Genomic DNA, 123777 nt, shown 5'->3' with positions numbered 1-123777 from the left:
TTTGGGGATGATTATGTTTTTGAATTAAATTTTAAATATTTAGTATTAAAACCACCCTACATAGTCAGCCCCTCAAACTATCAGAAATAGCTTTTAGAAAGATTGTTAACCGCTTGAGATCTTCATAGTAATTACATCAAAATGGAGGTGAAATTTAGAATAGTCAAATTTTGTCCGTTATACATTTAACCCTAAAATTTACACATTTCCAAAAGATAAAAAGAGAAAACCCATCTTACAATTTGTTATGCAATTTCTCCTGAGTACAGAGACACATGTCTCTGTACAGGCCAGGATCCCAGAATTTTAGTTTCCTCATTGGCCCATTTTGCAGGCTATAAAATTTTAGCTTTTTCGTTAGCGAGATTTATGTGACGGCATTTTTTTGTGGGACGAGATGATTTTTCCATTGTTACCATTTAGGGGTTGGTATCCCCTATTGTTGAAAATTTATGAACATTCTTTTGAGGTCAGGAGTAGAAAAGCATTAGTTCTGTACTGGATTTTTTACTTTGTTTTTTCGTGTTCAACGTAAAATCTAATAATCAAGCTATCTTTATTCTATGGGTCGATACGATTAAGGAGATACCAGACTTGAATATTTTTTTTTTTTATGTTTTACAAAATTTTCCAAATAAAACCCTAATGTGGGGAAAAATCTATCATTTTTGCATTGCCATCTTCCAAGTGGCATAACATTTTTACTTTTGCGGCTATGGAGCTGGTTGATGGCTTGTTTTTTTGCGGGACATGAGTACATGTGTTTTGGTGATCACTTTTTATTGCATTTTTTTTGTGGGATTAAATAGGAGAAATCTGAATTGTTGGCTGGTTTTGTAAAGTTTTTTTTTACGGCGTTCATCCTACTGGTTCAATAATTATTTAATTTTATTCTACAGGTTGTTACGGATGCGGTGATATTATATATGTGGGATTTGTGTTATAATTTAGACCTTTGTTTTTTTAGCTCTTTAGATGTTATGGGGCTTATGGACATTTTTATTGATTTATAAACTTATTTTTTATTCAATATATACACTCACCGGCCACTTTATTAGGTACACCATGCTAGTAACGGGTTGGACCCCCTTTTGCCTTCAGAACTGCCTCAATTCTTCATGGCATAGATTCAACAAGGTGCTGGAAGCATTCCTCAGAGATTTTGGTCCATATTGACATGATGGCATCACGCAGATTTGTCGGCTGCACATCCATGATGCGAATCTCCCGTTCCACCACATCCCAAAGATGCTCTATTGGATTGAGATCTGGTGACTGTGGACGCCATTTGAGTACAGTGAACTCATTGTCATGTTCAAGAAACCAGACTGAGATGATTCCAGCTTTATGACATGGCGCATTATCCTGCTGAAAGTAGCCATCAGATGTTGGGTACATTGTGGTCATAAAGGGATGGACATGGTCAGCAACAATACTCAGGTAGGCTGTGGTGTTGCAACGATGCTCAATTGGTACCAAGGGGCCCAAAGAGTGCCAAGAAAATATTCCCCACACCATGACACCACCACCACCAGCCTGAACCGTTGATACAAGGCAGGATGGATCCATGCTTTCATGTTGTTGACGCCAAATTCTGACCCTACCATCCGAATGTCGCATCAGAAATCGAGACTCATCAGACCAGGCAACGTTTTTCCAATCTTCTACTGTCCAATTTCGATGAGCTTGTGCAAATTGTAGCCTCAGTTTCCTGTTCTTAGCTGAAAGGAGTGGCACCCGGTGTGGTCTTCTGCTGCTGTAGCCCATCTGCCTCAAAGTTCGACGTACTGTGCGTTCAGAGATGCTCTTCTGCCTACCTTGGTTGTAACGGGTGGCGATTTGAGTCACTGTTGCCTTTCTATCAGCTCGAACCAGTCTGCCCATTCTCCTCTGACCTCTGGCATCGACAAGGCATTTCCGCCCACAGAACTGCCGCTCACTGGATGTTTTTTCTTTTTCGGACCATTCTCTGTAAACCCTAGAGATGGTTGTGCGTGAAAATCCCAGTAGATCAGCAGTTTCTGAAATACTCAGACCAGCCCTTCTGGCACCAACAACCATGCCACGTTCAAAGGCACTCAAATCACCTTTCTTCCCGCATGCGTTTAAAAACGCATTGGAATAGCTGGAGTGATTTGCCTAATTAAACACCTCTTAACACTTGTGTTTACAAAACGCATGTGTTAACCGCGATGTTAACGCATGCGTTAACAACCGCATGCTTTAACATCGATGTTAACGCATGCGATAACGGTTGCATTTTGTAAACACAGGTGTTAGCAGCTGTTTAATTAGGCAAATCACTCTCCAGCTATTGCAATGCGTTTTTAAACGCATGCGTTAAACGCGACTTGTGACCGCACCCTCAATCTGGACTCCTTTGTAGTCAAATGGATGACAAGAAGATAGCAGAAAAAAATCCACTTGGCTAAATGTATTTGTAGGGAGTATTAGCGTTAAAGCAGCTCCCACAGCCCAGGTAGCCCGGAACAGCACTAAGGGTACAGTATGCAAAACATAATAGGAAAGAAAAACAGGGCTATCGTGGGGCGCTAATCCGTACACTACCCAAAAATCAAGTACAATAATCTCAGCCAAAATGACAAACAGTTTTTAATAATAAGTGATATTAAGGGTTGATCACGCATGTGCAATGACAGATTGCCGTAGCGGACTGCCCGCGCATGCGCATTGACACACAGTCGCTCGCGGGTTCCCCGGCAAGTGAACCGGAAGCTGGCTCCCCGAAACACCACACGTGTAAGTTTTACACCGGCTGCCAATATACCTTTTATGTTTACCACTATTTAAGAATGAGTATGTGTATTATATTGCTATTGTCCTATGTTTGAGAAAGGGCGGTATGCCCGAAACGCGTCACGATTGGACAAAAAGTTTTTTAATTGATATTTGATTTTTATTTATTTGTAGTATATAGATCACTTAATATTAAAAACTGTTTGTCATTTTGGCTAAGATTATTATATTAGATTTTTGGGTAGTGTATGGATTAGCCCTGTTTTTCTTTCCTATTATGTACTACAGTAACCTGGCAACATACACTGGTGATCAGAATGTATGAACAATTAATCATTAGATTTTTTTCAGAATTAATGTAAACTCCATTGATACATATTTGAAGTATTTTTTGTGTAAGGGCTACACCATGTCACTAGAACAGTGTTTTACAAAACTACCAAAAAATATCAACATAAAACCTTTCTTTTGCAAAATATGTGATCATAATTAGAAAAGCAATAGCTAGCAAAGATTAGAAAGATTAGAATGACATTTTGGTCCACTCGTATTTCAGTCTCTAACACAATTCTGTGACTGTTGGGGGTTTCTAGGCCATAACATTGTCACCAAGAATTTTCCCAGAGGTTTTCTATTGGGTTTAGAACAGGACCATGTGATGACCATTTCATTGTTTTCTGTTTCAGGGAATGATTTCAACCCTTTTGCTGTGTGACAGTGGGGGCATAGTCCTGCATGAAAATTGTTGGGCGATTCAACACGAAGAACCCAAGGAAGGTACCATGTGTTCTTAAAGAAGGTTATGATACATACTTGCAGTTACTCTGCCATGTAGCTGTATGAGAGGACCAACTCCTGCTGCAAAAAACATTCCCACAAACCATGACACCACCTGATGTTTCCCATCAGATCCAAATTAACCTAATCACTGAAATGAACTGTGGACCACTTCTCTATCCACAAAACATGCTCATCAGCAAAGGTGAGTCTATTCTTTTGATTAGCCCTGTTTTTCTTTCCTATTATGTACTACAGTAACCTGGCAACATACACTGGTGATCAGAATGTATGAACAATTAATCATTAGATTTTTTTCAGAATTAATGTAAACTCCATTGATACATATTTGAAGTATTTTTTGTGTAAGGGCTACACCATGTCACTAGAACAGTGTTTTACAAATCTACCAAAAAATATCAACATAAAACCTTTCTTTTGCAAAATATGTGATCATAATTAGAAAAGCAATAGCTAGCAAAGATTAGAAAGATTAGAATGACATTTTGGTCCACTCGTATTTCAGTCTCTAACACAATTCTGTGACTGTTGGGGGTTTCTAGGCCATAACATTGTCACCAAGAATTTTCCCAGAGGTTTTCTATTGGGTTTAGAACAGGACCATGTAATGACCATTTCATTGTTTTCTGTTTCAGGGAATCATTTCAACCCTTTTGCTGTGTGACAGTGGGGGCACTGTCCTGCATGAAAATTGTTGGGCGATTCAACACGAAGAACCCAAGGAAGGTACCATGTGTTCTTAAAGAAGGTTATGATACATACTTGCAGTTACTCTGCCATGTAGCTGTATGAGAGGACCAACTCCTGCTGCAAAAAACATTCCCACAAACCATGACACCACCTGATGTTTCCCATCAGATCCAAATTAACCTAATCACTGAAATGAACTGTGGACCACTTCTCTATCCACAAAACATGCTCATCAGCAAAGGTGAGTCTATTCTTTTGATTCTTTCTGCTAATTAAATATTTGGTCACTCCAGTTTAGTCCAAATGCTCCTAAATGTTGAGACACTGTATTATGATACAGATTCTTACCCTCTTCAGTGCTGTAGTGCCGACTAATTCACAGTTCAGAGTTGATACAATTACCAATGGGGATTCTCAGAATTATCCTGTCTACTCTTGCATTTGTCTTTTGAGGACAACCAGCCTTCTTTGGGGACTTAAAGGAGTTTGAGATATTGTAAAGATGCAATATTCTAGAAATCAAAGACTTGGAACAACCAACTTTTCTTGCTATTGCTGACTGGTCACCCTTTTCACCTTCATTTAGACAACCTACTGCCAGAGCAGGTCAGTGCAAACTGGAAATGAAGCTGCCAGTTAGGGTGGTTTCACATCAGTGATTTTTCACTGAACCAATTTTGGCTTATGGACAAATACAGATTGGTTTTCCCTTCCTGGTTTTAGTGGTTTTTCACTAATGACTTTCTGAACCATCTATTTCTATGGGCTTTTTCACACTTCAGTTTTTTTTTCACTGATCAGTTACGAGCCTGTTCTTTTTGCGTTTACAGATAACTTATCAGTGAAAAAACCTGAAAAAACTGATAACTGAAAATCACCGTTAAATACATAAACCAACCCGCGATCGCTGGTGTTAACAGTAAGTGTTTGCTGCAATATGCAGCAAAGACTTACCAGCTATGGAGAGGGCTCAGCCTGTGAGCCCTCTCCATTCACCCACAGCTGACGCGTGAAATAGTAATAAGTCACATGTCGGTAAGGGGTTAAGGGTCTTCCATTTCGGAACACGGTCAAGTGGTGTATGTGACCTTCAATTGGGAAGTACTGTCTTTCTTTTGCCTTTTAATTTTTTATCTCCAGTGAAAGGAGAGTTGAGCATTGGTTTATGTATTTAACAATGTTTTTTTAGCATCTGTGAGAGAGCGTTCTCCTTTCGGTAAAAACCTCTCTCCAGGAAACAACCTTTTTTTAACATTAGTGAAAAATCAAGCGAACAAGAGAAAACCCCATTTGTATGTGTTTATAAGCCAGAATGTGTTCAGTGAAAAATTACTGATGTGAAAAAGAATGGCAATGAGAAATCACTCGTAACTTAATAACTTAAAACGTTCTATAATTTTGACCAGTGTTCACTAATTATCTCATTTACATTTTATGCTTCAGAATATTATATATTTTATGAAATAAGTTTAAAATACAGGTATTTTACTCATATTAGGATATATTCACATAGGACTACATAATGACCTTGACATTTAGGCAATTGAGTTTTGTTCTCCAGTGTTGATCCATTTGGAGTGCATATGTTGCTGACAAATCAACTATTATCATCATCTGAGTTCATAAATTTGTCTAATTTAAAATGTACAAAGTTCAAAAGACCTCATTATGTTTTGGTGTGCCACTTTGCGCTATTAAAAAACAAAGTACAAAAAAATTGAAGAAATAGACAACGGTTTTAAGATTTACCACTGGGGGTCACATGACTTCTGAAACAAAGCCACAACTGATGAAGAACCATAGACAGCAGCATATCTGGAATTGGTAGTAATTTTTTTCTTCTACCCCTTCCCCAGCCACAACTGGGTTTTCTAGTACTCCTGGAAGTAGTTATCTGTAGTATCAGATAATTGACTTTCAACAATCTCAACCGCAATGTTGTTACTCTTATATCCAATCGAATAGAACACATGAAAACAATGTTGTTTAATATTCCTCTCTGAGGTAGTATAACACACTACTACTTTCCATGTGTATTTTTGTATTGTATTTGTTACAGAGAGGCAGGAAGCTAATTTTCCGTTTATGGAACAAACTTTCCAATATGAACGATTCGTGGTCCACAGGTAAAGAAATGTAGATGAGTTTTTCTTTTTACACCATCCAAGTTTCCGACATTAATTGATTAAATCAAGGAAAAAATAAGAATCACAGACACTAATCAATCATCAAATGTATATTTTTTCTTATCCTGTTGTATCAAATAATGTTTTATAGAAACATGAGCTGTATTTTTTGATAAAAGTGGAGTATTGTTAAAAACAAGGCACATTTAATTTGTATGTTTCATATGGAGAATCCAAAAGATAGTCACAAAAATAGAACAGATTTGACATTTTGCTACAGATTTCCACAAAATAGCTTTACATTGCTGAGAGACAACTGCTTAGTGTATCTGTTAGAATCATGTATTAGTGATTTTTGTGAACATGATGAGAAGAGTGATCACATATACGTTACAGGCAAAAAAAAAAAAAAAAAAATAAAATAAAAGTTTAGTAAGATTTTGCGGTGACACCTTAATGGAAACAGGTCAGAAGATTCATGCTGCCAGAACCACAGGCTGCATAAAACATTGACAGGCACCCTTAAAGCAAAAAGTTGTTTAACAGTGAAAACTGCAGTTTGAAAATGCACCAGTATTGGGGAGAAGAGTCATCAGGGTATTTCATCCAGAAAGTCCCTGAAACGTCCCGTTTGAAATATCTCTTAAGAGCAGTTAGAGGAACATCTCTGGAGCAGAAGGTTGTGGCATATGTCACAGACACGGACAGGCTTCGGGTAAGATGGCAATGAAAGTTCATTACTTGAGCAGGTGTTGCAAAAGATATCCCCACAGTTTCGACAATGATGCTAAAAAAAAAAAAAAAAAAAGATTTTTTAAAGAGTTCACAATTCACAAGCAACCATTTAAAAGCTACCAAACATATTCCACTTTAAGAATGCATTTATAGGATTTTAAAAAGGACAGTGATATTCTTAACCGTTTATAAACGTTTATAAACGTTTATAAACGTCTTGACAGTGACAAACTTCAAACGGCTATATCTATTGAACCCTTGCACATAGAAACACAATTTTTAGGTCATTTTAGCACCCCCCCCCCCACCCTTAATAGGTGTATTAGGTGAATATCTCTGGTTCTCTTAAGCATCCATACACAATCCAAATATCAAAGAGAAGAATCTCCTATTTAATATGACAAGAGTTGTACTTCTATATGCAAGGGTGTAAGGGATATCTGTGTTTTCAGTGTGCCACCCTCCAGTCAGCTGAAGGCAGAATTTAGAAGCAGCTGCAGGAGACTTTCACTTTCTCTGCAAACTCTTGTTATATTAAATAGAAGATTAACACTGATTAACAGTGACGCAGCCTGAAAAGTGTCTAGTGACCGGGCATTTTTAGCGAATTTTCATAAGTGACAAACCCATCGCTGCTTAACCGGTTAAGGACCGGGCCCTTTTCCGTTTTTTCATTTCCATTTTTCACTCCCCACCTTCAAAAATCTATAACTTTTTTATTTTTACACGTAAAATGCGATGTGATGGCTTGTTTTTTGCGTAACAAATTGCACTTCATAGTGAGCGCATTGAATATTCCATGCCATGTACTGGGAAGCGGGAAAAAAATTCCAAATGCAGTGAAAATGGTGAAAAAACGCATTTGTGTCGTATTCTTGTGGGCTTGGATATTACGGCTTTCACTTCGTGCCACAAATGATGCATCTAATTTATTCTTTGGGTCAGTACGATTACAGGGATACCAAATTTGTATAGGTTTTATAATGTTTTCATACATTTACAAAAATTAAAACCTCATGTAAAATTTTTTTTTTATTTTGCCGTCTTCTTGTGCTTATAACTTTTTCATACTTCGTTGTATGGAGTTGAAGGTGGTGTCATCTTTTGCGACTTTTGATGATGTTTTCAATGATATTAATTTTAGGACTGTACGACCTTTTGATCACTTTTTATAGAATTTTTAATTTTTTTTTAAATGGCAAAAAAGTGCCAGTTTTGACTTTGTACGCAATTTTCCGTTACGGGGTTAAACGCAGTGAAAAACAGTTATTATATTTTGATAGATCAGGCATTTTCGGACGCGGCGATACCTAATGTGTTTATGATTTTTACTGTTTATTTATATTTATATCAGTTCTAGGGAAAGGGGGGTGATTTGAATTTTTAGGTTTTTTATTTTATTATAATTGTTTTTTTTTTTAACTTTTTTTTTTTTTTTACTATTTTTCAGACTCCCTAGGGTACTTTAACCCTAGGTTGTCTGATCGATCCTACCATATACTGCCATACTACAGTATGGCAGTATATGGGGATTTTACTCCTCATACATTACAATGTGCTGATAGCACATTGTAATGAATGGGTTAACCCGAAGTTGCTTCGGGTCTTCGTGAGACCCGAAGCTACCATGGCGACAGATCGCCGCTCCCCGATGACGTCATGGGGAGCGACGATCCTCAGAAAGATGGTGGCGCCCATGCGCCGCCATCTGTTTGAAGCCGCCGCCGGCGATCAGCAAGAAAACACCCGCAATCGGTGCCGGCACCGATCGCGGGTGTTACCGGTAAGCCTTTGCTGCAATATGCAGCAGAGACCTACCGTCTATGGAGAGGGCTCGGCCCCCGAGCCCTCTCCATGCATCGGAACGCGACCGCCGCCGTGAATACACGGCGGGCGGTCGCGAACCAGTTAATAGCTGATTGTTATCAGGTAAGAGCTACAGAATGGCCGGTATATCATAGCGCCGCACTTCTATCACCCTCTTTCCTGCACACAAAGCTCTCTCCTAATTATTACTATAATATTATCTCCCTCCAACTGAAGGTGCAGTTCTCATATCTTGTCCTCTGTTGCGTGTTCCAGCTAGGCTAACAGTGGTCTTGCGCATTTGTTTTCTCATTTTTCTGCCTGTATGATGTACATTTTTTAAACCCTTAAGGACGCAGCCAGTTTATAGCTTAAAGGGGTATTTTGGGAATATGAACGTCTGACACAAAAACCCATAATGATATAAATAAATGAATACAACAATACTCAATGTCATTAGTCACAAAACGGAGCTTAAATAGTGTGATTTTATGATTTACTAAATTTATGGCCTCTCTAAAGTAGATGTAGTTTCCAGTGGTAGCCATCTTGGCAAAAACTCCAAGTTCCATGATCCTTTAGTTCTTAGTAACTCCTTCTCCCTCTCATGCTCTGCTCCCAGTGATGATGTGACAGGTTTTCTTGCTCTGTTACCATAGTAATGATGTGTAACCACACAACACTGGCCATACTGGATGCACTTCAACCAACCGACTACAGCCAAACGTAGTGGTGATCACATGACTTGCCTAGGCAGGTGCAGGACATGTGATGTGGACATGTGACCAGTGGCCATCTTCTGTCCTGTATATGCTCTGCAACGGACCGCGTGGAGGAAATTGACGGACTGATTAAAGGGCCAGTAGCATTTTAATTCTTCATTACAGTCTATGTCACCAGCATTTTCTGCTAAGGGGTGCAAAATTTTAAATAACAACTAATTACACATTAGCTTATATTTTAAGTACGCATTTGTATATGAATTATGCTTATTCCTGGTATACCCCTTTAAGGCTCAGTCCCATTTTTTGTATTCTGACATGCGTCCCTTTATATGTTTATAACTTTTGAACAATGTTACTTATCAAAGTGATGAGATTTTATTTTCCTCACATGTTGTACTTCATTTTAATTGTAAATGTTGGCTGTTAAGTTTTGCGTTAATTTACAAAAAAAAAAAAAAAAAAAAAAAAAAAAAAAGGAAAAAAAAAATGTTGAATTTTGTGAAAAATTTCTAAATTCTCTACTTTTGAAGCAGAAAGTCATTGCACCCAAATTCCATAACTTACATTTCTGAAATGTCTGCTAAAGGTTGGCATGTTTTTTTTACATTCCACATATTTTACTAGAATCTTAGGAGGTTCAGTATTTGGGAGCCATTTTTCACATTTTTTTGGAAAATCTCCAAACCCCGTATTTGAGCAGGGACCTGCTCAACTTTCAGATGACTGTGAGAGGCCTAAAAAATAGCAAGACTCGTAAATCACCCAATTATGGAAGCTACGCACCTTAACACATGAAAAAAGGACTTTTAAGAAGTTTCTTAACCCTTAAGGTGTTTTAAGGGTTAAAACAAAAAGGCGGTGTGGTCCACTTGCCCGGCACCCGGCCAAGCATAGAATGGAAGAAGCGCCCTGAGCAGACTTGCATTGTCAAATTGTACAGGCTATCATTTTTTAATTTTTTTAATGTGTACATATAGGGGCTAATTTTTTTTGCCAAATGAGATGCAATTTTCTGGTACATAATTTTGGGGCATCTATAGACAATTGATAAGATTTTAATGACTCAGTTGGTGGAAAAATGAAATCATCAATTTTTGGTAAGATTTTTTTTTTTAGCCATTCATCATACCATTAAAAAAATGTATTCATTTTTATTCTATGGGTCGACACGATTGCGAAAAGATCCCAATCACGGTATATCGCTTTTATTTTTTCCCCAATTTTAATGAATAAAAACTAATTTGGAGAAAATGGTGTTACTTTTAGCATCATCATCTTTTCAAATGCATAACTTTTTTTTTCTTCGGCGGACAAATCTGGTTTAGGGCTTATCAGTATGGATTACCCAGATACCAAATATCTATATTTTTGCTTACGTTTTACAAATTTTGTACAATAAAAACTTATGCAGGTAAAAAGAAATTTGCATCACCATTTTCCAAGTAGCAGAATCTCCTTCTTAAAGGAAACCTACCATTTCAAATGGTAGGTTTAAGCTGTAAACACCGAGCACCAGCTCAGGGTGAGCTGGTGCCGGTGCTTAGTTTCGTTAGTGTTAAAACCGCGGTATCGCGGTTTTAACACTTTTTAAACTTTATAGCATAAACTGCTTCGGCGCTGCGTGCGCACGATCGTGCGCGCGCCTACATAGGAAATGCCGCAGGCGTTGCGCGCGCACGGTCGCGCGCAGCGCCGAAGCGGCTTCTGCTATAAAGTTTAAAAAGTGTTAAAACCGCGATACGGCGGTTTTAACACTAACGAAACTAAGCACCGGCACCAGCTCACCCTGAGCTGGTGCTCGGTGTTTACAGCTTAAACCTACCATTTGAAATGGTAGGTTTCCTTTAAGTTTTTGTACTTGATCCTCCAGATTGTATATCCTGGTCTCTGTTTGCTCAATCCTGCAAGTCTGCTTATTCATATCTGTCCTGATGAGGAGAATTTAAACTGTTCTATTTGATTTGATAGGTCCGCCACTTCACTATGACACTAAGTTATAATTTACTAAAACATTAAAATACACTGGAAAAAAATGCTTTACCTTTCGTCTAGAAATAGAGAATTCTTTTTTACATTGTTTGCAGCCAGTTGCTTCATCATCCTTTAGCCATGTATGGCCCTGTTGATAATAAAAAATAATAATTAATATAAGCCATCTGTATAATTGATCTTTGACGGGCAGAGTTTAATCCTTTTTCAAGTATTGTAATTTCATCTGTTGTTAATTTCATTGAGGATAGATTAGATATTTTTGTGGAACTTAGTGTTTGGTTTTCTTGATTTTTTTTTTTGCATTTTTCTTTTGCGTTTTTGTGGGTGATTGTCTTGATTTGCTTTTCTTAGTTTCCTGATACCTCCTCTACATCCTCTATTCTGTTTTTTCTTTTTTTGTTGGGGGTAGGGGTATGTAGAGGAATAAAAAATTTTATTATCTGGTTCTGTATTTTTTCTTTTTTTATCTGGTGTGCTGGAGTGTGAAAGCTGCTTGGGTTCATGTACCCTAGGGGTCCGAAATAACCGTGAACAAAAAAAAAAAAAAAAAGTCAAGTTTTACAAAAATATACACATTTTTAAAAATATAGAAAAAAATTAAAACTACCCCCAAATAGGCAAATAAAAAGGAAAAAATCAAACATGTTAGATTGCAAGTTTGGAGGCTCCAGAAAACCTGTCAAAATAGAAAACTCTGCAAACAATGTCACAGAGAAAAGTGTCCACGAAGAGATAGAGACATATGTCAATTTGTCTTGATAACTTGCCATCATTGTGGTTTGAAACAGCATTGCATCAACATTATGTAGATACAATGTTAACATACTGCTAATGCAAAGCAGTGAAGCACATCTCATATCCGCAGCTGTTCAACTGCGTTTTGTGTGAACGCACCATAATTCCAGAGTACATAAAAAACTAAAGAAAAAAAAATATCATTTATGTTACATATACACACACATAGTATTATATATTTACATACATACAAGCACAATAAGACAATTGCGCTTGAAAATCAAAAATATTGGTCAGCTTTGCTAACATTAAGTTTAAAAACATTAAATAAATATTTGTTTTTCCACAACTTCTATATGTGACTAACTTTCATGTGATGAACTGCATGAGGACTGCTGATAAATATAGGAATCATTGATTCCTCTGCCCAAATATCCACCCATTACATATTTTTATCTAGACCATAACCATTGAAATAACACCTATTTATAGAGGTGTCTTTCTCAGAGAGATAATGGGACAAAGTCTGAAAGTTCACTAAAAGTGCATTGTCCGAGTATATTGCTGGGTGCAACTGATTCACCAAGATTGTGATCCAGGAATCATGAATGTGCTGCACTAGGTTACATGAGCTCCAAAAACCTTTTTACATAGCTTAGCAAGTAATGAGATTAAAAGAAAAAAAAAATATATATATATACCTTAAGAGCCTTGTTGACTTCTTTGATGTCTTCCATTTTCAATTTTGATCTAAAAAGAAAAAAAAAATGAAAACCATCAAAACAGCTACAAATGTTGTATCCATCTGACTTGAAACAAAACAGTCCAAACGCATTTATTTATCATACATGTATAAATCAGCCTTTTTACATCAATTTTACCATCAGCTGTGCAGAGGTTAAGAAAACAGACGATAACAGAAACGCTTGAAATAATTAAAAGGAAATCTTCCATCAAAATCAAGTATGATAAACCAGAGATACTTACTCATAGATCCAGACACGGTGACTGTGGTAATCATATTTGTTATCCATGGCCTCTTTCCCCTTTCCATGGCCGCACCGTAGCATGATGGCCACACGTCGTCGCCGGGGAGAGGAGGATGGGGTGCGCGCCCTTCCATAGAGAAACATGGCACACAGGACATGTCCCATCTTTCCCCGGAAAACAGCACTATCTTTTCCCCGGCTACGGAGCGGTGCCACACGTGTGCGACAGCATACCGCTCCATACAGCGCCGTGCGCCCATTGCCGGCCTGTGCGGGACGTATATCCGGTGGCCGTATATATGTCCCCCAACGGCCATCTAACTGCAGCCTTAAGCAACAAAAAAATCTTGCTGAAAAGTGCCTGCATCTTATAGTCCGAAGTCAGGAGGATAAAGCTCTGCCAGACCCTCCTGACTGCTGTACTTAAGATTGAGGGTGCAGCCACACATTTTTCAGATGCAGTTTTTGAAGATAAGAGCAGGTGGGGCTCATAATGAGTGAGACCATTGTGGGAGATTTGGCCCAGTAGAAACCGTGGTAGCGGGGTGCTGTGATGCAGTTCACGACAGTGACACCAAAGTACAGTCCAAAACAGGTCTAGCCTGTGTTTATTTCAGCAGGAATAAAATAAAACAGCCTTCACATTCAGGCATCAAAAACAAAATAATATCCTACCCGTCAGGGTGCTAACTAAACAATGGTTCTCTGACTCACCACTACCAAAAACACTTTTGTTGCTCCAGGCACAGAGGTCAAGGCTGCGTGCTCTCCAGCCTCCTTCCAGAGAGACAACACTCTCAGCTCCTCTGAGCAGCTTTATGCAGGCTGATTGGGCTGTTCCCACCACCTGTGTCCAAGGTGCTGGACAACACAACCTCAGCACTAAGGCCTTGCATAATAGCAAAACCTAGGGGAAACATACCGCCCATCCACAGTTAACCCCTTCAGTGTCTCACATACCCTCCCCCTCTGTTTGACCCTGTGGGGGCGAACACTTTTAGCCATCAGACAGTGGGTACGAAACAGGGCATCAGCATTCCCATGCAGCTTTCCTGCTCGATGTTCTACCGTGAATTTGAAACTCTGCAACATTAGGAACCACCTTGTGACCCTGGCATTCCTCTCTTTGGCCTGACTCATCCAGGTGAGGGAAGAGTGATCGGTCACCAGTGTAAACTGTCGCCCTATTAAGTAATACCTCAGGGATTCCAGAGCCCATTTTATCGCCAAGCACTCCCTCTCAACTATGCTACAGTTCTTCTCGGGAGGTGTGAGCTTGCGGCTCAGGAATGTTACGGGATGTTCCTCACCCTCCACTACTTGGGACAGGACAGCCCCTAAGCCCACGTCAGAAGCGTCAGTCTTCACAATAAAGGTCTTAGTGAAGTTAGGGGTGATCAGTACCAGTCCCTCGCACAAAACCGTCTTAAGTCGCTGAAACGCCCCTTCAGCCTCTTCACTCCACTTTACCATCACCGCCCTGCTACCCTTGGTCAGGTCAGTCAGGGGTGCCGCTATGGTAGCAAAATCGGGAATAAATCGGCGATAATAGCCCACTATGCCTAGGAAAGCCCTCACTTGCTTCTTGCTCATAGGTCGTGGCCACTGCTGGATCGCCTCCACTTTATTTACTTGGGGTTTGATGACACCTCGCCCAATACGGTACCCCAGGTAACGGGCCTCTTCCAGACCCAGTGCACATTTTTGGGGGTTCGCTGTCAACCCTGCTGCCCTCAGGGAGTCTACCACTGCTTGTACCTTGGCCAGATGACTCTCCCAATCGTTACTATAAACTATGATGTCATCCAGGTAGGCCGAGGCATATCGCCGGTGAGGTTTTAGCACGAGATCCATTAACCTCTGGAATGTGGCGGGAGCCCCATGTAGCCCAAAGGAGAGTACCATGTACTGAAAAAGCCCATCAGGAGTAACAAAAGCGGTCTTCTCTTTGGCCCTGTCAGTAAGGGGCACCTGCCAATACCCTTTCGTCGGGTCAAGGGTGGAGAAGAAGCCTGTCCAAGTCGTTCTATCAACTCGTCAACTCTGGGCATGGGATAAGAATCAAATTTGGACACCTCGTTCAATTTCCTAAAGTCATTGCAGAACCGTAGGGAACCATCAGGTTTGGGAATCAACACAATAGGACTCGACCAGTCACTTTTAGACTCCTCGATAACCCCCAGGTCTAACATCTGCCTGACTTCTTCGGATATGGCAAGCCGGCGTGCTTCAGGGACCCGGTAGGGTTTTTGGTGTACCCGGATGTGGGGTTCGGTTATGATGTCATGCTTGATGACTGAAGTACGTCCCGGTAGCTTAGAGAACACATCAACGTTTCGGAGCACAAACTCCTTCGCTTCCTGAATCTGGGCCCTGGAGAGGGACTCCGAGATCCGTACTTCAGGCACCTTGGCATCGGGTACACCTTCCTCCGGTGTCACCTTCTTGGGGACAGACGCTTTTTCTACTCCCACGGCCATCAGGGACTCTCTTTCCCTCCATGGCTTTAGGAGGTTCACGTGGTATAGCTGTTTGGGTTTCCTCCTCCCCGGCTGAGATACCTTGTAGTTTACCTCCCCCACTTTCTCCATGACCTCATATGGACCTTGCCACTTTGCCAAGAACTTACTCTCAACGGTGGGCACCAGAACTAGCACTCTGTCGCCTGGGTTAAAGGTCCTGAGTCGGGCTGACCTATTGTAGACCCTAGACTGGGCCTCTTGTGCCCTTGTCATGTGCTCCTTTACAAGGGGCATTACCGCCGCTATGCGGTCATGCATAAGGGAGACGTGTTCAATCAGACTACGGTCGGGGGTCCTCTCCTGTTCCCAGGTCTCCTTAGCTACATCCAAAAGCCCACGTGGGGAACGGCCATATAACAGCTGAAAGGGTGAGAAACCCGTGGAGGACTGGGGAACTTCACGTATGGCAAACATCAAGTAAGGCAACAAACAATCTCAGTCCTTCCCATCTTTGCTGACCACCCTCTTTAGCATCCCCTTCAAGGTCTTGTTAAACCTCTAGACCAGGCCATCTGTCTGAGGATGATATACAGAGGTGCGGAGCTGTTTAACCTGGAGTAATTTACACATCTCCTTCATTACTCTAGACATGAATGGGGTTCCCTGGTCAGTCAAGATTTCCTTGGGGAGGCCGGTACTGGAGAATACCTGGAACAGCTCCCTAGCAATGTTTTTGGAGGAGGTGTTCCTTAACGGGATTGCCTCCGCATACCGCGTAGCATAGTCCAGGATAACCAGGATGTACTGGTGCCCCCTTGTGGATTTGACTATGGGGCCAACCAAATCCATTGCAACCCGTTCAAACGGTACCTCTATGATTGGTAACGGTACCAGAGGACTCCTGAAGTGGGACACCGGGGCAGTAAGTTGGCACTCAGGGCAGGAGCTACAATACCGGCTTACCTCCTCCCACACCCCGGGCCAGAAAAATCTCTTCAGGATCCTCTCTCGGGTCTTCTCAGCACCTAAGTGCCCTCCCAGCACATGTTTATGTGCCAAATCTAGCACCAGCCTACGGTGAGATTGGGGTACTACAAGTTGCTCAACCTCCTCACCCCATACAACAGTTCCCCAACAATCACCATTCGGGGGTATATTTTGTCAGCCCCTGGTATTTGGAGTACCCCATTTATCACTTTAACATTCTCCCGTGCTTTAAATAAGGTAGGGTCCTGTAGCTGTGCAGCCCCAAAATTTTCACGGGAAACCTCAAGGTCCGGCATGTCGGCCACCTCCTCGTGGCCCTCGACCTCACCAGCTAGGACCTCTAGGGGAGAGGATTCATCACATGGGGTCACCCCTACTGCTGGTGTGGGTACATCGGCCTCAAAGGGTTCAGGGGCCAAGGGCGGACATACCTGATGTCCATTATCTGCAACAGCACCTGAGGTGGGTCTTCGTCTCCAGAGGTCCCAAAACACCGTTAAGTCTCTGCCGATAATAGCCTCATGAAACAGGGTCCCCACCACCCCCACTTCATGGGCAATAGTACCACAAGGGTTATGTAGATTGATGACAGCAGTGGGATATTCGCGAGTGTCCCCATGTATACACAACACTCCCACTCTCCGCCCACTGTATAGTCCAGGATCAACCAAAGTTCCCCGCACCAGGGTGACCAGACTCCCTGAGTCTAGCAAGGCTTCCACTGTGTGACCACCGATTGTGACCATGCACACTTGGGGTTCTGCATCAGTGACTGACTCGGCCGCCAGAACCGGCCGGGCAAACAGTGACACTCGCCGGGTCTGGTTGCAGTCCATTGGCTCCACTGACAGTGGACAGTGGACATGACCTCTGTCACGAGCCTCACTGGGTTTCTGGGTATCCACGCCCCCCAATAAACCCCCTCCCAACCTGACATGTCTCCCCTTTTCCGCAGTAGCAGTCTTACCAGATGGTTTGGTGACCCTGTCACTGGCACTGCTTCGTGTGGGAGAGGTAAGTAGAAGGTCCTCCGTAGCCCGATACCTCTCTACTAGGGACACAAGTTCCTCAGCTTTTGTGGGACCGGCCTGTCCAACCCAACACTGGAGCCGAGAGGGCAGAGAATGGGTGAATTTGTCGAGAACCACTCTCTCTACCATCTGTGCTGGGGTGCAGTCCTCTGGTTGTAGCCACTTCCGGACCAGATGGATCAGGTCATGCATTTGGGAGCGTGGGGGTAGTTTTTCTGAGTAAGCCCACTGGTGGACCCAGCTGGAGCGAACTTGAACGGTGACCCCAAGACGAGCCAGAATCTCCGCCTTTAGCTGGGGGTACTCACGGGCCTCCGTTTCACTCAGGTCGTAGTAAACCTTCTGCGACTCGCCTGTCAGGAACGGTGCCAGGACATCTGCCCACTGCTCAGCTGGTAACTCCTCTCGCTCAGCTACTCGCTCGAACACAGTGAGATACGCCTCCACGTCGTCGGTCGCCGTCATTTTTTGTAAAGCCTTTTGTACTGCAGCCCGTGCGGAATGCTGGACAACCGGGTACCCTTGCCAACCAGTATGGGACCCCTCAGTAGTCGTCGCTTGCGGTGCTGCCACAATGCCATAAAACCTTTCCATCATCAGCTGGAACATAGCTCGGGACTCTTCCTGCTGCTGGCGGGACCCCTCCTCCTGCAGCTGGAACATGGCTTGCTGCTGGCGGGACCTCTCCTCCTGCTGCTGGAGCATGGCTTGCTGCAGCTGCCGATTAGCCTGGTACTCTTCCTGCTGCTGCTGCCGATTAGCTCTGGCCTCCTCTTGCAGGTATTTAATAAAGTCCTCCATCTTGGCTGTATCCTGCAATTTGCCTGCTGCTTTCACCCAGGCCATGCAATGTTGCAGGATGTAGCGAGCCTTTCAGGTGTGTGTCTTTTTGAACTGCCCGCAATCCGAAGCACCATATGTGGGAGATTTGGCCCAGTAGAGACCGTGGTAGCGGGGTGCTGTGATGCAGTTCACAACAGTGACACCAAAGTACAGTCCAAAACAGGTCTAGCCTGTGTTTATTTCAGCAGGAATAAAATAAAACAGCCTTCACATTCAGGCATCAAAAACAAAATAATATCCTACCCGTCAGGGTGCTAACTAAACAATGGTTCTCTGACTCACCACTACCAAAAACACTTTTGTTGCTCCAGGCACAGAGGTCAAGGCTGCGTGCTCTCCAGCCTCCTTCCAGAGAGACAACACTCTCAGCTCCTCTGAGCAGCTTTATGCAGGCTGATTGGGCTGTTCCCACCACCCGTGTCCAAGGTGCTGGACAACACAACCTTCGCACTAAGGCCTTGCATAATAGCAAAACCTAGGGGAAACATACCGCCCATCCACAGTTAACCCCTTCAGTGCCTCACACCATATAAATAAGAAGTGCTGCTCCTCCTATTTTCACTCCACTCCTGGTTTGGGCATCAAAAACAGCATCTGAAAAACTGTATGTATGGCCGCACCCCGAGTGAAGTAATTTGTCAGCATATCACCCAATCGGTGAGAGCAGAGCCTCTAAAAGCTCTCTCCTTCTCCCTGCAATCTTGTAACAAACCAGGTCCTGATGTGAAATCAAGACATGTAACAGTTTTAAAGCAAAACAAGACAGGCAAATTAACCATCAAAACTAAATGTATTTCCATTAACATTGTACAAATGTACATTGTACAAATGTATTTCCATTAACATTTCCATTAGCATTGGCCATGTCCTTCTACATGCCTGTAAACTTAACCCCTTAGTGACCACCCATATGGATTTCTCCGTCGGGAGAAACCTGTCGGTCTAACTGGAGGGCTTTAGGGGCCCCCCGTGGAGGGAGGAGCAGTGCCCCAGTCGGTACCTTGCTCTAACAATACGGATCGGAACTTTGTTCCAATCCGGCTGTTAACCCCTTCGATCCTGCAGTCAATTCTGTGATCACAGGATCGGTGTACCTGTAGAGGGGCCCCCTCCCTCTCCTCCCGGCACCCTGTGACGCGATCACGGGTACCGTTGTCTTAGCCGCACAGTCGGGGACCTAATAAAGGTCTGTCATCAGCATCTGCCTGCTAGGACCAGCCCCTGAGCAGATACTGAGCAAATACATGTTTATTGCAGTGCATTAGAATGAACTGGTGATGACCTGATCACTAATTCATATATTAGTAATGAGAAAATAAAAAAGTAAAAAAAAAAAAAAACCAAACCGCAAAAAATACAATTTATAAAGAATGAAAATGAAAATTTGTAAAAATTTCGCAAAAGCCCTTAACACATATAAAACAATAAATAATAAAAAAAAAAGTGGAAAAAAGGAAAACAACACATGTTGGGCATCTCTGCGTCCCAAAATGTCCAATCTATAAAGATATAAAAATGGTTATTCCCGGCAGTGAAGCCCGTAATGGAAAAATGCGCTCAAATGTCTGAATCTGCATTTTTTAAAATGTTTTTGTAATGTGTTGCAAAGCAGAATAAAAAGTGATCTAAAGGTCGCACAGGCCCCAAAATGGTAGCAATGAAAATGTCAGCTTGTCCCGGGAAAGAATAAACCCTTAGTATAAAAAAAAAAAAAAAAAAAGTTATTGGAGTCAGAATATGGTAATAAGGTAATCATTAATCATTTTTAGGGGGTATGTAACTTCTACATTTTTGGAAAAATCTACTAACACCTAATAAAATCTATATAAATTTTGTATCCTTGTGATCGTACTGTTGTATCTCTCCTATACACACACACAGACAGGAGGCGCCAGCACATCATTATACAGCTGCACATTATTATACAGCTGCACATCATTATACAGGCTGTCCGTCAAGCACTGGGGGTATGGCTGTACCTCCCACTCATGAATAAGCTGGACAGCTTGAATATGCTAATGCCTCATTGGAGCTTTCACAGGTCATTTGCATACAGCTTTAGGACCTCATTGCTTAGGTTTAAAGACATGTAAAGGGACAATGAAGGGATAGAGGCAATGCTCTCTAATGGCAGTTTATGAAAATATATTTAGTTTAGGGGGGTTATTTTGCCCGATGGGTTCTCTTTAACAGAACTTCCAAAACTGCTATAGAAATGAAATGGTCCCTAAAATAATTGATTCTAAAAATTTTTGGAAAATTTGCGAGAATGTTGTTAGATTTGTGATCTTTCTAGCATCGTAATTAAACAAAAGGCCTCTTCTAAAATGACGCCAACACAAAGCAGAGATATGGTAAACGTTAGTTAGTAACTAATTTGGACAGTAAGGCTATCAGGTTAAACATTTTGAAGTTTAAAAATTCACCATCAAATTGGTCATCAAGGCGCAAATGAGCTTGGTCACTAAGGGGTTAAACAATCAGGTACTAAAATTGTATTCAAATGACCTAAGAGAGGTCTAATGAATCATTATCATATTCAGCTGTCTAGCTTATTTATGAGTGGGAGGCACAGCCACACACCCCCAGTGTTTGACTGACAGCCTGTATAATTATGCGATACTGCTGGTGCTGGCTCCCCTCTATACTTCCTAGTGCTGGCGGCCACGCCTACTGCAGCCTGTGTGTATGAGAGATTAACCCTTACAGGACTCAGACCTTTTTCATTTTTTAGGTTCTAATTTTTACTTTCCTTGTTCCATAAGCACCAACTTTATTTTTAGGTTTACAGAGATTTGTTAGGGCTTGTTATCTGCAAAACAAATTGTTCTTTTTAATGGCATCATTTAATATTCCATGAAATGTACTACAGGGAAATAGACAAAAAAACACATTTGTGGAGTTTTCTTGTGGGTTTTTGAGTCTGTGTTTACAGGTTTTATTCTGCGCTCCAAATGACACTCTCTCTTTATTCTTTGGGTCGCTACGATCACAGGGATATCAAATTTTATAGCTTTTATTAGGTTTGAATAGATTTTTACCATTATTTCAGACCCTCCAGGTCTGATTGCTAATACTAGGTCTGATTGTTAATACTATATACTGCAATACTACTGTATTGCAGTATATAGCAATATTACTGGTGATCTCTAATAGCCTGCCATCTGCTGGCTATTAGAGATCATTACACATGCATCATTACACAGTCCATGACGTCACGGGGGGGGGGGGGGAGATAAGGCAAGCGACCAGACATCCAATATGGCGCCGCCCATGAAGTGGTAAGATAGGTGCACCGACCATGGCAGTAACAGGCAAGTGTCAGCTGTAATATACTGTGTATGGAGAGAGCTGAGCTCTTGAACTCTCTCCATACACCCCCTGCAACACCAGAACATTATAGTACGTCCTGGTGCGTGTAGGGGTTAAACTAATCCAGGATGCAGCCATGTGTATAGCAGAACATGTCAGGTACTTGTGTAACTAATGTCTGTTTCTCTCACATAAAAGGAGAGCTTGTCAGCAGGTAAAGCATAGACACTAGCAATGCTTTACTGCTTTACATACAGACATGAGAGTGGAGGGAGAACAAGGGTGACATCACTTTCTCTCTTTATGTGCACAGACTCATTTATCATACATTAATCGTAAATTAATTGTAACATCACATTTTCTTTTTTATGTAGAGGAGATATAGGCTGGGGTGGAATCTTTGTGAGCTACTCCAACAGGCAGTGGTGACAGGACTTGTTCCCGGAAATGCCTGGACTCTGCAGCTAGGGATCTGCATTAGAAGGTGTGAAGGCAAAATTCATTTATCATTTTAATAAACCTTTTCGAACACGGTTATTGCCATATGTCTGTTCAAAGTCATTGACCTTTCCTAAGAACAGATAATGTAAAACAGTAAAGATGTCTTTAGCTGCGCCCTGAGAAATTTACCAAAGTATGGAGTAAATGGTGTGACTCTCCCCTGACCCTATACTCTGCTTCGACTATGTCCCAATACTAAAAGTATTCATACCCCTTAAACTTTTCCTTATTTTAAAGGGAACCCGTCATCACCAGTTGGACTAATAAACCACTACCAGAATATTGTCAATATTGTCAACCAAAAATTTTTGTTTGACACCCAGTGTGGGCTTGAAGTGAGCTGTAAATTGGTTGTATAAAGTTGAGGAGGAGAGTTTAACAGGTGTTCAGGTGTTAAACTCCCTGATCCCTTGACTTTATACCAATTTACGGCTCACTTCAAAGTAGATTTTCTGGATGATGCCACCACATTTGGGGTGTGTGTCAGCTGCATTTTTTTTTACAGAAACTTCAGTTTTGATATTTTTTGGGTTTCATTTTTGTTTTTAATTCGCTTTGAAGAACTGCACCCCTCGACCCATTACCCATTGAGCGCTTCATAGTAACAAAACAATGGAGGTGAAATTCAAAATGGTCTAATTTTGTTAGAAATACATTCATTTAGGCCTAAAATGTATACATTCACAAAAAATGAAAGGAGAACACTTATAACATTATGCTATCCCCCCCCCCCCCCTGAGTACAGAGACACTCCACATTCGGTGGTGCAGAAGAGAAGGAGATAGTTTTATGAGGTATAATTTTTTTTTTATTAATATGGCCATGTGAGGTCTTAGGGAATGAGAAGCATTTTCCAGTGACACTAATTTGATAAAATTCTACTTAATGTTTTTTTGGTGTTTTCCAAATATTATGCATAGGGAAGAGGGGATGATAGAAGGGACATGATGGCAGTAAAATATAACCTTTATTATTTTTAGTTAAAAATTATGTTGTACACAAAAAGATAAAATATAGACAAACTTATAGGGCAAAAGGCTCCCTATATGCAGAAATGGAGCTTTGTTAATTTATGGGAATACATGCAGAAAAAGTAAGGGAATGCAGGAAGGTATGGTTTAATATTGTGAACTATTTCTTTGTCATCATGTCTCTTGTGTTTCATTAAAGAAGACCTGTCACCCTCAAAAAAGGCACTAGGAGCTGCATACTAAATTAAGCAGCTCCTAGTGCCAAAACAGATGCAGCAGTGTTACACCTCCGATAACGCTAACAAACACTGCGGCACTGTACACTACAAACGCCGGACCGCTCTCAAAGCAGTCCAGCGTATTCTTGAGGAGGCGGGATTAGGGCTGGTGACTGCAATTGCCTATGGAGAGGGATGTCCGGGGAAGAGGCAGCGCCTCAGACCAATCCCTCATGAATATAGGCGGTCCCCTACTTTAGAACACTACGACCCCTAGTTACAAACAGATCACTGGATATTGGTAATTTATTGTACTTTAGTCCTAGGCTACAAAAAAAAAGCTATAACAGTTATCAAAGGTGTCTGTAATAAAGCTTTATTGTTAATCCTCATTCTTATGACAACCCAACATTTTTAAAATCCAATTGTCACAGAGACCAAAAAAGTTCTGTCTGGGATTACAATGATAAAATATACAGTTCTGACTTACATACAAATACAACTTAAGAACAAACCTACAGACCCTATCTTGTATGTAACCCGGGGACTGCCTGTACATCAGACCGCTTTGAGACCGCGTTTACTCAGACCGCGTTTCCAATGCACAGCGCAGCAGTGTTTGTTATCGTTATTGGAGGTATCCGGTAACGGTAGCGGTGTAACACTGCTGCATTTGTTTTTACTTTAGTAAGCAGCTACTAGTGCCATTTTTCAGAGTGACAGGTCCTCTTTTAATCAACATTGCATCTCTAGCCTAGTTTTTGGTTTTATTTTTGTAGAAGTGTGTGACAATATTGTTAATTGAAACTCTTATGGAAAAAATGTTGCACGCTGCTGATTGAAGTGTGCACACTATTCCAATAGAAAAGTTGTTAAAGTTCTAATTGTGATCGTAGTGGCGTTCTATGTTAAAGCTTGAAAAATAGACAGTATGTGAGCTAACAGTTATATACAATGCATCTGTTTATAATAACGTTGGCAAGTGCACCCCGCCTGCAGAGAACAGTGTCGTCAATACAAGCTGGGTCTCGACCTCGGGTAACACCAGCCTGTATGAACAAAAGAGCAGCGTTCAGCAGCCCGTGCACAAAGCAACCACTATTGAGCCGTGTTCAGATTCGCTGTGGAACTGGCGGACACAGTCTGTAGTTTGTTGTGTCTATACATAGGCTGCGCTCTGGTAACGTAGTAGGACTAGTATAGGAGGCATATGAGCCTTCCTAAAAAGCAAACGCCAGACTTTCCATTTACTGTGTCCTAAGATGCGCAACACACTATAGGAGCGCAGCTATGTCGCTGAACTTATGAGTTTACACATTAAACGCTGACTGACACAAGACTGATATTCTATCTGTCCCTACGTACCCTATGGCCGTTTTGCCGCCATAACGCAGCTTCATCTGGGGGTGAAGCCAAGCTCCTATAGTGTGTAGTGAAACTTAGGACACAGTAAATGGTAAAAGGAAAGCCTGGCGTTCACTTTTTAGTTCACACTGAGCACGTGACAGATGTGACTAGAGACGCAGTGGAGAGTGATGACAAACATGACTGTTTGACAGTGGGTCAGTAATGGTCCATTTGGGCATTTCTTTGGATGGTAGTAGCACAGCCCTCCATGTGCTCGCCAGAGGTAGCCTGCCATTGGGAGAAATGAGATCCTCAGACCCCTTGTGAGACCATATGCTGGTGCTGTTGGCCTTGGGTTCCTCCTAACGCAGGACAATGCGTGTGTAGCTGGTGTGTGTCAGCAGTTCCTGCAAGATCAAGACATTGAAGGTATGGACTGCCCCCCTCGTTCCTCAGGCCTAAATCCGCTTGAGCACATCTTGGCCGTACCACAGACTGTCCAGGAGTTGGCAGATGCTATAGTCCATGTCTGGGAGGAGATCCCTCAGGAGACCCTCGGCAACCTCATCAGGAACATGCCGAGGCGTTGTAGAGAGGTCATACAGGCACATGGAGGCAACACACAATACTGAGCCTCATTTGACTTGTTTTAAGGACATTGGATCAAAGTTGGATCCGCTTGTAGTGTGTTTTTCCAAATCCAGGCCTCCAGTGGTTAATAAATTTGATTTCCATTGATGTTTTTTGTGATTTTGTTGTCACCCCATTCAATTTTGTGTAGAACAAAGTATTCAAAGAGAATATTTCATTCATTCAGAACTAGGATGGGTTATTTGAGTGTACGTTCCATCATCAAGAACTTGAAGATCTACAACACATGGCTAAACACCAAAACTGACTGCCCAGATATGGAGAGCAAAAGAGAAGTAGCCAAGAGGCTCAGGTCATTCCAGAGGTGGTATAGTCATCCACATTATAAGAGCTCATTCACAGGAACATAATGGTGCCTGGCCACTGTGTGGTGAGCACATGTTGTCTCACCACACCGTGTCCATGCAGCACGAAATATAGGTCATGTCCTATATTTCGACATGTTAAGGTGTCCGCAACTCGATTTTCTACGGAGAGGTGAGCAGCGTTCACCCCTCTTCCTTTACAGTGTGCGGCTCTGTGTGTGATCAGAGGAGACCAAAATGTAACCAAATTACAACCTTAATTTGCTTAGGAAAGCAAACACTGCATATCACCCTATTCAAAACATTTCCACCGTGAAGCATGGTGGCATGCATCATCATCATCATACTGTGGGGATGATTTGCTTCTGCATGGACTATGTGCAAAGCTGGTACAGGCACCCCCAAGGGGTTCAAATACATATGCACTTCATCATTTTATATATATTTTTTCACCATTTGTAAACATTTGCAAAAGTATGCATCATTTTCTCAATGGGCTTTATGCATGTATAGAATGACACCTACTGGCTAAGATGAAAGCCCATTTCTTGCAGGGCTTGTTCCTGTTCTTTACAGAGTTTCGCCAACTGGGTCTTCTCTATAAGCAACTTGTCAAAGTCCTATTTGAAAAAAAGTAATAAAAAAGAGAGTTCTAATAGCAGAAACTATTTGATAAATCAGAGCTTTAGCATGTGTTCTTCTATGCACCAAAGTATAATATACATGATACAAGAGGGGATGAGACATTTCCCTGCAATGCGGCCTCTTCTCTGCTCTAAATAGACATTTTTCCATTATCATTTCTCCAGTTAGAAGTTTCATTACCGTATCTTGCTACACATGTGATGCAGTACTAGTCATGGAAAAAAATGTCTGCTGGGGGACTATTGCGATTATCCTTCTCTCTCTATCCTCCTAAATATCTAGAAGACCATACTCTTATTGCATGATGTAAGTGTGCCTTAACAGCAGTGTCACAGTAAAACCACAGGGACATGCTTAGTAGGAACAAATCGGGGATTGTTGATCATGATGATATTGATAATGTGCCATGTGTAATCCTGCAATTTTCCAATATAAAAAAGATTATTTACAATTACTTACCAATTTTGTACAATGATGAAACCCTAGCACAGATTCTGTAAAATAACAGCCAAAAGATCACCTACTATAGGTAATGCTGTGTCACAGAGTCTTTTTGAAGGTGAGGTGGGTGGAAAACGCACCTGGCTACACCATAAAGGTTTTTTAAGTGCGGTTCACACTGTACATGCAGATATGGTGAAACCTACTAAAATCTTTTCGTATTCAGAAAAATATACCTTTGGCATCAAAAGCTATTTGAACTAATATATTTTGAAATATGGAGGGAGGTATGGGAGGTGTACCCAGATTCCTGGAACATGTGAGGAATATCCAGAATTGGTCAAAACTCAATTTAATACAGCAGCAGGACAAGAAAAAAAAAAAAGCGTTTGTCAGGGGCAGCACTCCATTTCATTGTAAATAATGATGGTAACATTGGCAACTTAGAGGCAATAGCTATTGAACAAATCCGCCCGCTTGTAAGAGGTGGGGTAGAGCACAGGTTTTGCATGATCTCAAAGCCTATTGGATTTTTAGACTTTTAGACTGCCAACTGGCATGAATTTTAGACATGAACTAATGTTCTCTTGTGCCAAGAAATAATGAACTTAAATAGTTATCTTTAATCTAATTCCAATGAATTTTTCAGCTATTTTTGAAGTTATATTCTGTGCCCCGTGGTCAATTATGTTTCTGGAGAGTCCACTCACAACTCAAGCGCAGAGCAAGGAATTCGTTTACTGTCTCTACATGCTCTGAATTGAGTGGCTTAGATTCGGAGACATCAAGTATATGTGTGCTGCCCTTAAAGGGTATGAAACTTGTTTTCAAATATTGTTCTAACTATGTGATGTTTCTTTCTAATGACAATGTTTATATTGTTGGGAACAAAAAGAAGGCATTTGACCATTGTGTACGTTTTTTTAATATGGGCGTTTTTAACTTTACTCAAGAGTGTCGTAATTGACACATGATTGCTAAACTTACGCCTCCCCCTAAGTACGTATCGATGAAGAAAGAAAGGTGGAGGGTTTATGTTGCAAGCTTAGTCATACCCATGTTAGCCATGATTAAGAGTGTGGCCGAAACGCATAGGCCAGCCTCTTTTACACATTGGTCATTTTTTTCATATTGTATGTAATTTTATACAATTAACCAATAAAGAAAAATACATTTGTATAGTGCATCTGGTCCGGAGAATCGTCATTTTTCTACTTTCAAAGTTCTCAACCGTACCACTGCAGTCGAAGTCTGGCCCACCTGCACTTATTACATATGGAGACCGTTGAGCTGAATAGAACCTGTTGCATACTTTATCAGCAGCGACAATGTCAGGTGTGTGTCTACCACACACTCTCTTTACAGTGGGGAAGAGACTATTGCAGAAACCAGAAAACCTGATACCCAAGATGGTGACCCCCTGAGACAACAGAAAGATATGATTCATAGGGGATAACCATAAGATAACATGACTAAAAAAATTCAGCTAGAAACAAAAAACGGAATAAGGAAATACATGCTGAATTTTATATACATTGAGGGACAAAGTTGGCTGGTAAAAGAAAACCTTGAGAGTGCTAGCTCCTTACACGTACACATACTTTATACATTAAGCTATAAGAAAACACCTTACTAATTAAATGTGTTGTCCAATTGGAGGCCAATTCAGATAAATGATGAAATAAGCTCAACATCAGTTATAAGATTGAGAATGGAGTGACACATGGACAAGGCAATGATTTTAATATAGCAGTATATGAAGCTTATGGACCTGTATATATTAACTAGCACTTTTGATTCACTACCAAATGCGTATTGCCTGAGGAAGAACTCTACATTTCGGCTACTAATCACTTGGGGACACAAACTGCATGCTAGAGCTAAAAAAGTTGCCAGATCCCTACCAATCAAATACTCATGCTCTATAGGTCACCATTGTCAAAAATGTTTTATGGCCTGGAAAACTCCTTTAACCCCTTAACGCTTTGCGCTGTAGCTCTACGGCGCAGAGGTACAGGGAATGTATGAAGAGGGCTCACAGGCTGAGTCCTCTTCATACAATGATGGGGGTTGTTGCATATTGCAGCAAACCCCCACCGCTCATAACCCTATTAACCCTTTCATTGCCATCGGCATTTAAAAGACGGCCATCTTTATTACGATTGCCGATCCCCCGAACGTCATCGGGGTGCGGCGATCGGTTGCCATGGTAGGCTCAGGTCTTCGTTTGACCCGAGGCTACCTGGCTTCTGCAGATTCGTTACAATGAGCCAGTGGCTCATTGTAATTAATGACCTGCAAAAATACCATATACTGCAATACAGTAGTATAGCAGTATATGGTAGGAGCGATCTGACCATCTAGGGTTAATATACCCTAGATCAGTGATGGCGAACCTATGGCACTGGTGCCAGAGGTGGCACTCAGAGCCCTTTCTGTGGGCACTCAGGCCATCACCAGAGATGACTCCAGGTATCTTCCTGCACTCCCAGACAGCCCAGGACTTGCTGTGCACAGAGCTATTTTAAAGTGACAGCTGTATCTGGGACTATTTTCTGCGTTATTGGTGTCCTCAGGGTGCTGGTATCAATGAAAACTGTGACAGAGAAAGGAGTATAAATCACAAGTTACATTTCTGTGTTGGCACTTTGCGATAAATAAGCGGGTCTTTGCTGTAGTTTGGGCACTCGGCCTCTAAAAGGTTAGCCATCACTGCCCTAGATGGTCTAAGAAATAGTTAAAAGAAAAAATAAAAGTTTAAAAAAAAATAAAAATGGTAGCAATGAAAACATCGACTCATTTCGCAAAAAATGACTCCTCCCCCAGCTCCGTGCACCAAAGTATGAAAAAGTTATTAGCAGCAGAAGATGACAATTTTTTTTTTCTTTTTTGTACACCTTCTTTTAATTTTTGAAAATGTATTAAAACACAATAAAACCTGTATAAATTTGGTATCACCGAGATCGTACCGAACAAAAGAATAAAGCTGAAGTGCTATTTGGAGCGCACAGTCAAAGTCGTAAAAACTGAGCCCACAAGAACGTTTTCAAATTTTTTCAATTTTTCCACATTTGCAATTTTTTTTCAGCTTCGCAGTACACGGCATGTTCAAATAAATAACATTACGGGAAAGTAAAATTTGTTACACACAAAATAAGCCTGTACACGTAAAAATTAAAAAGTTATGGATTTTTGGAGGTGGAAAGCGAGAAATGAGCGAAAAACCCTGCCTCCTTAAGGGGTTAAAGAAAAAAACAATACATATTAACATGGAACAGAGGCATAGCCAGGGGATCCAGGAAACAGTGGGCGTGGGCTCCCGTCAAGGGACGGTAAACCAATTTTCAAACTATACACACACTGATTGCCCATTTAAATGGTTTAACCCCTTAAGGTTTTTTTACTCATTTCTCGCTCTCCACCTTCAAAAATCCATAACTTTTTCATTTTTCCGTGTACAGAGCTGTGTGAGGGCTTATTTTGTGCGTAACAAATTTTACTTTCCCGTAATTTATTTATTTTAACATACCGTGTACTTCGAAGCTGGAAAAAAATTCCAAATGTGGAACATTGTGAGCTCAGATTTTACGAAAGAACACCTCAGCTTTATTCTTTGGTTTGGTACGATCGTGGTGATGCCAAATTTATATAGGTTTTATTGCGTTTTAATACATTTTCAAAAATTAAAACGAATGTGTACAAAAAAGAAAAAAATTTTTTTTGCCATCTGATGAACTGACGAAGAACTTTTTCATACTTTGGGGTACGGAGCTGTGTGATATGTCATTTTTTCTATTTATTAAACTTTTTTTTTTTAAACTATTTCTTAGACCATCTAGGGTACATTAACCCTAGATGGTCAGATCGTTCCTACCCTGTTTCCCCGAAAATAAGACAGTGTCTTATATTAATTTTTGCTCCTAAAGAGGCACTAGATCTTATTTTCAGGGGATTCTTATTTTTCCAAGAACAAGAATTTACATTTATCGTTGAACAAAAAATCTACTTCTCTTATGACTCTCCAAACTCAGAATTTCATGCTGTATTTCTTGTGACTCCATTTCTATTATAATCATTGGCCCAATCTCTCATGTTTAGTAAAAGAACTTTCCATAAATGACCCTTCTTATCCTGGGAGCTTCCATGACTTCTTCCCCATGTCACTACCTTCTGCAGTATCTAAAAGATTTCCTAATACTAATGTATGGCGCGGGAGGAGCTGCTGCAATGACTGCCTCTAGGTCTTATTTTCAGGGGAGGCCTTATATTTCTAAGACGGAGCAAAATTGTACTAGGTCTTATTTTCGGGGGATGTCTTATTTTAGGGGAGACAGGGTACCATATACTGCAATACTTCTGTATTGCAGTATATGGTATTTTTGCAGGTCATTCATTACAATGAGCCACTGGCTCATTGTAACGAATCTGCAGAAGCCAGGTAGCCTCGGGTCAAACGAAGACCTGAGGCTACCATGGAAACTGATCGCCGCACCCCGATGACGTTTGGGGGAGCGACGATCGGCATAAAGATGGCGATCGCAAAGGTTAATAGCCGCAAGCACCGACCGCGGTTATTAGCGGTCAGCTCCTAGTGAGTTTTTTTTTGGGCGGCAGGTCCTCTTAAATGCTCCATGGGTGTTCTGTGAGCCGCAAGCCCAGAGGAGAGTGAGAAGAGTGGCCTCATGGCTCACAAACAGTGAGGCACAAGGTAAAACATTGTTATTTCATGATCATTTGGTGTCCGTGCACAATGCACGTCCATGACGCCGTGAGCTGGCTGCCGTCTTTCAGGCTAGTGCACGACTGCGTCTTCAAGTTGTGTACATGGGGACAAAGTGTGTGTAGAGCATATGTGTAAATAAAATGTCATGTATGTGTTTGCATACAGTATAATGGGGGAATATTAATATTACTCTCACCCGCACACAACATGATCATGATGATCATGAACCCGATGTAGGTTTTTTAAGTGAGCCCCCCGCCAGCCTGTCAGCTGCAGGAAGAATGTAGAAAGAGCTAGAGGAAAGACTAAGCTTACAGTATGCTAAAGTACATTCACCCACTGGATCTGTAGCTGAACCTGGGTAAGGGTGATGCAATGACGCTGTACATAAATAAATTCAGTTTTACTTCTTATTAAGAAAATTTTTTTATATTTTTAGACTTGTAGTTATTTATCGGCTAATTTTATAAAGAAAAAAAAATTAACTTGATAATTTTATTAACTAAAAGTTTTTTGCCACAGAATAACAATTGATAATTCTGCTCTTTATGTATATGTAAGTAAATATATGTACATTATGTACGATCGCGTTCCTATGATGGCCCCACCTAGAGGATGCCCCTTGACCTTTGTAGGGACAGGAGGCAGAGATGTTATATCCCCCTCCCCAGCATCCGCACTCCAGTGTCTTCTTATCATACAAAGGGAAGGGAGCATTGAAGTTCTCTCATCTCTCGCTATTTTGGTGGAAGTTGGGAAAGGCTTTCTAAATGGAGTAGGTTTGGTTATCTACACCTGTCCAGTTTTAGGCCTGGAGCAGTTCTTCCTCCGTCTTCCAGGTGACTGGGTTTGGTTCTGTCTGCGCTTCCGGTGAGCCATCCGAGCAGCATGCAGCACTTCCGGCTTACTGACAAGCAGTGCGCTCCAGCGGTCGAGATTCACTTCTGGTTGGGTCGTAGTTTCGGAAGTGATATCAAATGGCAGAACTGAGTTGGGAGCAGGAAAGCCCGCATGGTGAGGGTATAAAATAACTTGTAAGTCACAGCTGTGTAGAATAGACCAGAATAGACACTCCTGCAAAACCTTCCGAGATCACTTATTGCTTGCGCTCTCCCCTCAGTTTACTTTTTTGACGGGTAATGAAGGATTGTAATGTTATGCATTATACTTAGGTTATTGAACTCTGCAAGGTCTATTGACAGGAACGAAAAAGTGGAACATGTGTAATGGCAAACTGCCAAGCTTTTACTCTAAGCCAGTGTGCCTGTATTAATAACCTGTATAGGGATGAAAGATTCCCAATTCACAATGAAATGCGTTCCTTTATTAGGGAGTAAGTACAATCTATTGCACAAAAACAACCAGAACCTCCCTGAAAAAGAGCTAGAACCATGATCCTCCCTGCAGATTCAGATTTAAAATCAGAGGATGCATCTACCTCAGTCAAAGGTTTTATTGATATGGATATATCCTCTATCCCAGTATCAGATAAGATGGAATCCAAGCATCCTTTTTTCCGAGGAGCTGGACCAATTACTAAAAGCTATCTGTGACACCCTCCACATAGAAGTAGTATTTGAGAAAACCACTATTCATGTTATATGGAAGTACAAGAAGTAGAAAAGAAAAAAAGTGTTTCCCATTAATGGTACACTAAAAACTCATCGGGACGAGTAGAGGGAGCCAGAAAGAGGATTTGAATCTCCAAAAAGAGTTTTAAAATATATCTTCTTCATTGAAGACGAACCTTAGAATCCGGGATTGTACTTCATAAGTTGATGTTCATGTGACAAAAATTGCCAGGAAAACTAACCTTCCGTTTGAGGATGCGATCCAATTGAAAGATCCCATCGACAGGAAATCAGACAGCGTTCTTAAGAAGACACGATAGTCAGCAATGTTAAATCTTAAAGCGAATGCCCACAGACCATACCCTGTTTTTTTTGTCTTACAGAACTTGAAAATTTTGTTTCCACTAGTCCACCATCCGGGACACCTGGAGGATGCGCTTTGACCTCTGTGGGAACAGGAAGGAGGAAAGTCAAAGTTCCCTCCCTGCATCCTCCCACCTGTGACTACCAAATAACCCCCCCCCCCCCCCCCGGAATTGGATGCAAAGTTGTATTTCTTTAGTATGTTGACATCACACACCAGTAAAACGGACTAGTAAAACAATGAAAATGGAGGGAAAATATGTTGGTGGACTAGTGGAAACTGATTTACCGATGGGTACTAAATCTGAATTTCCACCACGTCCCCCATGACAGCCACCTGGGGGATTTATCAAATGAGTTAAGTTTAGGGTGAGATAAAAGACTGAAAAACCTTTATTCCGAATGCGAAGTCCTTATTTTTTGGAAGGTCCAGTCTATAATGTTTGCAGGACATGAGGTGGACACAGAAGGTGGACATGACTCTCATAGAATAAGCTCTCAGATTTAAAGGAAGCAGCTTGAATGAAAGAAAGTAGCATTTGAAAATAGCCATCTTGAGCCATCTAGCAATCGTCATCTTGTATGCCTATTTCCCCCCTTGTTAGATCTCTAAAATTGAACAAAGAGATTATTACACACACGCCATGGTTCTGAGGATTGGAGGTATTTTAATAGGAAGCGCCTTACATCAAGCGTATGCCACTTGGCTTCCCTGGAGAAGGATGGATTACCACAGAAAGATGGAAGGCCGATCTCTTGATTTCTGTGGAAGTTATAGACCACTCTAGGAAGAAAGGTTTAGTCAAGTGTTACCACAATTCTATCATCTAGGATTCTTAAATAAGACTCCTGAATGGAGATGGCTTGGGGCTCTCCTAGTCTTCGGGCTGAAGTTATGGCCAGCAGAAATACTGTCTTAAGAGTAATGTTGCTTCTGTCAGAATCTTTCACTGGATCAAAGGGGCCATTAGTTAGGGTATAAGAAACCAGGGGTAAGATCCTAAGTAGGGACACGGTTAAGGACATGAAGTCGGATTCTAAAGTAGGCGGTTATAAATCTATTTATCAGCCTATTTTCTATAAAACTGCAATTGTGGAAGGCACTTCGGGGGAAACCTAGACCTTTACTTGCGGAAAGTCCCATCTCCAGTCCTGCTTGGAGGAACTCCAATACCTGAAAAATATTAGGATTATCTTGGGATGGAGTCTTATTACCACAAAAGGATACTAACTTTTTCCAAATCTTGTGATGAATGGCAAAAATTATAGGTTTCCTACTTCCCTTTAAGGTGTCCACGACTTTAGAGAAAAGACCCTTTGATATAAGGAAATTCCTTTCATAATTCAGGCTGTCAGATTGAGAGGATCTGGTCTTAGATGCAGGATTGTTCCCTGATAGAGTAGATATGTTTTTAGATGAAGAATGATGGTATCAGTGAAGGGCCATGGGCTTCGGCAGAGGGTACCAGATTCTTTTCTTCCAGTTTGGGCAGATTAAGATGACTCTGGCTTTGTCCAGGTAGATCTTCTGTAGTACCTTCAATATGAAGGGAATTGGGGGGGAAAGGCATAAGCTAGTGGCTGGCTCCAAGAGTGGCTAAAATAGTCCGGATACGGTTCTTTTGTGTCTAGATAATAAAAATTCCTGCAGTTTGTAGTCTCCCTTGTGGCAAATGGGTCTATTGAAGGACGTCCCCATAGGGATATGAGGTGGTTGAAGAGCTCCTGCTTCATGCATCACCCGTTTGGGAAGAGTGTTTTCCTGCTTAATAAGTCCGCTGTCCTATTCTCTATTCCCCAGAGATGGGTTGCTGAAAGGGAAAGCCAGTTGTTCCCTGCCCACAGGAATATCTTTTGTGTTAGTAAATGTAGATTTAGAGATCAGTTTCCTTTGTATTAGATGTTGTCATAAGAGGTAGTAGTGTTGTCATAAGAGGAGCATCTTTAAGAAGGGCTTTGTTGGATTTTAGGGTCTCCCACACTGCTCACAACTCGGTCGTTGGAAAAATGAATCTTGATGTGTTATGTTATGTGTTTTGAATGGAATTCTTTGACTAATTTAACATGAAAAATTTATAAAATGGTTTATAAAAATTCCTAAAAATAATATTAAAAACACAAACTAACTGTAATGCATATCAAGGAAACCCCTAAATGTATAAAAAATTGAGAAAAGTGGGGGCATGGCCAGCCATGTAAGAGTGAGGTCGCACTGAATCCGAGCTCCGCTGTGTAACCCTCTTCATCTATAGCCATCAGGCACCCGGGCATGGGAAAACCCACCAAAAAAGGGCTGACAAACACCCCCCAAACGATCACCACGACCAGGAAGGGAAATGGCCATTTTTTTGCCTCGACTCCGGAGAACATGGACCTTATGCCGCTGACCACGAGGAGCCAAGATGGCCGCCACCGTCCACCACGCTCCCCGCCGCGGCCAGGCGCACCGACAACACCGCGGCTCGCAGCCTCCGAGCCCGCTCGGACAACTGCTACATACGCAGCTCCGAGTATCCTGAGCTGCTGTGCGCCTCTTCTAGGCTCCGCGCCGGAGAGGTCAAAATGGCGCGAAGAGACGACAGACCCGCCGAGACTACAGACCCGCCGCAAGCCACGATCATCCATCAGACCTCCACCTCCCCGGTACCATCGGGGTCAGTGCCGCAGACGCAGCTTTTCGCTGGCTCTGTCATAGAGGCAGAACCTGCCACCAACAAGCCAGGCACCGACTTCCAGCGGGAAGAAAACAGCAAGGGACCAAAGGGAAGGGAACTAGCTCCAGACCAGGGCATAACACACACCAGGAGCCGGGTCGATACCTCCGTGGAAACCCAGCACAAAACCGGGACAGGAGACCCAGGGCCCTTGAGCCACTGCAGCGCAGACCCAGGCCGGAAGCCTTCTTGTGAGTACGGGGCTGGAGTCCCCTTAACCTCCTCCCTGCAAACCATACCACATCTTGAGATGGCGCCTATTCCTGCTCATACAGGGCCTGTAACTAGCCCGCAATTAAGAACATTCACTCCTCCTATGGTACTGATGCAAGATCCCATATCCACACAATCTTCCCTCATTGAGGAGAGAATGCCCACCTTGTCAGACCTTCACATCTTGTTCGCATCTCTGCCTACCAAGGCTGACATGTCCAACTTCGCAGCGCAGTTAACTGCTGACTGCAAGCAGGAAGCTGCATTCTGAGATCTCAACGCTCTCCAGCAGAATTGATGTTCTGGACCAGGCCAAATCCTCAACGGAAGCATCTATTGAGACCTTACAAGATACAGTTCAACGACAACAGGCCCAGCTATTTGCCATACAGCAACATATAGACGATATTGAAAACAGAAGTAGGCGCAATAACTTACGCATTAAAGGCCTTCCAGAAAGTGTCTCACAAGCTTACCCTGCTCTCGACAATAACCACCATCTTCAATGGCATTCTAGGGCGCCCACCTGACACATATATTGAAATTGACAGAGCACATCGGGCTCTGAGACCCCTGATCCGAACTCTCAAACACCTAGAGATGTTATCTGTCGGATACACTTCTACGCACTGAAGGAGCAGCTTCTATTCAAAATCCGCTCTCAAAAACGGATAACATACCAAGGTACTGTCATTAAAATCCTACTGGACTTGTCCCGTTATACACTGGCGCAACGGGCTGCCCTTCAACCCTTGCTAGATCTGTTACGCGAACGTGACATGACCTATAGATGGGGTTTTCCCTTTGCTCTACATGTCCACCAAGGCGGCAAAGAAACCTCCCTTCGCTCAGCTGATGACTTGTCATCCTTCCTACGCGATCTGAACCTACCTACAGTTCCTCTATCCACTTGGCCCTCCTTCTCCATACCAACAAAAAGAGGCATCAACCCACTCTCCGCCAACCTAACACCACTAGGCCTCCCGAAGAGGAGCCCCAGGAAGCGGCCTCATCGCACCAATAGCCAGGACCCCGCATCTCCACGCTGATGTCTAGGCCTGAACAGCCATAATATCGGTCCCTGGATACTACCTGAATGCTGTTACCACAACCTAATTGCCTTTTCCCCCCTTGAATCTATGCCCTCTTTGCTGTAATGTATAATGATTTGCCCACTATAACTAGTATCAATATGTTCCTGTTTTGCCTGATGGCCCATATTCTTGCCATTCCACTCTAGGGGGACCACTCGTGGCTCACCTGGCTGGAATCTCACACCCCATTAGTTGGAGGATATTGGTCGACACTGGTTGTCAGCCCGACACCCTCTATAACACTTGTTATTAGTTACTGCTGCAGCTCCTTCACCTTTCCTATTAGGCGCTGCTTTTGTCTTGTTTTCCCGCTACTTATCCTTTCTTTTCTCCCCACCAACCCAACCCCATCCCCTTCCCAGAACCCTCCGCAAGTATCATACTTGTCTCTACTTCTAACTTCTCTCTCCCCTAGTACCTAGAGCTGTGGAAACTCAATAAAGTGATCATCCACCCTGACGATGGCTGACCTCAAGATTGCCTCCTTCAATGCCCAAGGACTCAACTCTCCTTCTAAGAGAGCCCAGGTACTGCACCACTTCCACAGAAACTAAGTACAAATTTTATGCCTGCAAGAGACACATTTTAAGGTGGGCCACTCCCCTTTAATGAGACACAAACACTATACCTCCTGGCACTTTGCTAACAACCCCCAGTCACGCTCCTGTGGAGTAGCCATAGCCATACATAAATCCCTACCCCACACAATAATTGATTATACCGTGGACCCCAACGCCATATATCTCTTGCTCACTATCGACATTAGTGGCCACATCTTCACCATTCTCAATGTATATGTACCAAATCAAGGCCAGGTGGCCTACTTACTTAAACTGCTTGACGATGTACTTCCATTGATACGGGGTTGTGCTATACTATGTGGTGACCTAAATCTAACTTTGGATCCTACCCTTGACAACTCGTCGGGTAAATCTAGCATCGCTTACTCAACTTTGAAAAAAGTAAAACGAGCCTTCAGACAATTACAATTGTGTGATGTCTGGAGGATACAACATCCCTCGGACAGGGATTATAGCTTCTATTCGTCTCCACATGGTGTCTATAGCAGACTGGATCACATCAGGATGTGATCCAGTCTGCTATAGACACCATGTGGAGACGAATAGAAGCTATAATCCCTGTAAACCCAACACAACACTCTTCCCTGGTTGGTCTCCACCTCCACTGGCAATATACTTCTCTCTGACCATGCCCCAGTTTACTCCTCTTTCAGATTACCCTTCTTGACCAAACGCGAATGGTCGTGGAGACTAAACGAATCACTCCTGCTAGATCCCCTCTGCATGGCTGAAGTGTCACAAACCATCACCAACTACATTCAGGAGAGAGAGCAAGACATGACCCCACTTCTAACCAAATGGGACACCCTCAAATGGCTGATAAGGGGCGTATTTGTTAGACACGGGACCCGCCTGAAAAAGGAAAAGGCTCACAAACTGCAATTAGCCCTACAAAAGGTTTCCTCCCTTGAAACACAGCACAAACGCACCATAGCGACCCCTACATTACACGAATTACAAGCGGCCAGACTAGAAGTTAGACACCTGCTCGACCTGGCATATGGTGGAATGCTGCAAATATGCCGTTTTATGAGTTTTGCAACAAATGTGGGTAAATGCTAGCGATAGCCCTGAAGAGGCGCGCGGCCCAATCCTTTATTTCAAGTATCAAGTCTGCACCGAACAAGATAGCACACTCCACCCCAGACATTTGTGAGGCTTTCCATTCCTCCTACACTGACCTATATAACATCCCAGACACCCCCCCCTTCCACAGGAGAGACGAAATTACCCCCCCCTCCCCATTCACTCTCCCCTCAGTAGGAACCATTTCTGCCTTAGAAGAACCCTTCTCACAAGCAGAACTAGAAGCGGTTGTTAAAGCCCTCCCTGGAGGTAAGAGCCCCGGCCCTGACAGCTACACAGGGAAATTCTATAAACATTTCCTGTCCATATTGAGCCCTATTCTATTGAAAGCATTTAACACTGTTTCTCCAGACTCCCCCTTCCCCCCAGGCGACATCCACACACGTCGTGGTCATTCCCAAGCCAGGCAAAGACCCTCAATCCTGCGGTAGCTATAGACCAATCTCGCTCCTTAATGTCGATCTTAAGATCTATGCCAAACTTATAGCCAACCCCCTTTTGCCAGATCTTATTCATAAAGATCAAGTAGGGTTCGTGCCTAGCCGAGAAGCCCGAGATAACACCATAAAAACCCTCGACATCATGAAATACGCCCAGTCCCATAAAATCCCTATGATGATATTATCCCTGGACGCCGAAAAGGCCTTTGATAGAATTCCATGGTCTTCGCTAAGAGAAACCTTACATAACATAGGAATAGGTCCCGCCTTCACTGCCAAAATATTATCTCTATATAACAACCCATCAGCCAGATTGAAAATCAATGGAACCCTATCTGCCCCCTTCTCCATCAACAATGGAACCCGCCAGGTATGTCCCCTCTCCCCGCTCCTATACGTTCTGGTGATGGAACACTTATTAGGAGCTATACGCAACAACCCTAACATCCAGGGTATTCCCATTGCTGGGGTTGAATATAAATGCTCGGCTTTCGCAGATGACCTCCTGGTCTATATCACCAATCCTGCCCAGTCCCTACCAGCCCTGATGTCCACCCTATCAGTGTTCGGGAAGTGGTCCAATTTTAAAGTTAACATGACAAAATCAGAAGCCCTAAATGTGTCTCTCGCCCCCTCTGAAGTAGAAACCCTCAAGACAACCCTCCCTTTTACCTGGCCCCCTGGGGGCATTACCTACCTGGGTGTTAAGATCTCCAGTGACCTATCCAAACAGTTCAATAACAATTTCTCTCCTCTACTGGCCAACTTCATCTCAGACCTAGACACATGGCGGAAAAAAGATTTCTCCCGTTTGGCAGACTAAATATACTTAAAATGACCCTCCTGCCTCGACTACTATACCTCCTGCAAACCATCCCCATTGCCATTCCCGCTTCCTTTTGGGATAGAACTATGAAGTGCTTCTCCAAGTTCGTCTGGTCCCCGGGCCGCTCCAGAGTGAAGAGAGACATACTGATACAACCAAAAGACAGAGGAGGAGTGGGTCTGCCGGACTGTCGCCTCTACTATTTGGCGGCAGCACACGCTAGAGTGCTTGACCTCTTTCATCATAAGAACTCCAAAACATGGGTTTCATTGGCGCAGGGTATATGTCCCAGAGAACTTTCCACCCTCCCCTGGACTTGGTCCCCTACCGCTAGAGATGCTACCCTTCTCTCATTCTCCACCGAACATACGCTGCGAATCCTGAAAGGTTTAAGCCCCCGGTACTCTTTAGTGGACAAGCAGGGACCCCTCACACCTATCACGAGCTACCCCCTATTCCGACCTGGCCTCCACAAGGGCAAATTCCTATCGTGCACACAACATAAACCTGTTCGCTTTGCATATGTCCTAGCAGGAACCACTCTGCAGCCGCTCTCAGTGCTTCTATCAGGCACCACACCAACAGCCACTCACCACTTACAATATACCCAACTCCAACACTTTCATGCCTCCATTAAATCACACTCCCAACTCTCACACACCCTGACACATTTCGAACAATTGTATTTGGCGCGTACTCACAAGCCCCATGCCCTCTCAGAGATGTACAAACTGCTAATTTCTTCCAGCCGCACGCCTACATTTTGCAAAGCTTGGGAAACTGAACTGGGGAAGACATTTTCCGAAGGACAATGGTCACAGTGTTTCTCTCTGGCTCAGAAAGCAGTCATAGCCTCTAAACACCAAGAAACTAGTTATAAAATTTTGGCGAGATGGTACAGAGTACCCTCGCTTCTACACAAATTGTTCCCAACAGTCCCAACAGGTGCTGGCGCTGTGGATCGACAGGAGGTACAATGTCTCACATCTGGTGGCGGTGCCCTCGCCTACAAAGCTTTTGGCCCAATGTACTTCAGGTCATTGAAGAGATCACAGGTCTTAGAAAACCCAACACACCTGAAGCAGTTCTACTATTCATGTTTGACATATCCGTCTCAACACATAAGAATTCGCTGGCCAAACACCTCTCGCAGGCAGCCAAGACAATTATTCCACGGAAATGGAAATCTGACTCCCCCCCACAATGAGTGAATGGTTCGGGGAAGTAGCCCTAACGCACAGAATGGAGGAACTCATCGCTCAGTCCCCAAAGGACCGCATGCGATTTTCTAAGACGTGGTTTCACTGGCAGCTGTTCTTGAGCTCCCAGTCCTACCTGTGGAGGTGGTGCATCCGGGAAAACAACAACCCCCTGCTCACAACTTTGGTACCATCATATGCCCCTTCTACCCTCCTCGTCCTCCCCCCATCCTCTCCTAACCCCCATTTACCTAATCTTTTGCCCCCCCCCTTCTTTACCCCCCTCTATTTCCCATCTTCTCTATCTATATCTGCTATGTGTAACAAGGCTTGCCCAAACTTCACTGCAATGTATAACATTTTGTAACAAAGATAACACAATGGTGAAGGTCAGTTTTTATCGCTCGTTCTTGTTATACATGTTTCCTCTTTATATCTTTAACTTGAATGTGGGCTTGTTAACTATGCATGCCCTAAAGGCAAATAATGCATAAATTCATATTACTTTGTATCTTTCTCAACTTAATCAGCCTTGAATGATAAAAAAAAAAAAAAAAATTGAGAAAAGTCAAATAAAGTCATCTAAGAGGGGTGTCCTCTAAATTCACTGACCCAACGGCTGAGGGGAGGCAATGTACAAATACCTGAATGGGCAGTACAAGGATCAGGACAAGGGAGCATCCTCTACGTCTAGAGGAGATTCTACCATCACCATAGTTTTACTGCTCTTACAGTAAAGAATCTCAGTCTATGGAACTCTCGGCCACAGGAGGTTGTTATGGTGGACTCTATGTACATGTTCAAGAGAGGCCTGGATGCCTTTCTGGAGAGCAAAAATATCGCAGGTTATGGGGAAAAAACATTTGTTTAGTTCTTAAAGGTGGGACTTTATAGACTTGCACTAATAATTGACCCCTAAAGCTGTGAGTCAGAATTAAAGATGGCGTTAGAGTGGTGGCTTAACAAATGCAGGCGATCACAACTTTATACTGTAGGTCATGATGTTGCGTGTGCTACATAATGCGCCACCTGCAATGACAGATGATCACTTGTGTGAAAGTGCAGGGATTTGTGGCCATTAACTGACAAGCCATTACATGATAGTAATGAGCATGAGCTGTGGCAGCACAATCATTATGACTGCAGCGTCAATAAGCGTCAATATGTCAATAAAGTTCTCTTTTTCCTTGAAATCTATCTTGCTATGGCAATAGCCTCATTGGTTATAGGAGGTTTGGTATACAACATGTCGGATAGTCTTATGTCATATAGCTTCCAGGATGTCACAGTGGAATAATAGTAGCTGTGGATCCAGGGGTATGGTGATTTGCAATTTGATGGCTCCGAGCGAGATCACCTCTCTCCAGAGTGCTTGTATTCTAGGGCAGGTCCATATACCATGGAATAGGTCTGTCTTGGACAACCCTTTTATGTCATAGCCTTCTTTCAACATCACTGCAGTCCGCTATATGTAACTAATGAATTTTACCTTTTTAAGTTGTGAATATTGCAGCAAGTCTTTTTGTAAGGAACTATTCTTCTCCTTTTCTTTACCAAGGTCTTCTTGAAGAATTCCCTGCTGTTCCTTCTCAATTTGCAGATTCTGCTCTAAGTGAGAGCTAAGTTAGAAATATAAAAAGGTGATAAAATATAAGTATTGAACAGCAAAAGTTTTTTGCAAGTTTAAACTCTGGGTTCCTAACTGCACATTTGGAATGAACAGATTTTAATAGAGTTAGATAAGGATTCATTTAACAATATCCATTCTTACTAGAATATGTTTGAATCTGTTTACTAGATGTTTACTAGATGTTTGAATCCAACACTGAGAAAGCATCCTACTGTTTTGTAAATAAACAGGTTCATTCTGGGAATGTAGGGTTAATTCTACCAGTTTTCTGCTAAACATAACCACAAAAGGGGAGTGGGTTGCCACAGGGAGTTTCAAAAGTATTTTTATTTTCTTTATCAATTACACTTACATAATGGGACAATGACTTTACATGCTGTGACTTGATTTAGTTTAAGAACCCAGCCTTTAAAGGAGTCTATAGATATAATTTGCCATGCCAGAGCAGCAGTCCGTAATTCTCAGTGCTGTGGCACACCAACAAACAGAATCTATAATTCCTGGTGGTAGTGAGGAGTAATTCGGCACTAGACTGAGACAACTAGTGGTCAAGCTGCAGGAAAGGGTGTTATATAAGCAGGAAGGCTGCAGCAGGAAGAGTGGACAATGTAACCTGAGTGAAGTTGGCCCCCCCACCTTGTTCAAATCAAACAAAATTGGTGTCAAACGTTTGTGCTACGTTTGTGCTGGTTTGTGCAGCAGAAATTTTTGTTTGTGCCGCTATCGTTTTCGAGATTTTAATGAAAGTTTCCAGAGGTCATCAGAGGTCAACCAGCCCCCCCACATTGCCCAAATCAAACAAAACTGGTGCCGAACAATTCTGCTACGTTTGTGCTGGTTTGTGCTGCGCAAATTTTTGTTTGTGCTGCTTTTGTTTTGAATATATGAACAAAAAATGAAAGTTCAAAAGTTCAAGCAGCCCCCCCACATTAACGGAATCAAACAAAACTGGTGTCAAACATTAGTGCTACGTTTGTGCTGGTTTGTGCAGCAAAAATTTTTGTTTGTGCCGCTATAATTTTTAAGGTATGTTCAGGTGTTTGAGGTGTTTAGGATGAACTGGTAAAAAACAAACCTAGTGACACTTCCCTGGTTTGATCACCAGGGGGAGCTAGCAAACACATTGTACTTTGGAAGAAATGAACTCTGATGACCTCTGCAAAAAAGTATGAATATATTAAAAATGATAGCGGCACAAACGAAAATTTTTGCTGCACAAACCAGCACAAACGTAGCACTAACGTTTGACACCAGTTTTGTTTGATTCCGTTAATGTGGGGGGGCTGCTTGAACTTTTGAACTTTAATTTTTTGTTCATAAATTCAAAACAAAAGCAGCACAAACAAAAATTTGCGCAGCACAAACCAGCACAAACGTAGCAGAATTATTTGGAACCAGTTTTGTTTGATTTGGGCAATGTGGGGGGGCTGGTTGACCTCTGATGACCTCTGGAAACTTTCATTAAAATCTTAAAAACGATAGCGGCACAAACGAAAATTTCTGCTGCACAAACCAGCACAAACGTAGCACAAACGTTTGACACCAATTTTGTTTGATTTGAACAAGGTGGGGGGGCCAGCTTCACTTAGGTGACAATGTACAGCAAGCAGGAGTAACTGGCCATGAAAACTATTTTTTCTTTTTTTTTACCGTTGCAAATCTAGCTTTTGAAGCTGCTGTTTAAAGGATTCAGTTTTGGCCTCAAAGTCTTTCTTGATTTTCATACAATTTTCTTCAGATATTTGTCGAGCCTTTTCGGATTCCTGAACTCTAAAGAAGAAGAAGAAAAAAAAAAAAAAAAAAGCTATTGCCACCTTTGTTCAGAATAAATCAACAACAACATATGGTATTAGATTCCTGCAGTAAAATGAGTTGCAAGCTTTTCTTATAATGCTTTAATTAATCATTATTTCTGAACTCCAGTCTCTCATGCTTTTTGCACTTTTGGTGTGAGGAGTTTCCCAACACTGTTCACATCATGCCATCTTCTGTCAGCATTTCAGCTTCAGCGTGCATGTTGATAAATAATACTTTTTCCACTCCCTTCCAGCTACAATACAGATAGTATGAAGCTCATCACTATCCTTTTTGGAAGCAACCTTCTGGCCTGTGTTCTACTCCTTGCTTAGATAGGAAATGCATCTCAAGCTCGTCTTTATTGAGTACTTGGGTAATATTCAGCACTCCCACAGAAATGAAGGTAGTGAAAGTGTGACTGAGCAGAAGGCAACAAATCATCAGGATTTAACTTTTTAACCCAATAAAAGGCTTTCATGATCGGTTTCAGATCAATTCCCAATCTGTTTTCATAATTACATATGTCCCAAACATCCAAATTAGCATAACATTTCACCTCGTCCTGGAGCAATGTTTGGAGATATCAATACTATTTGGCGTCCTCAGGACACAAACAGAGCTGAATTCACTAATAATATACACAGCCATCATCTTTTAACATGATCACTGTCCCTCTGTTGGGTGTAGCATAGCTGGCAGGCACAATGTGATGCTGTCATCCTGCCTTCAGTGCTACACACAGCAGGAAAGGAAAGCTGCGGGGAATGGGGATAAGCAGGCAAGTGGTGTTTATTATTAATTTTTTAAATTAAACATTAACATGGGGGAGCTGCGGCAACAGAAACAAGGGGGACCTGCGGCCACAGTAGGAATGGAAGCCACAATGTGATGGTGAGCTACGCAGAATATGAGTGAGAAATGGGGACAATATGAGGCGGCCACAATGTGAGGGGGGGGGGGGGGGGACTCGTAGCAAAGTATGTTGGGACACAACATGATGGGGACCTGGCACACTAAGAGGTGGCCATAATTTAAGGGGCATCTGGCAGAGGCACAATGTATGAGAGAGGAAGGGGACACAATGTAACAGGGAGCTGTGGGAGGGGGGGGGGCAACAAGGGAGGAATTCTATTTTAAAAAGTTGATAAAAGTTGACTTTGTGACTTCATGCAGTTTAATGGCAAGGATAAAGTAATCAACATCAACTACCCAGCACTCCGCGTCTAATATAGCAGACCCTGCGTGCAGTGACTTAACGCTGCATGCATTTTGGATGTCACCCTGTCACTAGACAGGGATCGCCGCCCTTGGCCAATGCTGGGGGGCAGATCTTACTAGCCTTACGCTCTCCAACATCACCATTTTGTGTTTTGTGGTGTTGGAGAGAGTTGTTTTAGTGATCTGTCCCTCTACAGTACCCTAAAACACACAATTCCCCCCCTTCTATGTTTTCCCTATCCCCCACAACTGCACTTTTAAGTATGATCTGTTAGGAGGAGGAGGAGCAGCATGGAGGAGTAGCATGGAGGAGGAGGAAGAGTAGCATGGAGGAGGAGGAAGAGTAGCATGGAGGAGGAGGAAGAGTAGCATGGAGGAGTAGCATGGAGGAGGAGGAAGAGTAGCATGGAGGAGGAGGAAGAGTAGCATGGAGGAGGAGGAAGAGTAGCATGGAGGAGGAGGAAGAGTAGCATGGAGGAGGAGGAAGAGTAGCATGGAGGAGGAGGAAGAGTAGCATGGAGGAGGAGGAAGAGTAGCATGGAGGAGGAGGAAGAGTAGCATGGAGGAGGAGGAAGAGTAGCATGGAGGAGGAGGAAGAGTAGCATGGAGGAGGAGGAAGAGTAGCATGGAGGAGGAGGAAAAGTAGCATGGAGGAGGAGGAGGAGTAGCATGGAGGAGGAGGAGGAGTAGCATGGAGGAGGAGGAGGAGTAGCATGGAGGAGGAGGAGGAGTAGCATGGAGGAGGAGGAGGAGTAGCATGGAGGAGTAGGCCTTGTTCTGTGTAGGTTGTCCCCCCCATCATGTCCCAGAAGACATACATTGACTTGGGAGGTATATAATTATATGGTCTCCAATACGGAGCCACCTCGCCCTGACAAAGACTCTGAGGAACCCCCTGAGAAGGAGCTTTCATAGTAGTGCTGAAGTGCCTGGGACTTCTGCTTAAGTGCCCGGGACTTCTGGCCCCACATGGGTAACCCCAATGCCCCTCAGGTCCCTGATTTTAAGACAAGTCCTGGGATACACAGACACGGAAGGGCTCAGATCCGATGGACTATTTTAAATGTCTGTGCTCCAAATGCCATTCTCTTCAGAGCCTTGCTGTGTCTCCATCACGTAGCCCATTGCCACACATGGGGTATTGCCATACCCATAATAACCCGCAGAATGATTTTGGGGGTGTTTACCCACAATGGCATGAGTTGGGCCGATTTCATTTGTCACTACAATGGCACATTTGAGAAAAACTTCCTCATTCACTTTGTATTACATTTGGGTCAGCATCTCATGGGTTAAAATGCTCAAACAACCCTAGATAAATTCTTTGAGGTGTTCCCTTTCCTAAAATGGGGTCACTGCTTGGTGGTTTCTATTGCACTGGTACCTCAGGGGCACCCCAACACTAGTCTAGTGAAAAGGATGCTCCAAAAGCTACATTTTCCTCCTTCCCTTCTCACGGCCCTGCCGTGTGCCCAGCCTGTCAATTATTGGCACATGTGTGGTATTGTGGACAACGCAATTTCAAAAATTTCTAACCATTTTTGCTTGCTTCCAAAGAAAAAATTAAAAAGGTTAATATACTTCTTAAATGCCAATTTAAATAGTGAATGGATGGTTATAAAATGTTGACTTGTGGGGGTTTATAGTACATAATTTTTTATAGGGCACTCCAAACTGAATTGATCACCAAAATTCTGCATTTTTCAAAATCTCTTGAAAATGTGAGAAATTGCTACTAAAACTTATACTAAATGGGTGACCCCTAAACCAATGGGTGCTACTAAAAAACAAATTATGGAAATAAAAAGAAGACCATTGGCAAAAGGTTTCTACAAAAAAAACCTTTACGTCGTAAAAGTAGAACATTTGAAACCTTGAATATTGTCATTTTTTTACAAATTTTTCCTAAATTATTGAATTTTTAACCCTCCTAAAAAGAAACTGCTCACCGAAATGATACTACTAACATAACAATTTAACAATGTCTCACGAGAAAACAAATCTCAAAATCACAGAGATATCTTAAAATTGTTGAAAAGTTATTACCACAGGAAGAGACACTGGTCAAGTGGGGGGAAAAAAAAACGGCTGCGTAGTTAAAGGGGTTAAAGGGAACCAGCAATAAGAAATTGGCCTAATAAATTATTACCAGTATGTTATTTAGAAGCTTTACACCTTCCAAATCGTGTTTCTTTCATGGCTTAACGTGGTTCCATTTTCCAGAAAATCAATCAATTTGAAGTAATATATAAATTGGTTGTATAAAGTCAAGGAGGCAGAGAATTTAACACTGGAGTAAAGCTTTCCTCACTTCTGAATGCCTCCTCCTGTGATTGACATTGTACACTGGATTCTGGAGATGTGGTAAGTGAGGTCTCTGGATGCAGGATTACATTGAAGGGAACATTCCGGGACAAAGAGCGTGAATTCAGTGTCCTCCTCCGTGACTTTATGCAACCAATTCACATCTTACTTCAAAGTTGTTTTTATGGATTATGCCACTACACTGGACCATGAAAGAAACATGATCTGCTGCTTGACAGCATGCCGGTAGTGACGGGTTCCCTTTAACTGCATGCCCCTGTTAAATTGCTACTTTTTGCTCTCTCCATCGTACAAACTTAAAGGAAACCTACCACTTCCAATGGTGGTTATGAGCTGCTGGTGCCGGCGCTTATTTTCGTTATGCTTTTAAACAGATGTAAAGCGTTTAAACGCTTTAGTAATCTTTATATACAAGTACCTTCACTGCACCATGCGCGCGACCACTTCGAACGCCTGAATAGGAAGTGGTCGCGTGCATGGTGCGGTGAAGCTACTTGTATATAAAGATTACTAAAGCGTTTAAACGCTTTACATCTGTTTAAAAACATAACGAACATGAGCTGGTACACGGCATTTGCAGCTTATAACCACCATCGGAAGTGGTAGGTTTCCTTTAAGCTGATCTTAAGCTGCAAGCAAATCTGTCTGTTCACAGTTGTATGAGGGGGAGCCGGGAACAAGGAGTAGAGTTTGTAAGAACTCAAGAATCAATCCAGTTTACTGGCAGGGAACCAGGTATATTTGTCAACTTTTAGCAGGGGTTCCAAAAGTCTGCCACCAATCGATTAACAAGATATGTGCCCCTAACAATTCCAAACCTTTCTTCCAATGTTCTTGTTGTAGAGTCTACCAGGTCCCATTTGGCTTGCAGTAAACATAACTGTTCACTCTTCTGTTGCAAGGAAATATCGGTTTCCTATAAATAAAAAAATAAAGTTACATAATTTAACACATTTTCAAATTATTATATATTAGATACCGTAAATGCTTGAGTATAAGTAGAGATTTTCAGCACAAAAAAACACTGTAGTCTCTGAAAAAAAAAAAAACACCTCTGTACTCACCTTTCCGACTCCATTCTCCCCACACGGTCCCATCACATAAACCATGACGTCAGCCGCTTGCCGATATCATAGCGCGTGCACTGCCATCGGTACACACTATGATGTCAGCAAGCGGGTGACGTAATGGTGTATGTGACGGGACCGCGTGGGGAGCCGAAGACTGAGCCGGAGCTGAAGACAGCTCTTCAGCTCTTTTAAATACTGGGCTGCTGGCTATATATGAGGGGGCAGGCGCTTTCTATATACAAGGGGACTGTTGGCTATATACTGTGGAGGCTGTGACCAGGCTTATACTCTGGTCAATAGGTTTTTCCCAGTTATTTGTGTTTAATTAGGCGCCTCTGTTTATACTTGGGTCAGCTTATACCCGTGTACAGGCAGTCCCCGGGTTACATACAAGATAGGGTCTGTGGGTTTGTTCTTAAGTTGAATTTGTATTTAAGTCAGAACTGTATATTTTATCATTGTAATCCCAGCCAGAAATATTTTGGTCTCTGTGACAATTAGATTTTAAAAATGTTGGGTTCTCATAAGAACCAGGATTAACAATAAATCTTAATTGCAGACATCTCTGATAACCGTTTATTGTAGCCTAGGACTACAGTACAGCAAAATACCAAAATCCAGAGGTCCGTTTGTAACTAGGGGTCGTATGCAAGTCGAGTGTTCTTAAGTAGGGGACCGCCTGTATATAAAGTAAAACGATATTCCAGAATATGTAAGTCATGCCCTCAACAGAGCTCTTAAAAGTAATCTGTCATATCGAAAATGAGTTGGATCTGCAGACAGCAGGAGCAGCTTGCGCAAGCTTATAGTTGGGTGGAAAAATATTCTGCAACTTGTATTTTATATCCCACTGTTTTTTTTTTGTTTTGAAGGTAGTCTATTAAGTGATCGACAGTCTGTATGCACAGCACCAGAAAAAAAAATACCCAACATTATAGGACAAGATATAGCCAATGAATTATAAGCCATCATAGTTATATCAAAGCAATGATATTCAACATCAATAATGTGTTAATTTTACATGTATAAACGGCATGTGACAATTCAAAGGAGATAAGCTGGTAAGGGAGAGAAGTGAAGGAAAAATAAGAAAAAAAAAGGAATTGGACGGGGAGGGTGTCCTCGCAGTATACAGGCAGTCCCCGACTTACGGCGTTCCGAGTTACGGACAACCCGTAGATACGAACCGGGCACTCGGAACGCCGCGCATGCGCAGTCCACTTCCTGGTTTCTTAGCGCTGCTTGACATGCTGCGCGTCCTCATTGGGCGGGCGTGTCCACCTCCTGGTTTCGTAGCACTGCTTGATGTGCTGCGCGTCCTCATTGGGCGGGCGGGTGATGACGGGGTTCCTTGGGCGGAGCTAAAGACTGGCGCCACCATGGAGTTGACGGGGAGCACAATGGAGGTGACAGGGATCCGCTGCCGATGTATACACTAAGTAATTGCCAGCAGTATCGCGGGGTACAGGTAACTAAGGAAGCATTAGCTGGTGCGATCTCACGCTTCCTTAGTTACCAGCCAGTGCACTAAAAGAACTGAAAGCCGGAGATTGCAGGTAACTAAGGAAGCGTGAGATCCCACCAGCTAATGCTTCTTTAGTTACCAGCCATCCGTGGGCTGTACTAAATTGTCAGGAGTTAGTGTACATTTACAAAATATACTAGTTCCGACTTACATACAAATTCAACTTAAGTACAACCCTCCAGTCCCCATCTTGTACGTAACCCGGGGACTGCCTGTATTGTTGATGCCCAGGCAATAAGACTTACGACCACTTAGGGCATTCAGTGGGAATTTAAGTTCCAGCCACAGTGAGAGCTTGGTTCTGGACGAGCTATCTTGGCAAATCATCTCCTTCCATGAACGTGGACCAAATCGTGAAGAAGGCGTCTATACGGTCAGAATAGTCCATAATCTCCTCCATTCTCATCAAGTAGCTAATAACCCACTCAGCAGGTGAAGTACATATTCATACACAAAAACATATAATAGATCACCGGAAGGTGGGTGCGCTTTTTTTTCCTAGAGGCTATAAACTCGGGAGGAAGGGGCTGCAGGCTATATACTCGGGGGGGGGGGGCAGGGGCTGCAGGCTATATACTGGGGGGGGCAGGGGCTGCAGGCTATACACTGGGGGGGGGGCAGCAGGCGATACACTGGGGGGGCAGAGGCTGCAGGCTATACACTGGGGGGGGCAGAGGCTGCAGGCTATACACTGGGGGGGCCAGAGGCTGCAGGCTATACACTGGGGGGGCCAGAGGCTGCAGGCTATACACTGGGGGGGCCAGAGGCTGCAGGCTATACACTGGGGGGGGGGGCAGAGGCTGCAGGCTATACACTGGGGGGGCCAGAGGCTGCAGGCTATACACTGGGGGGGGGGGCAGAGGCTGCAGGCTATACACTGGGGGGGGGGCAGAGGCTGCAGGCTATACACTGGGGGGGGGCAGAGGCTGCAGGCTATACACTGGGGGGGGCAGAGGCTGCAGGCTATACACTGGGGGGGGGGGCAGAGGCTGCAGGCTATACACTGGGGGGGCCAGAGGCCGAAGGCTATACACTGGGGGGGGGGGGCAGAGGCCGAAGGCTATACACTGGGGGGGGGGGGCAGAGGCCGAAGGCTATACACTGGGGGGGGGGGGGGCAGAGGCCGAAGGCTATACACTGGGGGGGGGGCAGAGGCTGAAGGCTATACACTGGGGGGGGGGCAGAGGCTGCAGGCTATACACTGGGGGGGGGCAGAGGCTGCAGGCTATACACTGGGGGGGGGGCAGAGGCTGCAGGCTATACACTGGGGGGGGCCAGAGGCTGCAGGCTATACACTGGGGGGGCCAGAGGCTGCAGGCTATACACTGGGGGGGGCCAGAGGCTGCAGGCTATACACTGGGGGGGCCAGAGGCTGCAGGCTATACACTGGGGGGGCATTTCAGAAACTCATAAGGATGCATTCTTTGTATGATCTGTGGAGGGTGGATCACCAGAATGACCACTCCTTCTACCCGCACCCACATAGCTGTCATTCACACATTGATTATTTATTTGGAAAAATAATCGTATGGAGTCTAAGACGTAGGTATGATACAATGGTCTGACCATGCCCTCTCACACTCTATATTGCATACCAAGTAGAGCAGATGGAGATTAAACGAGTCCTTGATCAAAGACCCTGTGCTCCGTGAACAAATACAAACTGTGATGCATACGTCTTTAGGAGAGATGGTCTCTCCCACTCCAGTACAGTGACCCTGCTGGTCTTTTTAGCTTTTTGTGTCAGTTTGTGGGATTACGCTTATCACAAGGGTGAGAAGCTTCATTGTGACAAGGGCTAGACAGCAAATATGGCTGGATTATTTGTTCCCTTCTCAGTTTCCCACCCTATCTGACTCTGCAGTGGCAAGCCTTAATGTACCTATTGCTATTAAGGAATTGGATGAGGTTATTATGACAATTGAGTCAAGAAAATTCCCTGGAACGGACAGGTTCACATATCTGTATTATGAGGTCATTGTAGAAGACCTCGCCCTGCGTATGCTTTCACTATTTAATTCCTTTCTAGATGGGACTCATCCGCATCGGGATATGTTGTGTTCCTGTAACTCATTGATTCCTAAACCCGGTAAAGACACTACTGACTGTAGCAGCTAGGTGTAGGTGAATGTAGAAAAAAGTTTGTATGGAGCGCCCCTTTGGTTGAGCATACCAGGGAAGGAGATTCTAATTGGTGTGAAAAAAGGATATGGTCGGATAGTATAAAATACAATCACACGCACAGGAAATGGATCATCCTTGCCTTTTCCACCTTTTGGGTCATAGATGGGATGGAATTCGGATTGTTGCTGACGTAATCCAGGAGCAGACAATTTTTGAATTTAAATCAAATGCCCCGGGATTTCAGGGGGGATGGTGGCAGGGAGCCAGGTACTGTACTCGAATGTCTATTAGCTGATGCACATATGCTTTTTTCATGTTATGGGCTTTTGAAAGCTGTAATAACCCAAAAATGGTGCCTTGTTGACAGGTTCCCTTTAAGAGTTTCTCTCAGCAAGAACATTGAAGATGGTTCATGGTTGGGTCTTCCAGTATGACAATGATCCAAATGCACACAGGCAGCAACTTTCAAAAGTACTGGAGTGGTCTAGCCAGTCTCCAGACCTGAACCCAATCAGAAATCTTTGGAGGGAGTTGAAACTGGATGTTGCCCAGGAGCAGCCTTGAAACCTCTGTACTGATCTGTGTTGCAGACTTGGACAAAATCCCTGCTGCACTGTGTGCAAACTTGGTAAAAAAACAAAACAAAACAGGAACATCTGACCTATTGTATGTAATTTATTTCTGTACCAAATATTACGTTTTTTGGTAGTTTATAATTATACAAGCTAAAGAAAACAGAAACAAAAGTTAAAATATAGTGCTCTATATCACAAAAGTTATTTACCTTGACTTTTTGGCACATTTGAAGATTAATAGATTTAACATCATCCAGTTGTTTCCGCAGAACAACTAAAGTATCTTGCTTTTCATGAATGTCTTTTTCAAGGAGTTTCATGGCCATTTCCATTTCAGTCTTCATTCCAAGTTGCAGGTTTAGCTCCTTTTCTAGTTCCTATTAGTAACAAAATTACAAACAACATTATGATTGACTTCAACGTCTGTGAATCATGAATGTACGGTTTACAAAATAAAAATCTTATAAACCTCAGTCCTAAACTAACAACCCTGCTAAAAGTTCTGCTAAATGCCAAACTACCAGGTCCAGCTACCAAAGATCCTGAATACTGTAGGAATTCTGTGTTTCACAGATCTTTATGATATTTACGGTTCCTTAAAGGTGTATTCCCACGAAGTCAAGTTTCTTATATGTACTCAGGATAACAAAATAATAACAGTGAATTAGAGAATATATAAAAATGTAAAAAATACAGCAATTCACAGATATAATTCCAACCTGTCTATCAGTCCTGGTGTGCAATTTCAGTTGCCCCTAGACACAACCCTGTAACTTCTGACTTTAGGGCGGGCCACCATCTTGGGTTTATGTCTCTTTGCTCTGCGCCTGTAGCCCCGTCCCCTGCAGTTCAGCAGGAGCTCAGACACTCATTGCTTCCAGCCAGCAGACACAGTGTGAGCAGAGAGAAGATACAAACTACAAACTCCAGGCAGATAAAGTTATCTGGGGGAAGGGGGAGGCAGGCACATATCTGTGAGAACAGATATGTAGTAGAGTTGGCAGTGTAAAAGTTTGTCATCCTCCGTCTTCCATGCCTCCGTTGTTCAGAAAATATCATACAAAGTATAAAGAGTTCTTCAATGACAAAAGTTGCCTCTAATGGTTTCTCCATCCTTGTGACCACATAAAAACCCTCTTATATACTTTCAGAGTTCAGTGTTATAAGTTCTGAGAAATTCAACATTCAGGGGCAGTTTGCAATGATGGACAAATAAAGCACTTACACAACGAATATCAGATTATAATTCAGAAACTGCACTGTACAAGACTTGGGACAGGAAATTGCAAGAATAAACCAGCTGGAAAAAAATCACCTGGTCCTGACGGGTTTATGTCTGCTTACCTAGGATCTTAAGGCAAGAACATTTCCTAACCAAGATTACTCCAGTACAAATATTCTTTCACACATATTATGGCCCTATGACCCCACTCTTTTTTTTCCACCGTGACTTTTTTCTAGATTAACGAGGGAGAATGAACCCAATGGTTTTTTTTACTTATTTTAAAATTATTTATATATCTTTGGTATTTATATGTTGTTTTGTTGCTTATAGTGAATTTCATGAACACTGCAATCTGATGCCACTTTCCACTGCACTTAAAGGAGATCCTCCATCAAAATCCGGCATTATAAACCAGGGATACTTCCTCATAGACCCATAGATACCATGACTCCAGCAATCTTCTTATATTTGTTAATGGTGGCTTCATTTCTTCTAAAATCATCTGTTAAAATTATGCTAATGATTGAGAAGGGCTCTTTGGGGCGTTTCCAGAACCTCTCAGTATTGTATGAAAATACAGACTGTTACAATGAGAACTGATCTACTCTCCCCTTGCACATTCCAGCTGCTAGATTAGATGCAGGGTGTTGGGCTAGACATGTTCTGTTCATTTTAACAGTCTGTGAATCTGCAGCACAGACAAGCTCTAATAACTCCTCACTGGAACCCTTCAGGCTCATTGGCAAAAAGCTGATTTTAGAAGGAACTGTAATAAATGAAAGAAGATTCAACAGTCATGTTACCTGGATCTATAAGTGCTCCTGGTTTATCATGCTTGATTTTGATGGTAAATTTTCTTTAATTGCAATAGGTATAAACATCAATACTAGCAATTCATTCTGACACACCTGATGAAAAGTTCCCTGGGGAAAGCTAAATGCCTTGTGTTATTCTTGAAAGAATTGTTTCTATATATGTTTTAACTGTCAACCTAGTAGTATCAACTCGAAGTAAAAGAAAAAAAAAAAAAAAAGTATTTTTGGTGTATACCATACATTTTGTGCTTGGAGCAAGCATCTGCCAACAAATGTCCATTTTTCTTCAAACCATCCACCTTGTGGTAAAGACACCCAACTGTACCCACACACTTTTCTGAATGATCGTCATCAGAGGAGCATGCATGGCCTTAAAGGCTCTGCAAGCCAGTAAAAACAAACAAACATTCTTCATAAAAGAGTCTAATTCCCTTCCTTAGGCCGCATTCACACGATCGCATGGGGATGGCAAGCTTGGAATCGTACATACTTCCCCCATAAATGGCAATGGCGCACAGGGCGATACGGTGCAACAAATGTGGCACTGTACCGCTCAGTACACAGGGTATGTCCTATATTTTTCCTATCTTTCCCCACTGTGCATTTCTACGGAGAGGGGAGGGGGTCACCCCTCCCCCTCTCCATCGTGCTGGGGAATAGCTCAGTGGGAATACGTTTGTGTAAATTCGGCCTTACACTGAAAGGAGTAAGGAAGCAGATTCAATCCCTTCACGCCTAGCATTGCACACTTCTCTCTGGAAAGCGGAGTCTTCATTGTTAATTTTAAATCCAATCAAAACATAAAATTAAATTATAGCATACCTGTCTAACTTGTCTTTCTACATTCAGTTGTTTCCAGGTTTCATTGTACATTTCATCCAGTCCTTGGCGAGAATGCTTATAGGTTTCAAGCTCAACCTTTGTATCCTGCATATTTACCTAAAATAAGTAACAATTTTTTTTTCATATCAACAGTACATACAAAGTTTTTATAAGCAGACATACTGAAAATGTCCTTAGGATAACTGGCCAATAATAGATAAGCAGTTGTCCTACTAATGGCACCCTAGCTAATCAACTGAAGCTCCCTGTGCTTTTACAGTTCTACCCCTGACGAAGCCAAAGCAAGGTGGCGATATACCCCCCCCCTCCCCGATCTGACAACACTTGGTAATGTTACATGGCTCTATTACCGTACAATTTGTTAACCTTGTATTCTTGACCTTTTTTCTGTGTGTCATCCTACATGTCTTTATTTGGACGGTAAGGGGGGTGGGGGAGAGTATACCAGCTAGCCTGTATCTGAGGTGTCTGGTTGCTCCCATCTTTGTGATGGGCGTCTGTTGCTTTTTAATTGTTTTTAATGCATATCAATAAAATATTTAATTTTATACCCATATATTGGACTTGACTCAAGGCCCTATAACACCAGAATCTGTTTGGTTTTGTGTTGTTATTCACTTTTACAGTTCTGTGACATCATGTCTATTCATCACCTGGTAGCAGATTTGTCCCACTGAAGTAAATAGGCAGAGTTACAATATCAGGCACAGACGCTATACTATGTACATTGCTGTTAACTAAAATGTTAAGTGACCACAACAACACACTTCTTCACTACAAATTTCAAATCAATCATCTTTAAAAAGATGACTGAGCATACTCCAGGGTTTTAGAACCTCACCAATCTGATACTTATAGGCTATCCTAAAAACATGTAGAAAATAAATGCTCTTTAGAAGAAGTAGAATAATGAATAATACAGCAATGTACAGGCGGTCCCCTACTTAAGAACACTCGACTTACATATGACCCCTAGATATTGGCAATTTACTTTAGTCCTAGGCTACAATGATCAGCTATAACAGTTACCAAATGTGTCTGTAATGAAGCTTTAGTGTTAATCCTGCATTTTTAAAATGCAATTGTCACAGAGACCAAAATATTTCTGGCTGGGATTACAATGATAAAATATACAGTTCCGACTTAAATACAAATTCAACTTAAGAACAAACCTACAGACCCTATCTTGTATGTAACCCGGGGACTGCCTGTATTTACGTTAATAACTTAAGGGGACTGATTTGACAAGCTCTGTGCAGCACTGTGTAGTCTGTGTGCGCTATATGAAGGAATTATTATTATTATTCCAGGAATATGAACATTTAATGCAACAATATACAAGTATATAAATACACATAAATAATTGAATATAACAAAATGGAGCTTATAAAGTGTGATTTTACAATTCACAAAATGTTATGGGCTTTATAAAGTCGGCAGAGATATCTCCAAAATGGCTGCCACTGTAAAGTACAGAAGGTCCTTAAAAATGATTTCAGGGATTTAGGCCATAAACTCAGGGCAAGGACCTCAAAGGTAGTTTTCTCTGAAATACTACCTGTACCATGTGCCACACCAGAAAGGCAGCGGGAGATCAGGGAGGTAAATAAGTGGCTCAAAAGTTGGTGTAGGAAGGAGGGCTTTGGGTTCACTTTTCTGTCAGCTACAGGCTCTACAATTGGGATGTGCTGCACCTCAATGAGAAGGGTGCAGCTGTTTTGGGGGAAAAAAATGGCCAGAAGGTTGGAGGAGTGTTTAAACTAGAGACCTGGGGGGAGGGCAACCACACTTGTGCAGGGCAAATAGACAGTGTACATAGAGAGCTGGGAAGAGTCATAGTCCATGGGGGAGGAAAGGGGGGGGGGGGCTGGAATGAGATTGGGGAAAAGAACAGAAGGAATACGGACAGGGAAAACCATATAAAGTTTATGTACACAAATGCCAGAAGCCTCACAAACAAAATGGAGGAACTGGAACTCTTGATGTTGGAGCGGAAATATGATATAGTGGGTATCAGCGAGACATGGCTGGACAGTAGCTATGACTGGGCTGTTACTATAGATGCTTATAGTCTTTTTAGAAAGGATCGTATAAATAAAAAAGGGGGAGGTGTTTGTTTATATGTGAATTCTTGCCTCAAGCCTGTCCTGCAAGATGACATCGGTGACGCAAATGCAAATGTGGAGTCCCTATGGGTGGAGATAAGGGGAGGGAAAAAAGAATAATAAAATATTACTAGGGGTTTGTTTTAAGGCTTCAAATATAATGGAGGCAACAGAGGAAATGCTGATAAGTGAAATGGATGCAGCTTCAAAGCATGATGAAGTACTTATCATGGGGGACTTCAATTACCCAGATATTGACTGGGGGGCAGAAACCTGCAGGTCCTTCAAAGGTAGCAGGTTCTTGTCAACAACAAAAGACAATTACCTGTCACAAATAGTCCTGGAGCCAACAAGAGGGGGGGCAATGCTGGACCTTATCCTAACCAACAGACCTGATAAGGTATCAAAACTACAGGTTGATCATAGTGATCATAACATCATTGATTTTGTATTACGCTTTACTAAGAGCGTTAGGGAAGGGGCAACCAACACTCTAAACTTCAGGAGGGCAAATTTTCAGCAACTAAGGGAAGACCTTTGAGGCATAGACTGGGATAATGTTCTCAAAGACAAAAGCCCCCCCAAAAATGGGACTTTTTCTCATATATTCTAAAAAAGTCCTGTGAGAAACACATACCTTATGGGAAAAAGCATAAGAGGAACAAGAAAAAAAAACAATGTGGCTAACTAGTCTTGTAAGGAAAGCAATAAGAGAGAAAGATAAAGCGTTTAAGGTGCTAAAACGTGAAGGTAGCGATGAGGCATTACAGGATTAAAAAGAGAAAAATAAATCCTGTAAAAAGCAGATAAAGGCTGCAAAAATTATTTTTCAAGTATATAAATGATAAGAAACTAAAAACAGAGAGTGTGGGTCCCCTTAGAAATAACATGGGGGTCATGGTGGAAGGAGATGAGGAAAGGGCCAATCTACTGAATGTCGCCTTCTCAACTGTCTTTACCCAGGAAAATCCCCTGGTGGAAGACACAATGAGGAATAATGTAAATTCTCTTTGGAATGTTAACAGTTTAACCCATGAAGAGGTACGGCGCCGACTCGCATCCACTAAGATAAATAAATCACCGGGGCCAGATGGCATACACCCCCGGGTTCTGCAAGAACTATGTACCATGATAGACCGTTATTTTTAATATTTGAAGATTCACTAAGGATTGGTTATGTTCCACAGGACTGACGCATAGCAAAATGTGGTACCAATATACAAAAAAGGATCAAAAAGCGATCGTGGAAACTACAGACCTTCTGTGGTGGGGAAAATATTTGGGGGGTTTGTTAGAGATGCTGTCCTCGAGTATCTCACTGTGCATAACCCAGTGTCAGCATGGGTTTATGAGAGATCGGTCCTGTCAGATTAATCTGATTGGTTTCGACGAGGAGGAAAGTTCAAGACTGGACCTGGGGTACGCTGTGGATGTTGTATATCTGGACTTTTCAAAGGCATTTGACACAGTGCCGCATAAAAGGTTGGTATATAAAATGAGACTGATGGGAATAGGGGAAAATCTGTCTATTTGGGTAAGTAATTGGCTTAGTGATAGAAAACAGAGGGTGGTCATTAATGGCACATTCTCAGATTGGGTTGATGTTACCAGTGGAGTGCCACAGGGGTCAGTATTGGGGCCACTTCTTTTTAATATTTTTATTAATGTCCTTGTAGTGGGTTTACACAGGCAAGTTTCAATATTTGCAGATGATACTAAGCTGTGTAAAGTAATAAATACTGAGGTCGATAGTTTAGCATTACAGAGGGATTTGTGGAAGCTTGAGGAGTGGGCAGAGAAATGGTTGATGAGGTTCAATGTAGATAAATGTAAAGTTATGCACTTGGGTCATGAAAACAAAAAGTATAATTATGTTCTAAATGGTTAATTACTTGGTAAAACTGGAGCTGAAAAGGACTTGGGGCTATTGGTGGATGGTAAACTTAATTTTAGTGACCAGAGCCAGGCGGCTGCCAACAAAACAAATAAAAATTTTGGGATGCATCAAGAGAGGAATAGATTCTCATGATAAGGACATAATATTCCATGTGTGGTCTGACCAGGGATTTGTATGAGGGCAAAACAGTGTACAGTTTTGGGCACCAGTGTATAAAAAGGATATAGTAGAGCTGGAACAGGTGCAGAGGAGAGCAACCAAGATTATTAGGGGAATGGGGGGATTAGAATACACTGACAGATTACAAAATTTGGGATTATTCAGTTTAGAAAAAAGACCGAGGGGAGACCTTATTACAATGTACAAATAACTGAACGGACAGTACAAGGATCTCTCCAAAGACCTTTTTATACCTAGGCCTGTGACGAGGACAAGGGGGCATCCTCTGCACCTAGAGGAGAGGCGATTCTACAATTAACATAGACGAAGGTTCTTTACTGTAAGAGCAGTGAGACTATGGAACTTTCTGCCGCAGGAGGTTTTTATGGCGGACTCTATGTACATGTTCAAGAGAGGCCTGGATGACTTTCTGGAGAGAAAAAATATCACAGCTTATGGGGATAAAACATTTATTTAATTCTTCAAGGTTGGACTTGATGGACTTGGTCTTTTTCAAGCCTTATATACTATGATACTATGAAAATGTATGAGATGGTGCTCATTGAGTACAAACTATAGGTTGCTCACCAGATGGTACAGGTTGCCCCACGTACTCCACAAAATGTCCCATTTTTTGTATTCTGACACAAGTCGCTTTATATGGTTATAATTTTCGAACGGTTACTTATCAAAGCAATTAGGAGAATTTTTTTCCTCACGTGCTGTACTGCATTTTAGCTTTTGGCCTTTTGCGTTTATTTAAAAAAAAAAAATGATGATAATAATAATAATAATAATAATAATAATTTTTTTTAAAAAATTGCCATTTTTAAAATTTGAAATGTATTTTTAGGCAGATAGTTTTACCACTTAAATTGGTTGCTGTATAACATTTCCCATGTCGTCTTTACATTTTCATAATTTTTTAAATGTTTGGATAACTTATTTTGATGTCACGCGGCTTACAAATGGAATATCGATTTTCTGTATTTTCAGAATTGACTATTTGAGATAATTACTATTTTTAATGACATTTTAAATATATAAACTTTAAAACTCCCTCCCTATATATTAACTAAAAAACTAATTTTCAAATCTGAACCATCAAACTATCAGAAACATCGTTTAGGAAGATTCTTAACCCTTTGAGATCTTCATAGTAATTAAATCATAATGAAGGTGAAACTTAGAAAGGTCAAATTTTGTCGGTTATACCGTATATGCTTGAGTATAATTCGACCCGAGCTTAAGCCGTTTTAGCCAGCGTCCCCTTGTATATAGCCAGTCCCTCCTCCCCCCTCGTATATAACCAGTGCCTCCCCAACCTTGTATATAGCCAGTGCCTGAACCCCCCCCCCCCACACTAATCGGCTGACCTCATGGTATGTGCGACGGGACCGTGCATGGGGCCGAAGACTGAGCCGGAGCTGTAGACAGAAGAGGACCAGCGGGGGCGTCGAAAGGTGAGTATATGTTTTTTTATTTACATTGGCTCAAGAATAAGCAGAGTTAAGGTTTTTCAGCACATTTTATGAGAGGAAATAGCCCTAAAGTTTACACAATTCTTAAAGATATCAAATTTTGTGAAGGGTTTTCCTCTTTTTATGCAATATTTCTCAGAAACCCCACACATAGCGCAGAAGGGAAGGAGCGTCGTGTATCTGCCAGGATTTTTGTTTCCTCATTAGCCCCTTTTGTAATTTGAGCTTTTTTGTTTTGGGGTCATATGACGGCGCTTTTTATGCTGGATGAGATTCAATGTTACCATTTGGGGGTTGGTATCCCCTATTATTGAAAATGTATGAACTTTTGAGGGCAGGAGCAGAAAAGCATCAATTCTGTACTGGATTTTTTCCCCTCTTGTGTCACAGTATAGCCGAATAATTAGGTCGTCTTCATTCTATGGGTCAATACGATTAAGGGGATACACCATTCTTAGATATTATTTCTCACGTTTTACTAAATTTGCCAAATAAAACCCTGATGTGGGGAAAAGTGATTTTTTTACATCGCCGTCTTTCAAGTGGCATAACATTTTTATTCATTTGGCTACGGAGCTGATTGATGGCTTGTTTTTTTGCGGGACGTTGTAATTTGCAATGGTATAATTTTGGAGTACATATGTTTGTTTTTTTTTATTACATCTTTAGTGGAATGAAATCATTCTGCTAAAAATCATAATTTGTGGTGGGTTTTTACCTTTTTATTTTCTACATTGTTCATCAAGTGGGCTTAATGATCTTTCTTAAATCTACGGGTCGTTACAGACAGGGTGATGATATATATGTATTGTGTTATGATTTAGACTTTTTTGCGTTATATGTCCCTTTTTATGTTTATGGGGTTTATGGGCATTTTTATTCATTTATTTTTAATTTAAAAACATTTTTTTTTTTTTGGGACATGAACAAGCAAGGAGGTGGGGGAGAGACCCCCGGCCTTTAGCAGGTTAAGAACCTGCGATCAGGGCCCACTCTGACCGCGTGTGTTATACTGGGATGACAGCTGTTAGTTACAGCTGACACCCAGTGTATTCGGATGCTGGCCCAGCTCCGATTTTGAGCTAAGCCGGCATCAGTTCTGCGTCCGGTAAATCTGACGCGGAGCTCCAAATGACAGCACTCAGCATTCAATATAGAGTTAAGGGGTTAACAAAGAAAAACAAACAACACAGAAATATGTCCCTTCATCCCCTTCTCGGTCCTCAGGGAGTCTATTCCACAATTTGCAAAAAACGGACAGGCTGTAGTAGTTGTGTACTGTCCTTCTACACCAACAGAGACTGTTGGTGACAGGAGGCACTGTGCTGAATTAAATATGAGGACATCCTCATCCACAAAGCTCTGCATAATGATGCGCCTCCTTAGCTTTCATCTCAGTTCATTTCCCAAGCCGCGCTCTTAGATCTGCCAGTGATTTAAGATCTCTCTAACTTAATTCAAACCTCTCACAAACATCTCCAGTACTTCTCCCAAGCTGCATCAATTCTTTGGAATGCCCTTCCCTGGACTATCAGACTAAGGGTACATTTAGACGGTCGTCTGTGGGGATTTATATGCAGCAGCAAATTTTATTAAATTTGATGTCATTAGGTGGCAGAATTTTAAACAACCATGGAGTGCAATCTAGGCGCAGTGATGACTTCTCAGCTGCACTACCCGCTACCTTTGCCACCGATGGACTCCATACTGTTCCATCAGTTATGGAAGTGCTCATTGAACTCTGTCTGAACGCCAACAATCTAATGCAAAAGGTCAGTCGGATTATCCACATTTGACGAGGCAATAAGGCTGTGAACTTTTAATGCATGGAGAGGCCGCAGTTATGTTTTGGGGCCGTCATTAAGCAACAACCCCTGCCGTAGGTTTTCTATGGGGTTGAGATCTAGAGACCGGATAGGCTAGTGCAGGATCTGGAAATGTTTCTTACGAATCCACTTTTTGGTTGACCTGGCAGTGTACTTGGGATCATTATCATGCTGAAAGACCCAGCCACATTTCATCTACAATACCCTAACTGATTGAAGGTTTGCACTCAAAATCTCAGGATACATGGCCTCAATCACTCATGTACACCGATAAATCGTCCTGGTCCCTTTGCAGTGAAACAGACCCAAAGCATGATGTTGCCATCCCATGCTTCACAGTAGGTATGGTGTTCTATGGATGCAACTCAGCATTCATTCTCCTCCAAACAAGACGAGTTGTGTTTCTACCAAACAGTTCTACTCTGGTTTCATCTGACCATATGTCATTCTCCCAATACTTTTCTGGAACATCCAAATGCGCCCAGATATGCACATCTGGCACTGCAGGATCTGCGTCCTTGGTGGCGTAATGTGTTACTTACAGGTCAGGTCATTCACTAGGTCCTCCCTGGGATTTTTGCACAATGGTCTTGTGATCTTTTTACCCCATGGAATGATATCTTGCTTTGAGCCCATGATTGAGGAATATCATCAGTTTTGTATGCCTTACATTTTCTAATTATTGCTCCCACAGTGATTTGTTCACACCAAGCTGCTTGCCTATTGCAGATTCAGTGTTTGGAGCGAGACTATGAATTTTAGTATAGTATCAGTATAAAAGACACATGTCCGCAACTTTAAACAGGTGCCATTACTACAGGTAATGAGTGGAGGACAGATTATCGCCTTAAAGAACAAATTACAGGTCTGTGAGCCAGAAATCTTGCTCGTTTGTTATTGACAAAAATTTTCCACCATAATTTGCAAAAATTCTTAAATTTTTATTTTTTTTAAAAAAATCAGACAGTGTGATTCTCATGCTTGTGAAAGGGGAAGTTCCCTGAAACGTTGCTTCCGGCTTGACCAACATGACTCATATTTAACTCACATGCGGTCCGTTTCTTTCTGATCCTCTGTGAGATGGTTCTACTCTTTTATTGCAACTTGCAGCAACACCCAGCACTAACTCCCATGATCAGTGGTGGCACCAATCAAGGGTGTTAACCCATACAATGACAGTCTCAAATCTATGACAGTCTCGAAGTCCTGTCATTCACATAAATCTGTACAATACTGCCACATGCTGCAAAACAGTGGTATTCTTGTGGGCTCAGTTTATACAACTTTCACCGTGAGATCCAAACAACACCTCTACTTTATTTTTTTGTTTGGTACGATCAAGTTTTATTGCGTTTTAACACATTTTTCAAAAGTTAAACGATTGTGTACGAGAAATAAAAATTGCCATCGTCTGACTCTAATAACTTTTTCATACTTTGGTTTACAGAGCTTTGTTAGGTGTCATTTTTTGCAAAATAATCCAACATTTTCATTGCTACCTTTTGAGGTCTGTGCGAAATTTTGGTCACTTTTAATTCTATTTTTGTGTGATGTAAAATGGTGTAAAAGTCGCATTTCGGACATTTGGGTGCTATTTTCCGTTGTGTGGTTCACCGCTGGCAATAATCGTTTTTATATTTTGATAGATCGGGTATTTTGGGACATGGCGATACCTGTTGTGTCTAAGATTTTTACTGTTTATTATTTTTGAAACTTTTTTTTTTACCATTTTTTAGACCCTCTAGGATACATTAACCATACATGGTCTGATCGTTCCTATCATATACGCAATACTACTGTATTACATTATATGGCATTTTAACACAGTATTAATTACATTGAGCCACTGGCATCTGACGAAGACTCGAGGCTGTCATGGCAACCAATCACCGCCCCCCGATAACGTACAGGTGGAGCGACGATCGAATCAAAGATGGTGCCACCGTCTTTTAAATGCAGGCATCAGAGGAGTTAATAGCGGTGCAAGTGCCAACCGTGGTTATTAGCGGTGGGGGTTTGCTGCAATATGCAACAACGACCACCTGTTTATGAAGAGGGCTCAGCCCGTGAGCCCTCTTCATACACCCCTCGCACCTCTGCGCCGTGCAGCTTCGGCAAGGGGTTAATAGTTCAAAACACCCTCCTTTTCTTAAATATAAAAACAAACTTGATGACGGACACAGCATCAGTAGGCAGAAGAAACTACCAGGTTATTATAAGCCATTACTGTGGTAACAGAGGAGGGAACACCATTCACCTTCGGAGATCAATAAGAGAAGAGCACAAGAGGGAGGAGCCGAAACTAAAAACGGAGTTGATGGTAGTTCTGGAATTGTGTGCCAGCCATTTTTCAAAACCCCTGAAGTTTTGTGGATCATAAAATAATAAAATAAATGCCATTTTAGGACAAATTACTTTTTGTATTGTTGCAGTCATTGATTTAGATCATTAGGGTTTTGCTTTTTTCACCACATATTCCTGGAAAGATTATGGGTCCTTTTTTTTTATTTATTTATATTATCATCTTACCTGTAAATGTCTTTCACTTTTGTTTTTAATGCGTACAGTCTCTTCCAGCAACTGGTTATGCTCATCCTGTAGTGATACAATGCGGTCTTTTGCAGCAATAAGCTATTTAAGAATTAGATAAAAGTCAAAAATTTACAAACACATCAATGTAGTACATACATTTACAGCATTTATATAGAGTAGTTTTATTTTGGGGGCGAGGGGGACGACTACTTAAAAGTAACAATTATGACAAGTATTTTATTTTCATTTACAGTGAAAGAATAACTCCATGTGAAATACATAAAGAATAACAGTTGGGCCCCTTTCACACGAACGATTGTGGTGGCCGTATGCTAGCTATACGAACGGCAGCCAAAAAAAAATCCATTGTGCCCGGGCATAGCATGGTAAGTATAACATGTTTCCCCATACCGTGCCGCAGCCAGAAAGATAGAGCAGGCTCCATCTTTTGCTACATGTACGGCAGAAGGATGCCTTATTGCCACAAAGGAAACCCTTGTGTATTCCATATGCCATCTGACCACATAAAAAAAGGAACGTTGTTACCTAGCAACCCACAGACAAACAAACACACACACACACACACACACACACACACACGGCAATGACGACAATGGGGATCATTTACTATGGAATTTCTGCTCTCAAGGCGACTTATAAGCTGGCGGAGGCAGATATAGGGATTTATGAGAGAGGTTGAATGTAGGAATCCCCTCCCTACATCCTCCCATCTACCAAATAACCACACCAGAATTGGATGCAAAGTTGCATTTATTTAGTATGTTGACATCACACCAGTACAACAAATGGAAAGGGAGGAAAAATATATAGCCAGTCATGGTGGACTAGTGGAAACTGTTTAACTGGTAAGTATTAAATCCAAATTTCCACCACGACGGCCACCTGGTATATCTGTTCCAGAGTTGCACCTCTTCTTTCCGCCCAGGAGGTGGACATGGCTGAAGCAGAATAAGCTCTCAGATTTAAAAAAATCTTCAGCCATCTAGCAATAGTCATCTTGGATGACTTTTTCCCCTTGCTCAATCCCCGAAATTGAACAAAAAGATAATTATCCACACGCCATGGCTCCATGGATTGGAGGTATTTTAATACAATGTGCCTTATGTTAAGCGCATGCCACTCGGCTTCCCTGGAGGAGGATGGATTACCACAGAAAGATGGAAGGATCTTTTGATTTCTGTGGAAGTGCGAGACCACCTTAGGAAGAAAAGGTTGAGTCCAGGGCTACCACAATTCTATCATCTCGGATTCTTAAATAAGACTCCTGAATGGAGATGGCTTGGTGCGCTCTTCGTCTTTAGAGTAATATTGCTGCTATCAGCTTCCACTGGATCAAAAGGGCCTTTAGATAGGGTATTAAGAACCAGGGTAAGATTACAAGTATGGACTCCGTTAAGAAGCTTGTGTCGGATTCTAAAGGAGGCGGTTATTTTCTTTTTACAAACACATTGTCAATTAAAGTGCAGTCGTGGAAGGCACTTATGGCGAAACTTGGACCTTTAAAGGTACTTGTGGAATGTCCGATCTCTAGTCCTCCTTGCAGGAACTCCAATACCTGGAAGATATTGGGATTATCTTGCGATGGAGTCTTACTACCACAAAAAGATACAGCTTCCAGATCTTGTGATAAATGGTAAAAGTTAGAAGTTTCCTACTTACCTTTAAAAGGTGTCCACAACTTCAGAGGAAAGACCATTTGACATAAGGAATTTCCTTTCAGGATCCAGGCAGATTGAGATTATCTGGTCTTGGATGCAGGATTGTTCCCTGATAAAGTAGATACGTTTCTAGAGGAAAAATGATGGTATCCTGAAGGGCCATGGACTTCCGCAGAGGGTACCAGGTTCTTTTCTTCCAGTTGGGGAGATTAAGAGCACTCTGGCTTTGTTGAGGTAGACCTTTTGTAGTACTTTCTATATCAGGGGAATTGGCTGAAAGCGTCCAGTATCTGATATAGTTCCCTTGTTTCTAGAAAAAAAAAAAATTCCTGAACTTTGTATTCTCACTTGTGGCAAATAGGTCCATCCACATAGGGATATGAGGTGGTTGAAGAGTTCCTGTTTTAGGTACCACTCGTTTGCTTAAGACAGTGGTGGCGAACCTATGGCACTGGTGCCAGAGGTGGCACTCAGAACCCTTTCTCTGGGCACCCAGGCCATCACCAGATAGGACTCCAGGTATCTTCCTACAGTCCTAGACCACCCAAGAGTGGCTGTGTACAGAGCTATTTTAAAGTGACAGTGCTACCTGGGTCTACTGGAGGAGTGGGAAGGTGTGAACAGATTTGGATTATCATTGTAGCTCCTCCTCTGGCCCTGACAATTCTTCCTGTTTATGGAACCCCGGAGAGAAGCTGCAATGATCATCCAAATTTCTTAGAAGAGAAGGGAGTATAAATCACAAATTAAATTTCTGTGTTGGCACTTTGCGATAAATAAGTAGGTCTTAGTTGTAGTTTGGGCACTCTGTCTCTAAAAGGTTAACCATCACTGGCTTAAGAAGTCCTCTGGTATTCTCTATGCCCTGGAAAATGATTGCGGAAAGGTTAAAGCAGTACTCTGCCCATAGAAATATCTTTTGTATCAGCGACAGTAGATTTGGAGATCTGGTCCCCCCTTGTCTTTTCAGATATGACACCGTAGTGATCAGTATCTTTTAGATGGGCTTTGCTGGATATTAGGGACTCCAACAGCCCTCGCAATTCTCTGTAGTTGGAAGACAGGATCTTGATGTGTTGTGGCCATAGTCCCTGTACAAGATGGTCCTGAAAGGAACCAACCCATTCTGACTTGCTTGCATCTGTCTGGATTGTTATCCAAGGTTGTTGGATCCATGGCAGCCCTTTGGCCAAATTTTCTCCTTTTAGCCACAGGAAATTTTACCTACGGGTTGCCGGAATAGAAAACTTTTTTCTAGACCCGAAGGACTCTTGCTCCAAGATAAAAGGACCCAATTTTGTGTGGCTTTTACAGCACGCTATGCAGGGATGCAGGCTGTAAGTTGTCCAAGCAGCTTCATTGATGATCGAATGGAAAGTTTCTTCCTGAAGGATTGTATTTGGATTGTCTGATGTCCTTGTCCTGTGGAAGAAAAGATGTTTGTTGACATGAGTCTAGGATAACTGCTAAAAATTTGAGCAAGAGGTGTTAGGCTTGTTTTTAAGAAGATTATCATCCATCCCAGTTTTGAAAAAGTGTGGAAATTTGCAGATCCCGGGGCTATTAGGTCTGGTTTGGTTTTGGCTAGAATTAAGAAGTTGTCTAAAGTAGTGAATGATTCATATGCCCTGGTTTTTTAGGAAAGCGACAACCTCTTTTATCAATTTGGAAAAAAAACCCTGGGAGCAGAAGATATCCTGAAAGGTAGTGCAAAGAATTGGAAGTGGTGAACCTCCCTTTCTGAGGATAGGACAGTAAACCACAAGAATTTTTGAGAAGGACGAATAGGAACATTTTAATATGCATCCTTCAGATCTATGGTGCACATAATCTGGGTGAATGAGAGGCGTAGCTGACCTTACCGACTCCATCTTGAGACATCTGTAGACTATGAAATGGTTGAGATCCTTTAGGTATGTAATAAGGCGGTTTGAACCATTGGGTTTCTTTACAGTAAACAAAGGAGAATAAAACACTTGTTCTCGTTTTTCTGGTGGAACCCTTATAATGGCCCCAAGTTGGGTAAGGTTTGGACTTCTTGCCAGATGGTGAGTTAAGAAAAGGAAGCATCTTGGAGGGGAAGTAATAGAAAAACTATTCTATATCGGTTTTATATTATGGCTTGTGCCAAGATATTTGATGTAATTTCTGCCCACTGTGAGGTGTACATCAGGAGTCTTCCCCCAACTCTGGCATCATTGTTTCTTACTTTATGAGAGATCGCTGTTGAGGAAAAAAGGAACCCACATCCTCTGTCTCTCTTAGGATAGCTCCAACAACGTTGTTTGTCTGTCCTAAGAAAGCTATCCTTCTGGTCTCTAGGGGCTCAAATAAAATTCTTCTCGGAGCTGGGCTTGTTTTCAGGAAAACCCATTTTCCTATCAGCAGCTTTTTCCAAGTTACTATCATGATCTGGTCCAAAGACAAATTCTCAGGAGGAGGGGACTCCACACAGCTTGGTCTCGGAACGAATTTCCCCTACCCATTGTTTCAGCAAAGGACTCTTCTAGAGGCATTATAGATAGCTTCTTCCTTGGCTGAGAACCTGATAGACCCTGCTGATGCATTTGCTAGATAGGGGGTTTTAGAATAGGGATGTTTTCCAAGATTACTTCTCTAGGTATATGTTCTCTTACATGGTTCTCAAATTCAGCTGTGAGAGTGGTCTTAAGATTCAACATGGAGGCATGCCAAGCCTTTTTAGTAGGGCGTCGGATTTAAGTGTGCTGTGTCTTCAGATAGCAAGTCCATTTTCTTAGAAACCTAGGTTACCTGGAAATCAACTTCATGACATGAGTCCCACACTTTTGAGTCTTCAGGTACAAATATTAAGCGTTACTTGAAATTTTTTATAACAGATTAAGGTTTAAAAAAAAAAAAAAAAAGATCTTTTTTAAGGATCTTGCCATTCAGCTGAAATTAGTTCTTAAAGAGTGTTAACTGGAAACATTCTTATGCATCCTCCTCAGTCCCCCAAAGAGATATTTGCCTGATCTTGGAGGGGCCACATATTCAAAGTTGAGCACATCCCTCACTGCTTTTAGTAATCTAGTCATCTCTGCAACTGGAAATTCATATCTGGTTTCAGAGTCTTGTGATTCAGAAGATGTGAAGTCTGTATTATCTTTATGAGAGGAAGATGGAGACGGTGAGTCTTCAGAATTGGAGATCAACGTAGAGTCAGATTTTTAGGGGGGAGGAGAACTGTGTGAGACATGTGAGGCCGTGATAAGGGATACAAACTTATCTTCAAGAAAGACTTTGATTTCATCCATTAATTATGTCTTTTTATCCATCATTATCTTGTCTATACACCACTTGCTTATGGTTTTGTTTTTATATGTATAGCTTACTAAAGCACATATTACATCTACAGCTTTGCTAGTCAAAAGATTTAGACTTGGATTTTGCCACTTTGCCTTTCTTCTGTTTCTCCTCCTTGTCTTCCCACTTTTCACCTAATTCCTCCTGGAAAGGTAGGAGCAGGAGAATATATATAATATATATGTGTATGTCTAGAAAGAAGGTCTCCTCCAGCTCATTTACGGGTACCAACGGGTGGAGGGCGCCTAAACCTGCCTTTTCAGACCTTACAGTGATGGCAGGGAACAGAACACACAGCTGCAGAAAAGGATCCAGGACGACAAACCCCGAACTGAGACCTTCGACAAACATGGACCCGCTCAATTCCCATTTAAATACTTTAAGGGGAGGCCATCCCTCTGTAGAATGCTGCAGATGGCATTATGGAGTCCGGCAAGTCACTTCCGGTCGCGCCGGAAGTTGTCATGTGTACAGGGAGAACACTGGAGGAAGGATGCAGGGAGGGGGCTTTTAATCTCTCTCCTTTCTGTTCCCACAGTAGTCAGGCATCCATCATGGGGTAGGTTGTGGAAAAGAAACAACTTTTTCCACCTGATTCAACACAATATGTGTAGTAGCCATTTTTTGACGCTGTAAACTGGTAAAAAGGAGACCAAAAGAAATTGGGTCTAGTGGGAGGACAGAATACTGTACTACTGCACTCAGCTTTTACTAGTGTACCCGGAATGCAGGGAACTTGCTTTAGAAAAGTAGCCTTTGAAAATCAAAATAAATTGCACTGCAATTGTTATCATAGATGTTAGATTCATGGTCCAACTGTCTCTAAACTGTAGATGCTGTTGGGTTGCTGGAGGCAAAACACTCTCTTTATTAGGATCTCTGCTGCCTGTCTGGCATCCAATTCCAACTTGACGAGCTGTCGGACAAGGTCAGCCACTGCTGCATTGCCTGCAGCAGCCATTGCTGCGCTCCAGGCAGTGTGCTCAGCTCGCTCTCCAACTGCTTTGCACATTTCTAGCGCTCCGGAAAGATTTTGGTCGAGGGACAGAAAATGGTCTCTGAAATATATCTGCACAGCACCACAATATTAAATATTTAACTACTTTCCAAGAACAAGTTCTTAACCAAGCCAGTGCAAATACCGACATTTTATGTAAACTTCCCCCACTGTGTGCGTCAGCTGTTTTTTCACAGCGGCATACACTTCTATAGGAGTGAAGAGTTGCAAACACGTCCAAGAATAGGACCTGCTCTGAGTTTTTTTTTACATATGTACTAGGCTGAGGAATTATAAGCTGTGTGTATGAGCCCATATAAATACATGGAGCCTTGAGGCAGCTGCAAAAACCTCTGCAGCAACACTTGGGGAAACAATGAAGTGGAGCTGGAAACAATGAGCTACATCGCGTGTTAAACTATTTTTTGTACCGGCTTTCTATTTTCATGTATTGTGTTTAATACAACCATTAAAAAAAGTAAATAAACATGAAGATTAAAACAAATACTAAACCTCTTCATTTAACTTTGAGTTTGTCTTCTCCAAAAACTCAATTTTTGATTGTAGATCTCCAACAGTGCAACTACAGAAATTCACAAGGAAACATGTTTCATTAAAATGTAGATAAAAATAAATCCAATACTATTAATGGGTTGTACTTTTGTGGCCTAGTTTACAGGTACATATGAGAATTCACTAATGCCAAAATATCACCTTCTTCCAAGTTTTTGCCCCACTGCCGTATAAAAAGTAATCCCAACAACCAGCAGTGCTGAATAAGCTGTCATTATGATGCTTCTGGAGCTGGATTTTTATGTCTTTTTCTGTTGAGACCTGCCTAGGCACCAATGGGGTAGCCAAGATTTCATTAGTTTAACTGTTTACAGTTCGATGTAAGGACATTATTATTGTGCCTGGATCTAAGAGTAAGTGTCCCTGGTTTATCATGCTTAATTTTGATGGTAGATGGTAAAAAAACAGATGCATTTTGAAGCCAAGGTGGACCTTCAACCCCTTAGCAACCCAAGAGTTAAAGGGATATTCCATTTCTGCAAACTAAAAAGGTAATTGTTTTCATTATAAAAAGTTAAAAATGTTCCAATATACTTTCTGTATCAATTCCTCAAAGTTTTGTAGATCTGTGCTTGCTGTCATTCTATAGAAAGCTTCCATGTTTACTAACAGTGGACAGAAATCGGTCCATGGTCACACAGGTGCACGGCTCATTATATGCAGACAGATAATATAACGTTTTTTCTACAGACCACGTTGTGACTGGGTTCAATTTATACAAAATTGTGTGAGCAGAAAAAAAGTTGTCCGATTTGGGACACAAAAACCCATTTGTCACTAAAATTTAACCTTTATTTTTATTTTTAAAAGATGGATATATCTTCATCCAATAATGTTTTAAAAAAATACCAGACGAAAAATGACAATACAATTTTTCATATTTAGGTTGGTCGGGAATATCAAGCTTTGTATTTCGTCCAATCTTATATTTTATTTTTATATAGGTCATCACCAATGTCGACGCTTTATATTTTTATTTCTTTATTATTATTATTATTATTATTATTATCCCAGGTAGTCATCAGACTGATGGATGTATTAATATTCTACCTCAGGTCATTTAACCAATATAACTTATTTGTTGATGGTAACTGACTGACTTTTAATTGGCAGTCTAGTGAGACACTGTGTGCGGACTTTCATTAGTCCATTAGACTTTATTTATCATGTGTCAATGCTCCCCACCGTTTTGAGGGATAAGGTGAAGCTTCCTCACCTGCCTCCTGCACCTAAGAGGTCCCAGAGCAGGTGTAAGAAGGGCAACATAGGACAACCAAGATTGACTAGCTCACTATACATTTCATTAAATTTATCATTCCACCCTAAAGCTAGTTGTTTATCATACTCACTGAGCTAAAAACTAACACAACAGCCCCCACGAGCCGTTTTCGGGGTGGGGGGGGGGGGCGGGGTGCCGATCATTGCTGTGGAAGCCCTGGATCAGTACCCCAGGGCTGCCTGCCTGCACAGCCTGAAAGATGGCGTCTGTGACATCATCTTAAAAGGCACAGTGTCAGCCTATGCATGTGCATCAGTATTGCAGAGTATTATCATGAACAAGCAATCAGATGATTGCTTGTTCATGTCCCATGGTGGAAATAGTAAAAAAAAAAAAAAAGTGTCCATCATAAACGCCAAAAATTATGATTTTTACCTATTTATTCCCACAAAAAATGCAATAAAAAAAGTGATCAACAAAACGTATGTACTCCAGAATGATACTGTTGCAAAGTACAACATGTCCCGCAAAAAACAAGCCATCAACCAGCGCTGTAGCCAAAAAAGTAAAAACGTTATGCCACTTGGAAGACAGCAATGCAAAAATTATAGATTTTCCCCCACATTTGGGTTGCTAGGGGGCTCTATGCATAATACAAATAATAATAATCTTTATTTATATAGCGCCATCAAATTCCGTAGCGCTTTACAAATCATAGGGGCGTATACAACTATATTACATTACAAAGAAAAAACAGTCATATTAAACAATAGGAGTGAGGGCCCTGCTCACAAGAGCTTACAGTCTATGAGGATGAGGGGGCGACACAAGAGGTTGTATAATGGTCCCGCCATTCTTTATAAGGGAACAATATAAAATAATTTAATAAATAATTTACTAAACAACGATGTTGCTGCTTGAACCAGCCATCAGCCGCCATCTTATGTACAGGGTCCTGGGTGAAAAAGACTGCAGAGAAGCCTGGAGCTTGGTATATTTCTGCTGTTTGCCAGATAACAGATGGGAGATAGGACATAGGATGGATTAGTAAAGGGAGAGTTGACATTTCAAGCAGTTAGCGAGTGTGATAGGCTTGCCTAAAGAGATGGGTTTTAAGAGCATGTTTGAAGCTTTGGAGGGTGGGTATTAGTCTCAGAATCTGGGGAAGGGCATTCCAGAGAATTGGTGCAACTCGGGAGAAGTCCTGGAGACGTGCATGGGATGTTCGAATTAAGGGAGAGATTAATCTAATGTCACTGGCAGATCGAAGAGTACGGGAAGGGTGATAGACTGAGATGAGAGAAGAGAGATAAGGAGGTGCAGCATTATTCAGAGCTTTGTGGATGAGGGTTATTATTTTAAAGTGAATACGTAAGGAGAAGGGCAGCCAGTGCAGTGATTGGCACAAACTGGAGGCATCCGTGTAGCGTTTGTCCTGAAAGACGAGCCTGGCTGCTGCATTAAGAATAGATTGAAGAGGAGAGAGTTTAGTCAGTGGAAGGCCAATTAGTAGGGAGTTACAGTAGTCTAGTCGAGAGTGAATCAGAGCAACAATTAGCATTTTAGAAGAAGTTTCAAATGTCAGAAACGGACGGATTCTGGAGATGTTTCTGAGATGCATATGGCAAGAGCGAGCAAGAGATTGAATATATGGTGAAAAAGAGAGGTCAGAGTCCAGCACCACCCCAAGACAGCGGGCCTGCTGCCTCGGTGCTATAGTGATCCCACAAACCGAGATGGAGAGGTCGGGGTTGGGTTGGTTAGTAGATGGTGGAAAGACAAGAAGTTCAGTCTTAGAAAGAGTTTCAAGAAGAGAGAGGACATGATGTTAGAGACAGCAGAGAGACATTCACTAGTGTTCTGGATTAAGGCAGGGGTGATGTTACGTGCAGAAGTATATAGCTGGATGTCATCAGCATAAAGATGATACTGGAAACCAAATCTGCTGATGGTTTGTCCAATGGGGGCAGTATAGAGAGAAGAGGACCTAGGACTGAGCCCTGAGGAACCCCGACACAGAGGAAGATGAGAAGAGAAAGTTTCAGAAAAGGAGACACTAAAAGTGCGGTCAGAGAGATAGGAAGAAAACCAAGAGAGCGCAGTGTCCTTTAGGCCAGAGGTCCCCAACTGCTGGTCCGCGGACCAGGACCGGGCCGTTGCAGTTTATCAGCCGGTCCGCGCAGGGGGCTGCGGCTCCGCTCCCCCCGTTGAGTTGTCGGCTCAGGCTACAGGCCGAGGCCTCGTCCACAGAGAGCAGCCCCGAGCTGACGCCATTGTTGTTTTTATTGTTCACGGGGGCCCCCGACACCGCGGCCAGGCCTCCACCGCCTCTGAAGGCCAAGGTCCTGCGGTTCATCTCCGCACCTCACACAACACACGGGGCCCCGGGAGCGCCCGCGGGGGAACTCCTGCCTCAAGACGTGATGTGCCCGCTGTGCGGTGCTGCTACTGCCGCGAGCTCTCTGCTCCCTACGCCCCCCGCTCCCGGCTCCCTGCCCCTGCTCAAGCTCCACACTCCCCTACCGCTCCCCGCACCCTCCCCCCCCCCCCCCGCTCTTGGTTCTTGACCTACCCGCTTCCGGCTCTCGGCTCCCGGCTCCCCTTTTACTCCCGTCTCAACCCGGCTCCGCTAACTCCCCCCCCCCCTCCAGGCTCTCCGCTCCCGGCTCCCTGCTCCCCCTGCCCCCGCTTAAGCTCCAGGCTCTCTAGCCTCCCGGCTCTCACGACTTACCTGCTCCTGGCTACCTCACCGCGCCACCACCGCTGCAGGACAAGGCACCGAAATTTCAAGGAACACAATAGAGAGGTAAGATTACTTTATCTTTGCATATATATGTGTAATATGGGTATATATGTGTAAATATATGTAATATGTGTGTGTATATATATGTGTTTGTATATACAGGCGGTCCCCTACTTAAGGACACTCGACTTACAGACAACTCATAGTTACAGACAGACCCCTCTGACCTCTGATGAAGATTTCTGAATGTTTTACTATAGTCCCAGGCTGCAATAATCAGCTGTAAGGTGTCTGTAATGAAACTTTATTGATAATCCTTGGTCCCATTACAGCAAAAAATGTTTAAACTCCAATTGTCACTGGGGCCAAATTTTTTTTTGTCTGGATCTACAATGATAAAATATACAGTTTCGACTTACATACAAATTCAACTTAAGAACAAACCTCCAGACCCTATCTTGTATGTAACCCGGGGACTGCCTGTATGTATATGTGTGTGTGTATATGCTGTATCTACTGTTTGTTTATGTGTATATATGCTGTATGTATATGCAGCATTTGTGATATTTATCAGGGCTTCTATTTTGTACTACATGGCAGTACTCGGTATGCATTTTATACTACTTGGCGGTATGTTGTATCTATTTTATAATACTTGGTGGCATGCTGTATGCATTTTATAATACATGGAGGTATTCTGTATGCATTTTATACTATATGGCGATACGCTGTATGCATTTTATACTATTTTGTGGCACGCTGGATACATTTTATACTACATGGCTGTATTCTGTATGCATTTTATACTACATGGCGATACGCTGTATGCATTTTATACTACTTGGCGGTACGTTGTATCTATTTTATACTACTTGGTGGCATGCTGGATGCATTTTATACTACATGGCGGTATTCTGTATGCATTTTATACTACATGGCGGTATGCTGTATGCATTTTATACTACATGGCGGTATTCTGTATGCATTTTATACTACATGGCGATACGCTGTATGTATTTTATACTACATGGCGATACGCTGTGTGCATTTTATACTACATGGCGACACGCTGTATGCATTTTATGCGACATGGCGATACGCTGTATGCATTTTATACTACATGGCGGTATTCTGTATGCATTTTATACTACATGGCGATACGCTGTATGCATTTTATACTACATGGCGATACGCTGTATGCATTTTATACTACATGGCGATACGCTGTATGCATTTTGCATTGCTTTATTTTTACACCAAACCGATATGATGGATCTGGTCCGGACACTCCCTGATATCTTATATTATAAGCTCCACCCCTCCATAACCCCACCCCATATGACCAAAGCCCCGCCCCCACCCCCACCGGGCCATGGAAAACTGGTCTAGCTTAAAGCCGGTCCCTGGTGCAAAAAAGGTTGGGGACCTCTGCTTTAGGCCAATGGAGGGAAGAATCCTAAGGAGGAGCAAATAATAGAGGGGATAATGGACACCCCTGTCGAGTTCCGTTCTTGATGTCTATGGGGCAAGAAGATGCATGGGGGAGTTTTACCGTCGTTGTGGGTCTAGCGTAGAGACTTAATTGCATTCATGAACGGGCCCTGTTTACCTATAAAATGTAACGTTTTGAACATAAATGGCCAATTTAATCTGTCAAATGCTTTTCCCGCGTCCAAACTTAGAATAAGCGCTTGTTCCGAAGATTGATTTAGGACTTCTATTAAGTCAATCGCTCTTCTCGTGTTGTCCCCCCTTGGGGGCATGGAATGAAACCCACATGATTCTTATGAATCATGTAGGGGAGTAAGGGGAGCAGGTGATTCGCTATACAGGGTATTGAAATTTGAGAATATTCTTTCATGGGCAAACCCCGATAATAGGAAGAAAAAAAATATATATATATCTTTTGTGTTTAGAAATTGTTGCAAATTTTCCACTTTTTCATAACTAAAGAAAATTCATTATCAAAGTTCCAAATTTTCTGCTTTTAAGGCAAATAGTCATAGCACCCAAATAACTTTTCCCAAATGTCTTCTTTATATTGGCATGTGTTTTTACGCATCCCTTCTCTTTTTTTAGGTTGTTAGGAAGTTCAGAATTTTGGATGCAATTTTTCTCATTTTTATGAATAACGACAAAACCCATATTTAAAAAGCACCTACTCAACTTTAAGTGACTTTGAGAGGCCTAAATAACATTAAAAACACAGGGAATGATCCAATGTTAAAAGCTACACCAAATCAACTTTAAGAAGTGTGTTAACCCTTTAGAGGTTTCACAGGGGTTAAAACAAAATAGAGGTGTAAATTTATAAACTATTTTTTTACCCAAATTTTAGCCAAAAATTAAATTGATTATTTGTGCCTCTCAGGGAAAACACTGATTACATCATTCTCTGGTGTAGTGTAAAGCTGATGTGAGAGGAAAAGCGCTGAGCCAGGCAAAGGAGAGAAAGCTTCATTATCATAATTTTAGAAAATAGTTTTTTTCAGCAAAACCACTCAGCTCAGAGATTAAAACAAGATATGTGCCAGCATCAGTGTAGCTACAGCATTCTCAAAATATGTTTGGTTCATATTGCACGAAATTAAATGGTAGATGGTTATGTATAATAATATACACAGAGTTACAAATAAATGGTTTAGACACCATCATATTAGTGGTTATGGCCTTCGTATGTATGTGTTAATAGTATGCTGTTTTTGGGACTATTAAACCCTAGTGACGCGGCCTGAAAAGGCTCTAGTGACACCCAAGACCCAGTCCTGCTCCCGAGCAGCGGCGTCTAAAGAGACAATTTTAACCTATATGAAAATTGTGTCCTAATTGAAGTCTGCAACAGTTTTGATAAATATCCACCAATATAATTCCTGCTTTTAGCAAAGTTTAAAAAAAAAAAAAAAAAAAAGCATAGTGTTAAAGGGGTTATCCGGGTTTAAAAAATTTTTTATGGCCGGGCTGGGGAGGGCTATTTAAACATAATAAACATGTACTTACTTCCTCCGGTGCTGCCGATGTCCCGCGCCGCGGCCCGTCTTCCCCCTGTGCGCCGGTTTCAGTACAAGGGCGCACAGGGAGCTTCCGGCCGGCCGGAAGCTCCCATGCGAACCATCTCCCAGCGCTTACAACGCTGAGAGATAGGGACGGATGGGAGGAGCCGTCCACAACGCGGACCGGAAGCTCCCTGTGCGCGGCTTCCGTGCCCCTGTTTGTTTACAGGGGCACGGATCGAAGTGACTGCGGCGCGGGACATCAGCAAGTCCATGTTTATTATGTTTAACTAGCCCTCCCCAGCCCGGCCATAAAAAATTTTTTAAACCCGGATAACCCCTTTAAAGTAGACAACCCTGTGCTGTGCCCGATTTATCAGTGTCTGATTATAAATAGTTCTCTGCATTATCTCATACATTTCCTAATGAAGCCTCTAGCACTTTTATAGGCCACACCAGGTTTGTCTATTAGTCTAAAAAAGGTCTAAAACATTTAATGTGGTCCAAAGGACAAGATTTTGGAGCAAATTTTGACAAATTTCTGTTGCGTAGAGTTAAATAAATCTCCCCATTGTGTTACACTAAAGTTTAAAATCAAATGAGTGCTGTCTGACGCAAAGGAGATCTTCCATCAAATCAAGCATGATAAACCTGTGGCACATACTCATTGATCCAGGCACTGTGGTAATCCATTTGTTTTCCATGGCCTCCTTCCTTCTAAAATCAACTTTCAATACTATGGGAATGAATATGAAGGCTCCTAAGGTTGGGTGGCGGAAGCACGTTACTAGAGCCCCTCACTGCTGCAGATTCAGCGCAGAACATGTCTCACCCAACCCCCTGTTCTCCCTCTCTGCTCCATTTGCCTGTGTAATCTAGCAGCAGATGGAAGTGCAGGGGGAGGAGGGATCTGCTGTACAGGAGGGACCTGCTCATTTTAACAGTGAGTGACTATTCAAAGTAGAAGACGAAAAGTAGTTTATGAGTACACTTTTATAGAATATCAGGATTCCAGGGGAAACAGACCCAGTTATATACAGTTAAGCCAAATGTACACTAACAGAAGGGGGACTGTGATCCGGCCACAAATTTTAGGCATCTATGGCACCCGGTCACAGTGCGGTGAGCACACGTTCCCTCACCGCACCAAGACCAAGCATGGAAAAATAAAGGACAGGTCCTATATTTTGATGTCCTACCGTGCCAGCCACTAAGCTTGCAATGGAGAGGGAAGGGGTGATGAGCGCTCACCTCTCCACTCTCTAGCACCGAGCTACAGCCCAGACGAGCAGCCACTCGTGTGAATGAGGCTTTAAATTTAGATTTTTAAATATAGATCTTAACCTGGTATAATATGTGAAGCAGTTCCAAAGATCTAATTGGTCACTAAGGGGATAGTGATAGAAGAGCTTAAAATAAACTACTACTAACGACCTACCCTATGGATAAGTCGCAAGCAGTATTGGTGCATGGAGAAATCCATTTAATTTACTGGGATCTAAATGATCAGTTATTATTAAGGTAGAGGATGGTAATGTATAGACAAAATCAATACAAAGTGCTAAAAATTGAATTCTTTAATCAGTTAAGGACTTCTCAGAAGTAAAATTAATCGGAGTCCGTTGGAATTTTGCTAAAGAATATGCACATTAAGAATACATTGAATACACAGTGAGAACAGGAGTCTAAAACCCATAGTATTTTATGGAATTTAAATCCTACCTCAAGTGTCTGTTTAGTTCTTCAACATAGTGCTTCTGGTCCAGAACAGAAGTGATTTCATCAGCTCTGTGGAAAACAAAGAATGTTAGACACGAAATGTGTTTCCTCCCCTCCAGATAGGTCATCATCAGCATAGGCCATCAATGTTAATTCCTAGAAAACAACTTTAACCTCTTAGAAATAAACATGAAAAAAATTGATTGTTAAATGTGCATTTTCACATACTGCAGTGAAATTTCCCTGTGCCATTCATCATTTCATTACAATTTTGTGCCCTAATTATTTGACACAAAATAATATCAACTTATTTGATCACATTTTGAGCAAATATAAAGACTATTTATACTACTAATACAATGTCTTTTATATTCAGAAGCATAAGGAGGAAATGATAATAATACAGTCCTCCTCAGGGAGATGTACAAGAGGAGTAAACTAAAAATCCCATCTCTTATAGTCCCCATTGTAAGGGTCTTTCTGGTCACGTGACCATGTTTATACTACTGTCGACAGAATATCGACTTTCAGGCAAATTCACACTAAAGCAAATAGCTTCCTCTGCACCATGAACATTTAATGCTAATGGTTATGCTATTTTTCTAGCAGCAGCCAGGCAGGACCTTGCATAATAGCATTGTGTGCTGCGCAGCCTGGCCAGCAGATACATCCGGATGTAATTACTGATAAGCCGTGTTAGGCTATATTCACACTGCGGTATGGGAGACGTATATACGGTCGACGTATTTTATGGCCAATATTCGTCCCCCATAGACGGCAATGGGCGTATATACGTCTGTATATACATGACGTTTTTAATCCGTGCGTACTTACGGCACCGTATCAGTACTGTTTCCGTATAAAATTTGGTAGGCTGGCAAATAAGGGATGGCTGACAGAATGCATCTCCCACTGGTTCTGGATACAGCAGCATATGGTGCACTACCCCATGCAGCCCATATTTTATACGTTCCCGTTGACTTCTATGGGGCATACGAATGCAAATACATGAGAAAATAGGACATGCTCTATTTTTTTTTATATGGCTCAAAAACGGTACGGTACAGTGGCCGTATTGCCCACTGAAAAGAATGGGAACCTAAGGTAGCCGTATATATGGCCGTTTTCACATGTTCGTGTGAATGTAGCCTACTTCTGTATGCCATCAGTTAGTTTGTGTTCTGCGGTAAGCAGCGTGTGTATTGGTGTACATGTACTAGTCCTGAAAAAGACATACCTCATAGGTCATAACTGTGGTGGGTGCTATAATTAGCATATAGAAGAGTTACTGTACTGGTGAGCAGAGTAGAGGTTTGAAATCGCATTCATAGTCACGTGTGCAGGGGGTGGGCAAGAGTGTTGTGCACACCTATGCATGTGGTTATTTGTGACAGGTACCATGCGATTTTTGCAGAACCAGGGACACTACCACAGTCACAGTGCCTGGATCTATGAGTAAATCTTATATTTGTTCTCACTGCACAAGTTCTGATAAAGCAGTAGGGAGAGATTGTAACAGCCTGTAAAACCAGATTAATGAGGGGCTAGCCGCTCAGGTTTATTAGCATATTTATAAAGGAAGTCTAACACCAGGATCCAGCAATGTAAAACAAGCACACTGACTAACTGGTGTGTGCCCCCTTCTGGCAGAATCCAAGACAAGACTTAAAGAGGACCTGTAACCAGATTTAGCCCCCCCCCCTGACTAACAATGTCTGCTGATAAAAGGTTACAAGTCATCCCCATATCGCTTAAAATTAGCTGCCACTTTTCTGACTCATCTCTGGCTTTCTGAGAGAGGAGAAGAGTCAGACATACCAGTGAGCCATGCCCCAGTATTCTGACTGACAGCTCTGTGTCTCTTTAAATCTCTGCTCTGCTTCCTTATACTTTAGGGACCGTCTGCTAACATTCAACTACAGACATATAAAGCTCTACATGCAGATGGGAAATATAGTGTATATTTTTATAGAGTGTATTGTGTGCGTTTTTTTTTTTTTTTTTACACAGTGCCTTGTGTTACATTCATGACATGTGACCAGTGACATCATCTTAGGTCTCTCAGCCTTCTAAGAAACGCAAACTGTACACCATGTATGAGATTACATGAAATCACAGCAGCCTCCACGAAGGATGGAGAGGAGTAGAAGTCCATGGAGGCTGCTGTGACTTCATGTGGTCAGATACATGCATGGGATACAGTTTGGTATTATTAAGAAGCTAAAAGGACATGAGATGATGTCACTCTGGTCACATGACATTAACTGTGACCAGTAAGGAGACAAAAGGCATGGGGAGGATTAGATAGGAGGGGCCGGTTGAGCAGGACACACCCCTCTCTGATGCCAAGTAATATAAGATAAAAGGGAAAACATTTTTTAGCTTAAAGAAGGGGGTCAAATAACTTAATAGAGCTCCATAGGAACTTGTCACTGGAGGTATATGGGCAAATGTGGTGAAAGGTTCCCTTTAAAGTTCCAGCCTCTAATGAAACCTGGAACCCCTTGTAAAAACAAGAACTTAAAAAAAAAAAAAAAAAAATTATCCTGCCAAAGGAGGTACACACCAGTATATTGGTGTGCTTGGTTTACAATGCTGGAACCTGATGGTAGAGGTTCTTTAAAAAGTGTATTTTAGAAGGATGGAGGTATTTGGTAACAAATAAGAATACCATAGTCAAGATGCCCAGGTCTATGAACAAGTGTCTCTGGTAGATTTTCTTTCACCCCTTCAAGTTTTTTCTGGTTCTTTGCAAATTCCATTTTATTTATCCAAAATAAATTGTACTTTCTAGTGGCACCATTTAATATACTGTGCCATGTACTAGGAAGCTGGAAAAAAAATTACAAAATGTTTTTGTAATGTGTTTAAATGTGAGGGGCAGGAAGTAAAAGGCAGGAAGTTCCACTTTACATATCAAGAAAGCGATGCAGAACTATTAAGGTGCGTTCACGCGTGGCAGTGACACATGCGTTTTCAAACGCATCAGAACAGCTGAGAAGAGGAGATTTGCATAGCTGTTAACAGCAGTTTTGTAAACACATTGTGATCAGGCAAATCTCCTCTTCTCAGCTGTTCTGATGCGTTTGAAAACGCATGTGTCACTGCCACGAGTGAGCACACCCTTAATGGATGTATACCGTATATACCGGCGTATAAGATGACTTTTGAAGACTGAAAAATCTTCAGTCTGGTCTGGGGTCGTCTTATACGCCGATAATGTTTCTCACCTTTCCCGCGATCCACCGAAGCTCCGCTGCTACAATCCGGCCGCCGGTGACAGCTACGTGGGTGCCGGCGTTGCAGAGAATATGACGTCGGTACGCGGCTGACGTCATATTCTGTGAGCCGCCAGCGGTCAATGAGCTGTCACCGCCGGCCGGAGTGTAGCAGTGGAGCTTCGGTGGATTGCAGGAAAGGTGAGAAGCTCTAGAGATCCACATGCCATGCAGCCAGCAAGCCCCCAGTATACAGATATACGGTAATTCAGCAGAATACTTTTACAGGCTGGCAGTATACTGGGGGGGGGGGCATTTTGGCTATATACAGGGGGGACTGGCTGGCAAAATACAGGGGGAGCTGGCTGTATACTGGGGGGACTGGCTGGCAATATATAGTGGGGGCTGACTGTATACTGGGGTGGTTGTTTGGCTATATACAGGGGAGGGCTAGATATATACTGGGGGGGCTGGCGGTGGTATATGGCATAGTAGTTATATTCCTGTACATAAGGGGCAGTATTATAGTACAGTATGGTAACATTTACAGTACAATGGACGATGGTAATGTTATTGTTGTATGCCTTATGTTTATGAGCGACAGTTTTCCTGCTATATACCTGCATGTCAAAAGAATTTAAATTAAAAAAGGACCATGTTAAATTTTTACCAGTGTTTTGTATGCGTTGGAAAAGGGGTAGTCTTATACGGCAAATATATCTTAAACAGGAAAGTAGGGGGGTCGTCTTATACACCAGGTCGTCTTATACGCCGGAATATACGGTAATTATAAAATTACCTACAGCCCTTTAAGAGATGTGTAAGTTGTCATTGTTATAGGGATGGGATGATGCTTTCATTGATACTTAAACCTTAATGGGTCTGATCATATAAATATCTGCAGCATTGCTAGGTTCCATGCTCAAACCTGTTCATGGCACCTAAAGTACGATCAGTACCAGCCATGTATGGAGAGGGCTCTGTCCCTAAACTCTTTCCACATTCCCCTTCACAACCGGCTGGATGTAAAGGGTTTAATCTAACGGAACGCAGAAACCTCCAACAAATATATCCAGTTTGCAAAAACTACACCACTCAAAGAATCAAAAGGGTATAATAAGCATTTTCACCACAAAGATTTTTTTTATAGAATTTATTAACATTGGTCCATGGAAATTATAAATTACATAGAAAATACTTTGTAGAGTTAAATAAGTTATTTCTCCTTAACCCCCTTCCCACAGCAGCCCTTTTTCGTTTTCACGTTTTCATTTTTCTCTCCCCACCATGAAAAATCTATAACTTTTTAATTTGCTATGTACAGAGCTGTGTAATGGCCTGTTTTCTGCGTAACAAATTCCACTTCACAATGGTGGTATTTAAAGGGAACCTGTCACCAGGAGACCCATTTTTAGCACTCCCCCAGTCCCCACAGAGCATACTACATACACTGCCAAAGTGTTTTTGTATTAAAAATTGGTTTTACAGAAAAAAAAGATATGTTATATTGTAACTTTCATTAGTATCTGCTGTGTGACTAGGCAGTTGCCTTTTGGGTGGGTCTGGAAAGGAGCAGTTTCCCGGCCACCCTTGGAGGAACAGCTTCTCCATGTGACCTTTTCAAATATATGAAAACACTAGGTTTAGCGACGCCCCCTGCTCCTCTACAGCCAATCCCAAGTGTGGGGAGTTATTCATATATTTGAAAAGGTCACATGGGTGGGGGTGGGGGGAACTGCTCCTTTCCAGCTCCTCCCAAAAGGCAACTGCCTAGTCACACAGCAGATGCTAATGAAAGGTACAATATGACATATCTTTTTTTCTGTAAAACCAATTTTTTATACAAAAACACTTTGGCAGTGTATGTACTATGCTCTGTGGGAACTGGGGGAGTGCTAAAAATGGGTCTCCTGGTGACAGGTTCCCTTTAATCTTCCATGACATGTACTGGGAAGCAGGAAAAAAAATTCCAAATGCAGTGAAATTAGTGAAAAATGCGTTTGCGCCGTTTTCTTGTTGGCTCGAATTTTATGGATTTCACTGTGCGCCCCAAATGACATGTCTACTTTATTCTTTGGGTCGTTACAATTACCGGGGATACCAAATTTGTATAGGTTTTATAATGTTTTCATACATTTACAAAAATTAAGACCTCAAAAAAAGAAAAAAATTATTTTGTCATCTTCTGGTGCTAATAATTTTTTTATACTTTGGTGCACGAAGCTGTGGGTGGTGTCATTTTTTGCGACTTTTGATGACGTTTTTATTGCTACCATTTTTAAGACTGTACGACCTAAGGGTATTTTAACCCTAGGTTGTCTGTTTGGTTGCTGATCGCACATTGTAATGAAAGGGTTAAAACGGGACAATCGTTGCTCCCAGATGATGGCGCCATTTTTTTTTTTAGGTCACCCGCAGACCCCGGTCCATGCACCTGCACTGTGACGTACTATTACATCACATGTCGGTAAGGGGTTAATTCAGAAATGAGACTGCCACGCATGTCTGTTCTACTCCATTCATCTCTATGGAGCTGACAGAAACTGCCAAGATTTCTATTGCACTCGCGCTAGCCTCGGGAGCAGGACCAGCTCTGATACCTGGAGACCCTATGAACAGGGTCGGACTGGGGTGCCAAGGGCCCACCAGTGAAATTAATTCTAGGGGCCCACCAGCTGCTTCATGGATACGTGCGAGCCACCCCCATGCATATTTTCATTGTGTTTCTGAACGTGCTGCAAATGCAAGGTGTGAATGCAGCCTATGGCCATGTTCACACATTGCGTTTTTGGTTGCTTTTTCATTGCGTTTGAAACGCATTACAACTGTGATTGCCTAATTACATTACCGTTTACGTTTGTTAATGAATTGTTAACATCACGTTTAGGATGCGTTTTGTAAACGGAAATGCCAACAGTGATATAATTAGGCAAATCAACTCTCCTCAGCTGTTGTAATGTGTTTCAAACGCAATGAAAACGTAGGTCAAAACGCAACGTGTGAACGCAGCCGCAGGCTTCCTACACAGTACACTTGTGCAGTTCTTGGGATGCAAACAATGGTCCCATGGAATGTTGTTTGAGGGTTGTTTGTCATCGGGATGCAAGTACATAATAATAGCCTGAACAGCAAACATGGTTAGGACCTGCTCTGTCATTTGCAGTTCAGGCAGTCGGCTCATAAACAGGGCTGTTCAATTCACAGCCATGTGCAGGGGCCCATAGAAGTGAATGAGGACGTGTAAAAACAATCCTGCAGAAAACAGGCCTCAGGCCCCATGCACACTTTTTTTTTAATGAGTTTTAACTGCATTGGAAACTGCAAAAGGCAGGGGCTTTGCCAGAGCACATGTGTCTTTCTACTGAAAAAATTTGGTTCTGGAATGAGGCTTGTTATTTTCCGGACTGTTTAACTTCCTGGAATCAGTATTTAACATCTATCACCAGGATGAAGGATTGTAAACTTTACAATCAGACATACTGGTGTGTGCCCCCTCTGGTTGTTGTGCCCTTCTTTTTAAGAAAAAAGGGCTTTAAAATTATGCAAATTAGTCTGAGGGGCTCCAGGTTCCATTAACTCCTATGGAGCCTGAGCCCTTCAGGCTCAGTTGCATAATTTTAAAAGACTTTTTAACAAAAAAAACAGGGAATAAGAAGGTAAAAGAAGGCCAGAACCTGCCATGGGGGCACACACCAGTATGTCCGTGTGCTTGGTTTACAATCCTTGATCTGGTGATAGATGTCCTTTAAGGACTGCACATGGTACATGTATGTCCTTAACAGGTTTCAGGTACAGGCAGTCCCCTAGTTAAGGACACCCGACTTACAGACGACCCCTAGTTACAGACAGATCCCTCTGCCCACTGTGACCTCTAATGAAGCTCTCTGGATGCTTTACTATAGTCCCAGACTGCAGTGATCAGCTGTAAGGTGTCTGTAATGAAGCTTTATTGATACACACCGGGGGGGTGTATAAAGAATTTGCGACTATAAAAGCAACTATGCCGCCTCCTTGACATGTGGGCGTGAAGGGGTGGAGGTGGGGCGTGCTTGAATTATTTGGAAAAACCTGCAAACTTTTGTTTGCTGTTTTTATGCAAAACTACACCAGGAAGGACCTGATGGTTTTGCCTGGCTGCCGATTTTTCTAGCAGATACAACAAGAGGCCTCAGGGCGCTGTCACATGTTAGGGTTTTGATTCCGATTTGTAACGGAATTGCATATTTGTTTGTATAGAAACAGATGTAATCGGCAATCAGCGCCGTGGTCTTGTATTTCTTAATCTTCGGGGTCTCAGCACTGAGACCCCACTGATCAGTAAGTTAAGCCCTATCCCTTTTCATCACTTTTTATTCAAATGTTTGTGTGCATTGAAATGGTGATGAATCTGCAATTTGGACACCATGACGGGTGAGGGGGTTCGTTGGTTATAACTGAGGCTGCGGTCACACGTAATGCGGGGTATGCTGGTAATACTGGGGCTGCGGTTACACATAACGCAGGGTATGCTGGTAATACTGAGGCTGCGGTCACACGTAACACGGGGTATGCTGGTAATACTGAGGCTGCGGTCACACGTAACGCGGGGTATGCTGGTAATACCGAGGCTGCGGTCACACGTAACGCGGGGTATGCTGGTAATACTGAGGCTGCGGTCACACGTAACGCGGGGTATGCTGGTAATACCGAGGCTGCGGTCACACGTAACGCGGGGTATGCTGGTAATACCGAGGCTGCGGTCACACGTAACGCGGGGTATGCTGGTAATACAGAGTTTGCGGTCACACGTAACGCGGGGTATGCTGGTAATAATGAGGCTGCGGTCACACGTAACGCGGGGTATGCTGGTAATACTGAGGCTGCGGTCACACGTAACGCGGGGTATACTGGTAATACTGAGGCTACGGTCACACGTAACGCGGGATATACTGGTAATACTGAGGCTGCGGTCACACGTAACGCGGGATATACTGGTAATACTGAGGCTGCGGTCACACGTAACGCAGGGTCTACTGGTAATACTGAGGCTGCGGTCACACAACGCGGGGTATGCTGGTAATACTGAGGGCGCGTTCACACGTTGCGCTTTGGTTGCGTTTTCATTGCGTTTTAAAATGCATTACAACAGCTGAGGAGAGGTGATTTGCCTAATTACATTACTATTTACATGTGTTGACGCTATGTTAAGGCATGCATTAACAAAACATGTGTTAACACATTGTAAATGTGTGTGTTAACCACGCGTTTACGCATGCGTTTTGTAAACGTATACGTTAACAATAATGTAATTAGGCAAATCACCTCATCTCAGCTGTTGTAATGCGTTTTAAAACGCAATGAAAACACAACCAAAGCGCCCTGAGGCTGCAGTCACACGTAAAGTGGGGTCTGCTGGTAATTCTGAGGCTGCGGTTACACATAACGCGGGATATGCTGATAATACGGAGGCTGCAGTCACACGTAACGCAGGGTATGCTGATAATACTGAGGATGCAGTCACACGTAACGTGGGGTATGCTGGTAATACTGAGGCTGCGGTCACATGTAACGCAGGGTATGCTGGTAATACCGAGGCTGCAGTCACACGTAACGCAGGGTATGCTGGTCATACCGAGGCTGCAGTCACATGTAACATGGGGTATGCTGGTAATACTGAGGCTGCGGTCACACGTAACGCGGGGTATGCTGGTAATACTGAGGCTGCGGTCACACATGACGCTTTGATTCCTTCAGCCCTTGCAATTGGACAATACAAGACACCGGGTGCGGGTTACCCATCGCATGCGTTTGCATAGAAAGACATTGCTCCCGCACCCCCTTCCGCTTTAATTCCATTTCTAAACACAGTCCGCGCATTACGTGTGACATCACTCCTTATTCTACATCAATACTAAATGCAGTCAAAGTACTACAACTTTCATCATCTCATTCAACAGCTGGGAGTTGTATTTTATGAGTCCACTGTTATTCTATATGTATATACACATTGCAGGGATGTAATGAGGTGTACTGTGTGTGTGTAAATGTGATGCACTTTTATTTTGTACCTTTTTCTTGTGCTGGAAGCCTTCATGGGGGGAGCAGCAGCTCCTCATCCATCCTGAGCTCTGAGTGCAGCCTGTGCTGTGCCAGGGGGAAGACACTCCAGCAGCAGCTGCTAGCAGATTGGTGGCCCTTGATGTCTGTCATGACCAGGAGGAAGGGGGCCCATTGTGACAACTAGGGGGCCCATGTCCTTTGGTCTGTAATTAGTGACAGCTCACTGTCTGCTCCTCCAGTGAATCAGGGGCCATGTTCTCCTGCAGTGACGCAGGGGCTGAGGTGCTCAGTGCAGTGAGGAGGAAATGTCTTGCTTATTGCCCCAGCGCTGCTGTGAGAAGAGCAGAGAACCTGTCTCTCCCTCCTGCAGGACGTCATAGTCCCCCCCCCCTCCTCCAGCCTCAGCTGAATGTGCCTGCTCACAGACACAGATAAGAGATGGTGATTTATGATAAGGGCCCACCAGGGTTTTGACCGGTATCCCTGCAGGCCAGTCCGAGCCTGCCTATGAAGAAGGGAGATGCGGTTCATTGCTGCTTCTCCCTTACCCGCTCCACACAACATCCCACTGAATTAGCCGATCACGTGACCGCTGGGCATAAAGGGGTCAATCAGAGCTGCTGGGTTTAATTTGACCCAGTACAGCTCTGATCAGCACCACCAGTAACAGGTGGCGGTTTTCTTATAGATGCCTCAGCTACAGTGGAAAACTTGTAAAACAAAAAGAATAAAGTAAAATTAGAAAAAAATTGAACAGATTGCCCTGTTTGCCCAAGGCTATACATATTACATATAAAAATGACCAAAACTAAATGGGGAATTCTTTTATAATTTATAGTACATATTTTTTATTTCACTAACCCTAAATAAGAATATAAATCAAAATTAAAAAAAAAAAAACAAAAAACTTTTATTATGTTTTAACTAGCTCTATGTGTCCCGAAAAACACACCAAAAAATTTTAAGGTAGCACGCAAAAAAAAAAAAAAAAAAATTAACCCTTAAAATGTCTGCTAACAAATTTTCGATAAAAATGCCTGATAAATACAGCCTTCTCAGGCTGCCTCAGTACGGGGTTAATTAGAACCTGTCGCGCATGTCTACAGGACTTCTTTTGAGCTGCACCAATTCTATGGAAAGCCCTTCCCTGGGCTATAAGATTAATAGCCAACCTCCAAAGTTTCAAACCTGCTCCTAATAGCCTTCTGTTTAGGCAAGCCTATCCCACTGGCTAACTGCATAAAATTTCAACTCTCTCTTTACTAACCCATCATATATCCTTCTCCTGTCGGTTATCCGGCAAACACCAGATGCCGAAATAAAGGCTTCTCCGCTTGGATTTTGTATATATAAGACACAAACTCCCAATCAATGAACAGTTGAGCTGCAGTTCCCCCAGCCACTACTTTACAATATACATAATGGGGCTTATTTACTAAGATCCCTTGACAAAGACCTGCTGCGGTTGAAACGCGCGTCGGGGTTGCAAGCCAGGTAATAGTCTGTCCTGATATTGTCTCTCCGACGTTATTTTCGCCACTTTTTGGCGTTTATTTATCTATCACTGATCATGTCATGTCTTGTCACGTTGGACGCACATCTGTTGGTAGCCATGGTACACTCCTCACCTTATTGCTTTTTGTAAGCATGTATATGTATGCTAGTGTCTATAGTCTATCACCTCTTGCTATATTATATGTGCGTTTGTGACTTTATATTACTTATTATCTGTACTACTCTTTTGATACTTTTCTTTATCAGGACCTATTACCTGGCGTGTATTATGTATCTTGTCCTTTTATTTTTATATAATTTTTATGTCTTTTGATAAGTAATAAAGATTATCACTTTTCCATTACTCATTTTGTAGCCATGTGTTTCTTTTCCTCTTTTGCTTCTTTTGGTATTTTATGTGATTATTCAAAGAGGCTTTTGGCTCTTCTGGCACATATTACTGTTAGATGTTCTACAGTATTTATTTATGTATGACTTCGTAAATAAGTTACATAAACCAAAAACAATAAGGGTCCGCGGATCGCATTTCCGTCAGACTGTTCATGGTATTCGGGATTTGCGCCGCTGGGACAGGTAATTAGAAGGGGTTTGGGTTGCACGCGCTCGGATTCTGGCGCAGCGGTGCTGGCTTTCATGCAACAGAAATGGGGGGGCAGGCCGTCGGACGATCCGACTGATTTTAGGATTTAAATTGTCGCTAGCAATGCACTTACATGCATCGGGAAGAAGTTGGTGAACTGCAGTGGACCTGAGTGGGGATATTGGGCGCACGATCTTAGTGAATCGCGGCACAGTGCATTATCGTTGGATAATGCACTTTCGTAAACTCCGGCGGCCGCATAAGTAAATGTGTCCCATTGTCTCGCTTCCAACAATATCCACAAAATAGGGTCTTGCTGCCCACTGATAAAAGTTCCAGAGGTGATCCCAACAGTGACCTATTCTGAGATATATACAAAAAAAAATAAAATAAAAAAAAAACACACAGACTTGACAAAAGTAAGGACACCTGTAGTTCATTTCAGTTTACTTTAAATCAAAGATTTCTAGAGGAGATCCTCCTGAAAAACTAGTTAAAATTCATATTTGCCCAACAAGAAAAAAGTCAAGGTGTCAAAACTCAATTGTAATACATACTTTTTTTCACTATCATTTTCCTGTATCTCCTTGAGACAGAAAGAAAAGTCAATGATGCCCACCTAAAAAGCAAAAGAAAAGAAAGCAAAAAAGCACAAATTAAAAAAGTAAACGGATCAATGAAAGTAAAGTGAAATAAAAATGTAAACTATTCAAAAATAAATTTATATATTTTGATGTAAAACTATAAGTAAAAAAACAACTAATGGATGTAGATCTACATTTTCTGAGTAAAATACACAAGGCTTTATTATAGCATTTTCTTTTTCAATATCCACCACAAATTGCTACTAAAAATTAACCACCAATCTGTAAAATCCTGTTCTTGCAGAGTTCATTGGGATACATAGAGACCATGGGTAGAGTTGCTAGCACAAAGAAGCGGGACACTTGCGACCTGCAGTGCCTCTGCAAATGTGTGCCCCATGAAAAAAAAAGTGATCATATAACCAACTTGCCGACAGTAGCAAGGAGCCGCTATGAGAGATTTAGCAATGATTTGGAAATCCTGAGTGACAAAAAGGGGATTTAGATTCCTTTCAGAAGTAGAATAATGAGAAATGGACACAAAGTGCCAAGACTACACCAAAATGGTGCAGTGCCTGCTCTTTGAGATTAGAGGGATGTGCAGAAATGAGGTACAGAATCTTCACTACAGTACTAAAGGTTACATGCAAGCTATTGTGTGCTGTGCCTTGATATGGACACAAGATCTTGGCCAGTTCAAGGGCTCCATTGTAATAAATGGAGGCCAGACACCGTGCAGTGAGCAGATAGCGTCTCACCTTCTTGTGTCCAAGCCGGGCGGCCATGCAGTTACCCATGGAGTGGGGAAAGTTGAGAAGCTCTTCCCCCCTACTCCCGGCTTGCGGCCCACAGCACATGTATGCATAAGGCTACATGTACACTACCATAGCAGTAGATACCCCATCTGGGTGGCAACAGCAGAACTTTCCTGGTGCAAACAAAAGAGATATGCATCGATGGAAAGCACTGCCACTAAGAATGCACCTTGCAGCAAGGGATACAAGAAAAAAAGCAAACAATTGGAATGATCTCCAGTACAAAGTTCTGTTTTCCTCTATCCAATAGCATAACATGCATCATGCCCCTCCTTTCTATGTGAGGACTTAAAGATGACAAGCAAAGAGCCTGCATATCTATGGCACTCTCATAGGCAATGAATGAGATTGCCAGACCCCCCCCCCCCGAGTGGTGTGCCCAGAAATACTCACATAATTTTGAGTAGAATGCCAGGATGTACACTTAAAGGGAACCGGTCACCACATTTTCACATATACAGCCAGTAACAGGTTACTATAGTGTCTTATTAACCAACTGCCACCCTTTAGCCAAAAATGGTTTCCCTTACATCCACATAAATCCCCTTTTACCTTATATTACCTGGCATCAGAGGGTGTGTGTCCTGCTCGGCCAGCCCCTCCCATCTACTCCTCCTCATGCCTCCTTACTATTAAGCAGATCAGGTTATGTGACCAGTAAAATAACAAACTCTACCCCATGTATGTATCTGACCACATAAAGTCACAGAAGCCTCCATGGACTTCTACTCTTCTCCATCCAGGTTGCTGTGATTTTGTGTTCACATACATGGTGTACAATATACTATTGTTAGAAGGCTAAAGGACTTGCGATGATGTCACTCTGGTCATATGACATGAATTTAAATGTGAGGCATTGTACAAAAAAAAAAAAAAAAATGATACAATATTTTCTATAAGTAGATAGAGCTTTATATGTCTGTAGTTGAATTTTAGCAGAAAGTTCCTTAGTACAAGGATGCAGAACAGTGATTTCAGTGAAGAGAGACACAGAGCTGTCAGTCAAAATAATAGGTCGTTCACTTGCAGCCTGGGAGAGAGAAGAGTCAGAGCCAGCAGACATGAGTCAAAATAGCTAATTTGCATATCAGAAAAAAAATGGTTGTAATTAAGGTACAGGGGGACTTGTAACCCTTTAGGTTGGCGATAGTTCTTCATTAATCTGCTGCTCCATGTATCAGTTTGATTTGTCCGTTATTCCCTACACTCAGGGTAATGGATAACTATGAAACATGGTAAATCCCCTTTAGGTACCAGTGGGACAAGGGAAGATAAGAGACCTCAAAAAACACCCAAGGCTAAAATCCATTCAATGTTGCAGGAGGGAAAGTGCAAGACAAAGAAAGCTTAGAGAAGGCAGCACTCCTTACGGCAATGGTCCAATAGCACAACATTGAATAAAGCTGCTTCTTTGCCTAAAGCCTGGTCCTAACCATGAGGTCAGAAAAACGCTGGACTTAAAGATAAAGGTCTCAACAGACATGTTGTCAAAACATACCATACCAATATAAAAGTGGAGTGTCAGCCAGTAGTAACAGCATTTCTGCCCGTCAAGCTTGGCAAGAACATCCTTCCCGCTCCTAGTTCACCTCTCTTGGGAGGCAGATACTATTTCAATTATGCAAGTGGAGTCAAAAAGACTTATGCATTTCTTTAAGGTGTTGATACATTAGGTGATATTAGAGGACATTAGACAAACCAGGCTACATATTGGATGTGACAGTGTGCTCAATTTACATGATATGTAATATGACGGCTGTTTGTAATTTACATATTTTTTTATTTTTATAGGTTTTACTGGTGGTACAACGGGTTAAAGCGAACAAACCACTGGAAATATCATTTTTAACTGGTGAGAAGTTCTAAATAATCTATAGGAAGGGGATTTTATAAATGGCTTTATTTGTCACCATTCTGCATAATTTCAATACTTAATATTAGTTGAGTTCACGTTACCATGTCCTATCTTTTCACGGCATACGTACAATTTTTTTTTACAGTTATGTGAATAAGGCATAGCTAATTGGGATAACTGTATTTTCGAAGGGCAAATAATCCCCCCCAACTCAATAAATGCAACATATTTAAGCTTATCAATTGAAAAAGAACAATGTTTTTAGATTATTTTAAAGGGTGGGGGGAATGTTATCATCATTACTGTACTCTTACCTGAGAATCTAAATCTTCTCCCTTTAGACATAAATTTGCGTCTATCATGTTAAGACCCATTAAAAGACCAACAATCACAGCTCCTTCTTCCTCCATCATTAGAGCTTCATGCTCATAAAATTCACTTGTTCAAAAAAAACAAAAAAAACATTAAATGCTGTTGCAGTGGTATATGGTCAGTTGTTAACAGAGCGAAACACAAAAATTCTAACTACTGTATTGTTTAAGATTCTTAAAGAGGACCTTTCGCTACTTCACTTATATGGTGATTATGATACCATTCTGTAGGGGCTGCTACATAGATTCACGGGCACTTTGAATTTTCTTTCTATCCCTCGCGGTTGCAGAGTTATTAGTCAAGAGATCTGACCATTACAATCTGTGTTTGGTCAGAGAGGAGGAGCTGGGGTGGAGCCGGGGGCATGTGTTATGTCAATCTTCTCTCATACAGTCAGTGGTGAGATGTAATTTCTCTATCTGCATCTAAAGGCCATGTTCACACATTCTAATATTCTGTTGACATTGCATTTACACAATGTTTACAAAAATGCAATGTTACACGCATTGGTAAACACGCATGCAATGTAAACGGAAACGCAAACGCTGTGTAAACTTAAGTGCAAACGAGACATCAACTCATATCACATAAGCGTAAGCGTAAACTTGACGCTAACCAGACAAATGCAAATGGAATGTAAATGTGCCGTAAACGCAAGCGCCATTTACATAAGCAAAAACACAAGTCACACTCGACATAAAGGCGAATGCTATGTAAGCTTAAACATGGCGCAAATTCAACATAAACAGAAAATCTGTAAACTCACCTCAAACACTGCATGCACGTAAAAACGTGCAAACGGTGCGCAAGAATAACCATAATGCAAACACTGTATGCGTAACGGAATTGCAGCGCAAGAGTAAACTTCACGCAAACGGCGCGGATGCATAAACATGGCGCAACTGTTGCGCATGTGTTAATGTGACGCAAACACCGAGTAAGCGTAACCGTGTCACAAATGCAGAAAAAACGCAACCGTCGCAAACCGCCGCGTAACCGCAACCGGCGCAAACGCCGCGTAAACGCAACCGGCGCAAACGCCGCGTAAACGCAACCGGCGCAAACGCCGCGTAAACGCAACCGGCGCAAACGCCGCGTAAACGCAACCATTAGTTGAACATAGAAAAAACTCACAGATCAATATTCTTAATAGTTTCTCTGCCTCTGATTGGACAGTATGAGAGAAGATTACCATATCACACGCCCCCAGCTCCTCCTCTCAGACCAAACACTGATTACAATGGTCAGAAACAGGGAATGATACCTCCACAACCGTGAGGGCTAGAAAGAAAATTCCAAGTGCCCCTGAATCTGTGTAGCCACAGGATGGTATGATAATTTTCACATGTGTGCGGTGGTGAAAGGTCTTCTTTAAATATACTCTAGATTAAAGAGCACATCTCTAATTGACTGTTATCACCAAAATTACAGCATTTCACAAATATAATTCCAACCTGTCTATCAGTCCTGGTGTATGCAATTTCGGTTGGCAATTTCGGTTGGCCCTGGATTTGACCATAAATCTAACTATGGTCGGGCAACGCAGATACTTCTCATAAATAGCTACTACTCGCTTCAGTGCTCGCTGCCTCCAGCCCCTCCCCCCACCACTACAAGAGCAGTTCAGTTTACTCTACAAGCTACAGATAAGACAAGATCTTTATCCAGGGGATGGAAGCACTCTGTGTGCGTTACAGCTGAAATGTAGCAGAGCTGACAGTGTGTCAGTCTTATATCCATCTCACGGATCTCATTTCTCATCACGATGATCTCTCATCTCTCTTTTTCTGTGCTTCAGATACAAGTAAAATATTCAGAAGCTAAATAAAAGAGTAGCTAAACCCTGTACTCTGATATTCTAAGCACACTGTCAGCACACAGCATCTGATAGTACTAGAGGGATCATGAAGTTTCTGCAGAGCACCTCGAGGCTGAGCCACAAACCAAGTTACGCACGCCCAGGTGCCTCCTGGCACCGCTACGGACTGCTACGCGAGCTGTTAACGTCACAAGCTCTCTTGAAATCTCAAGCTCTCCTTGCCCTGCTGACAGAGGAGAATAGTGACTGGCAGTTCTCCTCGGTATCCTTGAGCAGGCCAAAGTTCTTATCTATCAAAATGTGTTATCACGCATTTGCGAGGTTTTGAGACAGATGCCGATTTCAGCGTCTCTCCTGGCAGCCCGTAGGCAGTGCCAGGAGGCACCAAGGCGTGCATAATTTAGTTTGCATATTGTTAAAAAACGATTTTCAGAAAAATTATTGTTTTAAGATAGAAGCTTACTGGAAACGGCCAGGAGAGGGGGAGGTGAGTGATACACATCTACCATCAGGTAATCTGATGGTAGATGTCCTTTAAGTAAAATGAAATAAAATTTAAGCAGCGGCTTCCTAATGCCAGTCTGCTGGAATTTGCTAATCATGTTTTATATTTAGTCAATGTAAACTTAGACCAGACAGTGTAAAAATGAGCTGGCTTCATCACTGGATGATGCATTTGTTGCCTCTTTAGACTGTCTGGGGTTATTTTCCTCCATTAGTTGGCTTACCTCTTTTGGCAAGCCTCATCGAGTTATAAATTTAAAGGGGAAAAAAAAAAAGTGGTCAGAAACCCACTATAAACGATTGGCAAGACTTTAGAGGCAAATTTCAAAGGAATTATGCCATATTTGAATCCATAAACATCTACCATGCATACTATACTGACAGGGTCTTCTGTTTAACAAAGAACCGAAGTGGAAACCGCTTTCCATTCCTGCACCCTCTTCCTTCACTGATTGTAAATTGGTTATGTCGGCTATAGGCAATGCTAGGTTAAGTGGCGGTTAAGTGACTTGCGCTCTTGTTTACCTTACTAGGTGAAGCAAAGTTTATTTCTGTAAACAAGAGAGCAAGTCACTTAGCCGCCACTTAACTAGCATTGCCAATAGCAGACATGACCAATATACAACCAGTGAAGGAAGAGGGTGCAGGAATGGAATAAGGTAAAAGTAAGAGAATGCTTATTCCCACCCCTTTACCTTACTAGGTGAAGCAAAGTTTATTTCTGTAAAGGAGTGGGAATAAGCATTCTCTTCCTTTTACCTTATTTGCAGGAAATATCACCCAGTTGACAGGGGCTGTCATTCAGAGTGATCATCAAGTAGATACAGGGAAAGTTTTTAGGTTTTTTTGGAGGGGGGAGAGGGGCGGGTTGTTATTGGGGTTTTATACTCCTTTTCTCCTCCTGTCCTGACAATATCACACCCCAGACTTTATACATAGTAAACTATTTGCTTTCTTATCAATCTCAAAATATATAAAACAGATCTCTCAATCTTCCCAATACAGGCAGTCCCTGGGTTACATACAAGATAGGTTCCATAGGTTTGTTCTCAAGCTGAATTGGTATGCAAGTGGAAACTGTATATTTTATAATTTTAGTTCCAGACAAAAAAGAATTTCCTACGTGACCAAGGATTGTAATGAAGCTGTATTGATAGACACTTTACAGCTGATTATTGCAGTCTGGGACTATAGTAAAGCATTCAGCAAATCGTGTCAAAAACGCAATAAAATTGCAGCCCTGCTGCTGCATCAAGAGCTGCAGACAGAAGATGGGGGGCCACAACCTGAGGCTCTGCAGGCCACAGTCCCGCACTGGACACTAAAAAGCAGTTCACTGGTATCGCACAAATAAATAAGTTACCTTTACCCTCCACTGGTATCACTAAGGACAAGATTATGCAAGCATGTAGAAGAAGAAGCTATTTGTGTGGTTATAAAACGGATGAACAGCAGCACACAGACAGGAAGGCTCAGTTTTGGTGACATACATATTTTTAGGTTTTGCTTCGCCACATTGTACATGCTTGGAACAAAAGGGCTTATATTTTGCAGGAAGAGATGCATTTATTTTTAATATACTGTATTGGTGAGTCTATAGTTTATTGATGACCTTTTACAAGCAGTCCCCAACTTAAGAACAGACGACCCATAGTTACAAAAGGCCATCTAAGGCCACTGTGACCTTTGGATGCTTGTAACTTACTGTAATGGTTAACTGTAAGCCCTCTGCAATGAAGAGTTATTGTTAATCCTGGTTACCTTGCCAACCTAAAATTTTTCAAAATCTAGTTTGGTTAATAAATAAATTGGCTGGATTCACAGTTACTAAATACTATAGAACAAACCTGTAGAACCTTGTAAATAACCAAGGGACTGCCTGTACTTGTAACTCGTATACATTTTTTAAGTTTATGATACATAATTTATGCAGCTTTTCTATATTTCAATTATTTTGCAGGGTGAAAACCTAGTAAAGAAAAAAAACAATTGGTTTTCACATTACCATATTTTTGGAGGCATAATAATTTAAATACAAAAAACAGAAAAAAAAAAAATAGTGAAAAACAGCTCACCCCACAAGGATCCTATTCGTCCTCAGAGCGACAGTATACGCAGAGTCCAGGGTCCGATCCGGTATCAGGACCGCCAAGGAGGCTTTAATCCGACAACAAAAAACAACAAGTAGAGGGCTCCAGCAATATGAATGTAGAAAATTCTGATTTCTTAAAGGAAACCTACCACTTGAAGTGGCAGGTTTCCGATGGCAATACCGAGCACCAGCTCAGGGTGAGTTGGTGCCGGAGCTTATTTTAGTTAGTGTTTTAAACCGCGGTATCGCGGTTTAAAACACTTTTTAAACTTTATAGCCGGCGCATGGAGGTACGTGCTCGGCGCTTACCATGCGCGCGGCTCTCATTCACTTCCTATGTAGCCGCACGCACGGTAAGCGCCGAGCGCGTACCTGCCTGCGCCAGCTATAAAGTTTAAAAAGTGTTTTAAACCGCGATACCGCGGTTTAAAACACTAACTAAAATAAGCTCCGGCACCAGCTCACCCTGAGCTGCTGCACGGTATTGCCATCGGAAACCTGCCACTACAAGTGGTAGGTTTCCTTTAAAAATCCAAAAAATATATTTATTTCGTCTTGGTTAAAAACACTTGCGAGTGCAAGAGAACAGGCATGGATACACACAAAGACAGAGCTTGCGGTAACGTGTTTCGGACTAACGCCACCTAGTCCTTACTCATACCTAGCTCAAATAACTTGTTACAGGGTTTAAGTAAAACCTAGTGGTCATCCTGAACAAGTTTGCGGTGAGGTTATGTATCACGTCCCTTCCACGGACGAGGATATGACAGCAAAACATACATGGATACTGTATAAGGAGCCTATATGAAAGGTGAGTAGTGGATTAATAGAAATACATAATATCCTGTTTAAAATTTAAGCCTTTTGGAGAGCGGGTTTCAAGATTCAGGATCCAGAAGGCTTCCCTAGAGAACAGTGCTTTTTTCCAGTCTCCTCCTCTATCACATTTGGAGACCTGTTCAATAGCTATTACACGCAAGCCACTCAAGCATCCAGAGTGAACTTCTTTATAGTGTTTAGAGATGCCCCATAGGTTACGTGTGCTAGCTGTGGTGCGGGGATTTGCCCCTATAATATGCTCACTTATGCATTCTTTAAGCTTGCGGGCCGTACAGCCCACATACTGAAGAGAACAGATAGTACAATGGACCAGGTAAATTACGTGAGTAGTTTCACAGTTAATATGAGTGTAAACTCTAACTTAAACCTTTACTATCCGCAGTGAAGGAGGTAGTTTTGAACATATATTTACGAAGGTTACAACGACTACCTCCACAGCAGTAGCTGCCTTTGACTTGAAGCCAATGTTTATTGGGGGGGTTTGTACAAGAAGGTGTTGGGAGACAATAAATTCCCCAGAGTTAGGGTGGGTTCATGTTCCAAAATAGGAAGAAGTTTTTTAATAATGCCTACTATGTCATGAAATTGTTTGCTGAATTGCGTACTAAGGGTGACTCGGGACTGAATGTGTGTACTGTCCTTTTGTTTTGGTTCCAGTTAGGTGGTGCGGGTTTTTTGTCAACTATATTTTTGGCTCTTTTGCAAAGCTTACGTGTATAACCTCTTTGTGCGAGTCTTTTTTCAATAGCTTTGCTTTCATGAGCATAATCAGTATCTAGTGTGCATGAGCGTTTTGCCCTGAGGAATTCCCCAATGGGAAGATTCTTGACTGTATGCATGGGGTGACAACTGATAGCATGCAATAAAGTGTTGCCCGTGGTAGGTTAGCGAAAAAGTTTAGTATCAACAGTCTGTGTTTGGGTGTTGGCAAACAGCATGATGTCCAAAAAAGGCATGCTATTGAGATGATGGGAGAATGTAAATTTGAGATTAAGGGAATTCTGGTTAAGGTAGGTAACAAAGTGTATGACTGTCTCCTGGTTAGAATTCCAGACCAGGAGACAGTCATCTATATATCGGCCATACCAAATGATAGATGTTAGAAATGGGTTGTCAAAAGAAAAAAGATAATGTTCTTCCCAATACGCCATATATAGGTTGGCTAATGAGGGGGAAAAATAGCACACATGGGGCAACCAAGTTTCTGGAAGTAAAAGGTATTGTTAAAAGTGAAAGAGTTATTGGACAGTAAAAAAGAAAGTACTATAATTATGTAGTCCTGTAATGTGTCATTGTAATTACTATACTTTCGTAAGTGGTATCTAAGTGCCGTTTCTGCTTTATTGTGGGGGATCAAAGTATATAATGCAGTGACATCGCATGTTAGCCAACTGTATGATGTGTGCCAGGGAAAATTGTTCATAACATTAAGAACAGTTTTTGAATCCTGTAGAAAACCTGAGAGGCGTGACACTAAGGGCTGTAATAGTTTATCCAGCCATGCACTTAATCGTTCAGTTAAAGAGTTAATGCTTGACACAATGGGTCTAAAGGATGGAAGAAACATTTCCCTATGTGTTTTAGGCAGAGCATAAAACGATGGAATAACGGTTTTGTGGTAGTAAAAATTCTGCCATGTGATTATCAAAAATGCCTAGAAAGTTACCCTCTTTTAACAGTGACCGCAGGTTATATGCAATAATTTCAGAGGGATCTTTAGACAATTTAGTATAGACAACAGGATCATTTAACATAGCTTCGATTTCTCGTCTATAAAGAGCTTTATCAAGCACAACTATGGAATCCCCTTTATCCGAAGGTCGGATATAAATATTGGGGTTATTCTGTAGTTGTGTGATAGCCTTACGTTCTCTACTGGTAAGATTGAAATTGCATGGAGATTGGGAAGAATGGCCTCGTAGTGTTTTGAGCTCAAGCTCCACTAGTTCTTGGAACATGTCCATTTCTGTAGATCTTGCGTTAACAGGGTAAAAAGTGGGGTTCTTCGTGGCTAGGAGTTTGAAAGTGTCCAGAATATCGGTGGTCAGATCTTCTCTGGTGTCATCTGATATAAGGTTAAGTAGAAGGACTTGTTCTCCAAACTGCAATTTTTGGTCAAAGGGCTCCTTTCCAATGCGGTTAACCATGCTAGGGGATTCGCTCGAGGTCAGATAGTGTGTGTCTTTCTGGTCAAAAAAAATGTTTTACTGTTAATAATCTGATAAATTTATTAACATCCTTAATAGTATGGTAAAGATCCATATTGTTGGTGGGGGCAAAGCAGAGTCCCTTCTTTAGAACCTTGATTTGATCATGTGAAAGGATGTTGGCGGACAAATTCAGAATGCTAGTGTCGGAGGTGTCATGGTTAGGTGGATTACCATGGGAAGGTTGCATCGGCAGGCTGGGGTTTACTTCTTGGTCTGTCGGGAAGGTGCGTTTTATTATATCGCCCCTTGTGTTTCCTGCCCCCTCTGCGGTATTTTTTAGGTGGCGTTAGTCCGAAATGCGTTACCGCAAGCTCTGTCTGTGTGTTATGTCTTGTGTGTATCCATGCCTGTTCTCTTGCACTCGCAAGTGTTAACCAAGACGAAATAAATAGATTTTTTGGATTTTTAAGAAATCTGAATTTTCTACATTCATATTGCTGGAGCCCTCTACTTGTTGCTTTTTGTTGTTATAATAATTTAAAATGTTTCTATTGCAGACTTTTTTTTTTTGCTTTTGCAGGATGAGTAGCAAGAGTGTGTACAAACATATAAAATGGTGGTAATTGAATAAATTAATATGAAAATAGACCACATTTTTTAGCAAGTCTTAAACACCGTTAAAAAAAAACTTAGATAAATTAACATGTAGTTTCAGCAACAATTACAGAGTACGTGACTGTTTTTTATTCATTTTTAAATGGGAAAAAGGTTGATTTGGAGGCTTTTTAATTTATTTTACATGTCTTTGGTTTGGTCAGGTCAAGTACAATAGTAGACCACTAAAAAAAGTGAAAAATACAGTAAATCTCACAAGGGAAGGAATGTCCATTGGCTATTGGAGGGCAGATTTGGCCGATTGGAAAAGTCTGCAGATTATATGCCCACTTGAGATACAAGAACAGAGGTTTTGCTGCTGTGCTTCCCCCCCCCCCCCAAGCCACGACGCGAAACTGCTGAGGGCAAACTGCAGCTGTAAGCCTCACGAGGGGGTGAGTACTAAGCATCTACCATCAGGGATTCTGATGGTAGAGGTCTATTAACCATTTTATTGCCAAGCATTTCTGGAAATTGTCGCGTTATTGGCCAGAGCAATTTTTACAATTTTGACGTGTAAAAATAAAACCGATATTACAGCAAAAATAATCATAAACCCCAGCAAACAAATTTGAAAGGAGACATTTGCTCCATTTTTAAATTTAAAGGGGTTTTCCCATGAAGGAAAATTCTCAAATCTTAATCCCCTAGTCATGTTTACACAATAAAGATCATTTTAACCCCTTACTTTACAATTTTACTCAGTTTTATTGTGGTTTTAGCTCATATAAGTCAGTTCTAGTTCTGTAAACTGACAATGTGATTAGATCATCAGGGTACAAGGTTTATATACACTTATTTACCTTCTGAATATTGTACTAGAATCTGAAAACATAGAAAGAGATGAGACAGATCAGAAATTATGAGATCCATGTCATGCATATTAGACACACTGTCAGCTCTGCTACATAACTCTTGTCTGCCATATAGATTTATCAGATTTGAAGCGCCAACCTCCCCTGGATAAAGAACTTATCTGCCTGTAGCTAGTAATTCTCAGCACAAGGTGTTTGCAAACAGGAAGTCAGTGTGTGCTTGTCTTAGAATGTAAGGGTGGGGACCACTGCAGGGAGCAGCTCAGCTCCACAGAGTCAGACAGGAGAGGAATATGGCTGTCATTCCCAAGTCAGAAGATCCACTGCCAGATAACAAATTGTGTAAACCTGGACTGAGAGACAGGTTGTAATTAGATCTGTTAAATGCTGTATTTTTGTTAATAACGGTGAATAAGAGAATGTGTTATTTTGTTATCCTGCGAACACCTAGGAAACTTGTGCTTGTGGGAATACCCCTTTAAAAAAAAAGTTTATAGACAGAGGCGCCTTGATGTAATTTTGATTCCAAGTGTATATTTTACGAAAAATACATAAAACAGAAAATATTTTACTTTCACATCTCCTAAAAGTAATTGATGAATATCTGAAGAGTTCAGAGATACCCCATAGTCATATGTTCACATGAATAAATGATCATAATATCACTAAAATGGAAATATCTAAATATCTGCTGCTAAATAGCTAGAAATTTTAAGACAGTCAAAACCTGCAAAATATAGCAATAAAACAGATTAGAAAACCTATACATTTTTTTTGAAAGCAGACAACCAGGCAGTCGCTTTTGCCTTGATTAACAGTTGACAGCCTGTACCCCCGAGCCTGTAAACCCAAAGCTAGGGTTTATGCACAAATTTAAAAATAATTACACAAAGTGAGCAGTTTTATGTATACCACAATACACATTATCTACAAGAATTTAGTCTCCCAAAAAATGGAAAAACAAAAACCATGTCATATTTAGCTGCAATCCACAAATGTTTAAAAATATATTACACAGAAAGTAAGACGCTCCTATTCTGTCAATTTTTTTTTCCAGAAATCGCCACCTACCACGAATACAAAACTTACTTTTAAATTCATACAAACAACCACCTTCATGCAAATTTGCAGCAAACAGTAAGAAACACACACACACCCCTAATGAGATAACAAAAAAGTCACTTTTAGATGTGCGCTAATATATTAAATGCCCAATACCTACCGCACTGCATAAGAAATTGAGCAAGAATGCCATAACAGGTATGAGATGACGTGAAATAAAAACGTTACTCAGGAAGGCGTGGGTTTTTTTTCGTGTTGCATATAACTTTTGGGTTGCTGTGTTTATATAACCACATTAGGTGAAGAGGATCAAAATGTTCAATGTTTTACTCAAATTTTGTAAAAAAAAAAAAAGAAATATAAGGCGATCAGAGAGCAAGTGTGTGGATAGAAGAGTGTAAAATACATGAACATTAGTTGATAGGGACATATTAAGTCATTATTTACATTATGTGTGAGATACAAGCAGCATCCTCCATATTCTCCCTGCAGCCTGATGGCTAAGAATCTTGAAGGGGGGAGGAGGCACACTTCAGAGGACTATATGTTTGGCTCTGTGGCACCTAGAATTTTTTTTCCTATAAAAGAGGAGAATCTTCTCTTTTACATGAATGTGTAATGTGTTTCTAGGCATCAGGAAACCAGATATGCTAACTATTAAAAGTGGCATTGCAAGTGACTTTTATATAAAAAAAATAGCACCCGAAATTCTCAATTTAAACTTTCCCTGACATCTAGAAACACAATTTTAGATTCATCATATTAAAACTAAAACTATAAAACTGAAACATATTAGCTATTGATGATGAAGGTGGAACTAGCAGGGGGACGCTTTGCCTCCTTTATTATGACCAGGACAGAGGTGGGGAGTTTCGGGACACTCTCAGCCGTCCAGGACAGACGTGAAAAATCAGGACTGTCACCCTGAATCTGAGATGGTTGGGAGCTATCTAATAAACAAAGGGGTGTGTGTGGGGGTGTGTATATGCTATGCGTTTGCAATCAACAAATTTTAAGATGGACAAGGACAGAGGCAGTGAGTGAGAGAAAAAGAATACAGGCAGTCCCCGGGTTACATACAAGATAGGGTCTGGAGGTTTGTTCTTAAGTTGAATTTGTATGTAAGTTGAAACTGTATATTTTATAATGGAAGTTCTAGACAATTTTTTTTCTTTTGCCCCAGTGACAATTGGAGTTTAAAATTTTTTGGTGTAATTGGACCAAGAATTATCAATAAAGCTTCATTACAGACATCTTACAGCTGATCATTGCAGTCTGGGACTATAGTAAAGCATCCAGAGAGCTTCACCAGAGGTCACAGTGGGCAGAGGAGTCCGTCTGTAACTATGGGTGGTGTCCTTAAGTAGGGGACCGCCTGTACATACAAAGAAAATTAAAAAAAAAAACGATTCTACAGTGAGAGTGTGTACGAGTTTGTACGCACACACAGAAATAAAAATTTTTATTCATTTATTTTGGTGGGGCATTCAAGGGGATACATTTTTGCATTTTCCTTGTAAATGCTAAACCAGTGTTGAACCCAGATAGTGTGGCAGTTCTTTTACATTCTTCTACATGCAGAAGACAGTTTTGCCTTTTAGGAAGTGATGACTTTTGAATGGTGCATACGTTTATCATACATAACAAGTCTTCATAGATAGATGGCTCTGGTCTCACTGGTCAGCAGCAGGCGCTTGTGATGAGGTGACAGGAGGCAGGCCCCACCCCTCCATCTTGCTGATTGTAGTTTTTTTGAAACCCTGGTTGCTATGGGACAAAAGAGGTACTAAATGAGGACTGAGAGGGAAAATACTTTGAGGAATGATTCCCAGGGACACTTGGAGCAGAATTATGTATTTTTGGGGTTTTTTTGCTCAGAATGACGGTTACACTTTAAAGTGATTTCCTTGTTCAGAATAATTAACTGCAATATGCATTTCAGGATAATCCTATGATCAACCTGATCAATCCTGCTCCTGGCAAGTTCTGGTGGGCATTCACCCACTGGCAATCCTTGGGTCCTTCATTGGACTGCGGGGCTAACAGTGATTTATTTGGCAGACCCTTAAACCAGCAGGAGGGAGTCAAATCTTTGTGTCATGTTTGGAGGAAAAGTCTGGAAGTCCCAAAAGTCTGGAAGCTACTGATTTTAAGAGGGCTTCCTTATCATTACAACAACATGCATCCAGCCCCTGGTCATGTGACTCTGGAGAGGGGGAGACCAGGTAACCATGTGTGGGGTTTGAGGGTCATTGCAAGGCAGTATAGAGGCTTCAGAGAGGAATAGTATAGAGAACTCGGAGAGGTCTCCCTAAGTCGCTGCTTGAGCAAAAAAATAAAAAGCACGAGAGCAGGGCACTAGGCAGCGACTCTGTATGGTGTGTCAAGTACAGGAACAAGAGAGGTCCATGTATTAACAACCATACATGGGCACACCAGCACCTCTGTCCCAGTACAGAAGCCCCCAAGCCTGACTGCATAATGGATTATAACAAGTACATGGGAGGGGTTGACTTATCGGACAAGGTGCTTCAGCCATACAACGCCAAGCGGAAATCGAGGGTGTGGTACAAGAAGTTGGCAGTGCACATCATGCTGATAGCACTATATAGCATTCAAAAGGACACCATTTATCATTGTTAAACATGCCCAGAAAAACCAGGACTATGTATGAAATGTAGAATTAGACTCACCGGTAATTCAGTTTCCATCTAGTCCTCCATGACGGCCCACTTGGAGGATGCCCCTTGACCTCTGTAGGGACAGGAAGCAGAGGTTAAAAGCCTCCCACCCGCATCCTCCCGCCAGTGTCTACCAAATAACTACACCGGTGGAAGGTACAACAAAATTTTATTTTGTATGTTAAGTATTCACATACAATTCGGAATTAACCTAGGGAGGGAAAATATATAGGCCGTCACGGAGGACTAGATGGAAACTGAATTACCGGTGAGTCTAATTCTACATTTCCAATACGTCCCCCATGACGGCCCACTTGGAGATCTACCAAATAAGTAGAAACTCTAGGGTGGGATGACTGCTTGAAGAACCTTCCTGCCAAAGGAAAGATCCTGAGAACAAAGGAAGTCCAGTCGGTAGTGTTTTGTGTCTGATAGTTTTTCTATAGTAAGATCTCTTGCTGCAATAAGATCTGACCTGTCTTTCCCCACAATCAGCAGATCGTCTAAGTAAGGGATGATAGATACTCCCTGTAGTCTTAGGAATGCCACCACCTCCACCATGATCTTTTTAAATACTCTTGGAGCTGAGGAGATCCCAAAAGGAAGAGCCCGAAACTGAAAGTGGAGGATAGAACCCTCTGGAGAGAAGACAGAGAACCTGAGAAATCTCTGGGATGAGGGGTGAATTGGGATGTGATAATAGGCGTCTTGCAGATCTATTGTGCACATACAGTAATCGGTGTGAATAAGTTGGGTGGCAGATCTTACCGATTCCATGTGGAAACGCCTGTAGGTGATGAAGTTGTTCAAGGCCTTTAAGTTTATTATTAGCCGGTTTGACCCGTTGGGTTTTTTGACCAGGAAGAGGGGGGAGTAAAAGCCTGTCTTTACTTGATCTTGAGGAACCAGGGTGACCACTCCTGAGAGGATGAGAGATGAAACTTCCTGCCAGATGAGATAATGGGTAGAGGAAGAAGTAGAAGATAAGGGTGGCATGAATCTTGATGGCGGGGGGGGGGGGGCACTGAATTCTATCTTGTACCCTGTGCTGACAATATTCAGGACCCAAGGGTTTGAAGTAATGGAAGTCCACTGAGTGACAAACCCCAACAGACGCCCCTCCCAATCTGGCGTCACTGCTTCTTCCCTCCGGCGTTGTCAGGGGAACTGGAGAATAGAAACCCCCGGCCTCTCCCCCCTTTAGGATAACTCCAACGTCCCTGTTTACCTTTGCCCCGAAAGGATTCCTTGGTATTCCTGAAGGGACGAAAGGAAGGTTTTTTGGGAGGAGCTTTGTTCTCTGGAAATCCCCTTTATCGGAGGCTCTTTCTAAAATGGCGTCCAGTTCTGGCCCGAAGACGAAATCTCCTGAAAATGGGATACTGCATAATTTTGATTTTGAACGGATATCACCGCCCCATTGTTTTAGCCACAAAGCTCTTCTCGTAGCATTTGTTAATGCCCCTTCTTTAGCTGAAAAACGGACACCTTCTGCTGCGGCATCAGCCAAGAAGGCAGTAGCAGATTTCAGGAGTGGAATACTTTCCAACAGAGAAGCTATAGGAGTGCCTTCTCTGATATGCGAATCTAGTTGGTTCATCCAGAAAAGGAGGGTTCTGGCGACTGAGGTTGCCGACAGGTTGGACTTTAGACTGATCATGGATGTTTCCCAAGCTCTCTTAAGAAGAGCGTCTGCCTTGCGGTCCATAGGATCCTTAAGTTGTGCAGAGTCTTCAAATGGTAGGTCTTTTTTTGACAACCTTCGTTACTTGTACATCCATTTTTGGAACAGAGTCCCAAACTCTTGAGACTTCTTGATCAAAGGCGAGACGTTGCCTAAACCCTTTGGAAGTGGTTATCTTCTTCTCTAGGTCCTTCCATTCTTCCGTAATTAAACCTAAGAGGGTATCATTAACCGGAAAGATGCATTGTTTTTTTAGCCTTCAGCCCCCCAAACAACTCATCCTCTCGGGACATGCAAGGAACTTCCTCTTCAATATTTAGAGTTTCGCGTATAGCCTTTTGTAGGTTATCTAACTCTTCTAATTGGAAGAGGTGACGCGGATCAGTTTTTTGACTTATATCCTGGGAATCAAGATCCTCCGTATCGACTTGAGAGCAGGATGGGACTTCTGAATCATAGTTCTCTTCCTCAGAGGAGGAGATGTCCGCTAATCTCGTTTTTTTAGGAGGGGGTTCCTTCTGCGCTGCCGAAGCTACTGAAGCAACTACTTTTTCCTCAATAAAGGATTTTAACTCATCCATAAAAGAAGTTCTCTCTTCTCACATGAACTCTTCAATACAAGTTCTGCAGATGGGCTTTGAGTATGCCTCAGGCATGGTATGAAAACACATGTTACATTTTTTAGCAGTACTTCTGCTCTTCATAGGCTTGCTAGCCTTCTCAGACCTTTCCGGTCTGTCCTCTTTTCCTTTCCCCTTAGTCCCTTGATCCTTATCCTAAGGAAGAGGTTAGGAATGAATAACTTGGGGTTCTAAAGTATATAGTAACAACTTACTAGAACATGCTATACAGCACCACTTACATGACCAGGAGGGTGGAGTATGCCCAAGTCTGCCTCATCAGCCATGTCAGGAATGTCTGGGACGGCAAAACCACTGAAACGGTACATGCACCAGTACGAGACACCGCAACTGGCCCCCATGATAGTGCTAGTTTAAGTACCTTATCGGGGAGCCCATCCCCCTAGCAGGTGGCTGTTGTGCGCCTATTCCGGCGCTCCGAGACGCACTGACCTCACTTCCGGTCGCAGCCGGAAGTCGTCATCGGCGCAAAGGACTCCTGGGAACGGAGCGCCTAAATGTGTCGCGCGTCCTCGCGTAGGCCGTCGACACCCACTGGAGAGGACCGAGCTTCCGGATCACCTAGGACCAGGGAGGGAGACCCAGCCGTAGACCCGATCCGGAGGGGAACTACAGCCTGCAATAGACCCGCGTAACCCCAGGTAACAGAAAAAACGCCCCCCCCCCCCAAATTTGGAGGAGAGGGAGAGCCTCTCTGACCTATCCCCTGTAGGGACAGGAAGACACTGGCGGGAGGATGCGGGTGGGAGGCTTTTTACCTCTCTGCTTCCTGTCCCTACAGAGGTCAAGGGGCATCCTCCAAGTGGACCGTTATGGGGGACGTATTGGAAAGAGGGTTTCCGTTTACCACACATTTAGATGTAGATCTTACCCTGATGTACTATGCACAGCTTCTCTATCATGACATATGCCACACTTTCCCTGCTGAGCCGTGCAGAGTGCCCAGCTTGTAGATTATTACCCTATTTGGGGTATTGCCGTGCCCGGAAGAACAAACATCATGATTTTTGGAGTCTTTGTCTCCAATGGAAGGATTTGTGCACGATATGACATAATGGCTATTTTTTACTTTGCACTTTCATTTTGTGTCCACCTGTGGGGTTAAAATGCTAACTATACCCCTGGATTAATTCATGGAGGGGTTTAGTTTCAGTTTATATGGTTTTCTACTGTACAGGTCCCTATTGGCATCTACAAATGTTTCATGATGCCAAAAAGAAAAAAAAATGTAGTCTGTGCTCCAAATGCCAGTTATTCCCTTTTGAGCCCTGCTGTGGCTCCATCCTGCAGATTATTGCCATTGATATTTTTGGGTGGTTTGTCCCCAGTGGCATGAGTTGGGCTGATTTCATTTGTCACTTCAATGGCACATTTGAGAAAACCATGCAATTTTTATTCTGCACCATTCACTTTATATTACATTTTATCCAGCATCTTTGGGGTTTGTTGAGCATTTTAACCCCTGATGAATTCTTCCTGGTGGTAGATGCCCTTTAACGTAGAAACAGGCTTTACAATCAGGATTAACTAGAATTCCAATTGTAAACCTCAAAAAAATAATCTTGTGGAAAGAAAAAACTAAATGTGTGGAAGCTGTCTTAAAAATATATATATCCATGGATAACTCCTTTAAATATATGTTCAGCTGTGGCACTGTGGGGAAATAGTAGCCGGCAGTGCTCCCGTACACCTGTCTATATCCCGAAACTAATGCTGCAGCAGGCGTATGGCAGTTTATTTATTTTTGACTACACCCAGGCCTAAGAAATATATACCTGGACAACCCCTTTAATAGGAATTTGTTATCAAATGGTGAAAAGAAGCAACCCTGAAAATCTGTGTAACTTTAAGAATATTGTTAGTAGCATCAGGTCCATAAAATTGTATTTATATTGAAGGTTTGTTGCCAGAATATGGTGCATTGTGCACCTGCCATTATTGCTTCATTTCTTATTGTTGTGCTGGTGGAGCCCACCATGTATATTTGAAAAGAAGATTTTTGGTTATTTCAATTGCTTTGGTCAATAATGCGACAAAATTTTCAGAAATGTCTGTCAGGGAAAGGGCTAAAGGGGATTGCCCATGAAATAAAGTTCCCAAATATTAACCCTCTAGTGATGCTAACACAATTAAGATATTTTTAAACCCCTTACTTTACAATTTTACTCAGTTTTATTGTTTCAGTTCCTATAACTCAGTGATGGTCAGTGTAAAATTCCAGAGGGTGGGTGGGGACTCTTAGACACATTGGGGCTCATTTACTAAGGGGCCGAATCGCCGGGTTTTTCCGAATATTACAGATTTGCGCCTGAATTGCCCCGTGTTTTTGGTGCACGCAAACGAATTGTATCGCATCCGTGCTGGCTTGTACGCGACAGAAATTCATTTAAAAAAGAATGTGTCTCTTGACACGCACCGAAGAGAAGAAGGTCAACTCCGGCGGACCTAAGCGCAGCAGCTACACCTAGAGGACATCGGGAGCATGGACCTTAGTGAATCCCGGCAGAACCCGAATCCTTGTCGGAGAAAGCGCCGCTGGATCGCGACTGGACCCGGTCAGTAAATGAGCCCCATTATGATCCCTCTGTACTGACAATGTGATTAGATAATCAGGGTCCAGGGTTTATACCCCACTTTCATTTAACTTCTGAACATTCACTAGTATATGCCACATAGAAAAAGAAATGAGACAGAGGAGAGGTGATGAGATCCATGACATGGATACAACACAATGACACCCTGCTAACTCACCTATAACACACCCTGTCAACAATACTATATGTCAGCTATAACACTGTCAGTTCTGCTATATGCCTCAATCTCCTGCTATAAAGATCTTATCTTGCCTGTAGCTTGTATATGAAGTATGTGAGTGAGCTCTGTAGACAGGAGAATCTACTCATCAGAAGAATCCCTTTATGCCCAGTCCACGATCGGATCCTGGGACAACTAAATTTTTATACACCAGGACCTATAGAGAAAGGCTGGTATTTTTGTTAACAACAGTACATTACAGAATGTGTTCTTTTTTATACTGAGTAAATTTAAGAATCTTGTCTTTGTCGGAATACCCTTTTGAGTACTAGTAAAATTATTTGGGGGGAGGGGAGAGATTCTGCTGTGCTCAGTGAAGAGATCTCACTCACACCAGGGTGAATCCAGATACAATCCTATAACAAATGAGTTTTTCTTTTACTTACAGTTCAGCTATTGTGAATATCAAACACAAAAGTATGGCCAGTGAAACGCAAGCGACTGGTAACTAGCAGCCGGTGTCTTGTAATGTTTAAATGCAAGACACTGGGTCCTGGTTAACAATAGCACGTGTTTCACTCGGAACAAATATATATATATATATAAATAAAAATATATATCGGGCCAATGTTTGCACTCTATGTGAAAATGACTTAAGTAAACTGGGTGACCTCTTTATTTATCTAATTGGCAGATAAATACATTTCTTGGAAAAATATGAACACTTTTATTATACTAAAATTACCTTAGAAGATCCTTGTGATCAATAAGAACTTGTAAGTAATCTGCCAATTTCTTTTGCATCAATGAAAGGTGCAACCAAGCTCTCCCTCTACCAACAGAAGTCCTTCAAAACAAAAATTTAAGATAATCACTTGGAGAAAAATCAATGGAACATCAAAAATTATCTAGAAGTAAAACCTTACTAACTAAACCACCAACATTTTCTCTAGCTGTACCAACCTTTACTAGATTACCATAGATTTTGTGGCAGCTTACACATAGTAATGTTCATCCAGAACATGATCTTTACAACACAATAGGACTTTTTCCAAGTCTAGAAACAAAAGTCTAAGCTTAAAGGGAACCCTGTCATCAGAAACTTGCCGAATAAACTACTACCAGTATATTGTCTAGCAGCTTTACATCTTCCAAATCAAGTTTCTTTCATAGCCCAGGAAAGTTCAATCAAACAGATAATAAACTTTGAATAGACATATACATTTTTTTTTCTTTTCTTTCCACCGTCCCTTTAAGGAGGAGGGACATACCTGGGCAGGGGCTTCTGGGGGCTCCACAGATCTGATGGCATCACCTTCTGGCATATACATCCTGTCTGGAAGTTAATCTAATCACAACTACATTACCTTCAATGCTAGGTCTTTAAATCCTTTCCAATTTCCCCCCCGGTCTGTGAAATCATTGCTGCTCCTGTACTTCCGGGGGTGGGGTGGGGGGGGCTTTGTTCCGAGTATCCCAGGGTCAGGAAACAACTGAGGAACATGGAACAATAGATTCCAAGTTGTTTCTTGTCCCTGGAGAGGCGGGGAAGCCCTCCTGTCAAGTGCCCTTGTGGGTTAGGAAATTGAGGTGTTAGGAAAATGTAAATTGGTTGTATAAAGTCAAGGAGGTGGAGAGTTAGACAGTGAAGTCAAGCTCTCGCTGCCTCCGAACACCTCCACCCGTGACTTACATCATACATCAGGAGATCTGGTTAGCGATGTCTCTGGTTGTAGGACATCAATTACAGTAAAGGGGGCATTCTGAGACATGGAAGCATGAATTCAAAGTGTTAAAGTCTCGGCTTCCTAAACTACAAAATTAACACTCACTACAAAGTTGACTTTCTGGATGTTGCCACCGACCTGGGACATGAAAGAAATATGCCCTGGTAGGTGTTCAGCTGCTTGACAACATACTGGTAGTGGTTTATTAGGTATATTTCTGCAGACAGGTTTCAAAAAGTATTTAAAAATAAATGAAAAAGCTGAGTCCATTAATCTATAACAACCAATAATCCAGCCCTTACTGCTCTTAATGTTTAAAGAAATTTGACATATATAGTGAAGAAGCGATACACAGCAAAGTCAAGTAAGCAAAAAACAATTAAAAAAATAATAATAATTGTAATTTTCCCTTACAATTCAGTCTCAGTAAATAAACATATTCATCATAAAAATACTCTAAGGACGCTATTTTGAACAGTCCCTGTGGCAACTGGATTATACATACCAGCTTGGGCATGTCAATACATATTTAAATTATGACCACAAGTTCTGTTGCAATACTATTATAAGAAAATATGTCTATTTTAGGAAGGTAGTATACAGGCAGTCCCTGACTTAAGAACACCCAACCCAAGTTACAGATGGACCTCTGTCCAATGTGACCTTTGGTGAAGCTCTCTGGATGCCTTACTTTAGTCCCAGGCTTCACTGATCAACAGGAAGGTGTCTGTAATAAAGTTTTATGAATAATCCTTGTTCTTATGTGATGTCACACAGGTTGCACGGCTCGCTGTACCACACCGCGCACCCGAGTAACATCACATGGACCAGTGTTCATCTACAGGAAGTAAATGATGAAGCTTCCTGTTGCATTACAGCAGGAACTCAGAAAACAGAAATCTATAAAACCATGAACAATTGATACAGAAAGTAGATAGTAAAATTGTATAACTTTTCATTAGACAAACAACATCAAATATTTACTGGAATGTGGCTAACTCCTTTATATACAAAACTAACGTACGGATCTTGTACGTAACCTGGGAACTGCTTGTACTTCCAGAACATATCGGGGAAAGTGTTGGGTCTTTTTTTTTTATTAATTTTGCTTGTACATGGAAAAAAAACATTAGTACAATTTTGTTTATATATTTTGAGTTTTAAGTCTGGGTTTAACTTACTTAATTTCGGGAAGATTCCGTACGTTTGTAAAGATGTCAGCAGACTCCGGGCAAAGTTTTTCAACCAGTTCCAAAGGACCAAAGAATGATTTATTTTGACTGATAAAGCTCTTTTTAACTAAAAAAAAAGAATAAGGCATATATTTTTTTAAATCCAAGACAACCCCATTTAATTTAAAGGGGTATTCCGGGGATATGAACATCTGACACAAAAACCCATAATGATATAAATAAATGAATACAACAATACTCAATGTCATTAGTCACAAAACGGAACTTAAATAGTTTGATTTTAGGATTACAAAATTTATGGCCTCTCTAAAGTAGGTGGAGTTATCACTAAGATGGCCGCCACTGGAAACTACAAGTTCCATGATCCTTTAGTTCTCAGTAACTCCTCCTACCTCTTATGCTCTGCTCCCAGTGATGATGTAACAGACTGTGCTGCTCTGTTACCATAGTAATGATGTGTGCAACGGCCATCCCTGCACATCATAACACTGGTCATACTGGATGCACTGCAACCAACCGACTACAGCCAAACAGTGGTGATAACATGACCGTCACCAGCATTTTCTGCTAAGGGGAGCAAAGTTTAAAATAACAACTGATTACATATTAGCTTAAAATTTTGAGTACCCATTTGTATATGAATTATGCTTATTCCTGATATACCCCTTTAAGTGTAATATTAGAGGAAAGAGGGCTCACAGGCTGAGCCCTCTCCATAGCTGGTAAGCCTTTGCTGCATATTACCTGCAACACCCGCGATTGGTGCTAGCGGCTTCAAAACGATGGTACAATTATCACTTTATTGCAGCTATTTACCTGTAAATGCTATGCTTCCTGCCTCTCTCAGCCGCTCTGCATACTGATTCCCAGGAAGACACCATCCTGTGCAACAGGAGTTGCAACCTATGGATTGCAGGGTAAACAAAGGGGGAAAGGAGGGCTATGCAATGTGCTCATTCCCATCTCTTCTAAGTAATTACAAGAAGCAGCTCCTTCATTTCAGCTATGTTTATTCTACAGTCCACCCTCCTGTTACCACACACAGTGCACCTCCTCCACCTGCAGAAACTCAGTTTAAAAAAATAATCTAGCTTGCACAGAATATCACCCACAAGCCTGCTCCACTCACCACCCCCTTCTCTCTGGGCCCTAACAAGGCTACAAGTAAGGTAAGTGAGAATAAGTGGGGAGGGTCAGCACAGCATTATGATACACAATGCTGAAGACTATTTACTTCTGTGTGCGCTCTGTCTCCATGTCCTCCTGCATGTCAGCAGCTACTCTCTTATCGTTCTCAGTACTCCCCATCCAACACTGTCCATTATGAGAAGTGAGGGAAAGTTGCTGAGTTGACATCACAACCAGGTTGTGAACGCCTACTTCAGGAGGAGCAGCAGATTTTATAAGAAAAGCTGATGGATATATCAGGCTGGATTTCAGGCTAGGAAGAAGCCAGCAGCGGGTCTCTCCAGCAGTGTTAAAACTTATTTTGGCCAGGTAACTGCAAAGTTACAGTTTAAAGACCCACCCACAAATGCTAAATTTAATTTCTTTTCAGGTACAGTTTCTGCTTTTGTAGCCTACAAAATACCTTTGAAATTTATGCTCAGAAACCTATTGGCAAATAGTCTCCATTGTTCACTTGTTTAGCATGCAATGGACTGTCTGATGCTGGAAATTTTTATACCCTTCACAAAAAAATTTTGAAACTTGTGTGGAGCTTGATATCTTTTCCACACAGTGCTTTTAGAGAGAGGTTCTTCTCAAAAGGGGAATTTTCACTGTACAGTATATGTAAATATTTAAAATTCCTATTCACATATTGTGGTAATGTTCTATAATTTTAGGTCATATTGCAGATATTAAAGTGCCATTATATGTTTATACACAGTAAACACAGACCCTGAAACATGAATGTACACTTAAAGGACATCTACCACCAGGATGTAGAATTGTAAACCACTGACATACTGGTGTGTGCCCCTTAGGGTCTTTTGCATAATTATTAAAGCCTATTATTCTTAAAAACAAGGGCATAAAAAGCTTAAAGAAAAGTGGATCCTGCCAGAAGGGGCACACACCAGTATGTCAGTGTGCTTGGTTTACAATCCTTGATCCTGGAATTCCTTTAAGAAGTCTTTAAAAAAAAAAAAAAAAGAAGGAGGATGAGAAGAACCAAAAACAGAGTAAGCCTAGAAAAATAAATGTTTATGCTGTCCTAGAACAGAAATTACCTTTTAACCCATGTTTCAGGCAGTGCTCCAAAACAAAGAAAAACTGTTGCAGTGGAGGGAAATCAGACTCCAGACTTCTGTCTAGATTTAAAGCTGACTGGATCAATACTTTTATGGTGATTTTCATCATATTCATCAAGTTCACACGTTCATCCATCCCAATTCCTATATGAAAGACTGTAAAGCACAAAAGAAAATTTATTATAAAACACTTATTTTAGAGAAGAAAAAAAAAACAAAAAGAAAAAAAAGCAAGCAATATAGAATAAGACAAGCAGTGAAGTCATGGTTTCATTGATCTATCTGCATCCCATAAACTATTAGCATTTGAACCCTGCAATATCTTTCCCCACTGCTGGCTTATTACAGAATACTGCAGAATACAAGCACAAGGAACCTTGAAGACAATTAACCCCTCCGCGTCGCAACGTTTTTACGTTCATTTTTCACTCTCCACCTTCAAAAATCTATAACTTTCATTTTTCTGTGTACAGAGCTGTGCAACAAATTGTACTTCTCAGTAACGTCATTTATTATTCCATGTTGTGTACTGGGAAGTTGGAAAAATATTCCAAAGATGGTTAAAATGGCAAAAAAACGAATGTGTGTCACTATCTTGTGGGATCAATTTTACAACTTTTCACATCTACTTTTTTTGGTTCAGTACAATCACGGCGATAGCAAATTTATATAGGTTATATCGTGGTTTAGTACGGTACATTTTCAAATATTAACCCAAGGACCAAGCCACTTTAGGGCTTCTGGACCAAGTACGATTTTTTAAATCTGCCCTGTATCATCATTATAAGTGGTTATTGTGCTTCAAATTAGTGGAAATATTTGGATGATATCTTTTGCGTTTATTTATGAAAAAAATAGAAATTTGTCAAAAATTTGAAAAAATCCTAAATTTTCAAATTTCTAAATTCTTTTCTTTTTAAGTAGACAGTCATATGACCCAAATAACATTTCCCAAATGTCCCCTTTATGTTGGCATGGCTTTTTCCGCATTCTCTCGTTTTCCTAGGTTGTTATGGGGCTTAGAATTGTGGGTGCATTTTTTCACATTTTTATGAAAAATCGCCAAAAACCTATATTTACAGGCAACTGCCCAGTTTTGAAGTGACTTTGAAAGGCCTAATAATAGTAAAACCACCTAAATTACCCCATAATAGAAACTACACCCCTTAATGGATGAGAAACCAACTTTAAGAAGTTTGTAAACACTTTAGGCGTTTTACACGAGTAATAACAAAGTGGAGGAGAAATTTACATTTTGTAACTTTTTTAGACAATACATTAATTTTGGCTCAAAATTAAAAATTCACAATGGATTAAATGACAAAAAGCTCCAGAGTTTAAATACCCAATTTCTTCCAAGTACACGGATACCCTATATGTGGTGGTAAACTGCTGTACAGACACACGGACGGGTATAGCATGGAAGGAGCGCCATTCAGAGCAGAGTTGCATTATTACATTTTACAGGCTACAAAATGTTTATTTTATTGTACTGTGGACATATGTTTCCGGGATGAGATCCACTTTTGAGTTGAACCATTTAGAGGGGTTCAATAGCTAATTGATGAGATTTCATTAACCCTTTCTTGGTGAGGATAAGAAAATTATTCTTTTTGGTTTAGGGTTTTTAGTTTTTTCTTTGTAGGCTATTGACTGTACAATAAAAATAATATGTTAGCTTTATTATAGAGGTCACCACGATTACAGAGATACCCCATTTATATAGCTTTTTTTTACATTTTTTTTCTTTATGGTTACCTTGTTTTGCACAATATAGAACTTATTTTGTTGAGAGCCTAGAGTGGGAAAGGCATTGGTCACAGCCTCTCCAGTATATAGCCTGCCTGCCCCCGTGGCACTATATAGCTAGCTAGCCAGCCAGCCATCCATAGTACAATATAGGCAGCCTCCACCCCCGCCCCCCCGTAGTACAATATAGGCAGCCCCCCCCCCCGCCCCCCCGTAGTACAATATAGGCAGCCCCCCCCCCGTAGTACAATATAGGCAGCCCCCCCCCCGTAGTACAATATAGGCAGCCCCCCCCCCGTAGTACAATATAGGCAGCCCCCCCCCCGTAGTACAATATAGGCAGCCCCCCCCCCCGTAGTACAATATAGGCAGCCCCCCCCCATAGTACAATATAGGCAGCCCCCCCCCATAGTACAATATAGGCAGCCCCCCCCCATAGTACAATATAGGCAGCCCCCCCCATAGTACAATATAGGCAGCCCCCCCCCATAGTACAATATAGGCAGCCCCCCCCCATAGTACAATATAGGCAGCCCCCCCCCATAGTACAATATAGGCAGCCCCCCCCCATAGTACAATATAGGCAGCCCCCCCCCATAGTACAATATAGGCAGCCCCCCCCATAGTACAATATAGGCAGCCGCCACCCCCGCCCCCCCGTAGTACAATATAGGCAGCCCCCCCCCCCGTAGTACAATATAGGCAGCCCCCCCCCCGTAGTACAATATAGGCAGCCCCCCCCGTAGTACAATATAGGCAGCCCCCCCCCCGTAGTACAATATAGGCAGCCCCCCCCCCCCCGTAGTACAATATAGGCAGCCCCCCCCCCCATAGTACAATATAGGCAGCCGCCACAACCCCCCCCATAGTACAATATAGGCAGCCGCCAACCCTTTTAACACAATGTCCTTTGGCAGTTACAGTCTTAATATATACTCAACACGCTTATAAAAAAAGTTAACTAAAAAATGAATAAATGGAAATGGCTCTAAAAGTCCATGCACACTAACCGGCCATAGCTGCACAGGCACATTCTCTCTCCATAGAGAATAGAGTCACACAGCTGCTCTTATAGCCAAAGATAAAACACGTTCCATCTTTTTTGCGGCCACGGCACGGTGGGCACACACTCTCATTGTACCAAGCCCGGGCGCCATACAACTATGGGGGACATATATTCAGCCATATATACATCCCCTATACATTAGTGTGCAAGGACCACTCCACACTCCACTCCATTAAACAAACTCCATGAAGGTTCATTAGATTAACACACAGGTCTATGCCTCTTCCCCTGCCTGCATCTTTACTTCCAGATCTACATAGAAACCCATATAGCAAGGATGCACATGTGTGTAACGAGCACCCCCTTCTAAGAAGGGCCACACACTGGCTCCATGGCCAGGACCCCTCAACTGCAGCGCCAGACAACGCGCAGTAATCAGCAAGCATCAGGAGACACAGACGCGAGCCATTCACAAGTGTCAGCAGGTACCTGGACGACTGCGCTGACAGCTACGGACAATGAGCACACAGAGAGGAAAAACACAGCGACCGCCCATAAACACTGACCTCTAGATAAAGTCGGAAAAGTTTAAAAGAAAAAAAAAAAAAAAAAAAGAAGGAAAAAAGAAACACACTCAGCTTCTAGCAGTCATCACAGGGAAGCAGCGCCGCCCAGATAGACAGAGCTACGGGTGTCTGCTAGGGACATTTCTTGTTGTTTTCGGGACACGTGATGAATCATATGACCGGTCATATGCTCAGGGGGAAGTACGGCTGTCTATAGCTGATAATGTGGAGCTTCAGATGTGTATTTTCTACTACAGACAAGGGAGCGTCCTGTGTGTGTATATAGGGCGTCAGATGCCCCTATGGAGAGGGTGTGCTCCGCCCGAAGCCAGGGCACAG

General features: G+C 42.0%; 1 protein-coding gene across 5 annotated transcripts; it reads right to left on the bottom strand.

Annotated features, from left to right (window-relative positions):
* Positions 1 to 6468: 6468 nt before the first annotated feature.
* On the bottom strand, positions 6469 to 123572 carry RUFY1 (RUN and FYVE domain containing 1). 5 transcript variants are annotated; one of them, XM_072145788.1, is made up of 18 exons: positions 123507 to 123572; positions 120097 to 120273; positions 117851 to 117968; positions 115688 to 115789; positions 97189 to 97312; positions 94178 to 94239; positions 82272 to 82337; positions 73538 to 73607; positions 67022 to 67123; positions 57004 to 57120; positions 54351 to 54518; positions 49666 to 49763; positions 45158 to 45277; positions 43367 to 43496; positions 26507 to 26601; positions 13066 to 13114; positions 11679 to 11756; positions 6469 to 7158 (listed from the first exon to the last, which is right to left on the bottom strand). In XM_072145788.1, the coding sequence occupies exons 2-18, from the start codon at positions 120251 to 120253 to the stop codon at positions 7015 to 7017; spliced, it is 1800 nt and encodes a 599-aa protein (XP_072001889.1). In that variant the 5' UTR covers positions 120254 to 120273; positions 123507 to 123572; the 3' UTR covers positions 6469 to 7014. The 5 variants fall into 5 exon arrangements, with proteins under 5 accessions (XP_072001889.1, XP_072001888.1, XP_072001886.1 ...); XM_072145787.1 differs by having other exon boundaries at positions 123439 to 123549; XM_072145785.1 differs by lacking the exon at positions 123507 to 123572 and adding an exon at positions 123362 to 123450.
* Between the last annotated feature and the right edge of the window lie 205 nt (positions 123573 to 123777).

This window comes from Engystomops pustulosus, chromosome 4 (genome assembly GCF_040894005.1).
Source record: "Engystomops pustulosus chromosome 4, aEngPut4.maternal, whole genome shotgun sequence".
NCBI classification, from domain to species: Eukaryota; Metazoa; Chordata; class Amphibia; order Anura; family Leptodactylidae; genus Engystomops; species Engystomops pustulosus.
This window is presented reverse-complemented; position numbering and strand designations above follow the sequence as displayed.

Excerpts from the sequence above, each read along its gene's own strand:
- RUFY1 (XM_072145785.1), bottom strand. The coding sequence starts at position 123,428 with ATGGGCGGTCGCTGTGTTTTTCCTCTCTGTGTGCTCATTGTCCGTAGC. Across the intron at positions 82,338-94,177 it reads GAAAATGATAGTGAAAAAAA|AGCTGATGAAATCACTTCTG; the intron begins GTATGTATTACA and ends TGTTTTCCACAG. Across the intron at positions 49,764-54,350 it reads AAATGTGCCAAAAAGTCAAG|GAAACCGATATTTCCTTGCA; the intron begins GTAAATAACTTT and ends TTTTATTTATAG.